This window comes from Corvus cornix, chromosome 9, assembly GCF_000738735.6.
Source record: "Corvus cornix cornix isolate S_Up_H32 chromosome 9, ASM73873v5, whole genome shotgun sequence".
In the NCBI taxonomy this organism is placed as follows: domain Eukaryota; kingdom Metazoa; phylum Chordata; class Aves; order Passeriformes; family Corvidae; genus Corvus; species Corvus cornix.
The window spans coordinates 23,192,734-23,313,837 of NC_046339.1; the positions used below are offsets into that span (position 1 = coordinate 23,192,734).

The 121,104-nt window shown below is 53.4% G+C and overlaps 3 protein-coding genes and 1 long non-coding RNA gene across 6 annotated transcripts; 2 read left to right on the forward strand and 2 right to left on the reverse strand.

Moving 5' to 3' along the window:
* Positions 1-22,749: 22,749 nt before the first annotated feature.
* Positions 22,750-28,067, reverse strand: LOC120410496 (E3 ubiquitin protein ligase DRIP1-like). The gene is made up of 2 exons (XM_039557319.1): positions 27,793-28,067; positions 22,750-24,081 (listed from the first exon to the last, which is right to left on the reverse strand). The coding sequence occupies exon 2, from the start codon at positions 23,419-23,421 to the stop codon at positions 22,891-22,893; it is 531 nt and encodes a 176-aa protein (XP_039413253.1). The 5' UTR covers positions 23,422-24,081; positions 27,793-28,067; the 3' UTR covers positions 22,750-22,890.
* A 3,953-nt stretch (positions 28,068-32,020) lies between these two features.
* LOC109146199 lies at positions 32,021-38,233 on the forward strand. Of its 2 annotated transcripts, none has more exons than XR_005602599.1 (3): positions 32,021-32,263; positions 32,358-32,434; positions 37,755-38,233. It is a non-coding gene; the product is annotated as an uncharacterized LOC109146199 (long non-coding RNA). The 2 variants fall into 2 exon arrangements; XR_002048095.2 differs by having other exon boundaries at positions 37,962-38,233.
* Positions 38,234-41,267: 3,034 nt separating this feature from the next.
* On the forward strand, positions 41,268-62,867 carry TF (transferrin). Its single transcript, XM_039557072.1, has 25 exons — positions 41,268-41,606; positions 43,712-43,875; positions 44,059-44,167; positions 45,349-45,540; positions 45,736-45,871; positions 46,134-46,189; positions 47,200-47,369; positions 47,493-47,679; positions 48,651-48,805; positions 48,930-49,023; positions 49,680-49,709; positions 50,363-50,521; positions 51,691-51,835; positions 52,319-52,383; positions 52,489-52,673; positions 53,379-53,565; positions 53,960-53,993; positions 54,416-54,429; positions 56,048-56,284; positions 56,416-56,510; positions 57,383-57,460; positions 58,629-58,711; positions 59,231-59,367; positions 60,197-60,251; positions 60,973-62,867. The coding sequence occupies exons 1-25, from the start codon at positions 41,564-41,566 to the stop codon at positions 61,187-61,189; spliced, it is 3,027 nt and encodes a 1,008-aa protein (XP_039413006.1). The 5' UTR covers positions 41,268-41,563; the 3' UTR covers positions 61,190-62,867.
* Positions 62,868-65,151: 2,284 nt separating this feature from the next.
* Positions 65,152-88,931, reverse strand: SLCO2A1 (solute carrier organic anion transporter family member 2A1). Of its 2 annotated transcripts, XM_010411164.2 has the most exons (14): positions 88,692-88,781; positions 77,696-77,833; positions 75,705-75,867; positions 73,504-73,719; positions 72,341-72,439; positions 70,624-70,751; positions 69,528-69,609; positions 68,498-68,662; positions 68,016-68,205; positions 66,825-66,984; positions 66,328-66,491; positions 66,130-66,194; positions 65,902-66,022; positions 65,152-65,796 (listed from the first exon to the last, which is right to left on the reverse strand). In XM_010411164.2, the coding sequence occupies exons 1-14, from the start codon at positions 88,779-88,781 to the stop codon at positions 65,676-65,678; spliced, it is 1,902 nt and encodes a 633-aa protein (XP_010409466.1). In that variant the 3' UTR covers positions 65,152-65,675. The 2 variants fall into 2 exon arrangements, with proteins under 2 accessions (XP_010409466.1, XP_019148429.1); XM_019292884.2 differs by lacking the exon at positions 77,696-77,833 and having other exon boundaries at positions 65,676-65,796; positions 88,692-88,931.
* Between the last annotated feature and the right edge of the window lie 32,173 nt (positions 88,932-121,104).

Genomic DNA, 121,104 nt, shown 5'->3' on the forward strand with positions numbered 1-121,104 from the left:
CATGGCTGGGTTTAGCTGTGACAGTCCATGGCTGGGTTTAGCTGTGTGGCAGTCCATGGCTGGGTTTAGCCGTGTGACAGTCCATGGCTGGGTTTAGCCGTGTGACAGTCCATGGCTGGGTTTAGCTGTGAGCAGTCCATGGCTGGGTTTAGCTGTGTGACAGTCCATGGCTGGGTTTAGCTGTGTGACAGTCCATGGCTGGGTTTAGCTGTGTGACAGTCCATGGCTGGGTTTAGCTGTGTGACAGTCCATGGCTGGTTTAGCTGTGAGCAGTCCATGGCTGGTTTTAGCTGCCTGCGGCTCTGGGACAGTCCCCCCCAGTGACCCAGGGTCCGTGCCGCAGTGTTGGGAAAGGGGGGAAGGGGCAGTGGCCCCAGCACGGCGGGGCCTGGAGGCTTGGAGCCACCCCCACCTTCCAGCAGGCGAGCTCCGACAAAAAGGGAACTCCCGCCTTTCCGTGCGGTTTAAATATGTAAATTGTGATTAGCGTCATTAGTCTAAAAGACTGTCCATCAACTCAGGTTCAACCCACTACATCTCCCCACGCTCTGCTGTTGGACTGCCATCTGCACAGGCTCCAGCTGGGGCTGCAGATGTGATGCCACCATAGGGGCCCCAGCAGTGCCTGGATTTTAGTCTGATTTTGGCCACATCTACAACAGCAGTGTGATTTCTTCAGGCCATCAGAATTGTGCTGTCAGGGTTTGGGTTGTGTATGGTGGTATTTAAGCCATGGAAATGCTGCCACAGGGCTCCTACTGTTTGTAGGGCTTGCTGCAAACCCTTGTGGAGCTTGATTGTAGCTTTAATCATCAGTGAATCGGTCGAGGGACTAAATTTCCTGGAAAAAATGATTTGTTTGTATTTTATTTTTTCACAGAAAGGTTGTCCAGTCCCAGCAGATGTGGCACTTGGAATCATGGGTTGGTGGTGGCCTTGGCAGTGCTGGGGGAAAGATTGGACTCGATGATTTTAGAGGGCTTTTCCAACCTGAATGGTTCCATTATTCTGCTGGTTTTTCCCCAGGAAGCTCATTGTTGTGTAACAGGAGATGATTTGTACTGAGGATCTGGTTAAACCCTCTGGGACTGGGCTCTGCTGTGGGGGAAGTCCAGGCTGCCAGCCCCATGTGGCTGCTCTCCCCTCTCAGGGAGGGAGAGTCACCCACAGCAAGGATCTAAATGGGAGGAATTAATGAGAGCAGAAATTTGGGCAGAGCCTGCTTGGAAGCCGCATTCCAGCAGCCAACCCGGCTTTGTTGGCATTGCTGGCTTCCTGCAGTGGTCAGCTTTGGGCCAGGACAGTGGGACTGGGACTGCACAGACCTGCTTGTCCCAGAGCTTCTTCATCTCCGTGGTGCTTCATCTCCTACTCCAGGCAGTCCTGTGACACGTGGGAGCAGAACTGGCTTGGTGAGGCAGCAGTGACACAAACGTGGGCTGTCCAAAGGGGTCACGTGCATCCCACTGGTACAGGTCAGGAATTTAGGTTTGCTATTGAGAAACTGGATTTGTTCCAGGAAAATCATCAGCTGTCATGATTAAGTAGTGGTTTGATAAGGACAGCACTGCTTGCAGTGGTTGGACACTCATGGACACGGTTCTGCCCTGCTCCCAGTAGTGTGCCTTTACTGAGCTGAAACTCTCAGCTCCTCCCAGGAGGATTTTAGTGTATAAAATACTCGGGGCTTGAAAGGTTGGGAGCTCTTAGGCTGTGGCAGTACTACTGAGGATTCAAAAGGTGTCATTACTGCCTGTCAGCATCACAGCATCCCCCATCCCCATGGCAACCTGGCGGGATCCATGCTCTCTGCTGCTTGAGGAGCACACTGCCGAGCTCAGGTGAGACAGGAGGTGGAAAATGCATGTGTGGGTCACTGCCTGGCCATGCCAGCAGCACAAGGAGACTCTCGTGAGGTCAGAGATAAACAGATGTGACAAATAATGGAGCAGAAAAATGCCAAATGCTTAAACAGAGCTTAAAATGCCAAGAGGTGTTAAAGAGGGAGGGTTGGAGCAGAGACCCGAGGCTGCCCCAGAGGTGGTGTGAGGAAAAGGCTTGTTGAAATAACTCCATGTGGAAGATCAGAGAGACCACAGAGGGAGAAGGCAGTGAGGGAGGAGCTGCTCCAGAATGAAGTGATTCCTCTGCATCTGGTTGGAGACTCGATCCAACTCTCCCATCACTCGAGGCAAGGCTGATCATAATTTTGTCTGGCTGACCATGGAAAGACAAGCAGCAAGAAGGGAATGAAGAGCTGCACCACTGTGATATTTAGTGATACACACAAACTCTTGTGGGGGATCTGCAGGAGCACACAGTAACAAAGGCAGAATGGTGGAAAACTTCCTCTCAGGCAGTGCTGGGAGGGCAGCACCCTCTGCCACCCCCATATCTGTATTTGGTGCAGATACAATTCCGGGCTTGCTTCCTCAGACGTCCTAAACTTTCAGCCTGGGAGAATCTGTGAAAGATCCAGGTCCTTTGGCTCTTTTGTGGTGGGTGTTGTTTTGGTGGAACGCCCAGCTGAGAACGCACAACTCGTGTCGTGCTGCTTGGGGCTGACCAGGCTGGCACAAAGCCAGAGCCTTTCCTTCCTTCCTCTGGGCTGGCTCTCGTGGGATACATGGACATCAAGGAGGGTGTGCTGAGAAAGTGGCAATGCTAAAATTTGCACTGAAGATGCCAAGAAGTTGCACTGAAGGCAGCAGAACATTGAATTAATGGCACATGGTGCATAAGCAGCCCTTGTCTTGGAGGCTGGAGCAGGTAGGTAAGATGTAACTGAGCAACAAACCTTCCCAAGGCTCAGCTGCCTTCCGTGGGTAACCCCTGCACAGCCTCCTCTCCATTTCCACACCGGGATGGGATCAGGGCCATGTGTGTCTTAGGGCAGAGTTAAACACCTGAGACCAGAGCACCAGGAAGGTGTCCAGGGTGCACTTGGAGCCCTGCAGGGCAGGTTGGGCTGCGAGAGCCCAGCTCCTGCAGAGTCTTTGGAGATGCCTCCATCTGCAGGCAGGCTACAGCTGAAGAGCCCCCTCAGACCAGAGCCTGTGTGCTGTCACTTCCAGCAGTGACAAACAGGGTGCGGAGTTGGATGCAGCACCCCAAAGATGCCTTTGGCTGCAAGGGCTCAGTGGAAGAGCCAGAGCAGCTGGATCCTCCTATGCTGGCTCAAGGAATTTAATCCCAACCTGAACTGATGGTCGAATCTTTGCAAGGGATGGTGCCCCCACTGTGTCTCGGTGCCAGCCCCAGCAGGGGAGAGGGTGCCTGGGGTGCTGCTTGGCAGCAGGTGCCACCTGTTCTCAGCGAGACTGCAGATTTCCCTTCTGTTATTCCCCCCCTGCTCCAAGCAGAGCTTCCCTCCAACCCGTGCCCCTTCCCTGTCCAACACAGAAACAAATGCCCCAGCCAGGATGGGTCTGTGGCTGGAAGTTTCCAGGCTCTCGGGGTCCCAGCTGGCTGTGAGTGCTCTGGGAGGTCCCGAGGCTGAGCTCACTGGGCAGGTGAGTGGCAGAAAAAGATTTTCTTGTTTTGCTGTGCCCAGATATTCTCCAGGCAGTGTGCAAAGTTGCACAAGGAATTAATGTACACAATACATACACCAGCCACAGCCTGCTCCATCTGACCAGTCACTGGAGCCGTTTTTTTGGCAGCAAATGAGAAATTGGGCAAAATGATCAGCAGGATGCTCACGTAGCACAGCAAGGGCGCAATGGCACTGCCTGCCTGTGTCGGTGCCCACCCTACCCGTGACAGCTGGGTTGGGAATAACCCTGAGCCCTCTCACACTGCAGCTGTCCCTCAGCCAAAGGGCTCTGCTGCAGGGTCAAGCCTTGCCCTTCCCTCATCCCTCCTGTCCAAACCAGAGGCTGTGGAAGAGGGCACCTCACCATAGCTCACTCACTGGGGTGACCATGTGAAAGACTTGCACAGAGACACGTTCCTGCTCCACACCCGCTCCTCTGGTGATCCCTCCCCTGGGATGCTGCAGGAGGGACCAGCATCCTATTGCCCTGCCAAGGTCTGTGCCACTCTCCTTCCTTTGTGGCCTTACAAAAGATGCTGTTTTCCAGCTGCCCTTGGAGCATCACCAGACGGGAAAAGCCCCATCACCCCAGACTGCCCTGCATTGATGTGGAGCAGAAATGCTGCCCTGCCCATTCCCATCAGCACTGTGTTTCCCAACACAGAGGGATCTGCAAGGACATCACCTCTGGGTAGGATGGGAAGAGAATTTTACTTAGGGAAATAGTATTTTACTTAAGACATAAAAAGATTCCACTTACGTGATCAAATACCTTCTGAATTTCAGCATGGTGAGCTGGAGCCTTGGCTGGGGAGCAGGTGGTTATCATCCGCCCAGGAGACTGGAAAGCAAACACCTGAAGCCTGGACTGTGTGCTGCAGCCAGCGGCCCCTCCCCAGCAGCGGCACTGGGACGGTGTCAGACCTTCCCACCAGAGCCCTGTGCCTGCCCCAGTAGGAGTGCCCGGCCTCTGACAGGGTGAGCGGCACCTTCACCCCTGCCAGGCACTGCCACGTCATGCAGAGTGGTGGCCAGGCTGTCCAGGGTCCCCGCCCCACTCCTTGGTTTCACCCATGGCTGTTGGGATTGCACTTCGATCCCTTCTTTTCCTTTCTCATGTCCTGATTTTGCCTCTTGACAAAGCTGGGGGCAGAGTTGACTCTGACTCGTGACTGCCGAGCTCTTGGTAACCCAAATGTCTCCGGGTCGGTGCTGCTGAGGCTCTGTGATGGCTGGGTCACCCCTGCATGGCGGGGAGCTTGTCCTCTCCAACACGGCCTGGCTCCATCCACGCTGGGCTGGGCGTGTGGCAGTGCCCAGCTCTCTCCTTTGCTGGCTTGGGGGGCCATGGGGGCCCAGTCTGAGGATGGCACATGCAAGACATCAATGTGTTAAGTGGTGTCTGGAGCAGTAAATGTGATGAGGGGAAGCAAAGTCCTCAACTCCCCATGCTGGGACTGTGCTGTGCCAGGATGACCAGCACAGGACAGCCCTGCTAGGAAGTCAACTGGCTTCCAGTCCCAGTGGGAAGGTGGTAACTGGGTCTGCTTCTTGTTGGCTGGTGGACAACATAAGACAACTGACACTGAACCGTGCCGTAAATCAAGTCCCTCCTGATGGGAGAGAATTTTCTAAAAGTCCTTGCAAGGAGTTTCAAAGATAAACCAAGAGTTTTCCTTGAGATTCAATGCTTCCAGTTAGTTGTTTATTAAGTCTTATCAGAGGAACAGAGCCACTAGTGTGACCCAGGTATAGCATAGAGCACAGAAAAGCAGGAGTGAAGACTCTCTATCAAGATTTACACAGCCTTTTAAAGATAGTTTAACCAATAGTTACTAAAAACGTACATTATTTTCACTTTCCTACCAATTATTCAGTAACACGGCCAGGAGCTGGGGAATTCTCTATCCAATAATTCCAAACTACTTTTATTGCAGAACATGGAGTAGTAGAAGAAGGAGAAGAAGGTTTAGAGAACAACAACAATCCTCCATTTTGAGGATTTTTTTTACTCTTATCTATTTACTACAAAGAGAAGCCAAAAACCTCTAAATTTTTCACCCTGTGACAATCTTACATAGCAGTCTATCACCTAATTCACACCACTGTATTTTCTAGTTCTTGTCTGACTGTTGATAATTTTTTCCAAGGTTGGAGGCTAAAACAGTGTTGTTCAGGGGGGTAAGAGCCCTTAAAAACAGGCAGAGAAATATTCTCAGCACTCTGGGTTCCTACAGACAACTCAAAGGAGGACAGGCAGGCTGCCCTCCACGATGGAGGTCCTTTGGCCACATCCTTGCCCTTCAAGGCTCATTGCAGCATCCTGCACAGCATCAGCCATGCCCTTGTGTGACCAGGGGCCCAGGCAGTTTGGCAGGGACCATGTGCTTCTCCTGTTTGGGCACAGACTCCTGGGGTGGTGTGGAGGTGGAGAGGGTGGCTGGGACGTGGGACACGAGGGCCAGTGGCTCAAGCTGTGCCACACACAGCCTGCAGGACCAGGTGCAGAGAAGAGGATTCTGGCCATGTGTGCTTTCCCTTGACCCGTGCCCACAGGACTCAGGGAGTGCATAAAGGGTGGATAAGTCACTTCCATGCTGGACCTCAGCTCTCTGGAGGGACAGCAGGACCCAGCTCCCTCCTTCCCTGTTGCTGGCAGGGAGGCAGCCGTTCCCCTCACCCTGGTACAGGCAGGCGCTGCCTCTCCCTGTCCACCTCATCAAAACCACAAGTTTGCTGTGGGGCTCTCATGTTCTCCACCCATCCTGGGCTCCAGCTCTCTGCCCACGCTGGCAGCTTCCCTGGAAGTCTGGGGCTGCCTGAGAGCCATGCAAGAGCTTGCAGGGATCAAATCCTCTGTGATGCAGGGACTGAGGGTCAGGGCTTCTCCCCTGTGCTTCCCTCTGCACAGCCATGCTCCGTGCAATCCAAGCTGGGTAAGCCTGCTTGGGGTGGATGGCTGAGGGGTCTGTGAGCATCCCCCATGCAGGATCTCCAGGGAACATCCTATTGCTGCAGTGCATGGGGCACCTTTGCTTGGGAGCATCCAGAGGCTCATCAGCATGAGGGTGTCCAGACAGGCTTGATCTTGCTCCTGTTTGGTTGTTTCCTCTGGCCTGATGGTCGCTGGTGGGATTTGCCACTGCTCAGCTCACTTGTTTCCTTAAGGACAAACCTGTTTGTCCACAGTGACACCATGGAGGTCTAGTTTCCGTATGTAATCCTGCTCAAGATATCCTCCACTCCTGTCTGCAGCCTCTCCTTGGGCATGACTTGAAGCCCCTGTGGAGGAAAAACTCAAAAGGCAAACTTGTGTGTTCCTGCAGGAATGTGGTGATGGGAAGGATGACGTGTGCTCTCCACTGCCTGTGTGCTGCCTGTGCCAGAGGCTGCAGCTGAGGGGCCTCAGTAGCTCTCTTGGAATCCTGCTGCTACCTTGCACCTGCATCCTACAGAGGCTGTGCTGGACTGTGACCTGGGCAGGACCAGTGTCCGAGGGCTTCGCTGGGGATGTCGCTCCTCTGGGACTACACCTGGTGGTCTCTTTCCTCCCACAGATGCTGGAGTGGGGGTCAGGACACAGGCAGGTAAATGCACCTTTGCAGTTGTGTCTCTTGAGAAGCAAGGTGCCCTTGTAGGAGGGATTGGGCACCTCCTTAGGTGGCTGCACGTTCACTGCTGACCTCAGCAAAAGGCAGCTGAGGGGCCCCAAAGACTCCAGTCCCTTCCTGTCCCCTGTCCCTGTGCAAGACAATGAGCAAGGACATGGCCTCAAGACCCTCAGGACCTTGCCACTCTCATGCAATGGCTTTCCTGCTTGGCCTGTCCACGGCCCAGAGGAGCTGCTGGTGGGTTTTTCCCAGGATTGCTGGACAAGCTGCACCTGGAGAGCAGCCATCTCTGGTGCACTTGTACGTGGGGTTGAGGTGAAGAGGAGCATATGGGAAGGTGACCTGGGAATGTGATTGCCCCTCCAGTGAGGAGGAGAGCAGACCTGTGAGCCAGATTTCCAGCCCTGGGCTGGACCACCAATGGGTGGTACAAGGGAGAGCCCTGGGGTTTGTAAGGGCTTGAGCCTCGCTGTAACCTTGGCCAGCTATCGGCCTCCCTTCATCCTCACCTTATTCCATTTCCTGCTGGATGGGGAGCACCCTAGCATAAAAACCTGGCAGAGAGCTGTGTGTCGGTTTCTGTTTGGGCTTGCTGAGGGCAGATTCTGTTTGCCATCAACAACACTCCCTGCTGAGCCCCAAGGTGTGAACAGCTGCCTGCAGGTGGGTGGCACAATAGGGCTCCTGGCAAAGGTGACAGGGACCTTCCAGGCAGGAGCAGGGGAGCTCCTGAGAGAGCTTCTTTGTTCTCCTGAGAGAGCTCGGATGGCAGGACAGAAGTGAGGAGCAGGAGAAAAGCCACTGTTGCTGCCTGGGACAATTCCTTGGCTAAGGAGGAGTCTGACATCCTTGTGAGTGTTGGCAAAGGGAGGCAGCTGCAGCCTGGAGGGTACAGGCAGCCAGGGAGGTGTCTTTGTCAGGAGAAGAGTCTGGGATCCTGGGCGAGATGAAACTGCTGCAGGGCTTTGCCAACTGGGACAATCCCTGGGAATTTCCTGGGTCTGGAGTGGCCTGCAGAGGTTTCCTTAGCAGGGAGTGGAGAGTGATGGAGCTCCTGCTGGAAATGTCTCCTTGCTTCTGAAGTCAAAGCAGAACATCTGCAAAATAAACAAAAACATCAGAAAGAAGGAGTCGATGCTGCGTAAGTGAACCCATTAGCTGGAACAATGCAGAAAAGTCATATTCAGGGTTAAAATTATCCTGGGAAGGTCCAGGAGTCAAAATGCTTCTCATGAGCTCACGTTAGAGGGGCCTGGGAGACCTCGTGGCAGTGCTGTGATGCTGGGGCAGACTCCAAAGAACCCTGGCTGGTACAAGGGGACGAGGAGCCATCCCACAGGGCAGTACCAGGGTGGCACTGGCTGCACCCACAGTGAGAGTCCAGGCGCCTGAGCCCAGGTCTCCTGGCTCTGCACTTGTCCCTTTGCCTCCTGCAGGCAGCCAGAGTTTGAGGACCTGGAAGGAGGTTGTTGCCACTGGGATAAGACAGGGAATGAATGCTTGATGTGGGACTGGGTTCCGTTCCTCCCTGTGGATGACCACAAGGACCCTGCTCACATTGCTTAGCTATGTCTTTTCCCTGTATTTAATTCTTTAATTTTTCTTTTTACATTTATATTGTGTTTGTGTGTTTGCACGTGCACTTTGCTTCAAGAAGGATTTATCTCCATCGTTTTCTGCCAACACGTGGTCGCTTTGGCCACACCATTTGTACCCTGGCAGCTTGGAGGTTGCTGGATCTCAAAGAGGGATGAAAAGACATGAGGACTATGTGTACCTTCCCAGCAGGAGTCAGCTGGCAGTCCCAGATGCAGGGACGGATTGGGGAAGCTGAGTTCTGGGACACCCCAATTTCCTAGGTCTGTAGTTATTCCCACAAAACTCCCAGTGGAGAGGAACTTGAGAGAGGGATGAGCTGTCCCCTCGCTGCCAGCAAACCCTTTGTGCAGCTTTTCTGTTTGCTTTTCAGACCAGTTTCCAGACAGACCTGTTCACGGACCGACCCATGATAATTGCTGGATGACTCTCTCCAGGGTTTCCAGCACTCTGCCTTATCAGCAACGTGCAAGTTTGCATTCCAAGTTGTTCTCCAATCTATCAGCCCATGAGACTCCCCTTCCGCCGCTGGGCAGCCGCGCTCCATCAGCACCCACCTAAATTGATCTTTAGTTAATTTTACACTTAGCAAAGAGAGCAAGGCATGCCCATTTCCCATTAACTCCAACAGCTCTCCTGGACACTGAAGTGAGCCTGGCCTGCAGGGGCCATGCCCATCAATACCAGCTCTCTGAAAGGATGCTCAGGGAGCAAATGCATCCAGCTGGGAATTTGGGAGCAAAGCGTGGTGGGAGCTGAGTGCAGTGGCTGCTGGGCTGTGTGAGACCCCACCACCCCAGGGATCTTGTCCCAGAGACAAGGCAGAGATTGTGCCAGCACCGGGCAGGGCTCCTCTTGGGTGGGAAGGCTGATAAGCATGGCTTTAGGCAAGGAGTGCATTGTTGCTCTGGCTGTATGGTTTTGGCTGGAGTTGGGATTGGGACTTTGGCCCTAATCATACTTCTATTTGTTCTTTAATCTCAGTCACCTTATCAGAAACCTTTGAACAACCAAACACATCTCTGCTCACCTGGGGAACAGGCTTTGCTGTTTCTTTTCGGTTGGTTTTGTTTGTTTGCCAGAGACCTCCAAGAGATTAGGTGATCCCTCACAAACCTGGGCTTCGCCTTGAAGCCTCTGGAGGCTGCAGCACTTGGGTGCTGAAAGATACCTATATTTTAGGGTGACTGATATTAGACCAGATCCCTCAGGGCCTCGTAGGATCCAGGATCTGAACCATTCCTGAGACTATCCATGTCGATTTTCTCCAAAGAAATGTTACTGGGAGGATTTGCTGGTCTGTCTGCAGAAGAAGAAATAGAAGTGGGCATCCCAACCACAGGGTGCCATGGGCTCCTCTCCTCAGCAGAGGTGGGATGAGCCTCCCCTCGTCATTAAGTTTTGTCTAGTTTTGGGCTGTTCAGAACAAGAGAGACCTGGAGCACCCGAAATGGGTCTGATGGAGCATGACAAAAATGCTGAAGGGCTTGGAGCATCTCCGTGCCCAGGAAACACTGAGGGAGCTGGGGCTGTTCAGCCTCGAGAGGAGCCCCAGCTGAGAGGGGCCCTCAGCCCTGGGTGGCCCTGTGTCATGGGTTAGCAAGCATAGTCCTGGAAGTGATGTTCTTGCAAAGGGGTGCTTACAGCTTCCTCTGTGACCTGACAGAACCTATCAGCTGGACATTTTGAATATGGACAATTCTTTAAGCCACTTAAAGTTGTGACCGTCTTTGTGATACACACTTAAGAATAGGAAACTCCGAGGCAGAGCCCTAAAGACGAAGATGAGGGAGACCCTTTGCTCCCAGGGAAGGAGAAGGGCCTCTGTTCTTAGAGATGAAATGCTCCCAGAGATGGGTGAAGAGAACTTTTGTTTCTGAATGGCTCAACCTTAAAATTGTACCCCAAAAAAACTTCAAGAGTGAACCCTCGAAAGCAGTTGCGGGAAAAGCTGCAAGTCAGGGAAGGGACTCACATGCGAGCAGAGAGACTCCTCTTCCTAAATGGACTGAACAAAGCTATTTGGAAGTGGGCGGCTGTCTCGTTGTGATAATGTTTTCATAGCATGGGCAAGAGAGACTCCTCTTCCTGAATGGACTGAACAAAGTTTATTATGGAAGTGGTAAACAGATTGAACACCTGAAGGGTTGTCTTTTTACATTGTCACTTGGAGAAGGGAGAAAGGTGGGGGGAGGAGAAGTATTCTGAAGGTGTGGTATGATTTTTTTCTTCTTCTTTTAGGTCTGTTAATAAACTTCTTTATATTCTTTCAAGATTGGTGCCTGCTTTGCGTCTCTCCTAATTCTTATCTCACAGAAGGTAAACAGTAATGAGTATCTTGGACCAAACCACTACACTAAATTGGTGTTTCTGCCCGGTTACAAACCCAACCCGCTACACACTGGCTGCAGGGAGGGCTCCGGGCAGGGCCTGGGCTCTGCCCCGGGGACCCAGCAATGGCACCAGAGCAGCGGGCAGGGACTGATCCCAGGAAGTTCCACCTGGACATGAGGAAGAACTTTCCTGGGCAGTACCCGGGCCCTGAACAGATCGCAGACAGGCTGTGGAGTCTCCCTCACTGGAGATATCCCAGAGCCATATGGACACAATCTGTGCTGTGTGCTCTGGGACGGCCCTGCTGGAGCAGGGAGGTGGCACCAGGTGACCACTGTGGTCCCTTCCAGCCTGGCCTATCCTGGGATTCTGTGGGGCAGCTCCCATGGGTGAATTCCATGCAGTTACGTTTGCTCCCATTGCCTCCTGTCCTGTCACAGGGCACTGTTGAGAAGAGCCTGGTTTCCTGCCTTCATTCCCTCCCATCAGATGTTTATATGTATCTACAAAGTCCCTCCAAGACTACTCTGCTCTGGGATGAGCAGCTCCAGCTCTCTCAGCCGCTCCTCACATGAAGGATGCTTCAGACCCTCACCACCTTCACGGCCTTGCACTGGACTGGCTCCAGCCACTGCATCTCTCTTGTACTGGGGAGCCCAGAGCTGGACCCAGCACTGCAGGTGTGACCTCACCAGTACGGAACAGAGTGGGAAAGGAGGCTGCTGGAGCCCAGGAAGCTGCGTTTGGCCTGGGGATGGCCAAGGATGTCTTTAGGACTCTCCATGGCCAGCGGGAGCCGTGTGCTGCATCTGACCCTGAGGAATGGGAAGTGGGAAGTGCTGGGTCCAGCCCCAGCTTTGCCTCAGCCAGTGCTTGGTGCCCGTAGCAACATAGTGGAAATGGTTTTCAGGAGAAGCCTGGAGAGAAAAGCTGTATTGATCGAGGGAAACTGGGTGGAGCAGGTGTTTACAGAGCAAATGCCTTTTGAAACATATCAGCAAGCAACCAGGGCGGGGACCTCTCTGGCTGATGCTGCCTCCTATTTATGGAAAGTGTGACATGATGTCCAGATAAATGGGATGCCTCACCTGGCGGAAAAAACAACAAAACAGTGAAATCTAGGAGAGATTTTATGGTTTCTAGGAAAGTTCAGCATTGCCATGTGTACTGAACAGTTGCCCCCGTCACTACAAGAAGGACATTGAGGGGCTGGGGCATGTCCAGAGAAGGGAATGGAGCTGCAGAAGGGGCTGGAGCACCAGGAGCAGCTGAGGGAGCTGGGGGAGCTCAGCCTGGAGAAGAGACCTCTCTCTCCACAACTTCTTGACAGGAGGGGGCAGGCAGGTGGGAGTTGGGCTCCACTCCCAAGGAAGAAGGGACAGGATGAGAAGAAACATCTTCAAGTTGTGCCAGGGGAGGTTCAGGTTGGGTATCAGGGAAAATTTCTTCACAGAAAAGGTTGTCAAGCATTGGCACAGCCTGCCCAAGGCAGTGGTGGACTCCCCACTCCTGGAGGGATTTAAAAGTCGTGTGGATGTGGCACGTGGGGACATGGGTTAGTGGTGGCCTTGACAGTGCTGGGGGAACGGGTGGTCTCAATCTTAGAGGGTTTTTCCAACCTTAATGATTCCTTGATTCTATGTGTGAGTTACCCCGGCCTCATCTCGCACTGAGGGGTGTTCCTGGCCCATGGAAGGAAGCTGAGGGTCCTCACCTGAAGAGGATGGCTGACATGGGCTGCTCCACAGGTACTCCAAGGGGAGCATCCCTTGCACACCTGCCCTGCTGACTGAGATGGCTTTGCAGGGTCATGCCACAAACAGTTTGCTCTCCTCTCTCTGAGTCCCATCTCTGCACAAGTGAGCCCCTGTTCAGTCAGAGGAAGGACACTGGAGCCTCCTCCTCATACACTGAGAGCCTCATGAGAGGCTCTCCATGTCAGATCTCCTGGGAATTTGTCCATGGAATCCCATCAACAGGTGGAGTAGTGCTAGTATCCTTGAAGGACTTGGAGACGGAAGAGCACCCACCAGGGAAAGGGAAAAAAAGTGCCTGGAAAACTACTATCCAGAGAGCTGGGAGTCTTGGGTGGGATGGAAGACCTGTGTAAGTCAAAGGGAAGATGGAAACCATCAGGACAAACCAGCGGAGCATAACCAGTCCAGGATGTTCCTGGAATGTGTGGATGAAAATGTCCTTCTCCAAGGAATAGAGGAGATAGAGGAGCCAACAAGGAGAGATGCTGTGCTGGATCTTGTTCTCACCAACAAGGAGAGGCTGACTTGGAATGTGAAGCTCCAGGGCAGCCTGGGTGCCATGACCATGAAAGGTTCAAAATCCCTAGGGAATCCCAGAATTCCAAAGTCCCAGAATGGTTTGGGTGGAAAGGGACCTTAAAGCTCATCTTGTTTCACCCCCTGACATGGAGAGGGTCACCTTCCAAGAGACGAGGTTGCTCCCAGGCAAAAAATCCAGGAGGTCTCTGTGGATGAACAAGGAGGTGCTGGAGAATTTCAAACACAAGAAGGAAGCCTGCAGAGGGTGGAAGCAAAGACAAGTAGCTTGGGAGGAATACAGAGAGATTGTCTGAGCAGGTTAGGAAAGCTAAAGCACATTTAAACTTGGCCAGGGACATCAAGGGCAACAAGAAAAGCTTCTATAGGTAAGTTGGAGATAAAAGTAAGATTAGACAAAATGTGGGCCATCTCTGGAAGGAAATGGGAGAGCTGGTTTCCTGGGACATAGAGAAGGCTGAGGTACTCAATGACTTTTTCACCTCAATTTTCACTGGCAAGTGCTCCAGCCACAGTGCCTGAGTCACAGGAGGCAAGGGCAAGGCCTGGGAGAATGAAGATCCACCTCCTGTAGGAGAAGGTCAGGTTTGAGGCCATCTTAGGAACATGAAGGTGCACATGGAGCCTGTAAACACCAACATCCTGGTGAGAATCCATTACAGATTCAGCCTCTCGATCCATCCCGGCTGACTCCCGGCTCTCATGAGGGATGAGCCAATGCCACCCGGCAATACAGACACAGCACCAGTGTGTGCCCAAGGCAGGGATTCTGCTGAGAGGCTGGATCTGCCTCTAAGTACCAGAAAACTGCTCACAAACCTCCTGCCTGCTGCTGCCCTGGAGAGCTGGGAAGGGCAGAAAGGGCCATCTTGATTCCTGGCACAGCCTGGGGCCTCCAACAGGAGGGTGCTGCTCAGGGGGAGCCGCTGGCCAGTACCAAAGAGCCACCTCCCACTTGCCAGGGTTTTCCCACCTACACCTCCATGAGATTTCCATCTGTCTCCAGGGCAGAAGGCACCGTGAGGCTGTGGTCACCCTGAGCAGCCTCACCCCGTGCTCAGCTGCCCTGGATGGGGCAGACTCAGCCCCCAACACTCTTGACACTGATATTTGGGGGCTATTCCTGGGAAACAAGGTCTGCCAAGGCAGCAGGGAGGGGTGGGCAGAAGCTCGGCCCCAGTGCCAGGAGCTCTGCAGCCACCTGGGTCATGGAAGGGGATGGAGCAGGGTGGCAGTGAGGACCTGGCATCCTTTGGGACGCACCCTTTGGACACTGCACAGCTCTTGGGGTGCCCCAGAGTGGGGAAGGGCTCTGGGCTGCTTCAGAGAGACCCCCTGAATATGAGGCACATCCCAGCTGGGGCTGTCTTGTCCTGGGAGCCCAGCACTGGACACAACATCCCAGGGGTGGCCTCCTCAGAGCTGATCTCTTCCTTGATCTGCTGCCAATCTCCTTTTCAGTGCATCAGCCACCCGATCCCTGCACACAGCAACCTTCACAGGAGGAATTAGAAACATCAGGAGTAGCTCCATCCCAGGCTATGGGAGGCAGCCCCTGGGATGAGGATGCTGGAGCCCAGGATGAGCTCAGGATGAGAGCAGAGGACACGGTGCCTGTGCCCTGGGACACTGGGTGCTGCCCTGGCAGCATGGCATGGCCTCTGCTTGTCCCCAGGGCACGGCCACGTTCCATGCAGCAGGTCCATCCCAGCAGCTCTGTCTGCTGCCCTGGCTCAGCAGAGGAGGACAGAGCCAGTCACAAGTGGGGTCTCAGAAGTGGAACTTGCTTGCAGGTTCCTGAGCTTGCTCAGCGGGCTGTGCCGCTTTATTCTGAGCTGCACCACGGAGCCGTCCTGTCCGGCAGCTTTCAGGTCGATGTGCTCGTTCTCCGCTTTCCCGCCTTCCTGGACGGAGAACCGCAGGATGCGGCGGCTCAGAGCCGGCTGAGCCGCGGGGTCCCGCTCCGGCCGGACACCGCCCGCCCCGTCCTCGGCCGGCCCCGCTCCTGCTCCCCCCGGCCGGGACGCCTCGGCGGCCTCGCTCCGCGGGCGGGGCGGGGCCGCACCGCAGCCGCGTCCCGGGACACGGAGGGGCGGCCGCCGCTCCCCTCCCTCCCCTCCTCCCTCCGGCTCCTGCCGCTCCTCTCCCGCCTCACTTTGGGCTTCTCCTCCGACGTGGCCGGGGCTCACCGGGGCCCGCGCTGCGGGGCGCGGCCGGCGGCCAAGGGGGCGCTGAGCCGCACGGGGGCGCTGTGCGCCGGCGCGGGAGCGGCGTGAGGGGGGCGCCCGGGACAGCCCTGGACAGCCCAGGACAGCCCTGGACAGCCCCTGGACAGCCCCTGGACAGCCCGGGACAGCCCTGGATAGCCCCTGGACAGCCCTGGACAGCCCAGGACAGCCCTGGACAGCCCCTGGACAGCCCCTAGACAGCCCCTGGACAGCCCCTAGACAGCCCAGGACAGCCCCTGGACAGCCCAGGACAGCCCCTAGACAGCCCTGGACAGCCCCTGGACAGCCCCTGGACAGCCCGGGACAGCCCTGGATAGCCCCTGGACAGCCCTGGACAGCCCAGGACAGCCCTGGACAGCCCAGGACAGCCCCTAGACAGCCCCTGGACAGCCCAGGACAGCCCTGGACAGCCCTGGACACCCTGGAACAGCCTCCGGACACCCCGGGAGCCCTGTCTGAGCACCCCCGAGACACCCCGGAACAGCCAATGCTGGGGTGTTCAGATCCCCTGAAGGGGAGAAGAGGCAAGTTTGCCTCGATCCACAGTTGCGGAAATAATTCGATTCTAAACATACCCGAAAGAGAGATTAAAACACAAACAAGGTTAAATGTTGGGATCCAATGTGATATTTCAGCTTTTTTGCCCTTTAAAAATTTTTTTAACTTTATTCTTCCATAAAAGAGAAAAGAAAGAAGATTGAAAAGTGGGAAAATGCCAAGAATAATGACGTGACGCACAGGAAAGGGGTTACCGCCACCATGGGTCCAGCGCTGGCTTACAGGGTGCGATGGGTCTTTCCCCGGCAGAGTCCCTCCGACAGCGGCCCAGCGAGGGAGCAGAGCCAGGCAGCAGCACCAGCGCTGTGGGAAGGCACGAGCAGCCTCACAGGAGCAGCCGGGCAGCCGCGGGCAGCACACACAGCAAAGACTCCCACACTCAGTGGATTTAGCAGCTGCAGCTTCTGTGGCAGGCTAGGCACTTCATGATAGGGTTTTGAGAGTGGCAACGTCATGCCCACCTCAAAGCAGCAGCACGTCCGTGGGCAGATTCATCTTTGCTGCCTTCAAGTTCATTGGCTGCTCGTTGGAATCCAGGTGAAGTTCACCTGACCTATCAAAAAACTTATTGCTTGCTTTTCTCACGTATCAAAGCTTTGCTGCTTGGTCTCCCGATGTATCAACTGCAAGCTCTCTTCGTCACTTCAAACAGGGTTTATTTTCCAAAATAAAGCAGGAACTAAAGTTTTTGTTAGAGGCAGTTTAAAACTTTAATTTTCAAACTTCAATCTTCGAAGAGGCAATGAAGACACATTCCTTACTCTTTACGCGTTCACTACATGGGGCCAGGTGAGAGGAGGCAGCGGGGCAGGAGGTTGGTGCTGCCAGAGGTGCCCCTGAGGGTAGGAGTGGAAAGGGCTCCGGACTTCTTCAGAGGAAACCCCCTAAATATGAGGTCCATCCCGCCTGAGTCCACTTCTCTCACAGGCAGCGCTTTCAGCTGGTGGCTGTGCCAGGGCTGCCTCCTCCAGCCTGGAGGGCCTCCTTGGGGTTGAAGACTTTCCCAGCACAGCGGTGTTGTGGGGCCAGGAGAGAGGAGGTTCTGCCCCAAACCTCCATCTCAGCCTGTCCTCCTTCCCTGGCCGTGAGGAAAGCAGATACTGGTCCCTTCAGAATATGCTCCAAGTCTCAAGGGATTTTCCCTTTTCCATTCCCTTTCCTGGCTGCACCCCCTCAGAGATGAGCAAAGTGGCACAGAAGCAACCAAGAATGGCCCCTCTCTTCCACTTCCAACATCCACATTCCTCCACCTCTACCAGTTCTTCAGCCATATTGATACTATTAAAGTATCAAATAGCACATCCTGTGAGCTCCAAGAAACATGAACGGTGGCTCTACAAAACCGCACGGCCTTAGATCATCTGCTTGCAAGCCAAAGAAAAATGTGTGCTATTATAGGACAGGAATGTTGACCTTACATCAGTGATGGGTTTGAAATCCAACAGTCGGGAATCACCTCAGTAGAAAGAGCAGTAGAAGGGCGGCAGAAAGAAGAAAATTCTTCTTGGTGGGAGTGGCTTACCATGGCTGCCAAATTGGAGACTGCTATGAAATGCATTTGTGGCAGTCACCGTGTCGTGGTTTGGCTAAAAGCCAGGCACCCACGAGAATCGTAACGAAGGGCTCATGAGTTGAGATAAGGATTAGGAGAAAAACACCTTAAGGGCAAAACAGGTTCAAAACTTAAACGGTATAAAGAAAATTTATTATTAACAGAGTCAGAGGAGGATAATGAGGAATAAAATAAGCCTTTTGAACACCTTTTTCCCCCCAGTCCCTCCCTCCTTCCCACCAACAGTGCAGGGAGACAGGACACGAGAGTTTTGGTCAGTTTCTCACTCGAAAAATCTTTCTTCAGTTCGCTTAGGGAAAGGAGTTGCTTTTTCTGCTGTGCTGTGGGGTCCTTCCCATGGGAGACAGTTCTCTGTGACCTTTTCTAGCGTGGCTCTAATTTTCACAAACACCAGTCCCACCCGACCTGCTGTAACGTGAGTCCCTCCCGTGGGCAAAGCAGTCTTCCCGAAACTGCATAGCGTGGGTCATTTAGTTCATGGGGCGGAGTCTTTTAAGGACAAGCTGTTCTGGTTTTGAAGCAAAAGCTCTCTTTCTCTATCTCTGGAAGGAAGGGTCTTCTCTCTCTGCTCGAATTTCCCACTGGATTACAGCTTTTTAGCATCCACCCGCTCCGGTGTGAGCACGTTTTATCACGGGCGGTGAGTGGATCTCTGCGAGCTGTCCCGAGATGGCGCCGGCCGCACGGTGCCGGCCGCTGGCCGCTCCCGGCCCCGGGAGGGCCCTGGCCCACGCGCCTCCCCACCCCTCCGAAGAAGAAGGACTGCGTGCGTTCTTGTCCTTCTTCAGTATGTCATCACAGAGGTGTTACCAACGTCTCTAATTAGGCCAGCAACATGTCCATCATCAGAGCCTTCAGGGATTGGCTCTGCTGGACAGAGTAGAAGCTTCGAGCAGCTTCTCTCTCAGAAGTCGCCTCTGGGGCTTCCCCCGCTCACCAAAAATAAACCCCAGACTGTTTTAAACTAACACACACCTTAATCATTGTATTGTGTGTACTCACTTGTATTCAATGTTACGGCTCTTGTAACACTGTGCTGGAAAATGAAGTATGGAGACTTGTCTAAAAGAGAGTCGCAAGAAAAGAGGGGACTTGATAAATAAGACAGAGAACAGAAATTTTCAGGTCCCCTGAAGTTGCTGAATAGAGCTCTAAAACTAGCAAAAAAGATAAAAGGATGTAAAGGTATGCACAAAGGAGGATAAACGTAGGTGGAACCAGTGGAGAAACAGATAAAGAGGACTACAGAGGGTTTTTTTCAAGTTAGGTAACAAAAAGCAGCAGTGCATGCCCAAAGAAAAAGTTCAAAGAAAGGTCACCTGTAATATTGAAGCACTTGGTGAATGTGACCACCAGACACCCCTTATGACAACCTCCAGGACCAAAAAAGGACTTCCAGGAGAAGGCAAATGCATGGAAATTAGTTCTAGGAAAGTGGTGTTTGTGTATTAGCTGGGAGGCACATTGTGATGGATAGGTGTGATCGGGACGGAATAACAACGGACCCTGTTACGAAGTTTCACCACAGACGTCAGATTAAAGGAGATATTATTCCGTGTGTCCGGCGCTAATAAAGAATGCCTGCTTGCTAATGCTTCAAATGAATAAAAGTGTTTATTTACAGCTAATTTCACTATCAGTATCCTACTCTCTAACTAACTTCCTACGACTATATGCTTTCCCTCCCACAGCTCCCACTCTCCTCAGTCTTGCGGTGACAAGCAAGCAGGCAGAAGAAACCAGGCGAAGCCCTCGGTGGCATCCGGGCTTTCAGTTCAGAGGGGCCATGGAGGCTGCCCATCAGGGGGGAGCACGGCGGGGCGGCGCCCGTTGTCCCCTCCGCCCAGCGCTTCACGCTCGCTCAGCGGCCACCTGCTCTCCTCCTGCCCGTTTCTGTCCAGCTCCTCCAGCTCTCTCCGGGCACGCTGGCGGGGCACAGGGCTCGGCGGCCGGTCCCCATCAGCCAATCTTCGGCGCCGGCCACCTCCAGCAGCTGCCTCCTCCTGCTGCTCCTGCTGCTGCTGCTGCCGCCACCGCGCCACGAAGGGATGGAGGCGGCGGCGGTGGCGACGCGGGGCCAGCCCGGCACGGTTGTCCTGCCCCTGCAGCAGGCGGATGGCCCCAATGGGCTCTTGGCAGATGGGGCAGGTGGCAGCGGCGTCGGGGGCAGCCCGGGGCTGGATGCAGGCGTGGCAGAACACGTGTCCGCAGGGCTCCACGGCAGCGGGGCTGCGGAGGGGATCCACGCAGATGCGGCAGATCCTGACGGCTCGCGGCGCTGCTGGCTCTTGCCTGGCCTCCTCCATTGCTGCTCCCGGACCTGACTCCTCTCAGCTGCTGGCAGGACTCGAAGGCTTGGCTTCCACTGGTGGCACTCAGGTGTTCCTCGGCCTCTCGTGGGACTCACAAGCTCCTCGGTCACTGGCAGCACCCAGAGGCTCCTTGGTCGCTGGCAGCACTGAGAAGCTCCTCAGACTCCGGCAGCGCTCCGGCTCCTCACACACTGGCAGCACTCGGAAGCTCCTCGGCTGCCAGCGTGTCCCAGGCTGAGTGCTGTGGCACTGCCCAGCGCTGGTGTCCATAGTTACCTACCCACTGCAAGTGATGGCACAGTGATCATGACTGGTGACATCACAGGGCTCTAAGGGGCACACCCAGGAGCTCCCCCATGCACAGAGACGGACCCTGTGGCACAAAGCCGACCTGGCCGTGGGCTCGGTGTTCACCCAGCTGCCTTCCAGGCGGTCTCTGCTGGGGTGGGGCTGTGCCAGTCACACTCGCCAGGAGCTGCTCTGCAGAGCTGCTTTCCATGGTGTGTCCTGGTGCCTGGGGCTGCACCTCGCCAGGGGCAGGACCCTGCATAGCCCTTGGTTGAACTTCAGGAGGTTCCATCAGCCCATTTCTCCCGGTTGTTGAGGTCCTTGTGGGCGCAGAGTCATCCTCTGGTGTCTCTGCAGCTCCTCCCACTGTAGGAAATTCAGCAAACTTGCTGAGGGTGCCCTGGGCCCCATTATTCAGGCCACTATCAAGAAGGAAGGCCCAGTACTGATGCCTGGGCTAGACTTGTCAGAGACTGAAATATTATAGTTTATGGCTTAAACATTTTCATGAAGGGCTTTAAAAACTGTATTACAAAAGCTGCAGAGAAGACTACCATGCCCTGAATGGGCTCTGAGAGGCCCATCACCACTCGCTGATGAAGATAAGACAAAGTAACAACTCAGGGCTGGGGACATTCACAAAGCACAAGCTTAACACCTCCAAGGTGCAGAGCACAGCCCCAGGCCTGTCAGCTGCCAGGCTGGCCCAGACCCTGCACCAAAGGGTGGAGGGAGAGAGGCTTTGGATGCGTGTTGGAAAAGCCTCTGGGCAGAGGCGCAGTGACTGCCCGTCCTCCACTGCGCAGAGGAGCCCAGCTGAGGGGCCCCTTCAGCCGGGGAAAAGCCGCAGCCGTGGGAAGGACAGCAGGGGGGCTGTCATGGCCCATCCAAGGCCCCCCAAAGGGGCCCTCAGACCCTACACCAGAGATGATGCAACAAATCCACAGTGTTGGGAGGGACAGTGTCAAACTGGCCCCTGCACGGGAGCCACGTGGGCATTCGCACCTGGCCCAAAGTGGGCATTAATCCCTGGGATTCTGTACTCTCCGGCGTGTGGCAGCGTGGTGCAGCGTGGCGCAGTGTGGCGTGGCACGGCGGCAGGGGACCCTCAGCACCGAGGAGACCAGATGGAAGGGAGCAACGAGACGTCATTGGGACTCTCGGAAGAGCGATACGCTTCCTAACCCTGTCACCTCTCTCCCTGTCCCCCTCCCCCTTTTACTATTAAATAAAATACATCCATTGTTTGGCACCAACATCTAACCTCCTTTGGTTTTAATGTCATTTTTGGATGTATTTTGAACATTTCAAGTTCTTTCCGGTTTATATGCATAATTTTTCTTTGCTCTTCTGGGTCTAGACTGGATCGTGACAACACTGCTGATGATCGGCCTCCACCTCAGCTTCACGCTGCTGATCAACACCCTCTACTTAAAAACCCGGAGTACCAACAGTTAAAATCACTTCCTCACAGGGCAGAGCCTATTTGCAAAGTTCCACCTTCCCCAAGCCTCCTGCTTTCTCCGAGCTCATGAGAAATGTCTGGGTGATCATTTATCAGCCCCAGTGAGCATTTTCCCCTTCCAATACAGCAGCTTTGGAATACAACATAGAATCTGTTCAGTTGTTTGCCTCTTCCTCCACTTTTCCTGAAAATACCATTGTAGCACTCCACACCGAAACCACTGCAAGACACTGAGGTTGTTTGGCAGAGACTCTCCAGCACCAGGCACCTCCAGGGCCCTGCTGCTGCTGCCGCCATCCCTGCCACCACAGCCCCGCTGTGCAGGGAATGGAAGAGGCTGTGATGACAACAGGCCACCCCAGCACAGTTATCCACCTGCAGCTGGGAGGCCTGTGGTCACAGCGCTGCTCCCAAGTACCACTGGCAACAAATTCCAGCAGTTCAAGGATTTCTGTAGGATTTTGCAGCGCTGAGAAGTTGATCTCATCTGGATTCTGTGCTGGGGAATTGCTCACCATGTTTTCGTCGCTGGCCACGTTGTCCCCGCCGGCACCGCACGGGCGCCGGCTCCATTCAGCGCCTCTCTGTATGCGGAGCGCCGAGAAAGAGAAACCGCTGCCGCCGCCTCTGCCCTTCTGCTCGCAGCAGCAGCTCAAAGTAATATTGAAGCACTCGGTGAATGTGACCACCAGACACCCCTTATGACAACCTCCAGGACCAAAAAAGGACTTCCAGGAGAAGGCAAATGCATGGAAATTAGTTCTAGGAAAGTGGTGTTTGTGTATTACCTGGGAGGCACATTGTGATGGGTAGGTGTGATCGGGACGGAATAACAACGGACCCTGTTACGAAGTTTCACCACAGACGTCAGATTAAAGGAGATATTATTCCGTGTGTCCGGCGCTAATAAAGAATGCCTGCTTTCTAATGCTTCAAATGAATAAAAGTGTTTATTTACAGCTAATTTCACTATCAGTATCCTACTCTCTAACTAAGTTCCTACGACTAAATGCTTTCCCTCCCACAGCTCCCACTCCCTCAAGCAAGCAGGCAGAAGAAACCAGGCGAAGCCCTCGGTGGCATCCGGGCTTTCAGTTCAGAGGGGCCATGGAGGCTGCCCATCAGGGGGGAGCACGGCGGGGCGGCGCCCGTTGTCCCCTCCGCCCAGCGCTTCACGTTCGCTCCGCGGCCACCTGCTCTCCTCCTGCCCGTTTCTGTCCAGCTCCTCCAGCTCTCTCCGGGCACGCTGGCGGGGCACAGGGCTGGGCGGCCGGTCCCCATCAGCCAATCTTCGGCGCCGGCCACCTCCAGCAGCTGCCTCCTCCTGCTGCTCCTGCTGCTGCCGCTGCCGCCACCGCGCCACGAAGGGATGGAGGCGGCGGCGGTGGCGACGCGGGGCCAGCCCGGCACGGTTGTCCTGCCCCTGCAGCAGGCGGATGGCCCCAATGGGCTCTTGGCAGATGGGGCAGGTGGCAGCGGCGTCGGGGGCAGCCCGGGGCTGGATGCAGGCGTGGCAGAACACGTGTCCGCAGGGCTCCACGGCAGCGGGGCTGCGGAGGGGATCCACGCAGATGCGGCAGATCCTGACGGCTCGCGGCGCTGCTGGCTCTTGCCTGGCCTCCTCCATTGCTGCTCCCGGACCTGACTCCTCTCAGCTGCTGGCAGGACTCGAAGGCTTGGCTTCCACTGGTGGCACTCAGGTGTTCCTCGGCCTCTCGTGGGACTCACAAGCTCCTCGGTCACTGGCAGCACCCAGAGGCTCCTTGGTCGCTGGCAGCACCCAGAGGCTCCTCAGACTCCGGCAGCGCTCCGGCTCCTCACACACTGGCAGCACTCGGAAGCTCCTCGGCTGCCAGCGTGTCCCAGGCTGAGTGCTGTGGCACTGCCCAGCGCTGGTGTCCATAGTTACCTACCCACTGCAAGTGATGGCACAGTGATCATGACTGGTGACATCACAGGGCTCTAAGGGGCACACCCAGGAGCTCCCCCATGCACAGAGACGGACCCTGTGGCACAAAGCCGACCTGGCCGTGGGCTCAGTGCTCACCCAGCTGCCTTCCAGGCGGTCTCTGCTGGGGTGGGGCTGTGCCAGTCACACTCGCCAGGAGCTGCTCTGCAGAGCTGCTTTCCATGGTGTGTCCTGGTGCCTGGGGCTGCACCTCGCCAGGGGCAGGACCCTGCATAGCCCTTGGTTGAACTTCAGGAGGTTCCATCAGCCCATTTCTCCCGGTTGTTGAGGTCCTTGTGGGCGCAGAGTCATCCTCTGGTGTCTCTGCAGCTCCTCCCACTGTAGGAAATTCAGCAAACTTGCTGAGGGTGCCCTGGGCCCCATTATTCAGGCCACTATCAAGAAGGAAGGCCCAGTACTGATGCCTGGGCTAGACTTGTCAGAGACTGAAATATTATAGTTTCTGGCTTAAACATTTGCATGAAGGACTTTAAAAACTGTATTGCAAAAGCTGCAGAGAAGACTACCATGCCCTGAATGGGGCTCTGAGAGGCCCATCACCACTCAGGGCTGGGGACATTCACAAAGCACAAGCTTAACACCTCCAAGCTGGAGAGCACAGCCCCAGGCCTGTCAGCTGCCAGGCTGGCCCAGAGCCTGCACCAAAGGGTGGAGGGAGAGAGGCTTTGGATGCGTGTTGGAAAAGCCTCTGGGCAGAGGCGCAGTGACTGCCCGTCCTCCACTGCGCAGAGGAGCCCAGCTGAGGGGCCCCTTCAGCCGGGGAAAAGCCGCAGCCGTGGGAAGGACAGCAGGGGGGCTGTCATGGCCCATCCAAGGCCCCCCAAAGGGGCCCTCAGACCCTACACCAGAGATGATGCAACAAATCCACAGTGTTGGGAGGGACAGTGTCAAACTGGCCCCTGCACGGGAGCCACGTGGGCATTCCCACCTGGCCCAAAGTGGGCATTAATCCCTGGGATTCTGTACTCTCCGGCGTGTGGCAGCGTGGTGCAGCGTGGCGCAGTGTGGCGTGGCACGGCGGCAGGGGACCCTCAGCACCGAGGAGACCAGATGGAAGGGAGCAACGAGACGACACTGGGACTCTCGGAAGAGCGATACGCTCCCTAACCCTGTCACCTCTCTCCCTGTCCCCCTCCCCCTTTTACTATTAAATAAAATACATCCATTGTTTGGCACCAACATCTAACCTCCTTTGGTTTTAATCACAGTTTTGGATGTATTTTGAACATTTCAAGTTCTTTCCGGACTATACACAGAGACATAATTTTTCTTTGCTCTTCTGGGTCTAAACCGGATCGTAACAACACTGCTGATGATCGGCCTCCACCTCAGCTTCACGCTGCTGATCAACACCCTCTACTTAAAAACCCGGAGTACCAACAGTTAAAATCACTTGCTCACAGGGCAGAGCCTATTTGCAAAGTTCCACCTTCCCCAAGCCTCCTGCTTTCTCCGAGCTCATGAGAAATGTCTGGGTGATCATTTATCAGCCCCAGTGAGCATTTTCCCCTTCAAATACAGCAGCTTTGGAATACAGCATAGAATCTGTTCAGTTGTTTGCCTCTTCCTCCACTTTTCCTGAAAATACCATTGTAGCACTCCACACCGAAACCATTGCAAGACACTGAGGTTGTTTGGCAGAGACTCTCCAGCACCAGGCACCTCCAGGGCCCTGCTGCTGCTGCCGCCATCCCTGCCACCACAGCCCCGCTGTGCAGGGAATGGAAGAGGCTGTGATGACAACAGGCCACCCCAGCACAGTTATCCACCTGCAGCCTGTGGTCACAGCTCCGTCTGTCCCAGGGATTTCACCTCTCAGAGTGTTGGCTCTTTGTCCCCCCTTTCCTATCACACGGTTGGTATTGGCCCAGTGTCAGCTTTTTGTGGCCTTTCTGTGCAGGGCTGTTGAACTCTTCTGTGGCTCAGAGCCGAGCTCCCTGTTACATCTCATTAACCCCTTCTTTCCAAGTTCCCTTGTGCACCCTCCTAGTGCCCATTGCAGGTGCTGGGGCACTGTCCCACTCCTCAGCTCTGGTGTTCCCATCGCTATCTGCTCCCCCACCCCAGTCAGGACAGCTTTCCATCGTGGCAGCCTTGCAAAGGACCAGTTAATCCTCATGAAGTGTCTCCTTATGTGCCAGGCTCCGCTCTTGGTTACGCTGGAGATGCTTCTTCCCAGACCTGAGCAGGCACCTTGGCCACACAAGGACACAGCTTCACCTCAGTGCCATGGCCCAGCCAAGGCAAAGGGTTGATCAGCTTGGCAGTGCATCAGCCACCCGATCCCTGCACACAGCAACCTTCACAGGAGGAATTAGAAACATCAGGAGTAGCTCCATCCCAGGCTATGGGAGGCAGCCCCTGGGATGGGGATGCCGGAGCCCAGGATGAGCTCAGGATGAGAGCAGAGGACACGGTGCCTGTGCCCTGGGACACTGGGTGCTGCCCTGGCAGCATGGCACGGCCTCTGCTTGTCCCCAGGGCACAGCCACGTTCCATGCAGCAGGTCCATCCCAGCAGCTCTGTCTGCTGCCCTGGCTCAGCAGAGGAGGACAGAGCCAGTCACAAGTGGGGTCTCAGGAAGTGGAACTTGCTTGCAGGGGTGCCCCATCCCTGGTGGGTTTGGAGGCACCACCCCTTAGTGCTGGGAGCGGGGCCAGTGGAAGCACTCAGGGAACCCAAAATGGTTATACTGGTCCCAGTCCCAGGGCAGGATGGGGCCCGGAGCCTGGGGCAGCCCAGCAGGGGAAAGGCAGCTCCAAAGGCTTTAGCACCAGCTGTCCCTGGCCATTGCTGGCTCTCAAACAAAGCCCCCACAGCTTCCCCCGTGCCTTTGGTTGGCCCACTTTGGGCCAGTGCATGCAGGAAAGCCCAGGGCACAACCGGGACCCTCATCAGCACTTTCCCTTCTCTTTACAAGGCTCCACAGTTCATCTTCAAGCACAAGGAGATTCAAGCCAAACGGGGATGGATCCCTGAATCATCATCTCCCTGCCGTGCACACGCGGAGACGCCGCTGGCAGCGCCAGAACGCAGCCCCTGCCCGGACAGCCCGGCTGCCTCGGACAGAAGGTGGAGAGCAGCCACCACGAGAGCTTGGCAGAGTCCATCCCTTTGTTCCTCCCACCCGAGTCTCTTCTGGCAGCTGTCAGAGACAGTCTGAATTAAAAGCCACCTGCAAGTCCTGCCCTTGGAGCGTCCTGGCAGCAGCCAGGGCCTGGCACGGTGCAGCGCGGGCAGCGGCAGCAGCGAGGGCTCCCGGCCACCTCAGCTCCTCAGGTGCAGCTGGAGCAGCTTGTGCTGAGCTCCACGGGCCCGGCCGTGCAGAGGGAGGGTTTTATCTGAGCCCACGGCAGCCTGGGGAGCCTCCCCTCCTGGCAGGAGCCACAGGCAGCTTTCCTCAGCCCAGACCCTCCCAGTCCCTGCACAGGGGCCTGCGGGGGCCCCACAGCCAGCCCTGGGCAGGCACCGGACCCCGCCAGAGCAGGCAGCTCCATCCTCCTTCCCCACCCCAGCTCCCTCCCAGCTCCGTCTGAGCCCCCAGGCCACCCCAGTACATGAGGGCTCTCTCCTAGAGGTGCCAGGGCACAACAGGCCAGAAGCTCTTGCCAGGACACCCAGCTCTTTCCTTAGAGAGCAGCCTTACTTCCAGCCCAAGCTCTTCCTTACCCCTGAACATCTCTGGGAACAGACTCCTCCTTTCAAGCCCAGCAAGAGCCCGAGGCAGTGCCCATGACCACACCACACTTCTAGGTAAGGAAGAAATTAAAACTCAAGACCTTTACTGCTTGTCCCTGCAGGGGTCATCAAAGCAGCGTGAAAATCCAGGTATTTGCCCAGGGAGCAGGCACAATAAAGTATTTCCTGCTGAGAGTTACTTTTTGTAGGAAAAAAAGCTCCTGAGATTTGTGTTTTCTATCCTCAGTTGCAATGGAGGAATCTTGACATATTTTAAGGGCAAGAAGATTAATTTTGGGGCCTTGGAAACCTGCAAAGGGGATAAAGTTCACAGACAGCCTCACTTCATACCTTTGCTTTTCCAGGTCTTTTGTGGCCTGGCTCCTTCACCACCACCATCTTCATCCCAAGAAGGAAGGAATTTTAAGTCAAATCCCCGCAGGAAGTCCTTCAGGTCTGAGTTGTGCTGGTCCCACCAGCTTCATGCTCTGGTCCCTGGAGCTCCCACAAGAGAGTGTGTGACACCCTCAACTATGAATGAAAAGCTGATGCTCTGCTCCTACAACTGCTCCATTGCACACATAATGAACCCAAAAGGTAAGGGTGGCCTGTCCTCCTGTCTCCAGCAGGACTGGACTCAAAGCTCTCCTACAAGGGGCATTGGTTCTTTGTTGACCCAGTGACTGCTGATGGATCAATTTATTTATTTATCTATTTAATGGTTTACTAATTTTTGAGGCTTTTTTATGTGATGGTGCTGCTTTAGGGGAGTTCACAGCTCAAGGTGTCAATGGGGAGTGTCTGCTCAAGCAGGAGCTGCAGGTCAGGCTCCAGCTGAGGCTCCCAAGCTCCCTGCTTGGTTCTCCTGGCATCGAGGCTGCCAATAAACCACATTCCCATCCCTTCCTGCCTCCAGGACAGCGTTGACACAGAGGGTATCCAGGGCTTGGACATTGGCCAAGTCACTGTCATCTTTTCCCAGACCAACCAAGCCCCACTGTACGATATTGTCATTGTTTATGGTTAATTAAACCATTAGCCATATGGTTCATTAATTAACTATAAACCACTGCTTATGGTTGATTACCATATCCAACTCCAGTAATTGACCTAACTGGGGTGTCAGTGCCCTGTGAGGCAGTGTGGGTCAGTTGAGAGTGACGAGGTGAGCCTCAGGGGGAGCCTGGCCCCGGTGGCCACAGTGAGCTCCTGCGGGTGCCAAAGCGGAGGCGGAGGTGCGCAGTGCTCCACTGTGATCTCGCCACGGGCAGAGGGAGGTCGTGGCACCTGGGGGGGCTGCAGAGCCAGCTCTGGCCATTGTGTTTGAGCAAGGGCTGTGCAAACAGCGCTACGTGCCGGGCCAAGGCTGCCGCTGCCATTTCTTGTTGGCAGCAGAGGGTCGGAGGTTCAGAGGGACAAATTCGGGTCCAGAGTCTATGTGTGAGGAGAGCTGTAACTCATCAGAGTCATGACAGGCGCTGGGGACTGAGAGCTGTGGCCTCAGGAGCAGAGTGGGTGCTCTATGTAGGGCTCTGGGGCCGGAAGGGAAGAGCAGACTGAGGTGGATGTTGTGAGGAAGAGGAGCACAATCTGCTCTTTTCCTTCCCGCATGTTTGCCCAGACACTCTGCCCCTGCACCAGGTCCGTGGCTGCCTTCATTCCTTCCTCCTGCCCTGTCTCCCCTGATGTCCCTTCTCACCTGGCTCTTTGGCCTGGAGAGATCTCTGTCTTGCCATGGAGTCTGAGGGCACATTTGTCCCACAGGAAGTGGACAGAGTCCTACAGAAAGCCAAGGAGCTGAAGAAGGTGGGGGTGGACTCCCTGATACGCTGTGGGTTCAGTGAGGGGGATGGGGTGCACTGGGGCTGTGTGTGAAGGTATATCCCCCACGCCGCACCCCACAGCTGCATAAGTGGTCCAAATACCAGTTCTTGGCAGATGTTAAAACATCCCCTTCTCTGAAAATGCTGTCGAGGCTGCGGCAGCAGCAGCAGGGCTGGGGTAGGAGTGTTTGCTGAGCAAGCAGCTGCCGATTGCACAGATGGGACTCATTAGGCTCCAGGTGGGTTGAACTTTGTTCCAGGAATCACCTATTACAACTTGTGCTCCCCTCACCTCTGCTGCCTTGGCTTTGGATCCTTTTCTCTGCCATGGGCCAGGGGAATGATCTTCCTCTGGGCCATTTTTCATGGAATCACAGAACGGTTTGGGTTGGAAGAGGCCTTAAAGCTCATCCCATTCCACCCCCTGCCATGGGCAGGGACCATTTCCACTATCCCAGGTTGCTCCAAGCCCTGTCCAACCTGGCCTTGGACACTGCCAGGGATGGTGCAGCCACAGCTTCCCTGGGATAAGTTTTATTTCTATCTTTTCTGCCTCATTTGCTTTCCTCACAGTTATCTTCTGTATCTTCTGCAATACCCTGATCTGGGGCAGCTGGCAGGACTGCTCAGAGGGGCTTCTGTCCCACCAGACATGGAGCTGGGTGGAGTCGATGCATTTTTTGGTGCCTGTCCCTGGGATGCTGTAAGGAGGCAAGAGCTGATATTTAGGAAAACAACTAATTCCCTGCAAAACCAGGCTGGGGGAGTGCAGATGGCACACAGCGTGGATCAAAGCAAGAGGTGTGTGCGGGCATGGGGGGCATGTTACTGCTACTGGCACAGATCATGAGACATCCTTCCCCTGTCAGATCCGTGTGGAGATACTCACCCAGCAAAGCTCAGCTGGGAAGCAGGGAAGAATGGAGCAGAAACTGTTGCAAACAATCAGCTGGGACACCACATCCCTAAAGGAGCTGTCTCCTCTTCCCATCAGTTGATCCCATCTTCGAAAAGGCAATTTCTGAGTAACGGGAATGCAGGTCCAGGCTGGGGAGAAGTGAGGAGATGAGGAACTGAGCCCCAGGAGAGAGGGAATGGAGCACTCCAGGCTGTTTGGCATTGAAAGGGGAAAAAGGGGAAGCCACAGACCTACACGTGGTTTGAAGTGTCTTAGGATGAATGACAGATATGAGGGCAGCTCACAAGGAGTGGAAGAACTCTCTGGGTGTCTGTGTAGCTGCGGTGGTTTCCACCAGCCTCGCAGAGTCTGCAGACCATCTCTGAGGGGTGGTCTATGTGCTCCCATGGGTGGTAGCTCCAGGGAGGGTTGGGCATGATGCCCCTCCAGAACCGCCCCTGCACCCCAGGGAATGGATATCACTGTTCAGAGACCTTTGGACCACTGTCCTTCTGTTGGTGCAGGAGGTGTCTCTTTCCAGATGTTCCTCAGCCAGTCTGGGAGAATTATTTTCCTTTGAACAGCTAACACCAGGAGATAGTGCAAAAAACTGTTCTCCACCTTTACATTGCTCCTTAACCTCAGCTAATCTTACAGATCACGACCTTCTAGATGTCCCCTGCCTTCCCTTTCACCGTCAAAGTCTCTGAGAAGGAGGTGCATGAACATGAGAGTTTGACAACTGTGAACTGAGTAAGGGATGAGTTAAAGAAAAAAGAAAGAAAAGGGGATAGTTCCTCAAACTGGGAACCCAAACTGGGAATCTTGCCATGTGTTAGAGCTCAAAGAGCAGCCCCAGGTCCAGCTGTACGTGCTGTTCCTGGGGCAGGGCTGTGTCTTGTGCCCAAGAACTGGAGTTCCTGTCTTGGGTCAGCCAAGAAGATTGCAGATGCAGGAAAATGACTTGAGCAGACCCAGCACCCCACTGAAATCCTTCAGGAGATGATGATGTCCAAGGTTTGGGTTGGGATACTGCTCCCTGGTTTGTCCCCTCAAGCCAAGACCCTGAGTGCTGCCAGGAGCTGGAACCGGAGCTGGCCACAGTCCCGAACTCCAGGTGCCCCAGCTGGGGACAATGTCCCTGGCACAGGACTCTGGCCACAGCACATCCTCTGTGTTCTCCCAGTGCCCTTTCTGCTTACACCTCTTTTATTTTTGGTCGGTCACCTGTGACCAGGAGAAACTGCACCGTGGCTGCTGGACAATTGAGCAGCCTGTACTTTGGCATTTGTGAGCGCAGCAGACATAACCCTGAACTGCTCCAGGTGCCTATGTCTCTCCTTAAAACCAGGACAGCTCAACTTGCAGTTAATCCTTTAATTCAGCTTGGATTGCTGAAGGTGGGAATAACCTCTGAGCCACCACCTGTGCCCTTTAACATGAGATACTCTATATAGTCTATATACTCTTACCCTGCTGTAAGCACCCTCTGAAAGCTGTCCACACCCTGGAATGAGAGAGGCAGCTCAGTTTAACTTTTAGGGGCTAAACCAATGCAACCTGCTGCTTTCTTTGTCTTCTCTAGTTGATTAAATCCTCTGTCACAGCCAGAGCCTGCAAGAGTTGCTAATGGAAATACTATGCTAAGGAGAAAAAAGCTGATGGGTCTCTTGGTATAAAGCTCTCCCCCAGGGAAGCTGTTTGCTGCTGTGCTCTGAAAATCTGTGCTGGAATCCCTCGTGGTAGACAAGGAAGGACACAGAGGTTGGTGGCTCCAACTTCCCTGAAGCCTGCTGTCATTACACAAGTCTGGTGACCTTGACTAAAGGCCAGGTCTTTTCTCGGGGATTTCCCACCTCAGAGAATGTGCAAAAGAAACAAAAATCTTGTTTGTAACAGGATCTTCACAAAGCGTTTCCTGCTGTTTGTTCATGTTATGTCTCCATGACCTGTTTATGAGGATGGTGTTGATGTCAGCACGGGGCTGTGGGACTCCTGTGAGAGCCAGGACTCAGCAGAAACGTTTGGTTTGATGGAAAAATCCTACTGCTGCATACAAGAAACCATGGCCCAGGATAAAATGGGATGGAAATGGATTGAAGTATGGGATCAAAGCCCTACAAAGAGTTGGGGTCTTGTTGCCCCATTCCTTGGTCTGACCAGGGGAGAGCTTTGTGTTTTTGCCTGCGTGCCAGGATACCGCAAGGACTGACTGCTCCCAAAGGAATGGGGACCCCAGCCTGATCCTTGTCCTCCAGAGTCTCCATCCAAGGTGAGCAGGATTGGCCCTGGACAACAGCTGGACTCAGCTCAGAGTCCAGATCTCCTGGGAATCTGGTGGTGACGAGGGAGGTCTGAGGCTGGGATCAGATCTGGGGACAGATCTGAGTTGGAGACAGCCTGGGGACCACCAGGCAGGTCCAAGGTCTGGCTGAGGAGTGGCATCTGTCTGTGGGTTGGGATCAGGCCCAAGAAGGCCATGGCCAGGCAAGGGCAGAGCTGTGGTGGAGCTGGGGACCAGTGCTTCTCCAGCATTGCTCAGGCAGGAATGATCAGCTGAGCATGAACAGGCTCCTGGAAGATTTTAGTGGAGGTCCCCAGTGAGGCTGGAAATGAGGGAGGATGGGGTTGTAGGAGCAGGTGATGCCTTTTGGTAAGGGATGTCTCTTGCACATGACCAGCGTTTCTCCAAGGCTCATTGCCTCTCTCTCCCCCTGGCACGTGGCCCTGGCACTCTCTGGCTGTGGTGTCCCTCCAGGTTCCACCTGGCAGAGGTGTGGCAGGACCTGCTGAGTGCAGTGGATGACAGGAGGAGGAGGATGGTGGTCAGAGGTGTGCAGGTGGAAGGGCAGAGCGTCAGATCAGGTCTTGCAAGGCTGTGGACACGGCTGTGCTGAGACTCTCAGTGCCTGGCAGTGAGCAGACTCCCCAAAAGGAATTCATTTTCTCTTCCCACTGCAATTCAAAGGGAACTTAAATTCAAAGGGAATTGCAGCGGAATGAAACCATTTCTCCCCATACCTTGCCTAGAACTTAACTGATCATTACTGATCATTGATCGCTGTACAACAACAAGAGAGGTTCTGGACTCCCCATCCCTGGAAGTGTCCTAGGCCAGGTTGGACAGGGCTTGGAGCAACTTGGGATAGTGGAAATGGTCCCTGTCAGTGGCAGGAGGGTTGGATTAGATGAGCTTTAAGTTCCCTTCCAACCCCAGCCACTCTGGGATTCTATGATTACACCTACAGAGTGCAGCCACGTCCCTCCACCTTGCGCAACTTTTAACAAAGCATCTGAAGCAAGAATTTTTCTGGTTCCTTCCTTATTCTTGCAACAGTTTTCAGGAGCTGTTAGAGCCATGTCACACTTTAGCTGGGCTTTGCCATCACATTGCCCGGTGTCACAGCACCCACATGAGCAGAGGGTGGGGACAAGGACCCAGTGGATGATGCTGGGGGGCTCTGGGAGGGCGCTGCTGCATCCTCCTGTCCACCCCAGCCCAGAGCTCCCTCACTGAGACCAGCCCCAGCCAGACCTGTGTCCTGAAGCCCCCTCATCTCTGCCTATGTTTTCTGCTCCTTTATCCCTGCAGCTGGAAATGCAATGAGGATTAAAATGCCACGGGAGTCTAAAAGTCCTCAGGAGGGGGTTTGAAATCTGCTCAGCTGGGCCTTTTGCTCCCCCCCCTTCTCATCCCAGACCTCTTAACAGCCCCAAGACTTTTATTATTTTCCACATTGCAAAACAGTAATTACTGGAAAGGACGAGGTTGTTTGAGAGCCAGGGTCCAGCCGTGCCTCAAGACTGTGCCAGCCCCGGGTGGCCCAGGAGTGAGGACGGGAGGAGCCATCCCACTCGGATTTTATCTTGATGAGAACATCTTGACCGGCCAGCAGGAAACAAATTCCTCTGTCTCTTAGGAGTGAGAGGAGGCACCAAAAGGTCAAGCGTGCCTGTGGGCTCCTCAGCGATCCCTGGGCAGGGCAGTTGTTTCTCTGGTGGTGTGGTGGTCACCAGAGGGGGTAGGGAGGAGATGCCCTCCCAGGTCCTGGGGCCAGTATTTGCTCACTGGGGTCATACTCAGCTCTTGACCTCTAAAGGGTGAGATGTTTGCACGGCTCGTGACAGGTCTGTCTTTGAAAATCTCAAGAGCAGAAGGGAAATTAATTTAACTAGAGTTCAAAGGGTCTCCAATAAAGACTAAGCTTTGCTGTTATTCTAAAGTGTTATTTCCATTAATTCCCTTTTAATGCTGCTTTAAAACTACAGGGTGGAAGGGAATGTTGGCCAACAGATTTTTCTGTGGTTTCAAAACAACCACTACTAATCAGCAGGGAATTATATTGGCTGTAAGAGTGTTTAAATGGGAAGGTGGCTTCAACCAGGACACATGTAGCAGCGTGTAGTTGTGGTGACAGATTAAAAATTAGCTATTGTGAAGCTTCCCGCATGGACAGGGGCTTAATGATTACCATAAATTAACTAACTGGAAAGGGGTTGAACAGCAAGTGGTAGAGTTCAGCTTGACCCACTGGTGAGCTGACCCTTTTCCCGTTCATTTAATGCCCAAATCTCATTTCTGGCCAGAGCAGCTCTCCAGCAGCTCCAGTGCTTGGGTGCAGTGGTGGGTGGCTGTGCCAGTGCAGCTGGGCTGCCTGGGGACTGTGGAGGGTGAGAAGAGGTTCAGTCCCTGCTCCCTGGGTCAGATCTAGCAGAGAGAGCTGCTCCAGCAGATGCTCCAGCCCCACATCTGGTACTGCTGGTGCTGCTCCGGGAAGCCGGTTCCCAAGTTTTCCCTTCTTGGTGTCTCCCCTTGCCTTCTCCTTTGTGTCCTTCTGGCTGCTGGCCTCTGCTGCCTGCTCCACCTGCAGCTCCATGCCCACAGCAAAGCCACTTGCAAAGTGACCCTTTGTCCAGCAAAATCCACAGCATCACTCTGCAACAGGCTCAGAGCTGCTCCCCTGGCTGCATCTGCCAGGACCTGCTCCAGTGATGTCCCCCTGCTCCTTTGGCACCCAGCTGGGTGTCCCCTTATGGCAGTGGACTGGCAGTGGCTCACCCCCAGGTTCACCTTGTGCTCCTCTACTCTTCCTCCCCTCTCACTACAAGGTCTTCTTGACCAGCTCTGCCACAGTCTTGCCTCTGTCCCCATCCCTGGGCTCTGCTACTGCAGGGGAACGTCCCTGGATGTGTGCACAGTGTCTCATGAGAGCCACAGCTCCCTGCCTCTGGAAATAAGCCACTTTTTCTCCTGTTCTCAGCCAGCCACATCTCTGGGATGGTCCAGCATCTCATTGTGGGAACATGCCCCTGTGGAAACCGTCTGGCATGTCCCAGGGAGCTGGACACAGCCACTTTGTGGACAGAAGTGTTGTGCAACTGCCTGGTGTGTGCCCTGGTGTTGGACCTGGGGTCCTGCAGGAGAGGAGCAGAGGGTGCTGCGGCCACACAGGGCAGCTGGCACTCCTGCCATTTCTTTCCCAGATAGCAGTATTTACCAGTTTGTTCCCACAGATTTTGGAAAATATACAGGAGGCAGGGCTGAGTTATCAGGCTCTCTTTGCAAGAGTGTCTTCAGCAGGAATTCACCACCTTCCCTTCCAAAATCTTTTCAGGAATATCACAGTTGCACAGAGTTGCTGGTAATCCTGTTAACCTTTGGGTTAATTAAGCAAGCAGGGATCCTTCTTTAGGAGGAATGGCACTAATTGCATGTCTGAGAGGGTGAGTTTTGCCTGGACCGCTGGCTGGTGGAGCAGAAACCACTGCTGACTTCAGCAAGGGGGCTGGGCAGTTAAAGAGGGGCCTGCTTGGGCAAGGAGGTCAAGAAAACCTGTTTCCTCAGCACTGCTGGGCCAGCTGGTGTTTGCTGGAGCGGGGGATGTGCATGGGGACGATGTGGGGCAGTGGCACCGTCCTGCAGAGCTGCCATGCAAGGCACGGAGGGTCGAGCTGCTGGCACCTGGCTGTTGAGCTGCCATTAGTTTCCAACCTAAAAATGCAAATCTGTAATGGTATGAGCTGGTAAGCAGCTCTGGACAAGAGGCCCCAGTCTGCAGCTGGGCTTAGTACTCCAAGCTGGGAAGAGCGGCTTAAAATCGACAGAGAGCTCTTTGTTTGCCGTGTGCGGTTTAGAAATTAGGCAATACTTAGAAGCAATACTTAGAAGCAAATATTGGTTCAAACAACACCAGCTCCAACTCTCCAGTGGCCAGTTTGGCTCATCCCAGGTAGAAAACAGCATTTTGCAACACAGTCAAAACCTGACACCGAATATTTCTCCTAACCAGTGGGGAAACAGGTTTGTGGCATTTCCTGAAAAATAAACTAAGCACGGTGACTCTGCAGTTGGAGCATAGCACCAAAATTGACACATAGATCCAAAGAGGGCCTGCAAGCCTGTTTCTGGAAAGCCAGCCACAGCTCTCCAGGGATCTGTCAGGCCTTGGGAGTCACAGGGAATGCCAAGCTGGTCCCAGTCCATCATCAGCCAAGGCCATGCTCTCAGAGCTGGAACTCCCACAGTGGCTTACAGCTGCTGCAAGGCCCATGCTGACCTGGGCTCCAGGGCATGCGTGACTCCCTCTTCCAGGAGAGGCTTGGCATCAGGCAAGAAGGCTGGGATTTCCCCCAGGTTCTTACACAGGCGAGGTAAACCAGTTCTGCAGAAGCCCCCTGACTTCTCCCTGCCCCTCCTGGGTGCCTGAACACTGAATTCCAGAACGGTTTGGGTTTGAAATTACTGTTAAAACCCATCCAGTTCCACCCCCTGCCATGGGCAGGGACACCTTCCACTAGCCCGGGGTGCTCCAAGCCCCATCCAACCTGGCCTTGGACACTTCCAGGGATAGGGCAGCCACAGCTTTTCTGGGCATCCTGTGCCAGGGCCTCGGCACCCTCACAGAGAAGAATTTCTTCCCAAGATCCCATCTAACTCTGCCCTCTGGCAGTGAGAAGCCATTTCCCCTTGCCTTGTCACTTCATGTCCTTGTCCAAAGTCCCTCTCCAGCTCTCTTGGAGTCCCTTAAGGCACTGGAAGGGGCTCTAAGGTCTCCCCAGAGCCTTCTCTTCTCTAGTCCTACTGCCCACACTGCTTTGGATGTGGCCCAGCAGACACCTGGCTGCAATTGCACAGTGCCAGCTCATGTCCAGTATATCACCCATCAGTTCCCCAAATCCTCCTCCACAGGGTCCATTCAGGACCCAGCATCACCATCTCCCATCTCCTGAGACAGGCACCTTTGCCACTTGAGTCCAGCCTCAGCTTCTGTCCCACCATTGCTATTGACAGAAGGTGATCTGGGAAAATGTGTTCCCACCAGGCTGCTCTTCCTGCCTTCACCTGCCTTCACATGTGGGGCCAGGACAGGACAGGAATTTGAGCCCAGCTTTCGTGGTTGACCATGCTGACATCCTTGTCATGGGCAGGCTCCAGCCTTCTCCAAGCCACAAACTGGAAATTCCTATTTCTATAGGGAAACAAGTTAACTCCCAAGCCCAAACTCCTGGCGAGTGTGTATTGCCCTCTTCCCTCAGCCCACCCCACCTCGAGGTTCAGTTGATTCCCCTTTGGTTTTTTCTTCCATTTTCAGGGCATTTTCTCCTTAGTCGCTCAAGGTGACCTGGGTTTTCATCACAACTGCCAGCCCTAGGAACAACATTAGCTCCAAAAGCTTCCACAGTTGAATAGGAGCACCTCTATGGAAATAACTGCTCCAAAGAGTTGGGTGAGATACCTGTGATGGTGTGGTGCCTTGATCACAGATTTCCCTATTTCCCTCTTTTTTGATGTTTTCCAGAGCTCCGCACACAACCGGGCTCGGCTCCAGCCCTGTTCAGCTGCCTTGGCTCTGGGATGAGCTGTGCCGTGGGCAGCAGCCAACTCTGTGGTAAAGCCAAGTCTTCTCCCACACAGCCATGCCAGCTCTAACTTTATCCCAGCTGCACCCACTGTCCTTTCCTTAGGACACAACCAAAACTCCAGTGCAGCCTCATCTCAACCACAAACCGCAGCGCACACACACAGCCTTGCAGTAATGAGGGAGATGTGGAAATAAACAGTATTATTTTACCTTGTGTTTCACTTGGCATTGTTCTTCCCCCGGGGTTCAGCTGTGTTTATGCATCACCAATGACCCGTGGTTGGGCAGAGGGTGTATTAATTTGTATTTCTTCATCATTCATGTAATTTTTAGCAGCATCCTCTTTTGGAAAACACAACGGCCGGGATGTGCGGTGTTGCAATGCAACGAACTTGGGATGTGTGACAATAATTCGGGTTGTTCTATGAAGATGGAAGGGTTGACGTTTCTGGGTAACTGGGACAAAGTCTGAGGGGCACTGACTTAGCTCTGTCCTTTCTGGTAAAGCTGCTCCTGCTCACCGGAGCCAGAGCATGGAGCTCTTGCCTTGAAAGGTGACAAAAATTCCCAGCATGACTAAAAATTGGCCTTTGCTGTTTAATCTCAGCTTAGTCAGCCAGACACAGGCATTTGGGAATGGGACCAACCATGCACCCAGGCACCAAGGTATGGGTCTCACCAGAACCTGTAGAGGTGGGTGCATGTATTTAGTGAGAGACAGGACCCACTGTGTGACTAAATGTGCATTTTCTAACACAAAATTTGGCAAAGCAGGTGTCTGATGGATGTTCAGAGGACGAAGTTGACTGCACCATGCAGTTCACCCCTCCTGCACTCCAAAAAGAATGGCTTTTTGCAGCTGGAGGCCACCCAGGACACTTTTCCTTTTCCATCCACGGCTTCCTGTGGTGGGCTGTACTCCTCAGAAAGAACCACCTTGGAGACCTGTTGGGTCCTTTGGAGATCAAGGCCTGAGCCCTCAGCCCAGGTGGCCTAGAGGACACAGGCCTGGCCTGCTGTGCTTCTGCCATGGGGTACCTCCAAGGAAAGCCATGTGTTGGAAGAGTTTCTCCTCTGCTGGCAAAGCTGTCGAAGGAGCATCCACAAGAGGGATGCACACCAGGAGTGGAGTGGAATCCATCATGGAGAGAGGTAAGATTCTCTAGCACCAAAAGGAGGTGTAGAAGCAGCTCTGCATGTGGCTGGTGATGTTCCAGATGACTAGTGGCTGGACATCTGGAAATGCAGGAGGTCGCTGGAGTACAAGAGGTATTGCAATCCGAGCCTCTTCCTTCGCCCCTGGATTTGCCCTGATGCCATCTGGGAGAGCAAGGGAAAGAGATGTGAAGCGAAAATCACCCATCCCATCAGCACATCACAGCCATCCCCTCGACAGATGGAGAAAGCATTGGGACGCAAGCATGATGTGAGAAGGGAGAGAGGAGTGGTGAGTGGTCCATGGAAGAGGTCTGGGAACCATGTGCAGAAGGCAAAGATAGTTTGGGCTCTTCCAGAAACTGCTCTTCTGTAATTTGAGTGGATCCTTTATGTTTTCCAAGCTCTCTTCTGCATCTTTCCCCTCCATCTGTCATGTGGTAGAAGTATCTTTATCTGGCTAGTGCTGTAACTACTTGTGGAGTCAGTATGTCCAAGCATTTCCACCAATATTTATGTGCTCAGGTGTCTTTGTTGTTTCAGCAGCAACTACAATTTCTCAAATGTCTGTTAGAAGAGGCATTTTGGAACAAATCAGCAAAAGGCTCTGGAAGAACCATGTGGGACAGTCTCCTGCAAGCCCTTGTGCCTCTTCTTCCATGGATGGGGATGTTGCTAAGGCTGCCATGAGTGAGGCAGGGATCAGTGAGACCCACAGGAAGCTGGGGATGGATTTCAGTGGCATCTACCTGTCTCGGTGGAAGAAGAGCTTGGAAGGCCACAGCTTGCTGGAGTAAATATGGATGGGAGATCTTTTAAAAGGAGAGGCTTGAGGTGGGAGAAAGTCAGTCCCCTTCCAGCTGCAGTGTGTTTGGAGACACTCTGGACACAAGAAAGTCTGCTCTTCTGGGAAAGCAGGGGATGAAGGGATGAGAAATAGGAACCAGCCGTGCTGAAGGAAGTGCTGCAGATGATGCTGAAATAACCAGCGTGGCCAGAAGTGCCTCTCACTCATCACAGGCAGGACAGGATCCCTGTACCACGGTGGAGATGGTCATTGCCTGAGGGCCTCCACCTCCCCTGGGTCACTTTGTAGAACCAAATCCTTGAGCTGGCACTGGGCTCCCACCTGTACTGAAGCCACTCTAGGCACTGCCATCCACGTGCAGGTCACTTTGCCCTGAGCCTGCTGGGAGCAGGGACAAGAGCTAACCCAGGTGCTTCCAGTCAACCTCCATCTGTGTACAGAGTGAAGGCTATAGGAGAGGAGGGACCTGTGCAGGGGATCCAGGAGATCCTCCCTCCAAGGGAGGCTCGTGCTCTTGAAAGCAAGCCTGGGAGCTGGACCTCCTGGCTGGGCTTCCAACAGCAAACCTGTAGCTTCTGTTGGGTGGACAGGGTGAGTGGACCAGCCCTAGCAGTGGTCTAGGGATGCTTTTAGGGCTCAAGGGCTGGCTGACATGGTCGAGGGAATTCTCGGTTGGTGTGTATGTGCCAAAGGCTGAAGCTGGTCCTGTAGCCAGCAGCAAAGATGGGCACATGAAGGCTGGGACAGCATCACAAAGGCTGCCCTTCATAAACCAAGCCATGCCCCACCGGCCCCAAGGGTACAGGCCAGGAGTGACACAATCGGATGGAGAAGGTCTGCAGAGGAAGTGGGAGGAGGCTGACTGCTAATCTCAGCATTTCTTCCCAGGTTCATCCCAAAAATTTACCAAAAGTGCAGCGTGATGCTTCCTTCTGTCTGCGGGGCACTTATTGAGCTGTCTGGTCACTGCCGTTGGCTTTTTTTTTTTTTTGCCAGATCACGTGTAAGAATCATTTACTGCCTTTCAACTCCACTGCCATTGCCAGGAGCACGCAAGGGAGCGGGCAAGCACTCGGTGCTGCGAGCCAAGGGTCGACGGGCACCTCAGCAGCAGTTACTGGCAAACACACAAAACTCAGCTCTAGATCCAGCAGGGACTTTCTGAGATTAGTTCTGGGCAAGGCAGGGGGTAGGCAGCACAAAGAAAATAGCCCCTCCTGCGGCGTTTCAGCCCGCAGGAGAATTCAAATGTCACAGCTTGGGAATTTTCCGTCTGAAGCCCCTTGTAAAATGCAAAGCGCTGTGCCCCGCTCTGCCTCCCGCCTGCGGAAGGGTTCAGTGCCAAAGTGAAAGGCTTCCTAAAAGTGGGCTGATCCAGGGAGGGGGGCGACTTAGGAGCTATTGAGAAACAAGGAAGGACAAACAGTGTTAGGTCATTGCTTCTGCAAACACAGCCAAGGTTGTTCCTCTATAAAAGGGGCAGCAAGCGGTTCCAGAGCCATCACAGACTTGGAGGGGACAGTCTGTGACCAAGGCTGCCTCACGCTCCCCTCGGCACCCGACCCCCTCCTCCAGCATGAAACTCGCACTCTTCACTGTGCTGTCCCTCGGGATAGTGGGTAAGTGTCTGCTGAAAGCAGCCTTTGGGGGAAGGAAGTCAAAACCTCCGTGGACCCCAGGCTTCCCCCAGGCGAGGCTGTTCTAGAGCTGCAGCGTGTGCCAGAGCAGGCAGCTGTTAAGGAAAAGCCGGGACATAAAGCGGTGCTTGCTTTGGCACCCTGGATCTGTCAAGGAGATCGGTATTCTGAGTGTTACTGACCGCAGCTTGGGCCAGCCCGGGGTGGAGGGAGGGCTGCAGCTCCCCACACTGCCGATACCCACCTTGCAAGGAGGAGGGATGCTCCGCTCCCACCACCACGGAGGGGAATGCTTGGCACAGGCTCCGCACTCCTGCTGTCACGGGCTGAAGGCAAAAATCATCCTCCGGCCAACTGCTGTGCTGGGAGAGGAGCACGGGCTCAGCCAGGGGGGAGAAATTATTGCAAGACCTGCCTGCCGAGCTTGTGCATGTGTTTGGTTAAACCTAAGGGCAGTGACAATAAAATAGAGCTTAAATAATGAAAGATGCGGTGTGCTCCCCGCTCTGCTCCTGCGCTGCTCTGTCCTGCCGCTGCAGCTGCATTTTGCTCGGGCTCCTGCGTGTTTTATGCCAAATTTGTGCTGCTGCAGGGCTGGGTCTGCTTGGAGTGATTCTTTCCTCTTTCGCTGCTCTCAGCTCTGGCAGGCAATGGGCTGATAGCCGCGGCAAGGAGACTGCTGTCTGCACCCGATGCGGGGACAGGGAAAGAGGGATCTCCTTCCTGGAGTAGGCAGCAGGTCCCTCTGATCCCCCATAAAGTGTGGTGGTGATTAATGTCCTCTGGCAGGAAGTGCTCCCTGTGCCTCTGGCATCAGGAAGTCCTTCAGCACCTCTGCTGAACATTAGCATGCGAAGATATTTTCCTAATGGTTCTTCCTCGTCCTCCCCTGCATGGAAAGAGACAAAAGGTCACCCAAAAGGTCTGTGACAGTGGCCAGGGCACTCAGGCTCCTATTACTTTCCCAGTATCACCAGTGCAGCTGGGCTGACTCCCTCAGGAAGTCCCCATCCAGCCTCTGCCCCAGGCAGGATGGTTGCCAGTATTAGGTTAAGGTGACCATGGCTTTGTGCAGCCAAGGATTGAAAAATGTATGATGAACTTGAAACACATATGAAAAAAGAGGTGATGGACGTAGGAATTGAGGCTAAGGATCCTCCCTGTGGCCAAATTCAGCACCTCCACTGGAAGGCTTGAAAATCAAGTAAAGAGAGGCTGTTTCTGAGATGAAAGAGAAAATGGAAACGACGCAGGTTAATCTGGAGGTGTTTGGATGAAATGTGCCATCGAGGGTTTGGAGGGACAGAGTGGTGCAAGTGGCCTCTTGGTCTGCACAACCCTGCCCAGAAGGGGCAGAGTGAAGGTGAAGTGTCAGCACAGGCTGGCCACATCCTTGAACTGCAAGTTTCCAGCATTTCTGGGTTCAGGTTTCTGGAGGAGACATGAACCTGCATCCACCTGAGGCCTTTGCTTTGCTCTGGTCCACCAGAGCAACCATTCAGCTGCCTTTACTGGTGGGGGGACTCATGGAAGGACTGTGGTGGTGCTATGGCATCTCTCCTGGGGTGCAGTGGAGGAGGTGAGACACAGAGGCAGTTCAGGATATCAGATCATTCAGCTGCCAAGGAGGTGAGAGTGGCAGTGCACTGTACACAGCCTTGCCAGGTCAGAGCTGCTCCCTCTCTGGGCCTATTGGCACAGGCACTGCTTCAGCGCTCCAACTTTTCTCTCCGTTTTTGCAAAGGCTTGAGCTTGATTTCTATTGAAGTGTGTGGATTTGTTCTTCTAATCCTGTGGATGTTGCTGTGAGTCCAGGCTGCTTGAATGACCATAGTCCAGGGCCAGGAATGATCATCCCAGATGTTCCTGACAGAGCACAAGTCAGGCAAGAAAGAAAGAAAGAAAGGACCTTCCTGCATGGCTTGGGAGATCCTGCATGTGGCCATCACCCAAGGCCGTGACCACAGGGAACCACTGACCTTGTGCTCACAGGGAACCATTGACCTTGTGCTCACAGAGATGCTGTTTCTCTCCAATCAATGCTTTTCTACCTTTTTGAGACTATTTATTTCTGGTTCTTTCTACAGCTTTGTGTTTTGCTGCTCCCCAAAAGCCAAGCATCAGGTGGTGCACAATATCCTCAGCAGAAGAGAAAAAATGCAATAGCCTGAGGGACCACATGCAAGAGGAGAACTTTGCTTTCAGTTGCCTGCAGAAAGCATCGTACCTCGACTGCATAAAAGCCATTTCGGTGAGTGGGCAGCAAATTCCTGTGCTGGGAAGATTCAGCAGCCTGTTACACCTGGTGATGGAGTTTCCTTTCAATCACTGGTTGTTACCTGTGATCCCCCTGTTATACACAAGGATCCAGGAGAGACTCTGGGAAGCGCTTTTCCTGCTTTTTGTTAATTGATGAAATCTCTTTGCTGTTTAGAATAACGAAGCAGATGCCATTAGCTTGGATGGAGGTCAAATTTTTGAGGCAGGCCTGGCTCCCTACAAGCTGAAGCCCATCGCTGCTGAGGTCTATGAACACAGTGAAGGTACATTTCCATGCAATATTTTTAAGCCAGGTGGTGGTAACAAACTGAGAGTGCAAAGGCCATCCTTTCCAAGCAGAGTTCCCACATGTTTTGGTTGGGGGTCCAAGATATTGCCCCTGGCTTCCAGCTCCCAGAGGGGAAGGCCTGGGGGGCAAAATGTGAATCATTACCCCTGGCTACAGGATCCAGGGCCCCATTTCTGGCCATCTGCTGCAGTGAAGGTCTCTGATCCCATGAGCAGAAACCATGGTTCTCCTGAAGCATGGCATAAAAACTGTGCTGGTCCCAGAGATCTTCTGCTTTCAGTGGCCTTGAACTCTGTGAGCAAAACATGGAGCTAGGAGGCACAGGTAAGTTCTGTGATTTCCTGTGCAGTCATCAAGACAGAAAAAAAATGGTTGGAGAGGCAACAGCATTACTAGTGGTTGGGAGGGACACCCAGTTGAGATCACTGAGGTGAGAAACGCAGGCAATCCCCAGGAAAAAAGAAAAGAAGCATGAAAAGGGCTCTGCGACAATCCCTTCTGATCGGAGTTAGATCCACGGCTCCATCCCTACTCACTCACTGTACCATCCTTCATGTCTCCCATCTTTCTCCTGGGAGCCAAACCGATGCTATTTCCCCACCACATCCAAAGCTCCCAATCTCTTTTGACCTCTTCCCTGGAGTTCAGGCTGTTTGTACACAATATTCAGGATCAAAGCAACATGGCAGAGTCATTGCCAATGAGGTAGCTAAGGAAAAGGTATTAAATGGGAGGCTGAGGTCTCTGCCACCCCCAAAACTCAGCCATATGGAGCATGTGACAGACTGGGTAAAATTCTAAAGACTAAATATGGAGTTTCAGTCTCACAAGGCGTCCATGGGAAATGGCACTTGAGAAGAGACTTGCCAATGGAGACTTGCAAAAAGATTTGTTGAAGTTCCTTACAGATCTGTGGCACCTTGAGCACGGTAGCATTTTCAGGTCACTTACTGTAAGCTGTAATGTACACAATTAGTTCAATATCGGCAGCGTAGCTCACACCCAAGAAAATGAGGAAACCACAAGCGTTCAACCAAATCGCTGATTGTTTGGAAGTGCAGCACTTTGTTCTCTGAAAACTGGGGGTTTAGCAGGATTTCAAATGTTCCTAAGTCCTCTTTTCTCATTGCTTTATTCCTTTTTCCTGCACTGCAGGCTCCACTACCAGCTACTACGCCGTGGCTGTTGTGAAGAAAGGAACAGGCTTCTCCATCAATGAGCTGCAGGGCAAGACCTCGTGCCACACGGGCCTGGGCAGGTCGGCTGGCTGGGTCATCCCCATTGGAATACTGACCCACCGTGGGGACATCGAGTGGGATGGCAAAGACTCGGGCTCCATCGAGCAAGGTGAGCTGGGGCACGGCGACATCGGCCGTGGGAGTTCAGCCAGGGCTGCTGTTACGGTGAAAGGGGTGTTGCCCAACCTTCTGCAGGCATCCAGAGGTAGCTCGCAGGGCACTGACATTTCTTGTGGATCCCCTCCCTTCCCAGTCCTCCTAAAAGTGAATTTTTGACCAACTATTGCTTCCTTTTCCTCCACAGCTGTGGCCAATTTCTTCTCTGCCAGCTGCGTTCCTGGTGTCACCACTGAACCCAAACTGTACCGTCAGTGCAAGGGGGACGCCAAGACCAAAATGTCCCGTACAGGACCTTATTCTGGATATTCTGGGGCTTTTCAGTGAGTGAGAGTTATTTTTCCTTTGGGCCTGACACATGCACGTTTTTGTTATACCAAGGAGGGCTGTGTTGGAATCAGGGGTCCTGAGGAGACTGAATTACTTCTCTGCCATTACAATTTCTTGCCTTCCAGCACAGCTTTTTTTTTGGGAAGACCATTCCTCTATGGCTGCAGTTTATGCCAAAAATAATTTGCTGAAACGGGAGATGGGGAGTCACAATGCCTGTTTTTCTAACTTCTCTTCTCTTCCTCCCACCTGCAGCTGTCTAAAAGATGGGAAAGGAGAGGTGGCTTTTGTGAAACACACAACTGTTCAAGGTATGCTTGCAAGATCCCTCATTTCTCCTCTTTCTAGTCCCACCTCTCGCTGCCACTCCATCCTACAATTTGTCTACACTGTGCAGCTTTTATTCCTCTCCAGGCCCAAACCCCTCTTTCATCTCTTGAAAAAGGTTTTGCACATTGTGAACTGACTAATCCTTGTTACTGAGAAATAGGATTATGGTGGATCCATGTTTTCTTCTCTGAGGTTCTTCTTTGTAGCTGGAAAACCTGCTTGGTGCCGTATCTCAGAGCCAGCTGTGATGTGAGCAATGGAGCAGGTCACCTATCCCTCTGGGAGGGATTTTGGAGAGAATTCAGCCCACAGCAAGAGTTTACTAACTCTGTGGAGACCAAGGATGGCCTGGCACACCCAGGACCTGCAGTGAGCTCAGTGGAGGGTCACCAAGGTGGTCATGGGGCAGGGACAATTGTCCTGCAAGGAGGTGCTCTGTGGGATGGGCTTGATCAGCCTGGGGACCAGATACGAGGGGAATTTTTTTCTCCTTGAGGACAGTGAAGCACTGGGATAGGTTGTCCAGGACAGCTGTGCACTCTCCATCCTTAAAGGGTTTCAAGATCTACCTGGAACATCCTGGTCTGTCCCTGCCTTGACCAGGGGTATTCAAAAGTCCCTTCACACTTGAATTCTCCTCTAACCTTGTGATCTCAGTCCTGGGCTTTGTCTTCAGCCTTGACATTAGTCACCTACTGGCCTTCACAGACCATGTGCAGCTGCTGACCTGTTCAATCCATTTGTATGGTGTTTGGAAACCTATTTGGATCCCTTTGTGCATAAATCCTTGTACTGTTGGGTCAGTTACGGCAGAGGCAGAGGTGATCTCTCTTCCAAAGGCATCGCCTTCATGTGCCCACGATGACCCCATTGCAAGGGGGGTGCCTGCAAGCTGTCTTCTGCAGAAATAAATGAATTACAAAGCTTCCCCACACTGGCTTTTCTGTCTGTTTTCATGGTGACACAACTCATGGTTCCTCCCTTCCTTCAGAAAATGCCCCAACTGAGAAGGATGAGTACGAGCTCCTGTGTCTGGATGGCACCCGCCAGCCCGTGGACAACTACAAGGCCTGTCACTGGGCCAGGGTTCCTGCTCACGCCGTTGTGGCTCGAGATGACACCAAGGTCAATGACATCTGGAACTTCCTCTCCAAAGCACAGGTATCAATCACCAAGCTCTCCTTTCCTTCTCTAACATCCCCTGTCCTCTGGTTTTGATTGCTTTCTCCAACTTTCCAAGAGTTTTGGTGTGGTCATTTGCTGATTATTTTTCCCTCGTGGCAGGAAAAATTTGGCGTGGGCACAACCAGCACCTTCCACCTCTTTGGGCCACCTGGCAAGAAGGACCCAGGCCTCAAAGACTTGCTCTTCAAAGACTCTGCAGTACGGCTCAAGCAAATCCCATCACTGATGGATGCCCAGCTCTACCTGGGCTTTGAGTATTACAGTGCTGTCCAGAGCCTCCAGAAAGGTAGGTAGGATATCAAACACCAATGTAATGTCAGCATGGGCTGTGTGGAAGAGTTGGCATTGACAAATACCACCAGGCAAAAGGAACGTGATTTTTTCAGACTGTATCATCTGCAAAATATTTCCTGTGAAATCACAGAACCTTCACAAACTTCACTTACATCAACACAGGAATTTGTTGTATCCAAAGCCAAAATAACATCATCACCACACTGACAAATAGAGAAAATCTACACAAACTCCACACACTGGAGTGGTAGAGATGGTGGTAGAGATTGGGCATGGTCAAAACTGCTCCTTAGAAAAGCCATTTCTGGGATGTAAAAAGAAGGAACATCCCAGGACACCAGGTTCAGACACTTGAGGGAAACAATGTCCTTTATTTCCATCTAGACTCATCAAGCATTTTCTGATAGCTTTCTGAGAGTCAAACATCCCACAAATGATCTCTGAAGCCCACTTAGAATTCATGGTACCATTTAAAGTACTTCACTTCTGTGAAGTAGCATTTGTGGAGGAGGGTAAATGGGCTTCACATAGCATCAAACCAGATTATTCAAGTGCTGTTTTACAGAACCATAACTAGGTTGTAATTTTCCAGCTCGGCCTGGTCTTAGTCTCATGGCTGTCTGGGCTGTGAGGAGTGCAGAGACGTGGGACATATTACAGGCTGCAATTCCAAGTACTATTATCACATGGGCATTTAGTGGTTGTGCTGTCTTAGCTGACAGAAATCTGCCTGAATGGCTTGTGTTAGGCAGAAATTCACCTTTCTGACCTGCAAGTTGATTTTTGAGCCTCCTTCAGCTCAAGAATCACCTTTTCTTTTCTTGCCAGCCCAGGGCTTAATTAACAAGAACTCCTTGCCCTGAGCAGCAGCAGGTTGGTGTGTATGGTGTGTGGCTGAGTCCCTTGCAGCTGGGATGTGGTTCCACAGGGCTCATCCTTGTTCTCCCTGCGCTGCCCTTGCAGACCGCCTGACCCCCAGCCGCAGAGGCAACAAGACACAGTGGTGTGCGATTGGCAGGGATGAGAAGAAGAAGTGTGACGTCTGGAGCGTGATGAGCAAGGGGGAGGTGGAGTGTGTTGTGGCAGATGACACCAAGGAATGCATCACGAAGATCATGGTAGAGCTTTTTTCCCCTTTTCTTCTCACTGTGAACTTCCCAGAGGCTTCTTTCACCATCTGAGCTCTGAAAAGCGCTGGCCTGGGGACGTGCAGCGTTTCATTTCTGCACCTTTCCCTTGCAGAAAGGTGAAGCAGATGCCATCAGCTTAGATGGAGGCTTTGTCTACACTGCTGGCATGTGTGGCTTGGTGCCAGTGATGGCAGAGAGCTATGAGGGTAAGCACAGCCCTGTCTCAGGGTCCAGGTGGTGGGGAATGGGCTGGTGCCAAAGTGCCGGTTTTATTCTGGAATCTTACAAAGCAGCTGCAGTGCTGCATCCTGCAGAAATCACAGAATATCCTGGTTTGGAAGGGACCCACTGGGATCATCAGTCCAGCTCCTGGCCCTGCACAGACACCCCAACAATCCCACCCTGTCCCTGAGAGTGCTGTTCAAACGCTCCTGGAGCTCTGGCAGCCTCGGGGCCGTGCCCATTTCCTGGGGAGCCTGGGCAGTGCCCAGCACCCTCTGGGGGAAGAAGATTTCCTGATAGCCAACCTAACACACGGTGCTCTGAGGCAACTCTGCTCACCATTGCACGCCTTGTCTTTCCATGAAAGTGGAACAGCCCTGGCAGAGCAGGCAGGGATAGTCAGGAACTCTTCTTTGTTTTAATTAGGATGCCCTGGTCCTTTAGCAGCAGCCTTGGTAAAACTGCTTGTTTCAGCTCAGAGGAACAGCTTGGAGGCTGTGCTTTGTTCTGCTGATGCACAAGGTGTTACTTGAAATGGTCACTTCTACAAAAGAATTTCTCCAGAAATCAGTGAGCTCGATTCTTCTTTTGGATTTGAGATGTCTTTAACACATCATCTTTTTCTTCTCCCCTCCCACAGATAATCACTGCGAATCAGGAGAAGAACCAGGTAATTACTGCCAACAGAGGGACAGAAAACAGTCCAGAGGGATATAAGTAGAAAAGTAGATATGAGTCATGAGTGGAGAAGAAATAGCCAGTCTCCACCCAAAGAGTGTCCAGTGTAGACATTAGAATTTAGGAGATAGGTTTAGCAGTCGGAGGGAAAGTCAGGGGCTGCAATAAGATCAAGGTGAAGCATTTGGTAGTGGCAGAGATTGGTGTGGTCACATCACAACAGTGTCAGGGCTGTGAACAGACAAAGAGGGTCTGGGCTGCAGCACGAGGAAATTGTTCTTTCTAGGAATGGAAAGCGGGAGAGGAGGGAAGAGTTTTGTCCTTTGCTAAGGAGAGAATAAGAAATCAGGAGTGGATAAGAAATCCTCACGTGTGTCTTGCTGTAGCCTTCTCACATACCCAGGTGTCAGAGCTTTGGAGGGCAGGGAACTGTGAGGGATAATAATTTCCCAGGAGCATGGTGGAAGTAGATGCATCACATCTACAAACTCTTCCATTGCTGCTGCCTGGCAAAGTATTTATAAGCACAAAGTAATTCTGTGCTGTTCATGCCCTTTCCCAAGTGAAGCCAGTGCTCTCTCCTAAGGGATCACAGTGGGATCCTTGGGTCAGGCCTTCATTCCTCTCTATTTTCTCTTCTGAAAGCAACCTACTTTGCTGTGGCTGTTGTGAAGAAGTTTGACAGGGATATCAACTGGAACAACCTGCAGGGCAAGAAGTCGTGCCACACCGCCGTGGGGAGAACTGCTGGCTGGAACATCCCCATGGGCCTGATCCACAACAGGACAGGCAGCTGCAACTTCGGTGAGTCCACTTTGGCATCCAGTTCTTTGAGCTGGGAATCTGCTCACAAAAAAAGGTTTTACCATCCTTCATCTGGTTTTCAAAGTTTCTCGTGCCTCAAAGATTCCCTCCTGGAGGGAGGAAATGGAGAAGGCTCTGTTATTTAAGGTTTCATTGAGCAAAATTTTAGGCCTTTGGTGTCTGCTTCAGAGTAAGATGTGGCACAACAGCTGCTTTGGGGGGTCTTTGCTTTCTTTTCACATCTCTCCCCTTCCTTTTGCAGCAGCCCAAGAGGCATTCCCAAAAAGGGAATATGGGCTGCCCCACAGGGGCCTGGTGCTTGTGCAGGGTGTGGAGTGGGGATAAAGGATGAAACAAAAGGGAGGGGAAGGGCTGAGAACAGGGGACAGAGGCTGATCTTCATTCAAGAAACTTAAAGGGACTGATCTGACTGCCTGAGAATCCATTGAGAGTTATGGTCCAACAAAAATAATTTGGAAACCTTATCAATATTATCAACCAAGACAAAGTAAGCTTATAGTTATTAAAAGGAAGTCTCTAACCACATGAAGATATTAGTGTCAGTGAGTTTTACTCCTGGCTTCTCTATCCTCCTGCCATCCTTTCCCACTGTCCCTTCTACTCCAAGAGCTCTGGCATTGCTGCCAAATGCAATTCTGCTGACCTATAAAGGCTGTGGAGGCTCAGGCTGGCTCTGTGTGAGCTGGGAATGGTTTGCAGGGAAAACAATCCTCTTTTTATGCCAAGATAGTGCCTATTGCACTTGAGCCTTAGGCCCTGCTTCATCACAGAATCACAGAATGGTTTGGGTGGGAAGGGACCTTAAAGCCCATCCTGTTCCACCCCCTGCCATGGGCAGGGACACCTTCCACTATCCCAGGTTGCTCCAAGCCCTGTCCAGCCTGGCCTGGAACACTTCCAGGGATCCAGGGGCAGCCACAGCTTCTCTGGGCAACCATAACAACAATTATCAATAATAACAGGACCCAAGTTCCCTAGTGAAAGCTGGGTGCACGTGATTTGTTGCCCACCAGGTCATGCTCCTTCTCCCAGCCCGTTTCCAGCTCCCCAGTGAGCGCTAACGCAAACTCAGGGCGAGAACGTGTTATTAAAATAAAACCTAACTTCTCAGGGCAGCAAAAGTGAATTTCTCCTATTCCTGCCTCCAGATGAATACTTCAGCCAGGGCTGTGCTCCTGGGTCTCCTCCTACATCCCGCCTCTGCCAGCTCTGCAAGGGCTCAGGGGGGGTCCCTCCGGAGAGGTGTGTGGCCAGCAGCCACGAGCAGTACTATGGATACACCGGAGCTTTGAGGTACGTGCTGGGGACACCCAGGCTGCCTCAGGTACCCTGGGGCTGACCACAGAGGGCAGCTCACAGGTGAAGTACAGCCTCGTGTCGACACTAGTTTGCTGAGCTACTCTTTTACTCCATTACACCGTTGAAAGTGCAGATCTCTGTAATTTTATACATATGCCACATGCTTTTCCTTTGCTTTCTGAAAATTGATGTAAAATACCAATTTTACCTTCTGTAAAACTCATGTCCTGCTGCCTCCAGGCAAACCCAGAAAGACACAAGCCCTCCCACAGTGTCAGAAGTGCTCCTCTTTTTAACCTAAATAAGGAGGGTAAAGACTGTGTTTCAGATATATTTAAAATATTTGTGGCAGGGCTCCTAGACCTGGCTGTCCTTGGAGATTAATTGTACAGAGTAAGACTCAAATCTAAGTCAAATTTGTGGGAAAGGGACAGGATTCAAGCACCCACATCACTGGCCTCTTTTCCTACTTCCCAGGTGTCTGGTCGAGCAGGGGGATGTGGCCTTCATCAAGCATTCCATCGTTGAGGAGAACACTGACGGTACGTGCTCAGGGCTGCCTTCCCCATCTGCATTATTGCTTAGGTGGGGTTGATGCTCTCCTGCTGCACAAGATCTCTGAATCTCCAAATCCATTCTCTTTAAAGGCAAAAACACAGAAAGCTGGGCCAAAGATCTGAAAATGGACCAGTTTGAGTTGCTGTGCACTGACGGGCAGCGGGCAAATGTCATGGATTACAGGAGATGCAACCTGGCCAAAGTCCCTACCCACGCTGTGGTGACACGTCCTGAGAAAGCACAACAAGTCCGTGAGCTGCTGGAGAACCAAGAGGTTTGTAGTGCTGAGAGTGGAAGAAATACTGTGGGGTTGCTCTGATTTTCCCCAAGTCAGCGTAAGGTGGAAGATCTTACCTCACTGCTGTGGGGTGACAGCCTTGTCCTTTGGCCTCCCCCTTCCTCCATCCCTTCCCAAGTGCTCTTTCTCCTCTGCCACCTTAGCAAACACACCTTTAGGTAGCAGTAGTTGCTGCTGTCATGCTATACTTGTGTGACATGAGTTTATCACCTCCTTTCTGAGCTCTGCTCTTGCTGGGGCATCTCAGAAACTGCTCTGTGGTGCCTGGTCTGTGCCACAGCTGGGTCAGGCTCAGCCCCAACAGCAGCCTCCCTGCACCCACACACACAGTCCTACAGCCACTGGGCTGACCATAACCAGGCTAAACCATCTCTGTTTCTCCCTGCAAACATTAATGTTGGCTCCACCATCAGCGTCTGGTGAGAGGCGCTTGGGTCCTTTTGCTTCTATTCATGGTTAAGTTACAGGACCTGCTGGCAGCATCTCTGCACACAGGGACAGGTTAAAATGGGGGAAAAAATGTGCCTACCAGTGAGCAATCCCTCCTCTAAGCATACAGACAGAGGGTTCAATCCTAAATTTCTAGAGCCTGGCTTGGGGCTCCCCAGGCTGACGGTGAAGAACCAGGAGCAAGAGCTAGGTCAGCTTTCTACTTCTCTCCTCTTCGTGCCTTTATTTCAGAGACTGTTTGGAGCAAAAGGGACCAAGAATAAAGATTTCAATATGTTTGCATATGAATCCAAGGACCTTTTGTTTAAAGACCGGACAAAGTGCCTGGTCAAGCTCCGTGATGGAATATCGTACAAGGAATTCCTGGGAGATAAATACTATTCTTCACTTGCCAGCCTCAACACCTGCAATCCATCAGGTAACTGGAACAGCCCCAGAGGAAGTCCTGAATTGCAGCTCTTACCTTGCAGGCACGAGCAGTTTCTTCTGGGACTGTCCATTCAATGCCTTTTAAGCATGAGGATGTCAATATTCTTTTCTCAAAGTTCCGTGGGTGAACTGAGAACAGGCTTAAAAACATGAATAAAAGACTTTCCCTCACCTTTAGAAAATATGGACTTTGAGAAATGACACAGAGAACTCCCTGGACCCAGCAGTGTGGGTTCACTGGGATTTGTGGTTAAAGCTCTTTTTTTGTGGCACACTGTGGGTTTTCCATGTGGTGACAAGGTTGGCATGGCTGGGTGTGTGCTGGTGGGACGGGAGTGTTTAAAGGCAGGATCTGAACTTCTCCCTGTCCTTTTCCTTTCCAGATCTTCTCCAGGTGTGCACCTTCCTTGAGGACAAGTAGTGAGATGAGAAGGATCCTCGAAGTGGGGGAGAAAACCTCAGTCCATGACTCCTCTCGTGCCCTCAGCACCGAACACTGACCTGTGGAGGGCCCTCTGCCTTCGCTGCTTTCTCTGCCCGCCCTCATCACTCTGAAAGTGGCTCTTTGACACTTTACAATTCTCTGCTGCCAGCACAGCAAAAAATAAAATCTCAAATCTAAGTGGGCGTCCTGAGCTGTTTCCAAATGGTCCTTAAGCCCATTCCTTCCTCAGTGCCTCTCACCGTAGGACAGTGACAGGTACCAGCGTGGCTGTTGTCACTTACTGCTGCGCCTTAGGGAAATTTCTGGCACCATTTGCCAAAGCAAAATGGATTAAATATACCCTAGAGCCTAATTAACAGATGCTTTGTACTCTCTGTGCTTTTGCTTTGCCCAGATTATCCCTGGCAGGTGACGGTCCCTTCCACAAGGCAGGACTCATTGAGCACATACCTGTATCGATGGGGAGAGTCCAGGATTTGCTCCAAAACGTGTTTGTTTTGGTAGTCTGTCTAATTCTGTGCTGAAAACAAACATGTAGTTTGTTTTGCCTGATTCTGATCCACAGTGAACATTAAAAGGCGAGACAAAAAGGGTTGCTGAGGCTTTCTGCTCCAGAGGAACAGCCTGGGCTCACCCAGGGTGTCCCAGTCCTGCTGTCAAGGCAGGCATGGAGGAGCTGCTGAGAGCACAAAGCTCCTCACTTTGAGGGAATGAATATTTTGATGGTTTTTGGATACATATGGTAAGTGTGGTGAGAAGCCCATCAGCCTGAATGAACATCCCCCTGGATGGCAGAAATGCAGAGCATGACAGGAAAGGATGAAATGTAGTCCCTCAATTTATGTAGGATGGATACACTGGACAGGTGGCTTTTTAACCCACTCTTCAAAACTAGCAAAGAAAAAGAATCAGTGCCTCTAACATGCTGTTTCTACAACTCAGCATGGCTGCAGTTAGAAATCTTTCCCCTCCCCAGAAACCTTCATCATCTGCATTTCATGTCAGGGGTAAGCCCTTGTCCCATAAGCAGAAGGCATGGATAAAAGGAACCTTGCTAGAGGACCACTCAAGCTGGAAGGGGCCTCTGGGGGTCTCCAGTCCAACCTCCTGCTCAAGGAAAAGGATCAACCAAGGTGCTCAGGGCTTGACCTCCAATGGTGGTGACTCCATAACCTCCCTGGGCAGCCTGTCCTGCTCCTGGCAGCCCCCAAAGGAGGAAATTCCCCTCACACCCACTCTGAACCTGTCTTGTTTCAATGTATTCCCGCTACTCCTCATCCTGCACCACTGTGGGAAGCAGAGCTCTGCTTCCCGATCTTCCTGGGGTCGTATCTTCCTGGGGCAAACCAGCCCCATGGAATGCTCAAGGTTGGGGACAGAGTGTTTGTAAAGCTGGAAAATGCCCTGGAGGTGCTGGTGACAGTGGCTGGACGTGAGCCCAGGTGTGCTCAGGTGGGCAAGAGGCCAATGGCCCCTGGGCTGTCCCAGCCATGGTGTGTCCAGCAGGCCCAGAGCAGTGACTGTCCCTCTGTGCTGGGACCTGTGAGGCACCTTGAGTGCTGTGTCCAGTTCTGGGCCCTCACAGCAAGAGAAACATTGAGAGCTGGAGCATGTCTGGGGAAAGGAACGGAGCTGGGAAGGGGCTGGAGCCCCAGGAGAGGCTGAGGGAGCTGGGAAAGGGGCTCAGCCTGGAGCAAAGGAGGCTCAGGGGGGACCTTGTGGCTCTGCACAACTCCCTGACAGGAGGGGGCAGCCGGCAGGGGTCGGGCTCTGCTCCCAGGGAACAGGGACAGGAGGAGAGGGAACGGCCTCAGGCTGGGCCAGGCGAGGTTCAGGATGAACATTAGGAAAATTCCTTCCCAGAAAGAGCTGTCCAGCCCTGGCACAGCTGCCTGGGATTTAAAAGCCCTGTGTGGATGTGGCACTTGGAGACATGGGTTAGTGGTGGCCTTGGCAGCACTGGGGGAAACGTTGCACGCGATGATCTCAAAGCTTTTCCAGCATAAACGATTCCATATTTCTCCAGGCTTCCCCAGCGAGTCTGCCTTCCCAGCTCCTCACGGGAGAACTACAGCTCCCATGGGCCCCCGCGCGCTGCCATTCCCGGCGTGCCGCGGGGCCGGAAGCGGAAGCGTGGCGTGGCCACGTGTGCGGGCCATGGCGGGCGGGCTGGAGCCGCACCTGGAGGCGCTGCGGCGGGAGCTGCGCGGCCCCGCTGTGCTCTCCGTGCTCATCGCGCTCATCGCCGTCGCCATCACCTTCAGTGAGTTGCGGGAACCTCCCTTTCCCCCCGCCCCGCGGCCTGCCGGGGGCCAGCACTCGCTGAGGGGGCGCCGGTGCCGCAGCCGCGGGTCAGGTGTCCCCTTCTCCTCCTCATCGCTCTCTCTCCCGCAGTGATCTGGCGGTTCGTGCAGGGCAGGAGGAGTAGCCGGAAGGCCGTGCTGCTGCTGGGCCTCTGCGACGCGGGGAAGACGCTGCTTTTCGCGCGGGTGAGCGGGGGGCTCCGAGCGGCGCGGGGGCTGCCCGGCTGCGGCCTCTCGTACGGAGGTGAAGCAGTTCCCGTTCGTTCGGTTTTTAATCTCCTAATGAAACTTAAAAGTTGGGGTTTATAGGTGTAAGGAGGGATGGAGACCGAGTTTTGTCTACCACGGAGTGTCAAAAGAAATTGAGTTTTGGTTTGAATATGTCGCAGTAAAAGGCTTAGCGATACTTGGCCTCATCGCAGTCCGCAGCTCCTCCCGAGGGGCAGCGGAGGGGCAGGAGCATATCTGGGACCAGGGACAGCACCCAGGGAACGGCTGGAGCTGTGGCGGGGAGGGTCAGGCTGGATCTCAGGACAAGGCTCTTCCTCAGAGGGCGGTCGGGCACTGCCCGGGCTCCCCAGGGAATGGGCACGGCCCCAGGGCTGCCAGAGCTCCAGGAGCGTTCAGACAACGCTCTCAGGGACGGGGTGGGATTGTTGGGGTGTCTGTGCAGGGCCAGGAGCTGGACTGATGATCCCAGTGGGTCCCTTCCAACCCTGGTATTCTGTTACTGTTAAGTCTGAAAACGAAAGGGGCACAGCCATGGTGGTCCCACCTGGAAAACTCTGAAGGATTTGCAGGCACACTCTCTTCTTTCTTTTTTAGTGGAGATTGACAATATAAATACATCTTTTTTCCCCTAATGACCATTTATTAATTAATTGGGGAAAGTAACCCCCAGCAATAGTTCTCTGCAGGAAACTGAGATCAGATCTCCGATGCCCATGACCCCTGTCAGACCATTTCAGTTTCTGAGTACATGAAGCGTGATGCTAAGCCTGGTTGAAGGGTTGGGAGCCTCCCAGGCTGTTTTTTCTGAAGCCTGCCTGTTCCCCCAGCTGCTGTCGGGGCGGTACCGCGACACCCAGACCTCGATCACCGACAGCTCCGCCGTGTACAGGGTCAGCCGGGACAAGGTGAGTGCACAGCTTCAGCCCTCACTCAGCTCAGGGTGTGCAGCCTTTCTCTGCTCCCTCTGCTAAACCTGCCCCTGAATCTTTTGTGCTGCTCAGGCCCCAGTTTGGTCCCAGTGTGGGGCAGGATTTTTCCAGGCAGTGCACGCTGAGAAAGTAGGGAAGTACTGGGATGTGTTAGAGCCTGCTGGGCTCCACAGGTTGTTTTTTCTTTGCTTGTCAAGTAGTGAAAGCCACACCTCCAGCAGCGTGCTTGGAGCAGGAGGGAGATTTGTGGGGGTTCACTGTTCTGATGAATTACTTTATTTCCTCAGCAGTAATTTCTGTTTCTCCCCAGAATCATTGAAATTAAAAGCTCTGTCAGGTCTAAGCAGAGGCTGCAGCTGCACTTTATATGGTCTCAGAAAGGATTTTGTTGTTTTTAGGTCCTGGGCTGCCACAGACCTGGTTATTTTCAGGTTTTTGGCAATTCTTTCATTCTGGAAATCTCTTCCTTGTGCTGGATGCACACGTGGGGGGAGAGCAGCATGCTGGCAGCACCTTAACTGCTGGTGAACTGTGAAAGTAGAGGGTGGTTTTGTGGCTTCACCTCCTCAGTCACTATTAACAACAGTGATAATAAGGTTACAAACTTGGTAGAAGGACATGCGGAGTTTTTTAAAGACCTCTCCCATTTTTGTGTCTCTTTAATTGAGCAGACGAGTATTTGGAGGGGGTGAGGCAGTGGAATGCTGCAAGGCAGATTGCTGCTGTTTTGATCCTTTTGTTAAAATCCTAGACAAGGTTTCCAATAAAACCCTAGAGCAGTGGGCTGGAAGGGGCTCCTGCAGCCTTATCTTGAGAGCAGTGACGTGGCCCTGGCTTGGCTGTTTGTTCTCTGCCACCTCCTGGCTTTGGCCCTTTCCCTTCCTTTCCTTTCCTGGGAAGGGAAACATTTGCAGTTTCCAGTTGAAAAAGGCTCTTGCAAAGGCATTTTTGTGTTATTCCCAGCGAAGTTCGGTGTATTTAGGGAGACTTGTGTGAATGGGTAAGGCTGTAGGTTGATATTCTCAGGGGCAGGTGGCATTGTGCCTTCAGGACACAAATCCAGGGTCAGACTGGTTTTCCCCAGTCTGTGATCACAGGAACCCCTGGATCAGGTGGTGTTAATTCCTTCTTGCTTGTGTTCCAGAGCACTAATGTGACCTTGATCGACCTTCCAGGCCATGAGAGTTTGAGGCTGCAGTTCTTGGAGAGGTTCAAGGCCGCAGCCAGGTAACGTGGAGGGGATCAGCATGGGAGGAGGGGGTGGGTGATCCTTTGGAAAGGGAATAAACCAAGTGATGGTGCTGGGAATGCTGTGAGCTGGGCTGGTGGTGCCCTGAGAATCAGAGCTCTGCTGTGGGGTAGTGCTGGTTCAGTTTTGCTTTGCCTTCATAGAGTATCTCGAGTGGGAAGGGACCCACAAAGATCATGGAGTCCAGCTCCTGACCCTGCTCAGGACCATCCCAAAAATCACACCATGAATTTCCTACTTACCTGTGCTTGTAGCGCACCAGGAGGCAAAGCTGCTGCAGCAGGGAGTCCTGGGGGATGTGGGATATCCTGGGGCTGACAGGGGGAGAAATTCCTGCTGGAGCTGGCCATGGGGTGTATTTCAGGCAGCACATGCTGCGAACCTCTCTTGACCTGGGTGAGACCAGATGTGGAAATCTCAGCCCAGGCTGGAATACTTGCAGAGGAAGGTGACTGGAGAGCTTCATCCCCATCACATGTCCTTCCCTCTTGCCCCAGAGCCATCGTGTTCGTGGTGGACAGCGTGGCCTTCCAGCGGGAGGTGAAGGATGTGGCAGAATTCCTGTACCAGGTGCTGGTGGACAGCACCGTGCTCAGGAACGCGCCCGCGCTGCTCATCGCCTGCAACAAGCAAGGTACCCTGGCTGCCCTGGGGTTGGGCCTGGCCACTCCTGCAGGCCAGGGCTTCGTGTTATGGCTGCTGATCTTGGGAGTTGGGATTTCAGCAAAAGGAAGGCTGGAATTCAGGCTTAAACTTTGACTGCTCAGCAGGAGCGTTTGCAGGACTGCTTGGGAGAGCTGCAGCTCTTTGGGTGGGTGTCATTAAGGCTTTTGCGTGGCTTTTTGGTTCTGCTTGCTTTGTGCAGAGCTGTTCCTCAGTCTCCAGGCAGCAGGAAATAGGATCAGCTGGAGCATAAGGAGCTATCCCTACACACTCGGCAGCTTCGAAGTTAAAAGGAGTTGTCCAGCTGCCAGGGTTCCATGTTTTCTCTGGAGTAGCCTGAACATCCAGCTACTGGAAAAGAGTCGCTTTTCAGATCCCTGCTAGTTCTGCAGTGAAAGTGTGGGTCTCTCTGTAACAGTTGGATGTTTTGGGGCAGTATCAGGTCTGGGTTTTGTAGTTATTTCCTGCCCTAACTGAGGAGCTGCCTGAGGCTTTCCTGGCTCTGCGTGCCACGGGTGGAAAGTGCAGGACAGGAGGGAGTGCTGGTGTATCAAACCCATCCTCTGAAGTAAGCAAGAAGAAGTTAATTCCCTGCATTGTATCAGACTGTTGGGTTGTTCCCATTCACGCCTGTGATCCCAAAGCTCCAGCATCCCTCATCCTACTGCAGGCACGGCTGTCCTTGTCCTGGTAACTCCAGTGACTGCACAGTGTGACCTGCCCTTACTTTAGGAGGAGGAACCAGGTTCTGAGTGCTGACAGACAACCAAAGAGCTGATTTCATGTTCTCTTCTCTCTAGATGTCACAATGGCAAAATCAGCAAAACTCATCCAGCAGCAGCTGGAGAAAGAGCTGTAAGTATGGAATGGGATCTCAGTCCCTCTGAGCTTTTCCTCTTGTCCTTTCTCTCTTCCCTCAGTGCTCAGTGAGCTCCCTTGAGCCGTGTCTGAGTTCTCTGTGGCACTGGGAACAGTCTGGTCTGGGGGTTGGCAGTGCTGGGTTTGCAGTTGGACTTCATGGTCTCAGAGGGCTTTTCCAAGCTAAATGATTCCTCGGATCTGTAATCCCTTTGCCCAGCAGACGGCAGCAGAGGTATTTGTGCTGTGCCTCTTCCAGGCTGAATACCCGGCCTGCTGGTTTTTAACAGAGCAGGCAGTTGCCACATGCTCACATTCTCCAGGAAAATAAGGATTGCTTGTTCTGATGTTGAGCATTTGCCAGCTACCTGTGTGTAGGTGTTGGATTTCTAGGTAGTTACCGTGTCCTGTCAGGCATGGTTATTCCAGTGTTCCCTGTGGATAAGGACACCATCACCATCTGACTTTTGGTGTCCTTTATTACAAAACCAGACCTGTCTGAACACCTCTCCCTGAGTTCCCTCCTACTCCCTTGAGCCGCTGCACTTGTGCCTTCCAACAGTGGCCAAAGGCCCTGGCTGAGCCTGACAGGGCAGTGCTGGGCCTCGTGTCCTTGGCATCCTGCTGGCAGAGCTGGATCCCAAACATCCCAGAGCCGTGGTGTAGGTGATATTCCCCTGCTGCTTCCTTCCTGACCCTTTCTCTTCTCTCCCTGCAGCAATACCCTGCGGGTGACCCGTTCTGCAGCCCCCACCAGCCTGGATGGCTCAGCCACAGGGGGCCCTGCCCAGCTGGGGAAGAAGGGCAAGGACTTCGACTTCTCCCAGCTGCCCATGAAGGTGGAATTTGTGGAGTGCAGTGCTCGAGGCAGCAAGGGAGAGGACGGAGAGGCTGACCTGGAGGGCCTCGAGAAGTGGCTGGTGAAGGTGGCCTGAAGAGAGACCGACAGGGCTGGGGGGTTGAAGGGAAAAAGGTGGTCTGGAGCACTCAAATCTCCTCTTGATGTAAAAAGAAGGAACTTCAGCTGGAAGTCAGCACTGTGGTGTCTTCCTCTGCTGCTCGTGGGCTTGGGAGCGACGTGACAATTGCTGGTGTGATTCCCTCTGACTGTCCCTTCGTGCTGCAATGTTTTTATCCTCTCCCCTCTTCCCTTGCCCTCCTCTGGCCTGCTGACCCTCTGGGCTTCTCTTTTTCCTTAATCTTTAGGCTTTCACTTGGTAGTTGCCAAGCAAATTAGGAAGGAGTGCACTGGCAGGTGAGTTTTAGAGACTGGAGTGTGCCTGGTGTTTCCTGCTGTGGTTTAGACTCCTGCTGCCTCTCAGAGCCACTGACTGCCTTATGGCTGGGGCTGCTGGGGAGCTCCCTAAGTTAGGCAGGCATTGAGAGAGTATAAAAAGCTGGTTTCCTCTTTGTCTCTACCTTCCCATTTTTCCAAACAGAAAACTCCATTTCTGTGGGGCTGGAGGAGTGTGAAATGCCCAAACCAGGCTGCCTGCCCTGCTTTACTCCTGCTTTACTCTGGGCCCATGTCTGGCGATTTCCTCTCTTGATCAGCTCCTGGGAGTGTTTTGTCAGCTGAGGGCCATGTCCTGAAAGCTTCACTCTGCTTCTTCCAGGCTCTCCTCCCAGAGCCACGAAGGAACACTTTTAAGAGTGGCAGAGCTACGGGGGGTCATGGCACGAACCTGTGAGGTGGGCACAATTTCAGATCCATACCTGCATCCAGTGTGGGACCTGTGGTGCCAGGCACTTGCTGTGCAGGCTCCTGCTGCCTCCTGCTCCCGTGGCTTCAGGGAGGTCTGTCTTTGTGTCTAATTAGTCAGCACTTGTGGCAGAGTGAGAGGGAAAGTCAAGGAGCTGCCAGCACGTGCGTGTGCTTCCTCCTCCTCCTGACGGAGATGCTCAAGGAAGAGGGGAAAGGGGAGGTTTCCCCAGTTTGTGTCTCACTGCACATTGCAGAGTCCTCGTGCAGTGACATTTTCCCTTTCTTTGTGGCTTCCCCTGTTGCTTTAGGGTTGAGGAGGTGGCTGGCTCCTGGCAGACCCTTTTTGTAGTTTGCAGCCCCCTCTTCCCCCGTGGTTTGATGCCTCCTTCATCACTCAACTCATCTGTTCTCTTTTTTTTCTCTTTTTTCTCTGTATCTGTGTTCTTTTCCTTCTCTGGGGCTTTTCCTGCCTCCCTGCAGCATTGCCAAGTGTTGGGAAGAGCAGGAACAGCCTTCAGCAAAGCTCTGTGCCTGTAATGGAGCTGGTCCTTGCATTTCCAGCCTCGGGAACCATCCATGCGGGAGGTGGGGAGGGTGATATTTACCAAACACGTTACATTCTTCTGTTTCCTGCAGGCAGAGTCCTGTTGGAACATGTTTGTCATGCTTTGAACTGCTTTAGCTGGAGGTCTTGGGCTGCCTGCTTTGAATCCATAATGCTGAAGTGGTTTTGGGTGAAAAATTGCTGTTTCTTTTTGTGGTTCTTGCAAAGACGCAGAGGCCAAGCACCAGCTTCAGCTTAAGGAGGGGGGAGGGGGGGAGATACCATGAGGCCATGGTGGGTTTTAAGTTATTCTTTTAAAAAGTATTCCTTAAGTAAATTCTCTTTTGCTTAAATGTTTGTTCTCAAGTCTTGCTTCACTCTGTGTGTTTGCCTTGGCTCTTCCCAGCGGTGTCAGATCCACATGGATGGGGCTCTGCTCCTGCTCAGCACAGTGTTGGGGATCAACTTTCCTGCTCTGTGGCCAGGTCTGTGTTGTCAAAAAACATTGTTTTCTGCACACACAGAGCTTTGGGGTTGGGTTTTTCTTGGTTTTGGTTTCTTGGCCCGACTAATTGATAAATTGATAATCACATAGCAAAAAACGTCCACAAAGCATAACAAAAAATGATGTACACAGGAATGCTCCAGCCAGCTGCAGTGGCTGTGGTGGCTGTGGTGACAGAGCAGTGCTGCTCTGCCCTGGAGGTGGCTGTGGCACCCTGTGGCTGTGCTGGATGGAGATGAGGTTCCTCAGCTTTCCCAGCATGGGGAGTGGCTGCATGGCCACGGCCGAGCCGCTCGTGCCGGAACACAGAGCAGAACTCCAGGAGTTCTTTGGTCCTCGCTCCATGACTTGTTAAATATTCAGGGCTGTTTTTCCCCCAGTGGCCGAGGGAAAAGAGCAGAACTGGAAACTCTGAGTGTTGTTTTCTTGTTTGTCTTTATTCCCCAGTCAGCTCTGTGCTTTGTTCTTTGCTCTTCTGACCTTGTTCCTAGCCCGTGGCTCTGCTGGCCGGGCGTGCTGCTCCTGAGGCTGCAGCTCGGCAGGGCTGTGTTGGGATGGCTTTGGCAGGACAGTGGGATGTGATAAACTCAGCCCCTTCTTGCTCCAGCTGCCTGACCCTGAGTCAGGAACCCACTGTGTTCACACATCCCCAGGGACTGAGGCCCTCGCTGTGCTAAAGCTCTTTTGGTCAGTGTTTTTTCCTATGGATTGTCCTACAAGCTGTTCCCCTGGAAAAGGCAGATGTTTTTGGAGGAGAACGATGAGCACAGTGATAACTGGGACAGCAGAAACCTGAAAGAGGAGAGATTGCTGAAAGGCAAAGAAAGCAAAAGTAACAATGCCTACACATCAGTATCCTGAGGGGAGTGTGGTTTCCAAGGTGTTCAGCTGTGACCTTCCCTGTGCACAGAGCCACCACCCCAGCACCTTTGGGGCCAGGAGCTTCTGTTGGCCCCATTTGGGCCACCTCATGCACTTGTGACCAGCTCATCCTGGGGCTTGTCCTGCTGGATGGTGTGAAAGAAGTGGAGGAAGTTAGGGAAGGTCAGGTGGGTGTTCAGGGAAAATCTGCCAGGTGGAGGGGGAACAGGAATAGGGATAACATGGAGAGAGCTGTTTTTTGTGAAGGCTTTGCTGATCCAGAGCAAATCCAGGGCAGGTCCCCTCTTGTCCTTCCTTTCCCTCGACTCCCTCCGTGAGCATGGATGCAGCAGGGCCAAGAGCACAGGGAGAAGCCATGGGGTAAGGACAGCAGGGCCTGAATACATTCACCCCAAAAAAACCCTGAAAAAGAGCCCCAAACCCACTGTACCCTGCCCAGAGCCCTCTGTAATTGAAAAAATTACAGGATTTTAAGGTAACTCAGTGCTTGACATAAGTAGCTGGAATTGTTAGGCCTTGGGTTGAACTTGATGTGAACCCTATGGCTGTGCTGTGTCAGGCAGAGATGGATCAGAGGGAAATCTGGAGCTCACAGTCTGATCAATAATAATAGTAAAGATCATTAATAATAGTTAGAATAGGCAAAGCTGCAGTTAAAACATTACTTTTAAATGCTGGAGCAGATTGTGGTCTGTAACAACCCCATCATAATGTGGACCAACAGAACCCACCAAAACCCACCTGAGGGGTGTGAAACAACCAAAACAGCAAAGCAGTGAAGGGTGAGAAGGACCCCAGACCCTGCTTATGGCTCTTGCTCAGGACTGTGAGGGAGGGGGAATGAAACTTTCTAATTGCCAGGCATTTCTTTGTTCGTGGTCCCTCCTCTGAGGCACCAGCTCAAGCAACCAAATACCAGAACTGATCTGTGCCAATAAACCAATGAGGACCTCAGGTCAAAACCTTCTGCTGTGCCTGCAGCCCCCTGCCCAGAGACCCTGTGTGCCAGGGAGATGCAGGCAGGGCCGGGCAGGTTCCATGGCACGGCAAACAGGGCACCTCTGCTGGGCCCTGAGCTCTGTGTAGCCCCTACCAGCCCTCCCCCATCACCGCTGGAGCTGCAGAAGAATGTCCTCCTCCCTCTGCCACCATCTCTTCCCCCTTCCCAGCTGGAATGTGCTCAGCATGGGCCAGGCTGTGACCTGCAGCCTCCCCATGGCCTTTTCTTGCTGGCTGGGGGAAGACCAAGAAAAGCACCACGGTTGGAAAAGTGACCTTTATTTAAAAAATAAAAAGAGCAACAAACCCCAGATGTTCTGCAATAAACCCCTTGTGCTGACTTGTCCCAACACGTGTGCGGTGTCCCTGCTGACCTCTGTGGGGGCTGTGGGTGGGGGGACACCAGGCAGCCCCTCCGGGCTGGCAGCCACCTCCCCTGCTCCTGTCCCAGCCGTGAGGGCACCTCCCGGCCGGGAATGTCACGCCGGAGCGGGACCATCGCCCACAGCAGGCACTAGTCCGGGTCCGTGTGTTCCAGCCCCCTCTGCCTCCTGCTCCAGCTGCCCGGGGGCTCCCCAGGGTGATGGGAAAGCGCAGCTGGAGACCCTGCGAGAAGCCATTCCCAGGATGGGGCCGGCCCGGAGCATCCCTCGCCGGGAGCACCTGGGCTGCGGCAGAGGAGCTCGGAGCTGCGAAGGCGGAGTCGCTCCCGTGGGAGGTAAAACAAACCCAAACAAGACAAGGTGGTGGCGGTGGGTGATGGGGGTGCGAGTCAGTCCTCGGGGGCTACACCAGCCCCGCCGCCTTCTCCTGCACGTTGTACTCCTTGCTCCTCTTCACCTTCCAGCTGATGAGGGCGAGCAGCACGGTGCCCACCACCTTGTAGCCAACCTGCAGCCCCAGGTATCTACCGGGAGAAGAGGAGGGACATGCCACATCCAGAGGTGGCACTTGCAGCCGGCCCCAGGCTGGGCTGGGGCCCTGCCCTGCTCGGGGCCGGGGCACGGGGTACCTGTTGCGGAGGAAGTCGTTGTTGTAGTAGGCGCAGAAGTGGCGCTGGCTGCACTGCTGCTGCCAGTAGATGCAGGAGGAGTCGATGAGGGCCCCAAACATGGCTGGAGCTGGCAGCCAGGCTGGCGGGGAGAGAGAGGATGGAGTCAGGTGCTGCTCCCGAGGAGGTTCAGTGCCTCCTGCAGTGGCTCCAGCAAACCCCCAGCCTAGTTCAGAGATGAGCACTCACCCAGCAGCCGCATTAGTAAGAACTGCACTCCGATGGCGAACGACTTCTCGTCCTGGTTCACCACCCTGCAGGGGAGAAGCCACGGGAGGTCAGAGCTGCTGGTGCTAGGTTTGGCCAGGACTTGGGCTGGTTGCACGTTTACGGCATCCCGTTGGTCCCAACGTGGGGAACCATCCCATCGGCTCACACCCTGCTCACCGTAACACCATCATGTACAGGGGGTTGTGGGACAGGCAGGCGACCAGGGCAGCGAAGGAGATGAGGAATATGGCAGGAAGGAGCATATGGGAGCAGCTGGCTGGACAAGAGCCCGTGTAGGTGGAGAAGAACTCATTCCCTTTCAGGGAACAGCTGTGGTAGATCTGTTGGAAACGTTTGGAACAAAACAGACGTCAGGCTCCCAGTGCCAGGAGCAGGTTTCTCGTGACGCATCGTCCCACATCCCTGTGCAGGACGCCGACAAGAGCACCAGCTCCAGTTTTAGGGCACAGCTGTGGCATCCTGTAATGGGATTTGCCACCGTCTCTGTTCCTCCAAGCAGACTCCCAGGGCATTACAGCAATTCTCCGTGGCACCTTCCCAGGGCTCAGCACGTGTGGAAAAGGTTGCACCCCGTTACTGCATTTGTTGGATCCCTGCAGCATCACTGCACTGTGCCCAGCAAGGCTGCTTTGCTAAGCACTTGCTTTACTCACCGGTTGTTTGGGGTTGGAGGGGTTCGTGGTGCTGTTGGTGCAGCCAGCGAAGCAGGGTGAGATGTATTCTGTGGTGTTTTCCCGGCACACCGGGTGGAAGATCTGCTTAGAGCACTGGCACCCAACCCGTGCCTTAACCTGCTGCTGGGAATTGGGTGTACTGCCAGAAAGGAGGGGGGAAAAATTGGGAAAAAAAATTAAGAAATAGGACAGGAGGAATTAAAAAAAAAAAAAGAAGAAAAATTCCCTTTTACTAGTTGAGCAGTTTTCCTGTTCCTGTTTGGGCTGGGACACTGCCAGCAGCAGCCTGGCCTTCTGCCAGCCCCTGATCCCTGCAGGTACCTCTGGAAGTGTGCAGTGAATGTCACAGCAATTATGTTATGTCTACAAACAAGTACTCACACGCTTCTTTTCTTTTCTCTTTTTCCTTTTTTTTTTTTTTTTCCCCAGCTGAAAATTAATCAGCCAAAAGCCTGGAGAAATGGATTTGGGCTCCATCCAGAGCTGCACAAACAGATGTGCGAACAGCTGGAAACACCACATGGACACAAACTGAAAGCAGGCATGTTCCCAAACAAGCCTGATGACTGTGGAAGTGAAGAGCACAAACCCAGTGATCTGCCCTGTCTTCCCTCACTCCCTCAAGGAGTGCATCTGCTGGAGTCACACAGCCTGAATCCCACGGGAATGTGGCACTGGGGAGCTGTCCTTGGGCACCGTGGGATGGGGCTGCTCCACCTCCTGTGGGGAGATGGCATCAGAAATCTCTTCTTTGCTGGCAGTGCACTGGGAAACGAGCTCCATGCACTCGACATCAAGCCTTGGTCATGTCAAAATGTCATTTTTATCTTAAGAAGTCATGGTAAGAGCTAAAAATATCCACTGAGGTGAAGAGAAAGGTGATGTCCAGCTGGAACGCCGGGAGCATGTGAGGTGACGTGGACACAGTATTACTAATTTTCCCCTAAAAATCCAGAGTGAAACATTACACCCTGCTTGTTTGGCCCAGAAAATCATGGATAAACGCCCTCCCGAGCTCTCTGGGCCGTGAAGCACCCAGATCTCCTCCATGCAGCAGGATCAAGGAGCGAGCAGCAGCGTGGTGATGTCTTGTGCCTCTCCACCAGCGTGTATCCCTCCCCACGGATAAGAGCTGGAGAAGCAAGGAGCTGGGAGCAGCACCTGCCTTACCTGGGGTGGTAGATGCCCTCGATGTGCCCTGTGGAGCAGCCCATGAAGAAAAGGGGCAGGCAGATGAGGATGGAGAACACGAGCACCACCACGGCGAAGCGTGGGATGGCCCGCAGGGAGAAGCAGAAGCGCTTCATGATGATCCCTCCCAGGAGCATCCCGAGCGCTGCTGCCGGCAGGTTCACAGCTCCTGCAGAAAAACTGAGCCATCAGGGGGGTCCTGCCTGCCCAGAACCCCTCCATGGGCAAGGGGCAGCTCTCTGGAACTCACAGGAGTTGGGAGAACCCACAGACCCAGCTGTTGTCCAAGACAGCCCAAACCCGAGGCAGATGGGGAACCTCAGGTCAGGAAAGTCATTGACCATCCCAAGGTGAACCCCAGGTCTCATCCAAAAATGAGCTTTCAGGGACTTTCTCTCCAGGTTTTAAAAAGCCTGGGGAATATGGGCTGATGGATATTTTTTGCCTCCATCCGTGCTCACCTATGAGGAAGTTGGCGTGGGAGGGCGAGGCACCGTACTGCTTCTCCAGGAATTTGTTGAGGAAGGTGGCCAGACCCGCAATGACGGAGGAGAAGCTGCACTGAGCCAGCACCAGGAGGATGAAGAGGGGGTTCAGCAGCAGCCTGAGGAAGATCTTTGGGAATCCTACAGGGAAACAGCAGGAAAAATGTCTTTCAGCTGTGTGATCCTCACGTCAGCGATTTGTACCGGGCAGAAACCCCCACCCTTAGCCTGTTCCCGGTAAGGATGTCTGTGGGATGATGACCATCTAGTGGAGATGTCTGCGGGCATGGGAAAGCGGGAGGGGAGACACCCCAGTGTGTCCCAGCAGCTGGCAGGACCATGGATGTGTTTTCCTGGTGGGACATTGCATCCTCCGGCCCCGTCAGCAGAGGCAGATGGACCCTGGGAGCAGCTCTGTTTATTTAGTCTCTTACGAGTTTTCTAATTAGCAGAGAGTGCTGGAGAGCCAGCACCCATTAAAGCCCAAAGAGAGGAGAAGAGGGAACTGACAGCTCCAGGATATGACTGCAGTGGAGGAAGAGGCAAGGAGGGAGGGGCTTTATCTGGGAAGAAATCCTCCTGGAGCTAGAAGAGTCATTAATCTGGTCCCTGAGCAGTGACATCCCTCTCAAGCCTGTCTCGGCTCCACATAAACAGTGTCAGCTGCAGTGGGGTGACCTCGTCGAGGAGCTGGTGGCGCCGGCAGCCCCGTGCCTGCTCCCAGAGCTGGGGTTAACCCTCCCAGCGACCCTTTTCTTTTAAGGTCTTCAAAGCAAAATTTGGAAACAATTCAGGCCCCACAGAAGACAGGCCTCAAGAGGTCTGTAGCCAGAGGGAGGCCGTGCCCACCTTCCTGTGGTCCTTAGGCTCTCATGGTGCCAGAGCTGGTCCACACACGGTGCTGGACTCCCAAACTTGGTGTGAATCTGCTGGCATGGTGGTCCCCACCCACCCAGCACGGCCCAGCATCCCCATCCACCCTCGCCCGGACCCACCAGCACTTTACTTTTTATAAACTCCAGCAGGGAGGTCTCTTCAGCCGCCCCTGCCTCCATCTTCCTGAGCATCCCAGCCTCCGTGTTCCGCTCCTGGGAGGGGAGAGAGCAGCAGCCTGTGGTGAGAAGGGCTGGCACTGTCCTGGCACAGGGGGGCTCAGGAGGGGCAGGGTCTGTCCCAGGGGCCTTTGACCTGCAGCCAAGCCTGACAATTACAGCACAGCCCCGTCCCGTGTGCCCTGAGCACTTCTCTGGGCTGGGAGAGCCGGGGTGCTCACCTGGAGAAGAGAAGGCTCTGGGGAGAGCCCCTTCCAGGGCCTAAAGGAGCTCCAAGAGAGCTGGAGAGGGACTTTGGACAAGGGCCTGGAGTGCCAGGACAAGGGGGAATGGCTTCCCACTGCCATTAGGGTTAGATGGGATGTTGGGGAGAAATTCTTGGGGTGCTGAGGCCCTGGCACAGGGTGCCCAGAGAAGCTGTGGCTGCCCCATCCCTGGCAGTGTCCAAGGCCAGGTTGGATGGGGCTTGGAGCAGCCTGGGCTAGTGGAAGGCATCCCTGCCCACAGCAGGGGTGGAACAGGATGAGCTTTAAGGTGCTTCCAACCCAAACCATTCTGGGATTCTGTGATTAAAGGGGTGGATTATCTCAAATATTACTGCAGCCCCTGAGCAGAGCAGCAAGACAACAGCTTGTTGTTGGGAGGTTTTCAGAACTTGGAAATCTTTCCTATCCTGAATCCTGACAAAAGACCTCCCTTTTAACTCTGCAAAAAGTCTGAAAATGAAAGTTGGACACAGCTCCAGCCTGGGGAGTCCTTTAGCCATAACTGTGAAATATTTTGGGTTTGATTTTACCTTTAAAGAATCGATGAGTAAACAATTTCAAAACAGAACTAAAGTCTTTTTGTAACAAAACCAGCGGGGCTTGGCTTTGAAAACACCAAAAGGATACATACTAATTATTTTCCATCTTTTAAATTTTGTTTTAATGGGAAAGGGTTGCTGGACTCCTTCCCTCCCTCCCACCCCTCTCCTCTGGGGACAGGTGTTCCCTCCCTGAGCACATCCCTGGCTCCAGGACGTTCCAGCCTCTGGAGATGAGGTCTCACCTCTCCTTTCAGCATGTACCGAGGGAAGAAGAAGTAAGGGATGGAGGTGAGCACCAAGCAGCCCGAGGAGATGAGCAGCCCCAGCCACCAGGCTCCGATCCACCGCTGGTCACTCGGCGTCAGGTCCACTGTCATTGCAAGGCACAAGGACACGCTGTGAGAGCTCCAGGAGTGAAAGGGACAAATCTCCATGAAAACATGGACTGGTGGAGTATGAAGAGTCCCTGTGGGCACAGCCCAAGGGTCTCTCCACTGGCACGTAAGAGCAAATGGATGGAGGTGGGAGCTGCCACCTGTGCTGGCAGCAAGACCGGCCTTGGTTGTGTTTGACCTGTGTTTTCCCTGGCCAGGACCCTGCAACACCACTCATCCCAACTGCACCGAGCCTCCCAGGGGACTGCAGGATGGATTTGGTCAGCATGGAAGCACAGTGATGCCACAGGTTTGACTCTATGCCCCGAGCCAGCCAGTGAGGCAGCGATTACGGGGGCCCGACTCCATCCTCTGCCTGGAGAGCACAGTGGGTGGGACCATGCTGCCTGTCAGGGATGCTGAGCCAAGACAGGGACTGGGAAACGGCACTCCTGGAAAAAGTTGCTCTCCCATTGTTCCAGGCTTGGTCGCTCTTTGCTTGCAGGGACCGGAGGAAGGCCCTGTGCTGGCAGAAGCTCCTGGTTTCCGAGTGGACCAAACTCTGGGCGCCTTCTCCGGAAAAAGGAGGAGAAGGTGAGAGCCTGTCTGTCTCCAGCACACACATCCTTTGGCTGGGCCAAGTGATGCTCACAGGAGGTTTGACAGATTGCTTGGCTTGGCCTGGGGCTGCCCACGGCCGGGATGTGGCGGCTGGGAAGGAACCAGCGGCTGGCTCCGGGCGGGAGCTCCGTGCCAGGGTGTGACAGGAGAGGAGCCCACACCTCACTGGAACAATCATCCCACTTCCCCAAACAGGACCACTCCACTCTGGAGCTTGGACATCATCATGGAGCGACCAGGCAGAGGCTGCTAAATCCGTCTGCCGCCGCGGGGAGTGGGCCAAGGCTTTTTGGCGTTTCCTGCTCACGTTCATTTATTATTCTTATCAGGCACCGGACAAAAATGTCAGGCAGGCTCTGATCTCTCTAAGGAAACACAGGAAAAGCCACGTTAATGATGGAGCTGGGGAGAATTCTTTAGTGATTAAGTTACCAGAGATAAGAAGCACACGCTGTGGAGAAAGCAAATTATCCCTGCGGTGGCGTCAGCTCAGCCCCTCTCTCTGCAGGTGCTGGTGGAGGGTGCTGGGGAGGAGCATGAGTAGACTCAAGGTTTCTGTGTATCCATAGGGCAGTGATTGCTCTGTGGTTGTCTTCTCCATCCCTGGATTCCTCAGATTTCCCTGCTCCTCTGCGCTACTGTGCTGGGATCGTGGGATACCTCCTCAGTGTGGTGGCAGTGGGCAGACCCCAGCTGTGACCTCCAGTGCAGCACCATGAGCTGGGCGTTGGAATGTCCCTACCCCAGGGCTCTGCTTCAGTGGTGGTGTCAGGACCACCTGTATCGGTCCTTATGGGGTGATGGAGTGGAGGTGTATGCTGGCTGTGCTTTTCCAGGTCGGGTCTTTCCGGGGCGGTGGGTTTTATGGGTCACAGGGCTGGTGGCTTCTGTCACCTTCCATCTCAGAGTGACCTTCTGACCCGCAGAGGGTCTTCAGGACCACTGCTACCTGAGCAATACTCACCAGTGGCAACCCTTCCGATATCCACGAAGAGCCGCAGCACCACGGACCCCAGCAGGTATCCAAAGGCAGGGCCGAACACGGCGATGGCAAAGAGGATGGCTGGGAAAAGGGAGCAGAGAGAGCCCTTGTGAGCAGGGAGTGGCAGTTGCCATGCAGGTATGGCTTTTGTCTTCCCAGGAGAGGCAGGAATGGTGGCACAACGCACAGAAGGGAGAAACCACCCTTCATCAGGCTGCAGGTGGTGAGAAGGTCCCCGCTGCCCCTGTGCTGAAGGTGGTGTTTATGTGACAGGAACAGGAGGGGGAAGGCAGCTGCCTGTGGAAACAGTCCCTCTGCTCTGCTGCCATCAAGGCTTTGCTGACCCAGTACAGGTTGTCAGCTACGCCATGAATATTCATGATATTCATGAACCCCAGGGAGCATCCAATGAAGGTGATTGAGACCTTCATTTCTTCAAGGATGCCAAGGAAACAAACCCATCCTAATCCTCAGATCCAAGGAAAAACAGTTGCTGCAAACATCAGGAGAGGTGAAAGATTCAGAGGGCAAAAAGGCCACCAGACCGCCCTGGGTGCAGCTGAACCCTCCCACTCTGAAATAGATAACCCACAAGGTCAGAACGTTTCCTTTTGACTTGTTTGCAATGACAGGATCCAAGTTCCCTCCTTGAAGGAAACTCTTTGCACAACCTTCTCAAGAAGTTTAAAAGGAGATGGTGAGCTTGAGCTGCATCAGACACAGAATGAAACAGGCCTTAGAGAGATGTAAGTTTTGCTGTGTTGAGGCAACTCAGACCCCCTGGAGCCATTCACCCTGACAGACATCCCCGCAGCCCTAAAGGGACTATAAAAAACACACCAGCCCCGCTTTCCCTCCTCTTCAGAACCTTTCAGGTTCCTTCAGTCCTCCTTCCTTCATTTTCCTTGCAGATTTGGGAATTCTAAAGGATCAGTGGGACAATTCCTTGGAATGGTGATCCATCAGAGGGGATCATGCAGAGGGAGGACGAGGGTGCTGGGGCTTGGAGCAAGCTGGTACTGATGGAAGGTGTCCTTGTCGGTGGCAGGGGGTGGAACTGGGTGAGCTTTCAGGTCCTTTCCAACCCAACAAAGCATCCTGGGATTCTATGAAACAACACAATGCGCAGCAACGGTCCCACTTACCCACATACAGTGGGGAATTGTTGGCGTCTGCGAAGTCGTCCACGTAGGATATCCCAAAGGGCTGGATGGGCACGGTCCCGATCCCAGCCAGCAGCTGGGCAATGACCATCATGGCCCACATGCTGCTGGCCTCCTTCTGGGGGTCCTGGGTGGTGTTTGGGCACACAAATCTACTCTCTGCATAGCACAGCTCAACCTGCCCCTGGCTTTTGTTACCTGGAAGGGAGAAAAATGACCCTTACAACACTGGGCACATCCCCTGCTTCCTCCCACACAAAATCCCCAAAGAGCAGGAATCTCCCAAACTCACTGAGTAGGCACAAACTGCTGGATTTTGGATGGATTGCTCTTTTTATTCAGCAGTTCTCATCACCCTGCCCTTCCTTTGGAGTTTTACACTGAGGTCAGGGTAGCAAATGACCAGGCTGTGATTTTAATCAAACTTTTAAGGAGTTCGTGCCATGGAGTGAGGGTTTAATGAGGGCAGACCTAACTCATGGCTGGTTTTTGCTGTCTGTGGTCTTTGTTCCCTTGTGGTACCCGGACAGGGAACAGGGAACAGGGAGTGATGCCCTCTGGGGTCAGCTGGCTGCCCTAAGCAGGACACCCTGCCCTGAATCTCTGTTGCCCCACGGCTCAAGAGCAGCCCAGCTCCTTCCAAAACATGGGCCTTGCTTCTCCATACAGCCTAGACACAGGGGGTCTTCACCCTGCTCCAGACTGCCATGGAAACTCCAACCAGGACTGAAGTATTTTCAGGGGCTGTTCACAGACTGAATTTGTTCTTTTCCATCATCAGGCAATCCTCATAATGTCAATATCTTTGCCCTGTCCGTCTGATTTTGCAGTCCATCCTCTAATCCTGTTCAATTTAGCAAAGGTGTTGTGCAAGAATTGTGCTCTGTACAGAACTTTTGGGTCAAACACAGTTCTTGGTACTTTCCTTCAGCCTTTTTGGTGGTTTCTGGTTGTACTTCCATGGTTGTACACAAACCTATCACTGATCAGTTGGGGTACTAGCATTACTTGACCAATGCATAATTCCTGTCCAGATCCTTGTTGTTGTACCTATTCACCCACACAGGGAGCCCGACTCTGGGCAGGGAGCAGGGTGATACCTGCTCCTTCCTCATTTCCTTTGCAGTAAGAGCAGGCCCTGTCCCAAATCCTGACCTGTCCATAGCCTGATGTATGAATTTAAGCTGCTGGAAAACTTGGCATCTGATGCCTGATTTACTCTCCAAACTCAAAAATCATGGGAGGGGGATGAGCAGAGAGCTGGGTTTCAGAGGTGGCAATCCCCATGGAGCCTGAGGCTCATCAGCATTCTGAGGATTTAGCGACCAAACCACTTTGGAAAGACCAAAGTCAGCCTTGTGGCAAGTGCTGCAGATTCTTCTGCTCATTCCATTCTGCATGGAGAAATAGAGCTGTCATCATATGCACGAGCTTGTTCCCAAAGCCTTCCCAGTTAAAGCAGCAGCTTTAACTTGGAGTGGATCCTAAGGATCCTGGCTAGAGCAGGACAGGCCCTGGGGACAGGGGAGCTTTGCTTTATCACAGAATCCCGGAATGGTTTGGGTTGGAAGGGACCTTAAAGCCCATCCCATCCCACACCTGCCGTGGGCAGGGACACCTTCCACTAGTCCAGGTTGCTCCAAGCCCCAGTGTCCAGTCTGGCCTTGGACACTTCCAGGGATCCAGGGGCAGCCCCAGCTTCTCTGGGCACCCTGTGCCAGGGCCTCACCTCCCTCACAGGGAAGATTTTCTTCCTAAGATCTAATCTAAACCTACTCTCTCTCAGAGAAGCTGTGGCTGCCCCATCCCTGGAAGTGTTTAAGGACAGACTTGGAGCAATCTGGTCTATTGGAAGGTGTCCCTGCCCGTGGTAGGAGGTGGAATGAAATGATCTTTAAGGTCCCTTCAAACTCAAACCATTCCATGATTCCGTAACAGCAGCTGGAATGACACGTGCAGGAGAGGCAGAAGAAATCCCAGCTGTAATTTTTGCATCCAGAAGGGGTTCCAAAGCTATAATGACGTGAGGTTTCATCAGCATCTGCCCACCTTAAGCCTCTGCCTCCAAGCACTCTTTAAATGGTGTGTGCCCTGGAAACACCCCCTTTTTTTGGGCAGTCACCCATAACCCATCCTGGAGCAGCTGGCTCTGGGTCTGTGTGGGCACAGCTGGTGGCACTCACCGGTGCTGAGCGTGGTGTACTTGTAGGGTCCTGACAGGAAGTGGGGCAGGGTCACCAGGAAGGCCCCCAGGGCCAGCATCAGCCCCCCCACGCCGATCACCCGCGGGCGGTGCACTCGGCTGCCGAAGTAGCTGACGAAGATGATGAGCACCACGTTGCCGATCTGGAAATGGCACAGAGAAGCGGGAGGAATGTGAGAAGATGTCAAGGAGGACATCCAGCCCCTATGGCTGTGTCGGGGTGGGTGGACAGGTCTCTCATCAGGAGGTGTCCCCTCACCCTGCGTGGTCACAGTGCGTCAGTGCTCCCTTCTCATCTCCAGCCAGAGGGTCACTCCTTGGCCTCGGCCACCTCTGTGCGTCTCTTGTTGGCAACAATGACATCACAGGGAAGCTGTGGCTGGGGCTTTTTTCACCCCACAGGCATCACAGAACCATTTAGGTTGGAAAAACCCTCTAAGACCATCAAGTCCAACCGTTCCCCCAGCATTGCCAAGGCCACCACTGACCCATGTCCCCAGGTGCCACATCCACACGTCTGTTAAACCCCTCCAGGGATGGGGACTCCACCACTGCCCTGGGCAGCTGTACCAGGGCTGGACAACCCTTTCAATGAAGAAATTTTCTCTCATACACAAACTAAACCTCCCCTAGGGTAATTTGAGGCCACTTCCTCTTGTCCTGTCCCTTTTTCCCTGGGAGAAGAGATTGACCAGTGTGGCATAAACTGACAATTCCTCCAAAACCAGCAAGGAATGAAACATAGTGCCTCCATTCCTGTGACTCAAGCAGACATGAGCCCTGCTACAAAGTTCAGCTCACTGCAAATATTTGTGACCCTGGACATTTGCAACTGCAGGTAGCACCATCTAAAAGCCATGAAATCACTCAGCTCACTGAGGCGAGTGGGTGAACACCACAAAATTTCCATTACATGGGCTTTGACAGCTCAGGACAAGCTAAACATCATTTTAACTTTGGCATGTTGAAGCTGTCCCTGCTCATTGCAGGGCATTGGGAAAGATGGCCTTTAAAGGTCCCTTCCAACCCAAACCATTCTATGTATGGCTAAGAAAACTTTGTATTTATGTTTGTGTGGGCTCCCTTGTTTGTCTCTTTGTGGTTTTTGTTCTTGGAATTGCTGCAGGCACCAACCCAGTAAGATTGTTGTCCTGGACAGGCAGGGCAGCTCCCACAGTCTCAGTGGGCCCTGAGACATCTTTTTAATCCCAAACGTTCATGCTGGTTGAGGTAAGACTTGGACACCCACTTCCCCAAGGATCCAGGAAGATTCCCAGTGTGCAGCTCCTTGATGGAGCACCCCATGTGCTCACTAGGGAGCTCACAAACAAGTCTGCTGCCACTTGGTGCCAGCCAAAAAGTCTCTGCCAGCAGGTCTTTTCCTGGCCTTTGCCAGGCCTTGAGGAGCTGCTAGGAAGGACAGAATTCCTGAAAATATGAACAAGAAAACTCATTCCAAGGGATTTCTTGATGAGAAAGCGTTTGTGAGAAAATCCTCAGCCAGCTCAGAAATATGCTTGAGGGCAGGGTTAGATGGGAAGGAATTCTTCCCCGTGAGGGTGGTGAGGCCCTGGCACAGGGTGCTCAGAGAAGCTGTGGCTGCCCCTGGATCCCTGGAAGTGTCCAAGGCCAGGCTGGACATTGGGGCTTGGAGCCGATAGTGGGAGGTGTCCCTGCCCATGGCAGGTGTAGAATGAGATGGGATGGGCTTTAAGGTCCTTTCCAACCCAAACCATTCCGGGATTCCATCCAGTGAAAGTCAGCTCTTGTCCAAGGGCCACCACCACGTGACCCTCCATTCACCTCCCTGGACGTGGCAGAGCAGAACGAGGGGTGATGAAGTGTCCCAGAGCCCAGCACAGCTGCTCCTCCCAGCACACAGAGGCTGAGGTGTGGACAGCCCTGAGACCCTGTTTTGGGAAGGTGCCCCCCACATCCTGGCCACCCCTTGGCTGTTCCTCTCCCTGTTACCTCGTGCAAGCTGGAGATGAAACCTGAAGAGAGGCTGGAGAGCCCAAAGCGCTTCTCGATGGTGGTGAGGCTGCTCTTGAAATTAGCGCTGTAGAGGAGCTGGGAGAGCTGGAGGAGCCCATGGCACAGCACAAACACCTGTGGGCAAACAAAGAGTGCCCCCCCAGTGAGGACCCAGTGGGAATCACAGACTCATTAAGGTTGGAAAAGACCTCCAAGGTCATGAGGTCCAACCTTTGACCAAGTACCACCATGTGCACCAAACCGTATCGAGAAGTGCCACATCTACTCGCTGTTTGAACACTCCCTGGGATGGTGACTCCACCACTTCCCTGGGCAGCCTGTTCCAACAATTAAGCACTCTTTCAGTGATGAACTCTTCCTGATATCCAATGTGAACCTCTCCATGCACCCCTTGAGGCCATATGAGACCACAGTGCCCTGCTGCTGCGTAACTGCTGGCGACCACATCCTGCAGGAGTGTGTTCCAGCCGGCTTCAGCCAACGGCTGCACCTCTGATATGGAGCAGCCTGGGATTCACTCAGCTGGAAAGTCAATTAACAGAACCTGCTCCAAGGGGTGTTGCTAGAAAAAGTTGAAAAAGGGCGTTAAAAGCCCCAGAGGGAGAGGATGAAATCTGCACAGCGTGGTCTCACTACTGGAAGGCTCCAAAGTCGTATTCCAAACCCAGCATCTTCCCTTGAGCCAGGCAGTGAGCTGAGCCAGGAGCCAAGCTGAGTGGAGGCAGAGGAGGGAATACAGAGAGTTTAGGGAGAAATCTGGTTGAAAGAGCCCGGGTGGGCTGCGAGAGGAGAGCGCTCTCAGCCAGGGATGCAAGAGGCAGCTCACAAGTGTCTTTTGATCTATATTTAGTCAGAACAGTTTTCCTTTATTTTTCTTGGAAAGGAATGCATCCACACGGTGCCAAAAGTATTTTAAAATCAATTAAAAAAAAAAAAAAGAAGAGGCGGGGGGAAAGGTCTTTTTATTTAGATTCACAGGAAATCAAATATTTGCTGAATACCGGAAGACTGTCCCTCAAAGATAACGTCGGGAAGTGCGGGATGATGGATGGGGGATCAAAGGTACTGCAGGGCTGACAAATTCCTGATGTTCTTGGCCAGGAGAGCAGCAATAGTCCTTATGAGTATTTCTTTGGAAGGGCAGTAGCGCCCAGTAGCCCTGACCCACTAAAGGATAAAAAAAAAATCCAAAAAGACCAAAATTGTCCACCCATCTTGGAGAATGCAAATTCCATAAGTGGGTGGAGTTGTGTTTTGGGAGCAGAGGATGATGCAGGGCCATGTCCGGCAATTGTAGCAGAATTTGGGTAGAAGATGGGCAAGAAAGTGGTTTCTCGGGAATCTTTCCCTGCAAGGGAGGAGAGATCCAGCCAGAAGACCTGGCTGGGAATCTAAAAGCATAAGGGATGGGAGAGATGCTGACAGACAGCAGAAGAAAAGAGGATGGAGGTGAAGGAGAAGGAGAAAATGGAGCCCTGGCAGTGGGAGGACAGGCTTGGAAAAACATGGAGACCACAGGGAAAATGATGGAGAAAGGCAAAACCCCCAAAAAATGAGAAAAGAAGAATCAAAGGCACGAGCTGCCATCACGGAATCCCCGGCCACATCTCGGAGGGGTGAGGGCAGGCAGGCTGGCATCAGGCTGGCATTGCCATCACAATAACCAGGAGAGGACAAAGTCCCAAGCTGGGACTTTGCCCTGACAAAAAGTTGCAGGACAGGAATTTGGGGTGTAACGTGGGAAATCCTCCCAGACAGGGACAAAGTGGAAGTGAAATATCTGCCAGTAAACTCTTGAAGCAGAATGACCTCTCCAGCCTCCCACTATCAGCTCGCACACTCGAAATCTCATCCCAGCACAAAATCCTGTGGGTGGAAACTTCCAGCACCTTCCCCAGCCCTGACCTGGAATCACCATGGGCTGATCTGGAGCAGAGGGGTGACTCCTGTGAGGATGGGAACTGGAGAGGGGATCTTGTTCCCTGAGAACATCAGTTTTTGTTCCTGTGGCTCTGGCCAGACTCTACTGAAGCCACTGGAGCAAGGAAGCGCCGGCTGAACAGCAGCGGTCCGGGACCGCCCGAGCTGCAGAGCAGCTGGAAGCAGAGCTCTCCTGGAGCCAGGCGTCAGCCAGAGAAGCAAAGCTGTTTACCAACAGGGAGGGAAGAGGGTGGATCACTGAGGCCGAATTTAGCGCAGCAAATGTCAGCCCGATCCCAGGGCAGATGGGGAGACGGAGTGTCGGGGACAGAGACGATGCTGGCACGGAGGGAAGATGAGGACGAGAGGCAGCCTGGCTCCCCGGAATGCTGGGGGGTTGGCAGGAGATGGATGGGCTGGAGGCATGGAAGGAGCATGGGAATCACAGCAGGAGAGGAGAGGGACAAGCCATGGATGGAGAGGGCAGGGAGGAAAAGGCAGAACTACCAGGAGATGGCCTGAGATGTGTTTGTGCCTTGGTGATAACCTGGGATGGCCAAAACAGAGCCCTGGATCCTGCGATGCCTGGGACCATGCTGGGGCTGCCTGCCAGGAGGGAAGGCAAGGTGGGAGAAATGCAGCTGGAGAGCACCAGCGAAGGGAGGGGGAAACCTTGGGGTGTGACTGTTTCCCCCTGCCCATGGGTCCTTCTAATCCAGCTCTCGTCTTCAGGATTAACCGGAAAGGCAGCAAAGCCAGAGGGATGCTCCAGGGATGTGATCCCACCCTGAGACCACACAGCAGCCTCAGCCCTCGGATGTGCAGAGCCCAGAGAATGGGAGGGGAAGGGCAGGGGTGATTTTTTTTCCTTGGGAGGAAGCTGCCACCCAAAGCAGAGAAAGGCAAAACAACCTTTGCTCCAGGAGTTCTGCAGCTGGAGCATGGCTTTTCCAGACGCACTCCAAGTGTCTGGAGGTGAGATGAGGCCGGATTCAAGACTTCCCCTGCATTCAGCAGACTCAGTTTTCATTAAAATAAGGACATCCCAAACCTTGAAGGCTCTGAGTGCAAAAAACTGGGAGAAGGCCTTACTTGGCTCCAAAAGGAGCCCACGTACCCCCTGAGGCTGGTAGACATGAGGGGCACCACTCTCCTGTGTCCCCTCACAGGTCTCTCCCATCCCTATCTCTCTTCCCACGCATTCCCATCCCCACATGTTCGTGCCGACCACCCACGGCCCGCTGGTGCATGGAAACCAGCCCTGGCCTGGCCCTTCCAGCTGCACCAGATGTGCTGTGCTGCCCCGTGCACCCGCCGAGCAGCTCCGGGAGGGGAGGGAGCTGCCGTAATCCATCTTCCCTGATGACAAGAAGGGGTTCTTAAGGGAGAGCCAAGGTCACTTGCAGGGAGGTTTCACTGACACAAAGCCGACACGAAGGCAAAGGCACGGTGGGAGGTTGAGGAGCCGGGGGCACTCCCAAGTGCTGACCCTCCGGAGCGGAGGCTCCCACAGGAGCCTGGGGTATTTTTGGAGCTGCAGGCAAGGAGTAATTGCAGACAGGCAGGGAGCAGCACGGGAAGGCCAAAGGCATGCACCCACACGGACCCCCCCAAAATCCTCTTGTCATCCTCCCCATGCTTCCTTCGGAGCAATCCTGACTCCAGGCTGTTTATACAAGACGCTCGACTCCTTTCCAAAAGGAGCTGCGTTTAGAAGGGAAGCAAACTCCTGGGGGAGACAGGCTGCTCCTCCCACCCAGCTCGTGGGGACCAGCAGCTCCCCGGGCAGTGCTTCTTCCAAAGGAAGAGAAACCCACCTCACTGCAGGGAAGGGAGAGGACCTTTCCTTCCATGCTCTGGACAATGGGAGCTGGAAAGGATTCGGTCAATCCCGGCCTAAAGCTCCGAGATGTGTCCAACAAATACTCAGGTTTCATTTCAAAGGAGTGAACCACCTCTATGGAGCCTCCAGGGATGTCCAGGAGTCAGGATAAGACTCCTCCAGGCAGGAGACTCTGCTCTGCAGGGACCATGGGTTTGGGAGGATCCTGCTGCATGTGGCATGGCCATTGCTCCACCTGGAGGAGTGAGGTAAGGGTTAATTCCTGGCTCTGTTTCCACAGCTCATATCCAAAGTCATCCCTCACCTCATTTTTCAGTGTTTTCCCCTTGGCAGCCCTGGTTGGAGATAAGGAGGGTGGAAATGCTGACGGCACTTGTGCTAATCTCTGTGCCCAGCATCCTTCCCACGGCAGTGGGGATGGAAAGAGCCAGGGCTTTGTTCATTAGATGGACACAAGGACTGCCTGGAGACCTGGAGACTCTCACAGAACCTATCCAAGTGCTCCCAGGTGACCGAAGACACCGAGGTAGGACATGGCCAAGAGCAAAATTAATCCGGCTGGAATAAACCTTTGGAAAGGACTAGGAGTAAGGATGCTCCATTATCGCAGAGTGCTATTGGAGTTGTGTCCAAAGCAAAATTGTTTGACTTTAGTGGAAAGTCAGAAGACTTTCCTCCCAAAATCAGGAAACATTCCTCCCAAAGCAGGAGACTCCAACCTGCCCACCTCTGGAGACTCCCTTCACTTTAATCTCCTGAGCTTGCAAGAGAAGAGAAGGAAAGGGAGGAGGGAACTGTAGGAATTATTAAGAATATCCCCAAAATTTTGATAGGGAGAAGACAGGTGTTTATTTTAGAGTTTGTGTATCATCAACACTTACTGCACTGGGAGATCCTCCCCTAGTAGGACAGCTGAGGTCACTCAGGCCAAAAGGAATGTATCAGCTGGAAATGGGAAGCGTGGGGATGTGTGAGGAAATCCATCCCTCCTTGGCATCACTTTCCTATGGGCAGCTGCCTGGATTTGTGGATCAAAAAGTACCATGGAAGATGAAAAAAAGCACAGCATTTCCACGAAAGGAACCAAATGCCCTGCACAGAGCCCTTCCTTTGGAACCTCTGAGCCTGGTCCGATGGCAGACGTTGGCTCCTAAGTGGGATTTCTATTGCAAATAATAAAAGAATATAAAAATTAACCTGATCAGGGATTTCCTGAAGCATGCTGGAATGACAGCTGCCTACTGTCACGTTTTACACCCCCCGACTGTCACGTGCAAAGGCAATATTTGCTCTTTTTGCAACAAACACAGACACGGGATTTCCTGGCACTGTATCCCGGTGACTTTGCGAGGCCCATGTGAGCCCAGCTTTGCCCAGAAGGGAGGATTTTGGCTGTGGAGGATTGCTGAGACAGACAATATCTGCTGAGACAGACCCTCAGCGTGTGACACTCCCCAAGAAAATACTGCCTGCAAAATAGGATGCCGGGCATCCAGCAGCCTTTCCTCCCTCGGGCAGGTTGGGTTGGTTGGGTCTTCACTCCCTCATTCTTTCCCGAAGGTCTCCTTTCGTTCCAGGGCATCAGGATCCGATCAGGGTTTCCTGGAGGGCAGGTCCAGGCTGGCTGGGTTTTGCCTGACCCAGAAGTGTGTGCAAACACTCCTCCCGCCCTGCCTCGTGCTCCCTATCAGCGTCACTCCTGTCCCGTCCTGCTCCCAATAATCTTATCTACACTGACCACTCCTTGCTTGTGTTTGGGCACCCAACCACCTCGCCCCTCATAAAATTACCTTGTCTCAGGTCTCCTAGACCTTGATCCCACTAAACTTTCCAACCCATCTTTTTCCTTATCCCACTGCTGGTGTTGCTGGTGAAGACCAGGTGGTACTTCCCTTCTGGAGGCTGATCCCACCAAAAGCAGACATAAACACAGGGCTGGACCATCCAAACCCAACCTGTGCTGTCTGGTGCCAGCACCATCACCACAAATGCTGGACAGCCCTGGTCACTGCAGGTCCTTCTCCTCATGTCACTAAGGACCCTCCTTGTGTCTTTGCCACAAACTCTCATCCAGCCCGCCCCGCCTGCCTGCACAGAGCCCAGGAGCGGAATATTGCCTTGATTTTCTTGCTTGAATCAATGGCTCTGTTCAGCCATGGCTTTCTCCTTTCAGTGTTTCCCTCTCCAAACCTACAGCCACGCTGCCTCCAGATCTGTGACTTGATGAATCTCCTGTTCTGGCTAAACAAAGCAATTCACAATCATTTCCAACAGGATATGAGAGCACAACTGGTACATCTCCAGGCTTCTGGAATACACTCCTCAGCAAATTCCTTTAGTCCCTTGGAAGGAAGGGACAAAAAACTTACCCTGCTGCTGTTGGGACCTCAGACCCCAAGGCCAGGCTCCTGTTTCCTCTGTAGGAGACATCCAGCCTCCCCAGGGAGGGGAGAGCTCCCTGCTCCTGTCCACTGCTCCTCCCTGCGTGCTCCCAACACCTTCACCCCGGGATGATTTCAAGCCTTATCACCCTCTGAGAGCCCACAGTCTCCTCCTGACCTTGTTGTCCCCTCTCCTACCCTCTTCCATCCCCTCCCTGTCCCTGCCCCTGTACAACACCCAGTTTAAACCTCTCCTAAGGCTTTTAAACCTCTCCCTGGATCACCTCCGGCTGACATAAGTGAGAATAATTCTCTGTTGTCCTCCTGTTTCCTTTTCCATGCCAGGCGGTCTGCAGGCATGGAAAAAAAGCCTCCCCCTGCCTGCACTCGCAACACTTTCACACTGCTCCTCTGTGCTCTCCAGCTTCCAGCTGAAACCAGTCCAGCTCCTCTAAATCAAAAGATATTTATAAAGCTCTCCTCCTTGTCATCTTTCTGGGGATCCCAAAATCAATTAAAATAGTTCAAAACCACGAATGAGACAGTAAAGGCGAAGAAGCCAAAATATCTGAGGCCCTGTAAACAGAGAATTCCTGTGAAATAATCCTTTTCCAGTGGTTGTCTGGGAGCAGAAAACGGACATAGGATCATGGCACCATTAAGGTTGGAAAAGACCTCCAAGATCATCAAGCCCAACATGAGCTTAAATCACATGGCTGGGGCTCTGGACTGGGGGACACTGATGGGGTCCCTGGCCATGTGTGGACATCCAAAGACCCAACCATCTCCTCCACCTTTTAAACCTGTTTTAACCCTTTAGGCTGTGAGGCGCTCAGTGTCCCAGTGCCACCAGGTGCTGGCATCCACCTGAGGGTTGGGCTCATCCTGCATTTGCTGAGCAGCGCAGCTGTGAGTCCCCCAAATCCCAGTGCCAGTCAGCACAGCCCTGGGAGCTCTGGTGAACATCCCAGCAGGGGGATGTCCCTGCTCATCACAGAAACCACAGAATCACAGAATGGTTTGGGTGGGAAGGGACCTTAAAGCCCATCCAGTGCCACCCCCTGCCATGGGCAGGGACACCTCCCACTATCCCAGGTTGCTCCAAGCCCCATCCAACCTGGCCTTGGACACTTCCAGGGATCCAGGGGCAGCCCCAGCTTCTCTGGGCACCCTGTGCCAGGGCCTCAGCACCCTCACAGAGAACAATTTCTCCCCAATATCCCATCTAAATGTCTCCCCATCTCCACCAACGCTGTGGGGTTACCCGGATGCTCCACGTTTCTGGCCCAGGTCAGAGCTCAGCAGCCCCAAAACCTCCCAGCTGCAGAACCTGAAGGTCTTTTGTGTTGTGCTCTGCCTGTTCCAGGGGGATCAGGGTGGAAGCAGCTGGCACTCAAACCAGAAGCAGTGGCTGGGCTCGTTCCAGGTGTGAGGCACGGCAGGCAGCCCTCACGCTCCGGCCGGGCCAGGCGGGGCCCGGCTGGGCCACCGTCAGTGAATACCCTCGAGTGACCGGGAGTGACTCCCTCAGCACCACTCGGACCTGTCACAGCCGGGCTCCAGAGGGAGAGCAGAGCACCTGGAACCACACGGATCCGAGCCCACGGCCACTTCCACAGGGAATTGCTTCCTGAAGCGCAGCTGCACGGCTCCTGCATCCCGAGCGGTGTCCCCATGACTCCATCCCCATCCCACTCTTCAGGCCCCCATAGAATCCCTCAAACTGCCCCTTTCCAGCAGGATTTTTCCCTCCCTGATGCCCATCCCTGGCATCAATGTGTTCCCACACCTCCAAATGTCAATGGTGATGGGCCCAGTTCTGGAAAACGCCCTGAAAGGGATGGGGTCTGGTGCAGGGTGTGGTGGTCCCTGTCACAGGGAACTTGGAGGGGCAAGATGGCAAAAGAATTTGTTATTTTGCCCCCAACCCAGCAAAAGACACCCTGAACATGATCCCAGCACGTGAGCTTTGGGCATTGAACATGAGCTTCGGGGGGAAAACAGGGACTTTTTCTTTCTCCCTTAAGAACAAAGAGGGTTCTTCAAAGGACTCCTTTTCAAGGAGGTATGTGGGAATTCTAGGTGTGAATTCTTAAAAAGCTTTTTGTAACTTTATTGACAGCACGTTCCTGGAACATCTTTGAAAATATAGCTGCATTCTCTTCATGCATAACTAGGTTGGGCTGTGATTCCCTGGTTTTGGGCTGCGATTCCCTGGATTTTGGGCATCCCTGTGCCCCCAGCCTCTGACCGGGATCATCTCCTTGTCCCTGGCTGTGATTCCCTGGATTTTGACTGTGATCCCATGCATTTAGGCTGTGATTCTCTGGATTAAGGCTTCCAAGTCTTAGTCATGTCCTTCCAAGCCTGTTAAAAGTAGGGAATTCTGTTGTGTTGGAAATACTGTCCCCAGCAGAAACTGCCATTGCCTGTAGGAGGATGTTGTGTCTGACGGCTCTGGGTGGGGGGTGATGCCTGCAGCTTCCCATAAAATTTGGGTCTGGATGAGGCTTTTTTATAATCCATCATTCACAGCACCAGTGGCTTCTTGTACAAACAGGAGCTAGAAACCCCTTCAAACCCAGGTGCTGACCACGCCATGCCTGCTGATGACCATTCACTCCAAAACTCCCCAAACCTGGAAATAGCACTGTGCCACTTTGACGTCCTACTCATTTTTGGGGGCTGAGGGGATTGACACTGCACACAGGCTGATGCTTTCTGACCCTGAGGCATTTCTTTTGCTAATATATCTATTTCTAATGCGAATGTCACAGGACAGGAAGAGCGAATAGGTCAGGAAAGGGTGGGGGTTTTGTTGCCTGTCAATTTATACATTTGCTCTTAAAAGCAAGAATATGTCTCGGAGGGATGGGTGTCCTGACTGCCCACCATCCCAGATGGAGCACACCATCCCTCTGATGCCAAGGAGCTCGTTGGACAGAGCTTGAACTGCTCCTTCACGCTCTTGCACGGTGCCGCTGTTGGGCTGTTGACTTTTTAAATCAGAAACAATTTCAAACCAGAAGTTTTAAAAGAAAAAGTTTAAAAAGCAGTTTTAAAGCTTTTCTTCAGGCCATGGTTTTCCTGCCACCAGCAAAGTGACACCCCCGAGTCATCTGTCCTTGGCCAGATGCCCCTAAAAGGTCCCATCCAAGTGCCCTGGGGCGTGTGGGGTGCTGAGCACCCAGCCTGATTCTGGGGCACCCACATCCCACACCCTGTGGCTGCCTATGGGGTGAACAGATGGAGTAGCATTTATTTGTTGGGGCTTTTGTTTCTTAATCCGAAAGTTCGACATCCTGCAAGAGGGTTTGGCAATGTTTTTTTCACTCCACGCTATTTTTCCGTGCTGCCAGTTTCAGGAAAGAGCATGAATTCCAAGCAGGGCTCTGATTTTGGGTGACTTTATTCACCCCAAGTCATGGTCATTACTGCAGCAGCCTGGGGGGGGCTGGGGACACATTTTGCACCTCCAGCAGAGCAGGGGGCAGGTCAGCAGTCCCCTCCAGAGGAACATCAGTGCAGCCCAGAGGCAGCCCCAAATCACCCAGGGTAATCTCAAGGTCTTTCTCCTGGAGCCCACACCCAAAAAGTGCCATCAAGTCACCTGCTGGAATAGCCCAGCCTGGGCAGTGGGGACCTTCAGGGGTATAGGACTGGGAGACATCATCTGGGACGATGCCTCCAGCCCTGGGAGCTCTCAGGAGGAGCAGCCGCTTGGGAACAGCCCCATGGTACCCTCAGCATTCCCACAGAACCCCAGCACCGTCCGGGGAGGAGCGGGCAGCCCCGTCCTTCATGCAGGGTGAGGGAAGCTCGACGGCAAACAAACCCCAAACCCATCCCGACCACGACACCTCATCCACGGCCACACATCCCGAAAACCCCGGGCTGGGAAGCGCTGACAAAGCACAGCACACACGCTCGGATCCAGGAACACCGGTGGGGAGTCACAGCCCGGCCTGGCCAGCACCGGCACGAGGGGGTCCTGCCCGCCGGTGGCCACTCGCCCATCCCCGGAGCCGCTCTGTCCACGGCAGCCTCCCAAAAACTGCGCCTGGCTGCTCCGGGTGCCGATGCGTGGAGGTGCTGCCAGGTGAGGCATGGAAATCCCCCCCTTCCAGGGGCATCCAGGCGGATGTCCCTGGGACAGGAACCAGCACGTGCAGCAGCCTCGGTGCACATCCACGGGCGGGGGGAAAAAAGGCAGGTGAGGGGCGGTGTAAAGGCAGGTGGCTGGCAGGGCGTGAAACGTGACCCACGGCCGCGGCCAGCGGCGTGTCCTCACACAGGCACTGCGCTCAGGAGCCTGGAGCTCAGGCAGGGGCCGGCTCTCAGCTGACAGCAGGTGAGGAACTGGGCAGGCAGCACCGGAAAACCCACTTCAACCCACCGAGCTTTTGTTTCTGTCACTCAAAAACCTTGCTCACCCAAGTTTTTAAAGCAAGCCCGTGTTATTCTAGGGCAGTGTTTTCTTTTCGCACCAGGATGTGGTTAATCATTCCCCAAGCAGCAGCACACCGTGTACCAGACGCTGTGGGGAAGCTCACGGAGAGCTGCTCTATGGGGTGAAAACCCCACGTGCCGTGTAGGGCATCACTGCGAACCCACAGAGCCCCCCGGCCCTGCCCGGGCACCGAGCAAGTAGGGATTACCCAGGTCTGCCCCAGGAGCTGATGTTCAAATTCTGCATCATCAAACACCCTTCGTTCCACCCGCGGTGCGTGCGAGGGACGTGGGGATGCGTGGGGTGGGCTGGGGTCCCTCTGCGGGCAGGAATCCCCCTCCCTCCCCGCGAGCATCCCTGCCCGGCTCCCATCCTTACTTTGATGTTGCAGAAGATACTCCTGGAGCAGGTGCTGGAGCTCTTGGTGATGTCAGCTGGGGATTTGCCGACTTCAGGGTGGACTCCCATCGCGAGGGCTTCCCGGGGAGCCCGGAATTGCTGGGCTGCGCTTGGGCTCCCGCCGCTCTCCGGCCCGTCCCGGCGCCCGCAAGCCCGCACGGACTGTGCCGAAATCCCTCCAAGGCTGCGAGTGAGCCAGGCAGCGGGAGCGTCAAGTTCTTATAAGTCGGCTCCCGGGAGCGATGATGAAACGCTTTCTCCTCCCTCTTTTGCTTTGTGCACCGAGGGAACTTTAAAGCCGCAGGAAGCCAAGGCAGTGCGCAGGGAGCAGGTGGGAGCGAGGGCTCGGCGAGCCCCGGACACTTCGGGAGTGGGGGGCTCTGGGGGTGTGACAATGCTCTGCCCACCCGTGGGGACACCCCGAGCCGCCGCTGGACTCATTTTTGGGGGATGGGGACGGAGTCATGGGGACACCTGCCAGGCTGCAGGACGTGGCTGGACAAGGGAACGGCGTTGGCAGCCGGAATTTTCCCGCAGGGAAAACGACTGGGATTTTAATTCAAAGGCCCCCTGAAGGGGCGAGAGGAAGGGAAGGCACCTTTCAGCAACTGATTTGGCTCCCAGGTGGTGGGAGGGGGAAACTGAGTGGCCGGATGGAGAAATCCTTCCCTGGGCCGAGGGGTTTTGGAGGGAAAAAACCCTTCTGTGTTTGTTTTCATAGAAAAAGCTGCATTCGTGAAGATCCCGAGCGCTGTTCCTTTCACCAACACCTCTCGGGGCTCTGTTTATGCAAAGCACTGATTTATTTTGCAAGCTCCTCTCAGGGGGAAACGCGTCAGAAGGAGAAGGGCAGGTTGATCCAGCCGGAGGAGAAACCAGCTTTTCAAGGGTTTTGTCCTTATTATCGCTTTCCCCTGCGTAAAGCAGGTGGGGAGAGCAGGGGCAGCCCACGCGAGACAGTGGAGCCCACCCTGAGCTGTCCTGAGGCTGGAGAAATAAATCCCAGTTCCCGGCGTGGTTCGAGGGCTGGCGGGTCCCTGTGTGTGGTTCCAAGGAGCCGAGCCCCTCCCGGTGGCACCCCCGGTCCCAGCGGGCCCGGGCCGTGGGCGCTCACCACGAGAGGGTGCCTGGAACCCGTGGGAAGCGGCTTCCCGGGAGCTGCCGTCCTCCGGCCTCGCCCGGACCCTCCCTCCCGGGCGAGGACCCTCGGGATGTGAGCCTGCCTAAGGCAGTGTGACAGTCGGGACTGCTGAGATAAAAAGAGCTCATTTCGGCTGTCAGCCGCCCAGTTTCTGAGCCCTGTCCCAGGACAGGTGGGTGTCACTGGCCTTGGGGTGGCAAAAGAAGCATCTTCTTTTCCAGCTCTCTTTTTCCACACCCATCCCCAAATTTGCCAGATATGGGGCCAGGACATGGCGTGAAGAGACGCTTTTTTCCCCGTCAGAGTCAGCCAAGCCCTTTTACCCAACATTCTGTGGCAATATATGGAAGTTTCAGCCTTACCAAGAGAAAAAGCTCAAGCAAACCAACATCTCTGCTCCTCTCCCATCCTCCCCGGAATCCCAGCGTGCCACTGACCCAGTTTTTCAGGCAGTGCCTGACCCGCTCCCTACCGGCCCCGTCTCTCCGTTTATTCTGCAGCAGCCGTGACGCTGACTTTGTCATAACAACCCCTCCACACAGCAGCTGTTCTGGCCACTGACTCCAGCTTTTCCCCACTAATTTGTCTCCATACAGCAAAACATGGTGGGGAAGATGCCCGACAAGTCTGAGCCCGACCTGGTAGCAGGAAAACACTCCTGCCCTGATGCCCTGTGCCATGCATGGGGTTGGACACCCCGTGAAGGGGGTTGGGGACCCCCACAAGGGGAGGAAAAAGGCTCTGGTGGGTCAAAAGGGAATTGGGACTCTCTGCATCTGCCTCTGGTGAACACTTCTGGGGGCTGGATGTCGCTGCCCCACTGGAAATGTTTAGATGGGAAAAGCCCTCTAAGACCATGGAGTCCAACTCTTCCCCCAGCACTGCCAAGCCCCGCACCGACCCATCTCTCCAAGTGCCACATCCACACCTCTGTTAAATCCCTTCAGGAATGGGGACTCCACCACTGCCCTGAGCAGCCCCTTCCAATGTGCGACCACCCCTTCTGGGAAGGAATTTCCCCAATATCCAATCTAAACCTCCCCTGGCCCAGCCTGAGGCCGTTCCCTCTCCTCCTGTCCCTGTTCCCTGCGAGCAGAGCCCGATCCCCCCGGCTGCCCCCTCCTGTCAGGGAGTTGTGCAGAGCCACAAGGTCCCCCCTGAGCCTCCTTTGCTCCAGCCTGAGCCCCTTTCCCGACTCCCTCGGCTGCTCCTGGTGCTCCAGCCCCTTCATGGATGCAGGTCCTTGGTGGGAACTGACCACACATCGCACTCAGTGGCTGGAGCAGCCTCGGACGTGCTCGGAAGCACAGGACCTGTCCCCCCAGGCACTGCTGTTCTCCCCAGGTCTGGCCACCCCCAGCAAGCCCCTGCTGGATCTCAGACATGGAGAGGTGCCCCAGCGGGGCCAATTTGCTGGAGGGCAGGGAGAAATGATGCTGGCAAACCACGTTGCCGTTGTATTTCTCAATGTGCAGCTCTTGCAATAGGTAAGGCAAGAAAACAGCTGGTTCATGCCCAGCCGTGAGCCATGGACTGCACTGGGACCTCCCCAGGGGCTGCATGCCCTGCTGACCCATCCCATGCCACATCCTGGTCTGTGCTCCAGGAAGAGCTCCCAGTGAATGTTTTTCCTGAGCAGGGAGCGCTGCCCAAGCCTTGGCAGCTTAAATAACCACAGTACCCCAACAAAAGCTGACAATCTGAATTTAAAGTCCAGTGATCTCTGACCATAGGGGAGCACTGCTGACATCTCCCAAGCTTTTATCCCACTGGAAGAGAAACTCCAGCCCTTGGACACACGTTCATCTCCAGCTTTCTTACGCCAACACTGCTTTTAAATCATGGACTTCAGATTGTGCAACAGGAATAACAAAATGAACTGCACCTGAGAAAATGGGGGTCTCTGGCCTCTTTTTGAGGATTCTTTACTGCATTTCACTTCATGGGCAAGGAACAGCTCATCCTGAAGATGAGTGCACAGGAGGGAAGTGATTGATGGTGGTCCTGACAAGGGGAGGAGAGCTGGGTTTCACATTCCTCTCATCATGCTTGGTCAGGGCGATAGGGTTGATGCTAAAGTGCCTGGCAGGAGAGATCCCACATGGGCAGGGTTTGGTTCATTTTGCAGGGCTCCTGGGGCTGTGCTTCATCCTCAGCCCTCAGAAATGAGCTCCTCCTCCAGCGGTCACGCTCCCCTGGCCAAGGAGTCAGCTGGAAGGAGAACTACTTCAGGCAGCAAGGCTGAGTCAGGCCACAGCTCTCCCTGTACCCAGCAGCTCCTCCTCTAAGCCAGCCTTTTCCCTCATCCACAACAAGCCACCTCCATGTGAGACATGCCCACCTTGCACGTTTCCAATGGCCAGACCTAACTTTCACCCGTGCAGGAACTAAGACAAGCCCCTCTTTGGGCTGCTCACCTTATTCACAGAACATCCAAACCCTCTGAAGCTCCTTTCCTTCTGCTGGGGAGGAGACAGGGTCAAACTGCTTCAACATGAGCACGAGTAAAGAGAAGACTCTTTCCCCACACCCCCCTCCTCAGTTCTTTCCACCGAGTGGTGGGCTGATGCTTTCCTGGGCTGAGGGCTGCTTCATCACCCAGCTTCAATCTGGCAGGGACTGAAGCACCTCCCTTTTCCTCCACGGTATCTCCAACCTTTCCTGCTCAATTATTTGTTTCCAACTGGGCTTTAAAATCACAGAAATCATGGAAAGGTTTGGGTTGGAAGGACCTTAAAACCCATCCAGTTCCACCCCCTGCCATGGGCAGGGACACCTCCCACTAGCCCAGGGTGCTCCAAACCCCATCCAATCTGCCCTTGGACACTGCCAGGGATGGGGCAGCCACAGCTTCTCTGGACCTTAAACTTGGAAATTATTTTCTTTAGCTGTTGTGCCACCTCTAGAAGACCTCAGAGTGCTCTGAAAGCCACCACTGAATGGAAATTAATTTGCTGGGGAAGCAAGCACGAAGCCCCTGGTCTCTCAGGAGGTTTCAGAACTGCAAGTACAAACATTGTGCTGGGAATGTGGATTAAGAACCCCCTCCACATTACCAGAGCCAGTCCCTGGGGGTGCAGAACAGCACAAAATGGAGCCCCCATTTATGCTCCAGGGCTGGTGGTGTGGCACGGGGAGGAACAAGGACCGGAGTGGCACCAGTGGTTCCTGCCAGTGCCAGTGCCCGTGGTTGGGAATTCCAGAGCTGCGTTTAAATCCGCCAGCGCTGTGTATTTGGAGCAGGAATACTGGTGAGGGGAAGTGCACAGCTGGACTTGAAGAACAAGCTTGGCTGGCTCACAGCCCAACTGTCCTGGGCATGGAGAGTGAGGGGCAGGTGATTCACCAGCACCCCCGGGGTGTCCACCCTCCGGGGAGGGGACACTGCTGTCCCCACAGTGGAGAGGCCCATAGGGGATTTGCTTTTGGGACAAGCAATGGCTGAGCCCCAGAGCAGGAGGTGACACTGCCTGTCCTCCATCCGAGGCCACCACCAGCCCTGCAGGGCAGCCAGAGCTACACCCAGGATTAGGATTGAGGTCAAGGTGGGACAGAGGGCAGGGAACTCCTCCGGCAGGTGACGGCAGAGCTGCGTGTCAGGGTTAAACCTTCCCTCCCATGATGCTGAGTAATGAATGCGTCAAGCAACTCCATCCCATATCCAAAGCCAGGCAATCAATCCTCTTGCAGGGCAGCAGCAGAAGCAAGGTGCATTCTGGAGGAATAAATGGGAAGGCAGGTTTTGCCAGGCTGTGACTGCAGGAAACTGGGAGGCTGGGATTTTGGCAGGCCGAGACTTTAGGAAGAGCAGAGAGGAAAGCAGAAACTCCTCCACTTCTAAGAGCTAACGGGGATGGAGGAAATGCTTTAAATGAGCCCTGGTGGTGCTTCATGTCTCTTAAACAGCCACTTTCTTTTCCTCTGCCTTTTCTGTTTCAGGTAACTCTGGTTTATTCTGAGGCCACTTGAGTTTCACCATCAGTTAAGTCAATGCCATGGTACAGCAAAGGCTCTTCAATTAAACTGGAGATGGCCTGAGGGGTGGATTATTTTGGTGGGAGAGCCAGCTCTCCATTCTCCATGACACCTTTCCCACCTCTCCTTTCTCCCCAAGAGCTTTTGGAGGTGCCAACCCCAAGGTGTCACATGTGGGGCTTTTAGCTCAGCACATTCCAGAGGAGAAACTCTTCTGCCTGGTTAAAGGAGGAGGTGGGAGATTGGAACTAAGATTATTTATTCCACACCCTGCCCGTCCATGTTGTGCCACGCACAAGGGCAGTTGGAAGGACGGACGGTGACGCTCATCCCTCGGTGCAGCGTGGGTGCTGTGAATGCCAAGGGGTCACGCAGCACCCAAAGGACCCCCCAGCCCTCACACCCTCCTGGCACTCTCCAAGCACAGTGTTTCAAACAGCCAGATGTTTGTAGCCAAGCCAGAGCCCTGGCCCTCACTGCAGGATGTGTTCTGCACAGCAGAACAAAGAGACAGTCTTTGCCTCGGAGGGTTTGCAATCTGAAGCATCAGTATCCTGTAGGAAAAGCAATTAAAGGAGGCAGACAAGGATCTGACAGAGCCATTCAAAGCAGGATTGCATTTCCTTGAAATTGCTTCAAGTGATCACGATGAGACAATCTAAATTACTTCTGCCCACTGCCAATAAACTGCACAGTTGGTAAATATTTCAGGAACAGTGCCCCTAAGCGAGGCTTCTGGTGCCTGGAAAGGTAGAGTCAAATATTTTATGTAAAATTCCCTAACCTCCACAGCTCCATGGAGTTACACCCTGGAGAGACACTTTTCCAGGCTCTCCCCTGCCTCAAAATGGGTTGCAAGGCAAAGCTGGTGCATCCAGCAGCACCAAAACCTGCTGCTGTTTGTAGGAGCGTCCTAAATCCCTGCAGGTCTGCAGAGCTGCGGGGGCTGAGATGTGGGACTGGATCAGACCCTGAGCAGCTCAAGGAGGGTCCTATCCAGAAGGACACTCCCCAGCAAGGGGCTCATCCCAGCCTGGGGAAGAAGGTGGTGACATCTCAGCATCACCTGGCCTGGCAGCTGCTCCCAGCTGGGTGTGATCCAGCAGCAGCGGCCATCCCAGGAAAAGACAGAGAGCTCAGGTGCCAGCCTCCTGCTTCCCTTGGGAAGCTGGTGACGTGTGGGATGTGTCACCGTGTGACACCCTCTAATTCACCCTGCATGAGGAGTCTCTGCTCTCTGATAAGCAAGGGACTGACGTGAGCACAGAGTCCCCACACACACCCCCAGGAAGGGCCAGAGGGGGTGGGATGGTCTCTGTGGTTTCGGACACCCAAGTGCCCACATTGGTCATGTCCCACTGGAAACATTTGCTTCCTCCGAGAGCTGATCCTTGTTGGGTATATCATGGAATCCCAGGATGGTTTGGGTTGGGAGGGACCTTAAAGCCCATCTAGTGTCACCCCCTGCCATGGGCAGGGACACCTCCCACTAGCCCAGGCTGCTCCAAGCCCTGTCCAACGTGGCCTTGGACACTGCCAGGGATGGGGCAGCCACAGCTTCTATGACCCTTAAACTTGGAAATTATTTTCTTTAGCTGTTCTGCCTCCTTTAAAAGACCTTGGAGTGCTCTGGCAGCCGTCACTGAATGGAAATTAAGCTAAAAAAAGCAAAATATCCAAAAGCTTTAATGGCTCTTACCCCATTACATGACAAGAGCTGGTCCAAGCACTGTGCAGAGATCACAGCTCTGATCTGATCCCTCCTGAAGCCGTGCTAAGGACAGTAAAACCACAAACTTTGGATGCTTGTACGCTTCCCTCTGGAAAAAAAGGTTGAATTCAATAAAAAGAGGATAAGCGAGAGTGAATTCAGCACATCTCATTCCTAATACCTCTGGCTCTGACTGCACTCACACTGCTGCAAGTCCTGAAGCTCTGGGCATTGTTAAATATGGAATGAGAGTTATGTGTTTGCAAGGAAAATGTTTCAGTCTCCACTAATAGGCAGGAAAATATTTTTATTATACTATATATTGACTTATTTAACGATGATGGTAACAGGAATGCCAACAAAGTTGTGTAATCATCTCTTTTTTTTTCCATTTTGTTTTTCAACTGCTCAGAAGTTTCATAGAAACTCCTTGTTTGGTTCGAAATCTCACACATCTCCCCCACGCTGTGGGGTGTCACCACGTGGTTTGGCTGTCACCGAGGAAGGGTCACCCCCCTCCATAACCCAGCCTGGATTTCAGGCAGCAAACTCATCAGTGCACCCCAGACAAAGCCATGAAACCTGCTCTGCTCGGGCCGGACGCGAGGCAGCGGCGGCTCTGAGCGAGGCGCCGAGGTTTGGCAGCCACCAAGCCCTGCTGACATGGGTTCTGTAGAGCCCAGCTGGGAATCAGGCTTGACAGACCCTTTTTTGAAGGCTCAAAGCAGTTGGATCTCTTCATTCCTCCTCCGAGGTTTTCCGAGGAGATGCCGCTGCTACGAGCTCCTTACGTCCCCACACAAAACACCTTTGGAGGGTCTCTCTTCCCACAGGGTTCCCTCCAGCACTGAGATTTTAGCAGCTCAAACCCCAAAATTAAGGTGAAGGCTTGGCCATACCTTGGTACTGGCAGCTCTGGCTCCATCCCGGGCGTCATCCTGAGAGGAGAATGTGGGCGTTGCCCAGGGCAGGATGGAAAACTGCAATGTCCGTCACACAAAAAGTGCTGGAAACTTTCTGTTTGGAGAAGCTGGAATCAAAACAGCCAGAAGGTTTTGGATCACAAGAGCCTGTCCAAACTCTTGAGTGTGGGCAGGGAAGGGCTGACTTTGAGCTGCTATCGGCATGAGCCATTGCAAGTGAAATTTGTTTTCCTTGGAACAGGCAAATCCAACTGGAACAATGGCTGGAACCGACATTTTGCGAGGAAAGATTTTGTTTCATCTTGAAAGGCTGCAACACCTTGAAATATTTTCCAGTGGAAATGGCGTTTTGCTTCTGCTCATACACACAGGAGTCGTCCCATCACAGTTTCCATCCTTCTCTGGCCCTTCCCACTTCAGCAGGAGGGATCTGTGGAGCCACATGCAAGAGGAATGGAGAGCCACCCAACCATCACATCCAGGGGGATGGAGAGCCATCCAAGCAGTCACCACGGGCACAGCTCATGGAAACACCTCTTTTCATGTGGAAAACGGAGGGCAAGACATTCAGTGGGATCTGTTTTGGACTGGGGAGCCATAAGACCTTGGGGGAAGGCCAACAAATTAGGAGAAAACCAGCACTGAAATGTGACATATCACAAAATAGGTCAACAGGAGACCTGGGGATGGTTTTTAAAGCTTTTGGTTTCTACCTGACAGGAGGAAGAGGCCTCTTTTCATCTCCTCCATGGACTGGGTGGGAGCAAATCCCTGTGGAGCCACGTCCAGGGCACCAGAGGAGCACTGGAGAGAAGCCAAAACCCCTGTCAGTTTTCCATAAAGAAGTGGAAAGAAAACAGGTAACAACTGAGAAATCTGAGTCCTGCTTTGTTGTAGTCTCAGGCTGCTCATACCTGGAGAACTCAAGGAACATCCAACCCCTCTTATCTCCAATCCGGACAAAAACTCTGTTCTTGGAAAGCTTCATCAGCAGAGGAAAGTTGCAATCTCAGGTTGGCTGCAGCGTTATCCTTTCCCAATTTCAAAACATTTCCTTTAGATCATGGCTTTTTTATGTGATTTTTATGTGATTAGCTCACTTTCCTAAACAACCATTTCAGAGCAAAATAACGTGCCGCTGTTTCCTTTCAAAAATGGGCTGGGGACTCCGAAACATCTTTTCCCCCCTCACACATTCGAAATGATTGTGAAAAGCTTTGGGTTTGAAACAAAATGTGCCCTTTTTTCCTTCCTCTTTTTCTTAGATTTTTAACACAAATGGAAAGAAAATCACAGTATCCTAGTCAAATGTGTTGGAAAGAGGATCCTTTCTTTCCTCTTCTCCTTTAGGAGACAGGACAAGGGGGAACAGCTTGGAATGGAGAGAGGACAGGGTTAGATGGGATACTGGGGAGAAATCCTTCCCTGTGAGGGTGGGGAGGCCCTGGCACAGGGTGCCCAGAGAAGCTGTGGCTGCCCCTGGATCCCTGGCAGTGTCCAAGGCCAGGTTGGACAGGGCTTGGAGCAACCTGGGATAGTGGAAGGGCTGGATGGGCTTTAAGGTCCCTTCCAACCCAAACCATTCTGAGATTCCATGATCCTTAAAGAACATCCCGATGGAGGTGATGCTTCTGCTCCCAGCCCACTCCACACCTCATGTCCCCTTGACGGTGCCGGGGATGGGCCTATGGAAGGAGTGATTCAGTACCACATCCTTGGACCAAGTCCAGCCCACACAGTCCGTGCCTTGGAGTATCAGCACTACAACTTCATCAGGGGAACCTGACTGTTCCCAGCTGCTCCGAGGACAGCAAGGACCCGAGTCACACAAGAAGGGAGTGAGTTTGGAGCAAGGAGCAGGTGTGGTGAGGATCTTCCAGCTCCCATGACACACATTTTGCCTTTACACTCCACCTGAGCCACTTCAGAGCCACCCCAAGAGAGTGACTGACTGATTTCTCAGCCTCTGCCACAGCTGCTCAGCCTCACCCTAGAAATTGAGGCAGATGTTTATTTTTACAGGGAAATCAGTAAATTGTTCTGACAGCCATGATGGAGCACTCCCACCCAGAAGAACTCCTTTGACCAACCATCTTCCTGATGGGCTCGACTTTACTTACCTTAGAAAGGACTTGTTTTGAATTGGGAACATTGTGTTCCTGTGTCTGACAGCTGACAGTCAGATGAAGGATCTGTCATAAGGTTTTAATTCCAGAGCAAAAGGCATGGCTGAGATCCCACCAGCTGGATCCATACTGGCTGGCTGCACAGAGACCCCATCCAGCTCTCTTTGACATCCCAGCACAGAGCTGTAAGGGGAGATACATTCCAGTGTAAAAAGGATGTGGTCAATGGTGGTCCCCTGAAGCTCTCCCAAAATCAATCATTTCAAGAGTGAGCTGCCAGCTCATGGAGCAAGCTGCCTGGTTTCCCTTGGAAGTGGCATTTTAAAGTTTCTCTGCACCCTGAGCAAAAGGAGAGGGACAGGAGCTGCTGTTCTTTAGAGAGGAAACTCCCCATAGCTACTCACCTGAAGGGAGGACCACACACTGCCACCGTAGGGGTGGGATGGTAGAGGCCACTGGGGGAGTTTGGTCAGCATTTCGAATTGCACAGTTGTCCTTCAGCTCCCTCCCTTCTCCAGATCTCCTCATGAGCTGGAGTTAAGGAGAATTGGCTTCATCTGGCAGGGGTGGGAACTGTCTAGCCAGAACAATGGGAAGCTGCATGGACACCACCACACTTTTTGGGGCCAGTTGAGCTCTTCACAAACAGCCTGTGGGGTGATTTCAGTGGGGGCTGCCCACTCATCCCATCCCAAGCACTGCCCTTCTTTTGGTGAGGAGCCACCAAAGTCCTCACCCCGTTCAGCCCGGACTCCTGCATCCCTGACACCCCAGGGACACCAGGAACCCCAGACCCCGGTGCTCTCCTCAGCACCATGAAGGGAAAAGCTCTGACTCACTCCCAAAGACACGTTACCCACACGAGTTCAGTAATTTCAGCAAGGGGTCATTTCCTCAATGCCTGCTCCTGTTGTTTGACCTCTGGCTTGGGTTTTCCTTCTTTTGCAAGGTCACCCAGGTCACACCAGTGAGAAATGTCAGCCCACTTCTGGGAACCGCTCCCTGAAACGCGCCCGCCTCTGTTATCTCTGTGCCGACATGCTGCTGAAGGAGCCTCTTGACTGGAAACACTCAACTGGGAAGAGAAATGGGACATCCCATCCCGCTCCTGCCTCCCCCCTGCTCCTTTGGGGAATGCCTGTAGGAAACACAACCCTGTCCCTCGCGAGACTGGGCTGTCCTGGCCCGAGGTCTTCATCACCAAGGCACCAAACATCAGACAACAGCTTTCCTCATGTGACTTTTTTATTCCAAATTTAAAACACAATGAGCACGGAAAGACAAAAATAGTGGTTTAAATTTAGGTAGAATAGACTGAGAGGCACCATCGACGCTTCCCCTTCCAGCGACAGCGGTCTGCGGCCAGGAGGAAGCAAACAAAACAGGGGGAGAAGCCGCCAGGCCAGCTGTAGGATGCAGTTGTTGAGGAGATAGCCAAGGAAAGATGATAGCATGATGTTTGTCCCGTGGAGACTCTCTGGACAATGCCTGACTCATCGTTTGTTGCCTGCTCCTGCGCTAGAGCGAGCGAGGCAGGGGATGGAACATAACTGGAATAGGTGGAGCACAGCAGCAGTTCCTCTCTCGCATGACTCAGGCTGTATCTCCTCCCATCCCCAGAGGCTCTGGCATTTGGGGTCTTCCAGGGATCCAAGCTGCCCTCTCTGTGGGCTCTTGATGCCAACAGAACGCCATAGGCACCTGGAGACTCATCTCCTTTTCCAGTCCCACCAGGAGGTTTGCTCTTAGATGAATGATGTCAACTCAAACCCAGTCTGGGCACAAACAGAGCAGCAGCAGAGTGATGGGAAGATGCTAAGAGGAATTAAGACTCAGCCAGTTCCCCTCTGCTTCCACAAAAAGCAGTGCAGATCTTGCCTGGTCCATCCATGCATTAGGAAGCAGGTTCCTAACTTACTCAAATTAAGGAAAATTAGCTCCTGCAGAGGTTGCTGGTGCTGGCACTGGCAGCAGCTGCTGACCCTCCAAAATGTTGGGGAAGACCCAAGGACAGGCACACCAACCTGTCCTGTCAGCCAGGAAAACTCCCAGAAGAGATGCCAAGGATGTGATGCAAACCTGGGGATAAGTGGAAGCTAGAGGAGAAAGATCACAGCCTGGTGTGGGCACAACCCATCAAACACGTGGGTAGAGGCAGCGGGTCCTTGGCACTTGAATGTAGTTGGTGCCATCCAGATGGACAATTTCTGGGTTTTCATGGAGCAGTGCTGTGCCGTAGTCCAGAGACAGATCCTTGGGAAAATAACAATTGGCGTAAGACACGGGGCATCCTCCTCACAGGTCATGGGCACACAGGGGTTGAAAGGGCAGGATTCTGTGCAGGATTCCCCAGGCAACCAGCCTTTCCCTGCCTCCTCCAGCCTGTGTGCCCAGAGCCAGCCCTGATCCTTGGTGCAGCCAGGACGTTTCACAAGAGAGCGCGGCAGCACCGAACCGGGAGGAACTGTTCTGTGAACAGCCTGTCCAGAGCTGTTGGCATCCCCAGCTGGATGCTGGCCCAGGACTCCTTGTTCTGCAGCACAGCCCTCCATCGCCAGAGATAAGAGGCAGAGCCACTCACAGAGCGCTGAGCGACAGCCAACAGCTCTCCTGGAGGGACCAGCCTCGGGAACATCACCTTCAGCACCCAAATCCTGGGGGAGGGCAACAGGTTGTGCCCCTCGTTGTGAGGAGGGCACCAGTGCCCAAGTGGGGGCTGCGCTTCTCCCACCAGCACCCACGGGGGTGGTTCTCCTCCCAGAGCCCGTGGACACATTCCAGGGCATGCCAGGGCATGGCAGTGCTCTCCCACAGGGAAGGCACAACCTTGCTGGGGAAATAGTACTGGGCTGGGGTGTTACTGGAGCGTGGGGTGTCCCAGCTACCTTTGGGACAGTCCAAAGATGTTCCATATGGAGAGTTTGGGACAGCTGTGGTTCCCTGGGGTTGCGGCAGGCAGATGATCACACTGAATCTCAGGATGGTTTGGGCTGGAAGGGACCTTAAAGACCATCTCATTCCAAACCCCTGCCATGGCAGGGACACCTTCCACTAGATCAGGTTGCTCTAAGCCCCATCCACATGAAGGAGTGTGCAGGATGCTGTGCTTTGGCTGCCAGCTTGGTGTTGGAAGCATTCCTGGGAATCACGCAGGAATGGTGAGGACACAAGACCCAGAGTGTGATGTGGGGTTTGATTTAACACACTCAGTGTTTACATGGTGAGGTCCTTTAAGAAGCAATTTCTCATTCTTTGCACAACAAGGTACCCAGGCAAATCCAGCCCCTCTCCTGCTCCCTGTCCAGGAGCACAAGGTATCTCTGATGGGCTCCCAGGCCAACAGGAACTCTGCAGCACCGAGTCCCTTTCTACTCACTGGACAGCACCGCTATGCACAGAAGCAGAACCTTGTGGCACAGAGCAAACCCGACACGTACGGGGCGCAAAGAGGGAAAGAGGACCCGTAGTTCCTTAGGGCACAGCCGTCCCCACCACGCAGTGCCAAGTCTCAAATGTTTCTTAGCCTCTTTTGCAATCCCCATCCCAGGAATTCTCACCTGGGCTGCTGGCATCTCTTCAACTCTGAGAAGTGCCAGGACAGGGCCTGTTTCAAGCCTTCATGGATAATTCCCTTTTTCGTAGGCCAGGTGATACAGGGACATTCTCCTGCAGCGTCCAAGAAGAAAGGTAAACAGGACACTCAATGGACTCAAACAGAGGGTGTGTGCTCTTCCTCAGCAAGTATTTTGAAAAGGCTGACTGGAATGCTGGTATGGCTTCCTCTGGACTGGGAATTTCCCCTGCCGCTGCTGGGGCTTGGATCCGGACCAGACGAAGAGGCGGCTGTGTTGGTAGCACAGTTGGAGGTGTGGAGACATCTGGGTGGTGGGTTTTGTTTTCTCCCATCATTACACGTGTACAAGAAACTCTTGTAGGAAGGGTTCTCCTCGGGAAGGATTCAGCACATGGGAAGAAAATCAATGATTGCAGCAGAGAAAAGCCCAAAGCAAGTGTGCACCCAGGTAAAAGCAGATCCAAAGAGGTTTTGCTCCCATTTTCAATTCCTCCATTAAATGGGAATGTGTTGCGTTTGAGCTCAATGGAAAACAGCAGAAATGAGACCAGTAAGAGGCAGAACTCGAGGAAACCATTTTTTGATCAAACATCACAGATTCAAGCAGAGGAATGGGTTTCTAAAGAAGCTGTGGCTGCCCCTGGATCCCTGGAAGTGTCCAAGGCCAGGTTGGACGGGGCTTGGAGCAACGTGGGTTAGTGGAAAATGTCCCATTCCATGGCAGGGCATGGAACGGGATGGACAGGTCCTTTCCAACCCAAACCATTCTGTGATTCTAGGATTTAATGTTCCAGATGGAATGACGATTCCATGAAACAGAAACCAGTGACTCAGTCGTATGCCAAGAGAGGACCAAGGATCTACGGCCACAGCTGGGTTTGTGCCAGCTTGGCTGTGCAGACAATGCAACACAGGTGCCAGAGGGGAAACCCCCGTGTCCCCCAGCAGGAGACTCCATGGCTTCCCATGACTAGGGAGGGATGGATGTCTCATGTGGAATCTGTTGTTCCCTTTCCCCAAGGAGTTTGGGAGTGTGGTGGTCCTTTTCCATGACAGATGGAAATGAGTGAGGTACAGGTACAATATTTTCCCTGCTTCATTGTTTTCAAGCCCTTTCAGAAGCTAAGTTTCCAAAGAGAAGGGTGGATTGGCATCACCTTAATGAAAACTAATTAAACATAATTATTTATCCCTTGGAAAATATTTGGGCTCCACCAGGAACACCCTGCAATTTGGCTTTTAAAAGGCAGGAAGAAAGTACTTTTCCAGAAGCAGGTTTTCATGTCGGCTGATGTGGTGGGGAGAGCTTCTCATTGAGATCTTTCATGCTCACAGAAACCAGGTTGGCCAAGAGTCTGGCACAATCAAGCTGAGCCTTGCATTTTTGAGAGTAAAGAACAGCCTCCCCCACCCAGTTCCATGGATTTAGGAAATCTGCAGGGAGGTGGGTAGAGCGAGGGGGGAAGCTTCACCCACCCCTTCTGATTTTGCTCTGAAAGCTGCTGGGTTTGGGGCTGAAGAGGAGGTTTTATAGAGTAAGACAATTCCTCCCAAAACATTCTCTGCTAGCAAAAACTCCCAAACCACACAACCAGCCGCAGATAAAAGCTGTTCTGTCAGATGACCTCAGTGAACAGGAAAGGCCGTTTCTCAGAAATGACCGGTCAGGGAAGTGTCAGCCCCTGGTATGGAGAAATGGATGAGCACCGAGCACAGTTTGAGGGATTAGAAAGGCTAAGGAGCCTGGGTTCGAAGAGTCTGGTGTCTAAATACGTTACTTTTCTCCTCTACTATCCCACAGCTCTGCCTCTCTTTCCTTGTGACCTCCATCTCAGCACTGAGGACGTGCAACACTCAGTGGTCCAGGCAGCAAATGATGGGAAATTCCTTCTGACCTCTCCCTCCTTCTTCGTCTCTTCCCTCCATTTCTTGGGAGTTGAATTATCCCAGAGCCCTCTGCAATTCATTCAAGGGGATCTCTCCATAAACATATTCCAGGTTGCCCAGAGCAGCTGTGGCTGCCCCATCCCTGGGGTTTGGAGTAACCTGGGCTAGTGGGAGGTGTCCCTGCCCTTGGCAGGGGGTGGAACGAGATGAGCTTTAAGGTTCTGTCCAACCTAGACAAGTCTGGGATTCTGAGTTCCACATCTGGAACCTTACCCTGACAAGGGCCAGCGTGGCAGGGTCGATCAGTGCTGGCAGCTGAGGCCCAGGAGGGGACAGTGCCTGTGAGTGCTTCGGAGCTGCTCGAAATGGAGGAAGCCATGAGCAGAAAGGCTGGGCTGGGTTCTCAGCACCAGCTGTGCTCTTCCCAGAGCTGAAAGAACAAGAAAAAGGAATTGTGTGTTGCAAAACCACTGGAGTGCGTAAGGACACAGGAGACTGACCCAGCCTGGCCAGGCTTTGCCCAGGGAGAGCTCCGTCACCAAGGTGGGTGACAGCAGAACCGAAACCCCTGGATTCACAGTTGTCAGCTTTTCACAACTTTTCCTCCACGGAAAACATGTGATTTTTGATTGAAAAGAGGCCAAAGGAACCAGCTCTCAGGCAGACAATCCCTGGCTCCTGAAAGCTCTTTAGCAAACAGAGCTGAGCCTGTGCTGATGTTTTTGGGTCATCAGTGTCTCAAAGAGGGGTTTGGGACCCCTGGTCCTTGGCCACCAGGGAGGTGGCATCTGCCACTCTGGCTCAGAGAGAAAGCCAAATCCTGATGAGATGCTGCTATTCAGCAGTGGAAGTGATTAAGTGGCTCCCTCCTGTGCAGTGATCCAGCCAAGGCTGGCAGCCCCTCCTGGGGAAGGGGTAGGCTCAGCCCAAACCCAGGCTGGGGGTGTTTCGGAGAGGGAGCAATCCAGGATCCCCTCAGCCTCTGCAAACCCAGCTGCACCAGCAGCAGTTTGACCCCCACACCACTCACAGGGGTTACAGAGATGAGCCCAAAAGCAAACCTGAAGCACAGATCCCACTTTCTGACAGACAAGGGTGCTCAGGGATTCCAGAGAACACCATGCCCCGTTCTAACCCCTCACCCTTGTGCCACCAGGCTGCATCTTTTCCATGGGATCGCTCAGTTCCCTGTCTCAGTTTCCCTGACACTTCAGGTGAGCCCAAATTTTGTAAGTCGTGGCTAAAATCACAGCATGTGCCAGTGCCAGGGTCATTGGAGCAGTAGGTCAGGTCTGTAAGAGAAAGCAACACCTTTTATTCATATTTTATTCATATTTTATTCAACCAAAACATCATGTCTCCTCCTCAGCCTCCTCTTGCTAAAGGTGCACACAGAACTTCTCCTGAGTCTTCCCAGCTGAGTTTCTAGGGAAGCTTCTGGCACACTTCTGGTAATTTTCTCTGGTTTGTTCATCATTTTGATATTCAAAATGCCTTTGGGATGGTCAGAACTGATCGTGGGTCTCCGAAGCCTGGGCTGGGCTGCAGAGCATGTCCTACACCCCCAGCTACAGAAACTTGCACACGTGAAGCCTTGGCTGGAATATCAGACAGAAAATATTGTTGGAATATCAGCTAGAAAATAGTGGGGTTTGCCACTGCACCCCAGGGCCAGGGGGACAAGAAGGTAATGTGATACACAGAGGGTGCTTGCTCAAGAAAAGTGATCAAGGGAGGCTTTTTGGGGAACCAAGCGTAGTTTTTATCTCTTCGAAGGGAAGTTTGAGTTATACAGCCCACATTGTACCCTCTGGAGCAGAATTTAAAGGAAGAGAAACTCCCTGCATACTTTTGGATGCCTCATTTGCTGAGGGAGGGCTGAATCACAGCATTTGACTAATCTCAGCAAGGAATCCAGCTTTCTCCAGAAAAACTGACCATGGCACAACTTGTGCTATTTCCCCTCCTCTGGACCAAGCCGTAACCAGTGTTTCCCCAGAGATCTGAAAACGCAGACACTTTGCTAAAACCCTTGCCTGGTGGATTTCATCCAGCTTTCAGTTTCCAAGGCCTCAAAAACATATGCTCAGGGAGCAACACAGCCCCATGCCAGTGGTGCAAACATAACCAAAGGCAACCTAAGGCAAGATGTGGAGTAATTTACTCCAGGGTTACTCAGGTTCTTTTGTGCTGACAGGGGTGAGGGGCAAAAGAAAACAACTTACATTTGAGAAGTGGATTATTTACAGGGTTCTTTGCCCCTCCTGGCTTTCAGCTCAGGACCTGGAATGGCTTTCAGGGTCTTCCACTTCCCAGGTATGACCTAGGTTGAGCTTCAGCACAGTTGCCACCAAGTTGCTTCCTAAGCCAGGAAAAAAAATCCCTTTGGAGCTACTTGTGGTGACTCCTGACTTCCTCTTCTTTTGTCTCCTCACTCCCTGGGTTGCTGCCTTTTTTTTTTTTTTTTTTTTTTTTTTGATAAAAGATTTTTAAGGATGTTAAAGCAGAGCAGCCCAGCCCAGGGAGTGCCAGGGGTGGCTGCCCTGTGCCACAGGACAAGAGTGATTTCCCTGCAGGAAGGGTTGACTGCCTTGGCCCAAGACCTCAAGCTGCTTGGGGACCACGAGTCCTGCAGCAGAGCAGACAGGATTTCCAGCCTGGAGAACAATTGCCATCAGGATGTGTTGCTAAGGTCACAAGTGGAAGCAGCCAAGACTCTCTGGAGAGCTTTATGCAGGCTCCAAAGATAAGCGAGACTTTGCAAGACAGACACACGGAAGCTGGACCTAGACCATTCCTGCAAGGAGGAACAACGGATGCTCAGCGTTCCCCAGACCAGCGAGTAGCACATGGATCACCCTGGGTACCTGTGGATTCGTGGAGGAAGGATCAGTCCACAGGAGACACGGGGTGTGGTTCCCATAACCTACTCATGTGGCCTATTTCCTTCATGAGGAAAGCCACAGAGCTGAGCTGACCAAAGCCAAAAGTGACGTGGGCATGGCTTCCAAGGAGCATCCTGAAATGTTCCCTTGAGGCAGGACAGCCATGTCCAGACAGGGGTGAGCAGCTTCTGTAATGACATAGAGTGAAGGGAGGGACAGACCCACACCTCTTCCCTAGGCCCTGAGACAAGGATGAGAGGAGAGCCGCTGTCACCCAGCAGTGCAGACAACACCCAGCTGCCCACGGCAGAGATCCCAGCTGGCCCCATGGGATCAGCAAGATGCTTCCAGGGCACATCAGACCCTCAGCACGGGCAGGGGAAGGGAATCCAGCAGCGATCCCCAGCAAGCTGGACACACAGGGTGGCATTTTCCTGCATCGGTGATGGTGCCCAGCCAGGCAGAGCTGGCTGTGAATCAGCCCAGGAGCGGCATCCCTTGGCACTGCACCCCTTGTCCTTTCTCCTGCTCCTCCTTCCCCGCGCTCTCCCGCTGCGGTTTCAGCGCGGTGTTTTTCTGCTAAGCCCACGTGTGCGGAGACTTGCCCATTCCTCCCCAAAAGCCCCCTGAGCCATGGCATTGACGTCAGCAGCTCCCCAGCTGTCAAACAATGGAGATTAAGGCTTGGCAGGAGGTGCCAAGCCATGGAGTGCGTGTGCCTCCCCGGGCAGGTGAGTAACATTCCTTGCCGAGCAGGAACAGGCACATTGCACCAACCCATCTGCTGCACCTGGACACCTGACCCTGCCTGATCCCCAGCCTGATCCCTGGCAAGGGCTGGGTCATGCCCGGGCAGCCCCCAGCACTCGGCAGCCCCTGTGCTCGCCCAGCAGGACCCACCGTGGCCAGGGCACAGGGCTGGAGGGGGCACAGCACTGGCAGCGGCCGCTCATGGCTCCAGCCCGTGGGAGGGTTATCCCGTGTGCCAAGAGATGTGCAGCGCTGGGAACAGGCCCGGGGCTTGTCCCTCCCTGTTCTGCCCAGCACAGGGACAGAGGCCACAACGTGCTGCCTCTTGCAGAGGAGTGGCACAGCCAAGGCCTCGCTCCCCGCTCGGGAGGTTCAGCTCTGGGGTTTTTCCTGGAGCAGACAAACATCTTCAGGACACTCAGTCCTGACCCACAGCAAGAGTCTGGGCAACAGGGAATGTCTGGGACATGGCCAGGCTGGCACCAACTTGAGGGAGCAGCTGGAAAGACTCCTGGAAAACAGGAAGGGAGCTGCTGCTTGTCATCATGCTTGACCATCCCATCGTCCTGGCTTTGCATGCCAAGCTTCCCATCCCCCCTGCAGGCACAAGGTGCCCCACTGCCAGCAGGGCTGCCAGGACCTGTCTTTTGCCAAAATAAAGGTGGAAGAACTGCTAGCACCAAGGTCACCCAGCACTGCCAATGTAACTTGGCTCCCAGGCTGGGCTCAACAAGGACCTGGGGGCCCCCAGGGCCAGAGGAGAGACAGAAACATCCTTGTGAGCAGAGCAGAACCTCAGCCACCAGCAGGGCACCAGCAGGGCACCAGTCTTCCCTCCCAACCTTCACTCCTCACCAAACACGCAGAGCCAGGAGGGCACCTGAGGTCAGAGAAACACGATCTACAGCACCCAGAGACAGCAGCCCACAAGGATGTGACAGCTCCAGCACAAGCTGCAAACCCTGTGGGGCTTGTGCCCTGCTTTCTGGGAAGATCTCCCAGCTTGGTGTGCCTCCCACTCCAGCTTCAGGATCCTGCTGGCAAACTGTGTCTCGCCAGGTGCAGGAGGGAAGCACATGGGACACACAGCACTGCCCGGGGACAAGGGCACAGCACACCCACAGACCTGGCCAGTGTCCAGGTCCTGCCCACTCCCTCCACACCACGCTGGGAATGCCAGACTCCAGGCACCAACAGGAGAGCCAGGCCCTGGCATCTCCTTGTGCCAGGGCTCCTGTAACTCACCCTGCCCATGGGAATACCTGTTGGTGAGGTCCTGCCTCTAACCAGGACATCAGGAGATGCTCCCCGCTCCCAGGATTCCCTTCCCCAGCTCTGAGGACCAGGTCAGGCCCAATCCAAGCTGACTGTGTTTGCTGCAGTCCCTGCCCTACAGCCCAGCCAGGGTTCAGAGCAGAAGACAGAGGTGCCCAGGGCAGGAGCTGCTCCAGGGGCAGCAGGCTGGCAGGGACAGCACTTTCTCATGGGCTCTGTTGACTTCTCCACCTGAGTGGGTCCCTGGTGTGGTGGGGCTCAAGGGGCCCCTGTGTGCTGCCCCTCTCACGCCCTTCACACCAATGCTCCTGGCAAACCTCGCCTTTCACCCACCCGCATCAAGGGCCTGGCCCACCGTGGCCGGATGGGAGGGGAGCAGATGGCCCATTTGAGTCCTTCCCATTTGTTCCCCTTCAAGACACTCTCAAAGGAAAACCCTGGAAGTCATTGTTCTATTTTGGTCCAATGAGGGCATCCAGCAAGGCTTGGGTTAGAAGGGGCTGGGCTGGAGGAAACAGCTCCACGAGAAGGGTCCAGGGGGAACATCCAACATAAAGTCCAGACAGCCACAACCACATCATGCCTACCTTCCTGGAGCACCTGCCCAGGGCTGACAAGACACTTTAAACACTTCATGTTTAAACACATAATGAAAGATGGTTCCCCACCAGGGCTGCTGGACACCTGTGCCTGGAGGGGACAAGAGCAGAGGAACAGAGAACTGGGAAGAGCAGCAGCTGCCACCAAGAGGCTGGGAGAGCCAGGGGTGTTCACCTGGTGAAGAAAAAGTTTGGGGAGACCTTACTGCAGTCTTTTGGTGCTTACAGGGGCTTATAAAAGAGAGACAACAGACTTTTATGAAATGTCTTTTATTGTAAGAGAGAGACAACTCCAGTCCAGGAGATGGCCCTGTTTCAGCCCTGGTCAGTGCATCCCACCACTACCTCCCCTGAAGGACCTGCACAGAGCCCCAAGTCTTCCCTGGGCACTCCTCCTTTTCCATGGCAGAGCTTTCCAGGAAAAAGCTTAACCGAAAATCTGCAGCAACACGGACTTTGGCCAGACAGAAAGCAACAAACAAACATAAAAACACCAACCAGGCCCAGCAGCATTTCCACTAAATGCCAGGGGAGAAGGGAAGAGGAAGGACTGGGGTTTGTTTTCATTCTCACGGCGTTGCGCAAGAGCCGCAGCCCCACGTGCGGCCAAGCCCACGCCAGCCTTTATCTCCGTCAGCAAACAAACACCCAGCAGCTCCACGGGGAGGATGTTCCGCAGCTCGGCCTTATCCCGGAGCACACGGAACCCCCCCGCTGACGTGAGCCCAGCCTGGAGCCAGGGATGCCAGCAGGGCACGGCCTCTCGAGGTTCTGCGGCACCGGGGATGGCCTGGCTGTGCAGGTGACACCTGCCTGCTGCTCCCAGCCCAGGTGGGACTGTCCTTTGTGCTGCCGGGCTGGAGGATCCCTCTGCGTGCTGGGGGAGCATCCTTACTGCCCTGCTCCCAACGGTCATGGAATCCTCAAGGTTGGGAAAGTCCTTCGAGGTCACCAGGTCCAACCATCAACCAGCACCAGAGTTCACCACTAACCCGTGGCCTCAAGCACCACACCCACACGTTTTGGGAGCACTTCCAGGGATGGTGACTCCACCACTTCCCTGGGCAGCCCGTTCCAATGCCTGACAACCCTTTCTGTGACGAAATTTTTCATAGTATCTACTCTACTGTCTTCTTATGGAACGGCCCTGGACACAGCAGCAGCAACAGGTGACCCAGTGCTGTGCTGGAATCCTGAGGGACATTCAGGAAGCAAAGCCAGCTCGTTCCCGGGAATTCCACACCTTGCTGGGGTCAAAGGATAATGCAGATATGTTTTGCTCCGGGTTCTGACATTCCTGGGAGCTTAGAAAAGGTGCCTTCAACCTGCCAGCCCTCGCTGCCTCCTGCCAGTGTTGGCACTGGTGCTGCCACGCACGTGCTGCTTTGTTTGCCCAGAGCATGTGGAGGAGCTGCCCCGTGGGTCACTGGAGCTGTGCTGGCTGCTCCCACGTCTCTCTGGACCCTGCCCAGGTCTCAGCCTGACCAACAACTTTGTTGTTGCTGGAGGACTCCCCACAAAGGGTACAGCTCCCACCCGTTTGTTACCTTCAGGCCGAGCTCGGCGCATCGCTCCTGCTTCCCTCGCCGAGCACATCAGCCACCTGCCTTTGTTTGGACAAGCCAAGGAACGAGGCTCTCCGGGCTGGAGCGTGCCAGGCTGGAATGTGCCACCCACAGGGACAGCTTGGCACAAGCTGCAACGGGGAAGCACGTTTTGAACACGTCAAGCAAGTTCATGAGCCTTTGGTGGCATCAAACCCCGCGCAGTGGAGCCAGGATGCAGCCCAGCAGGGCACAACTACGTAAGGACTTGAGCGTTCCCTCCCCAAAGTGTGGCCAAAGGGCTCAGGAAATTTTGGATCTCTTTGGAGCAGGGGGGCCCACACACACCAATTGGGTTTACAACGCATTTGACAGCTTTGCAGGACTCAATTACAGAGGAATTTACCCTAAAGACCCCTGATGAAGGAAATCCTGGGGTGGGTGAGATGGCCACAGCCACGTTTTGCAAAGGATTCATGGGGGCAGGGAGAAGAGAGGTTGCTTTGCACCACATCCCACCAGGATTCACCCATGGGGGCTGCACATTCCAGGTCCTCCTGTGCTGGGAGAAAGGGGGTCTCTGTCCAGCCTTTTTCCCCTCATTTACCTTTAGGGAGCACCTGGAGCAGCCCCTGCCAGCAGTCCCAGGGAATGTGGGCTTTGCTCTCCAAGAGCATCCCTTTCCCATGGCACGTGCTCACCTCACTGCTGGTAGAGGCAGAACAAGCCTGAAGCTTCCTAGGGGTGGAATTCCCAAAAGAGGAACTCATAGTAGCCCCAAATACATCCTGACAGCAGAACTGCCCTGAAGGGAGAGCCCAGGACAAACCAGCCCCTCCTAGGACACAGTGCCCTTATCCTTACAAGCACCATCTGCTGCAAGCAAAGAGACTCGTGGAAGCTTCTCCTGTGGTTTCTGAGTTGCCCTTTGCAGCTCCTGGAAAGGTTGTGGAGGCCTGCAACAGGAGACACAGCAGCTCAGCAAAGTGAGTGGCTTGTCTACATGCAATCATGGAATGGTTTGGGTTGGAAGGGACCTTAAAGCTCATCCAGTGCCACCTCTGCCAGGGGCGGGGACACCTTCCACTAGTCTATGGTGCTCCAAGCCCCATCCAACCTGGCCTGGAACACTTCCAGGGATGGGGCTGCTCTGGGCACCCTGTGCCAGGGCCTCAGCAGCCTCACAGGGAAGAATTTCTTTCTAACATTTAATCTAAACCCACTGTCTTTCAGTTTGAAGCCATTCCCTCTTGTGCTGTCACTCCATCCCTTGTCCAAAGTCCTTCTCCAGCTTCCTCGTCGGCTCCTTCAGGCCCTGCAAGGCCACAATGAGGTCATCCCAGAGCTTCTCCTCTCCAGGCTGAACAATCCCAGCTCTCGCAGCCTTTCCTCCCAGCAGAGCTGCTCCATCCCTCTGCTCATCCTGGAGCCTCCTCTGGGCTCTCTCCAGCAGCTCCACGTCCTCCCTGTGCTGGGCCCCAGGGCTGGGGCAGCTCTGCAGGTGGGGTCTCACCTGAGGGGGCAGAGGGGCAGAATCCCAACCCCTTTCCTGCTGCCCACGCTGGGGTTCAGCCCAGCACAGGGGGGGTTGTGGGCTGCACAGGGAAAGAATGAAATGAGAATGAGACTGGGAAATTAAAAACAAACTCTGAGCAATTAATCGACACTTAGAGCTGCTTCCTCCACCAAATGGCCTCCCAGATTACCGTATTTTTGCAGTCAAACACAAACAATTTCCTTCTTTCCTGTGCTGGGGGTGTCCAAGCTCCTGGCAATGCTCAAAGATTGACGCGTTACCGGCATCTGCGCCACGCGTGAAGGAAAAGAGTTCTCCTCCAATGTGGGAAAAACCCCAAAACGAATTAAATCTTTTTTATAAAATGACATTCATGAAGATGTTTTCCCTATTAGAGCCCATTTGTGTTCCAGGTTTTGGTTTTTCAGGGCTGGGAACTTGCTGCAGCACCTTGATGAGGTGTTCACGTAAGGACAGCACTCCAGACCTTGGGATTTTTAAGGGAGCAAATTAAAGCAATTCTTAAAAAGCCCCATTTGGCAGTTTCCTGCTGCTTTCTGTGGCTCTGACATCCAATCTGTGGTGGCTGCCACGGGCAGCAACACCAGTTCACCAAACCTGGACTCTGGCCCCGCAGCCACCTCACCTCCCAGGGACAGATAAACCAGGAAAGCCTCAGGTTTTGGAACCCCAAGGACCTGCCCAGCACCAGTGTCAGGTGAAAGAAGCCCAAATGAACTTTGGAAGTGGTACAAGGTGTTGCTTCTGGCTGAGGAATGTACATGGGGGGGCCAACAAGCTCCACATGGGGGTCCCAGCACCAAGGCCCTTGGAACCACGGCGTCACTGACAGCAGTGAAGGGAAGGGAGAGTTTCTGCTGCAGGCAGTTGGAGGAAAACACAAACCTGTCACCAATTACTGTCAGATGAACTCTGCCAGGACACAGGAAGGAGATAAAAAGAAGTGGCAGCACTCAAGCTTCCTGCAAATCCAGAGCACCTCATCAACGACTCGCTAGGAGGAAATATATTTGTGGGAGTGCCGGCTGCTTAATGTGCTCTCCCACCCACCTCTCTTTCCTATGGCTCCCAATTTTCCCCCTGGGATTTGGCTTCTATTGAGCAGACATGTTGAAAAATAGGATATTAATTCCCTAAACACCAGAGTTTCAAACTGCTCTGGTCCAAATTAAGCAGATTTTGGGAAGGGATAATGGGAAGAGATTCCTGCATTTCAGTGATCATGGATCCAGGCAGTCTGGTCCCACACTCAGAAGCAGCGCCTGACAATACATGTAAAAACTGCTTTAATTAACTTAATTTTTTCCTTAAAGCTCATAGATTTCAAGATTAGAGACACACACCCAGCATGGCTCGGGCTACCCAAAGGAACAAAGGAGCTTTGAGAGAATGATGTGTTTCTATAGACTCGGAGACAATATCCACAAGTCCCTTCTTGCAGCAAAACCCTGCGTGTACAACCGAGGGCATTAAGCTTTTCATTATTAAGGTCTTTTTTCCCTTGTTTGGGAGTCATGCTGAAGCTTTCCAGTATGGATAATTGTCCACAGTGTGGGGCACTCCTCATTACAGCAGTGTTCCACCAGGGAAAAGGACAAACCCAACACCTGGGTCAGGAGCTGCATTAACTTTAATTTATCCGTAAAGCCTTACTGTAATTCCAATGCTCCACGACAACGTCACTCGCTCCTCAGCCAGAAACTGAATGTGAGGTGTTGTGGAACGGATCAGAGAGGGGAAAAGAGGATAAATTTCACTGCAGTGATAGGTAAATGCAGAGTTTACCCACACCAGGAATTGTTTGGGTGTTTATGGCCTCCTGGCCCTTGTAAAAGGACAACCCTTTCCGTGAAGAAATGTTTTCCTAATATCCAACCTAAACATCCCCCAGTGCAACCTGAGGCCGCTCCCACTTGTTCCCTGGGAGCAGAGCCCGAACCCCTCTGACTCCACCCTCCCTTCAGGGAATTGGACAGAGTGAGAAGGTCCCCTCTGAGCCTTCTTTTCTCAAGGCTGAGCCCCCCCAGCTGCTCCTCATCAGACTTTTGCACCGAAAATTACTTGGACTCTAATTTTTAAACATCCAAGGGAATGGGATTGTATCTGGTAAGTAAAGTTAGAACAAGGAGCAGAATCTCCTCTGCGGGTCCAGGAACCACACCAGGGTTAAGGAGGAGAAGCCGCTCCAGAGGTGGCCCCAGCCTGGGTGACCACACGTCTTCAGACCTGCGGCAGCAACGCAACTGTGGTCGGTTCTGTCTCAGGAAGTCCTCCTGTTTCTTGGAAGCAGCATTCCTGCTGCTCCCAGGTACAGCTTTCTGGCTGAGAGTCTTTGGAGGACGCACCCCAAAAGCCAAGGCTCTGACGTTGCGCAGCGCTGGCACCACGGAGGGATTGGGGAGCAGCCAACACCATCCCAGGGCACCGGCACCGAGGATCCAGCACGGATGCCCCAGGGCACAACAACTCCCTGCAGACACCCAAACCTGGCTCTGACGTGGGATCCTGTTTTCCCAAAAGCTGAGCAGAGCTGGAGCTCACAGCTCTTCCCAGAATCCACGCTCTTTGTTATATCCCAATGGTGCCAAAACAAAGTGAGGAATGGCCTCTGCAGGTAGGACCAGGATATGCTGAGGTAACATGACGTCGGAGAAGGAAGGACGGGCACGGGGTCACCTGAAGCTTCATTTGTCTTCCAAGAGCAACAGCTGGGATTTCTGCTGAACACTGGCACTGAAAACACCTTTTTTACGGAGATGGCCCTGATTCCCACCCCAGTTGCTGCCATCAGCCAGGCTACAAAGGGCATTTGTAGACCAGCTGGGCCCACAACTCAGCTGCCAGCACCATCCTGCTGGAGAGAGGATCAAGCCAGCAAACTTTTCAGTGGGTTTTCACCATCCCTTCATGGTTTTGTAAGAGTTCAAGGCCAATTGTCTCCTCAGTCCTGCAATAAACCACTCCTCTGCTTCAGAAGTAAAATTTGGTAGTTAATCTGCAATGGCACCCTCTGGAAGGGCCCCTTGCAGATGCAGCACAGGTTTCCCACTCCCACGAACCCCAGAGATGCTGCCAGCAACTCCCTCTTCCCATGTCTAATTTCCCCTGTGCTATTTCCTGCTAACTGACAACTAGCAGGATGGAAAGGCCCTCTGGGATCATCGAGTCCAACCCCAGCCCAGCACTGCCAAGGCCACCTCTAACCATGTCCCCAAGTGCCACATCCACACAGCTTCTAAATCCCTCCAGGGACAGGAATTCCACTACTACCCTGGGTAGTCTGTTCCAATGTCTCACCAACCTCTTGGTGAATTTTCCCTAATATCCAATCTAAACCTCCCTTGGCCTTGCATTTCCACCATTCCTTATGCTCCTACAAATCCTTCAGCAAGGCAGCCTCAGCCACCATTTCTTTCAAGGTTAAATACTAGTTTAGCTGTGGGATTTTTGTGTGTGTTTTTGTTTTTCATTGGTTTGGGGTTTTTTTTCCCCTACTTTTCACTCCCTTTGCTCTTTTTCTTTCCCTGCTCAGCAGGACTGCAGATCCAACCCCGGTTTGGTCACTGGTACAGAGCAGCTCTCCCCTAATTCCATGCCTGGTGCTGTGCATCAGCCAGGACCAAGCCTGGATTCTTTCCAAGGGGTGTCCTGTCCAGCTGCTCCATGAAACACTGTTTATGCATAAAAAGAGATACTCCAAACATGACATTTACCCAGCATAGAGCCTGAAGCCTCCTGTCAGGCCAACATAGCTGCTCTCCCCTGGTATTTGACCATGTGTCTGCTCAGGTCCTCCTTTCGTCATGCCCATGGTATCAATATCCTCTTTCCACAGCAGCTTCCTGTCTCCCCACCTCCTAAGACTTCGACATGTCTGCATGTCACTCCACTTCCCTATTCCTTCAAGCCTTTTCCATCAAACCGTATTATTCACTTTGCTTCAGCACCTCCCAGAGAGCTGTTCCCAACCTCTGTCCCATCTGCATCACCACAGGCAGACAATGCATTTATTTTTCCTTGTAGAGCATCGATCACCCCCAGCATGGCACTTTTCCTACATGGAATCCCAGAATGTCAAGGGTTGGATGCGACCTTAAAGCCCATCCCATCCCACCCCCTGCCATGGGCAGGGACACCTTCCACTGTCCCAGGGTGCTCCAAGCCCCATCCAACCTGGCCTTGGACACTGCCAGGGATCCAGGGGCAGCCTCACCTCCCTCACAAGGAGGAATTTCTTCCCAATATCCCATCTAAACCTACTCTCAGTTTGAATCAACTCCCTCTTGTCCTGTCACTCCAGTTTCTGATGAAGAGTCCCTCTCTGGCTTCCCTGTAGTGCTCTCAGATCCTGGAAAGCTGCTCTAAGATCTCCACACAACCTTGTCTTCTCCAGGCTGAAGCCCCAACCTCCTCAGCCTGACTCCACAGGGGAGGTGTATCCACCCCTGAGTTTCTCCTGGCTCAGAGACAAGGCTTGGAGGCAGCTTTATTTACAAGTCCCACCAGCTCTGCTCCATTTGGAAAGACAGAACAGCTGGATTCTCTGTGGGCAAGGGGCTTTAGGAACCGAGATGTGCTCACAGCAGTGCTGACCCAAGGCTGCCTGGAATGAGGTGGGACACAGAGGGCCTGGGCTGAGCAGTCTCAGGACCACGTGAGCTTGAAAGCATCTTTTATATGTTGGCTGCAGCACTTGATTTGCATCCTGCGCAGGCTATCGCATCTCAGGCACGTCCAGAGGAGATTCCGACTGGCTTTGCAGCTGAAATGCACTCAGCACTCACAGCTTCAGCTTCCAGTCTTCTCCAAGTCTGTTCCAGAGGCTTCAAAAATATATTGGAGCCACCTCCCCTGACTTCCACCCTTAGAGCAACTGGCTTTTACAGGGCAGCCAAGCCTGGGACCTGCACAGAACTGGGATTTCAAACCCATTCCAACAGTGAAAACACCTCTTTTGAAGGTGTTGGACAGCTCCAAGAGCAAGCCTCAAGTGCCAGCCTCTGCTCCGAGTCTCTCCCACATCAGGACAGGTCCCAGACATCGTGTCATCTCCAGGCTGACGTGAGCAGAACCACACAGATCCTTCTCTTACCAGCTGGTTCCAGTCTGATCCCATGAGCCAAACAGCTTGGGCTGAGGGACTCCTTGCAGCCCAGCCAGTGCCAGGGCTTCTGGTTGCTTGCTCTGCATTTTGGCTCCACATGGATGCAAGGCAAGGCAAGAGCTCTTGGATCCTGAAGGGTTTCTCCCAGACATAACCCAGCTCGCCAGGTCCAAAGCTATGGGATTGTAACAGAATTGAAGAGCCTGAGATAAAACTTCCCAAGCAAAGAAAGAGCTGGAATAAACTAAGTGATCCTGTTTAAGAAACCCAGGTGGAAGCTGAGAGTATGGATGAACCGGAGCTGCAGAAGGGGCTGAGAGCAGAAAGGAGGGAGAGGACGAGACAGGTTGATGATCCAGCCTCTCCCACCCTAGGAATGCACAGGAGCTGGCAGACGACTCAAAAACACACTTGGGGATGTTATTTTGTTTAAATTTGTCTAATTCTTGATTTCTTAGTGGAAGAATGTTTTCATTGGAAGCTTCTGCAAAGCCACCATGTCCGGCAGCAGGACATCAAGTTCAGTCATGTGAGAACACGCCAAGCTCTGCTGAGTCCTGAGCCAACACTCAGCTCCAAATCAGGCCAAAAACTGACCCAAAACACTCCTCCCCTCCACCAAATCTTCCAGCCAAACCTTGCCTCCTGCTCAGAGCTGCTGCACAGCAATACAAGTCCCTTCTCAGCAGCACTAAGATGTTGCTCCAAGCAAGACCCAGCCTGAGGTCAGGACAGGCACAGGAACGGGGTTGAGCCATCAGGAATAAAGCACATTCCCTCCACCCCAAAATGCTCCCTCTCTGCAATGCCACTTCCATCTGATATTTGCAAGCCACTCCCAAAGATAGGTTCTCCACATCCTCACCCGTGAGGAAGCAGCAATTACCAGGAGCATCACTGCATGGAGCCCACGGATGGCTGCAGGAACGTCCTTATCTGGTTGGAAGAACCTGGATGTGCCAGGGCGTTAAGTGCCTCACTCCCCCAGCAGCAGCTCTGCAGATTCCAGCTGCCAGGCCGGCTCCTTATCAGGAACTCTGTGGAGATACCGAATCCCTCACACCAGTTATCAGAGCCCTTTTGCTTATTTTAAACACATTTCTTTGATTTCTTCCCATGGCTCCTCACTGAAATTCCTGTGCTGAGCTCAAACAGCATCCTGTGACAATCCACTGGCACCAGCAGGAATTCACCTGACAGGGATTTCTCAAGCTGAGTTACCACAGCCTCGAGCACACAAAATCCATGGGTCATTTGCACATGTGTTGTGCTGAAAAAATATCTGATGTGAGGTACAAAATACTCCAAGGGCGCTGCTTCCCAGTGGGATTGCATGGGCGCCCTTCATGTGCCGGGTGAGGGTTTTAACACCAGCACTCGGATTGGTGACTTTTCCTCCTTATTGTTATTGATCTTCCTTCTCTTCAAAATGATTCCCATCCATCAGCTACCACAAAAATGTTTCAACTCAATGCCCTGACAGGAATTCCGCTGTTATGGCAGTATTTCCACTTGCCTCTGATGAGCACCAGCTGACCTTTCCACACTGTAGTTTAGAGCACACATCATGTGTCCTCCCAGACAAAATAGCAGGAAGCCTTCTCAGGTCCCAGCACAAAGGTTGTTGAACACTCCGGGGAGCTGATTCCAAGTGTCAAACTCTAGGGAAGAAAATAATTAAATAAAACAAGGTCACCTCTTCATTCCCACCTTCTTTTGCCATGTCAGCCTCGCCCTTGGCTGCAAATCTGGACACAGCTACCATGGGAAACAAAGGACTTGAGGCTGAACAAGGAAAGTGTTTTGATCCTCCAAGGTGTCTTGAGTTACATGGAAAAACCACAGTGCAGCCATTCTCTGAGCGCTGTTTCCAGGTGCCCTTCATCTCCCTGAACACCTCCGCAGCTCTCAAACCATCACTTACGAAGCCCTGTCTGTTCTCAGCCTTCTCCCCTCTCCATGGTTTGATCCTTCACTCCAGAGTGACTCCTCCATCTGAGTCCACCGAAGAACTCTGCCCTCTGTCCTCAAAGGGAATCCCATCCCACTCTGTCCTTCAGCTGGCTTCCCACCTAAGCCACCGACTTAATGCTCAACACCTCTTGCCTTTTACTCCTTCTTGCCTCGTCTTTACTTCTGGCATTACCCTCCCAAGAAAGAAAACCTGGGAGCCACAATCTTCCTCATTTCTTCTTTCCTGTAACCACAGCTTTCTGTTCTTCATCTCCTTGCCTCACCTCCCAGCCACACTCCATCCAGGGTCACACTGAGACTTTTCCATGTTCTTTAAGACCAGAAGTTACTGACAATGTTCTCCTTCCAGAAGGCTGTCTTTCCAGTCTTCTACCCAAGTGACCTGCCCCTCAAGAGTTTCCCCAAAAGCCCATGGAGGTAAGATACAGCACATGCAGCAAAATCCCAGCAGGAAAGTTATTTGCAGTCTCAGGTACAACAAATCCCTGCAAGGAATCTACTCAAGGTAGCTCTGCTATCAGCAGAATGCCTATCGTAGAATCATTGTATCATTAGGGTTGGAAAAGACCTCCAAGATCACTGAGTCCAACCTTTGACCACAGCCCACCATGCCCAACAAACAGTATCATGAAGTGCCACACCCACTTGTTTCCTGAACACTTCCAGGGATGGGGACTCCACCACTGCCCTGGGTGGAGCAGGTGGCAGCCTCATCCCTGTAGATGAAGCCTGATTAAACAAAAGCAAATTTCCAAAATTAAGAGTTGTACCTGTACCCTGACCCACACTGAACCACTTCCCAGTCTCTGTGGATGAAAGCAGGGGAGCAGCAGCCTGGGGAAGGGAAAGCTGACGCACTTCCCGCTCCCACAGCTCTGAGTGGAGCAGGTCCAGGTGCAGCACATCCCTGAGCCACGTGCAGCCCACAGTGGTCAGATGTCACCTGTGACACCCCTGGGGTGTGAGCAGAGCTTGCACAAAACACATCCTGTGTGCATGCAACTCTGCCCTGGGCACATAGAACAGGCGGATCATTTTCACCCTGGGCTGTTCTCCAACCTCACTTTTAGAGCTGTGATCTCCACAGATCCCGCTGCAACACTGACCTGGATGTCAGGAACTGCCACTGCTGACTTCAACACCCACGTCACTGTCAAGTCCTGCCACTGGTACCAGTTCTCCAGGTCAGAATGGAGAGACCACACACCCAAAGCCCTGCTGCTGTCCCCACACTCAGCCACTCCAAACTCAACCAAACAAAACCAGTTCCAATTCTGTCAGGCAAGCACAGCCTATCACAACATGCCCAAACTTGAGCCAGCAGGAAAACTTCCTTCCAGGAGAAAGCAAGGCTTGGGTCACTGGCCACAGGTACCAAACCCTGGAG

What these genes read in the sequence shown, in the direction of transcription:
- SLCO2A1 (XM_010411164.2), bottom strand. Translation starts at nt 88,781, where the DNA reads ATGGGAGTCCACCCTGAAGTCGGCAAATCCCCAGCTGACATCACCAAG. An exon ending in CCTGCTGGAGTTTATAAAAA is followed by an intron (nt 68,663 to 69,527) that starts GTAAAGTGCTGG and finishes GTTTCCCTGTAG; the next exon opens with GATTCCCAAAGATCTTCCTC. An exon ending in CTGTACATGATGGTGTTACG is followed by an intron (nt 66,195 to 66,327) that starts GTGAGCAGGGTG and finishes TCTCCCCTGCAG; the next exon opens with GGTGGTGAACCAGGACGAGA.
- LOC120410496 (XM_039557319.1), bottom strand. Translation starts at nt 23,421, where the DNA reads ATGGAGGAGGCCAGGCAAGAGCCAGCAGCGCCGCGAGCCGTCAGGATC.
- TF (XM_039557072.1), top strand. Translation starts at nt 41,564, where the DNA reads ATGAAACTCGCACTCTTCACTGTGCTGTCCCTCGGGATAGTGG. An exon ending in GCTGTCCCTCGGGATAGTGG is followed by an intron (nt 41,607 to 43,711) that starts GTAAGTGTCTGC and finishes TTCTTTCTACAG; the next exon opens with CTTTGTGTTTTGCTGCTCCC. An exon ending in CGTTGAGGAGAACACTGACG is followed by an intron (nt 52,384 to 52,488) that starts GTACGTGCTCAG and finishes TTCTCTTTAAAG; the next exon opens with GCAAAAACACAGAAAGCTGG.